The sequence below is a fragment of the Passer montanus genome, unplaced genomic scaffold (genome assembly GCF_014805655.1).
Source record: "Passer montanus isolate IOZ18808 unplaced genomic scaffold, ASM1480565v1 scaffold8, whole genome shotgun sequence".
Taxonomy (NCBI): Eukaryota; Metazoa; Chordata; class Aves; order Passeriformes; family Passeridae; genus Passer; species Passer montanus.
In genome coordinates this window covers 1,325,430-1,456,787 of record NW_024373256.1, presented here as the reverse complement: position 1 = coordinate 1,456,787, position 131,358 = coordinate 1,325,430, and the positions used below count along the sequence as shown (strand labels likewise).

Sequence of the window (131,358 nt, the reverse complement as noted above, 5' to 3'; positions counted from 1 at the left end):
AAACAGATGGATTTTGGTTTTTGTTTTACATAAATGCAAAGCACCAAAGCTAAATGCTTCCATTTGTCAGAGCCAGATCTTAATAACTCCTAGGAAAAGCTTTGGTTTTAAAAGTGGGGAGTTCTACAGAGAAAAATCCTCTCTCCCAAAGAGAAGCAGCTCTGTGAGAGCAGCACAGTCCAGGGTGCTGCACAACACTCTGGGAGAAGAAAGTGAAGAATTCCTTTAGAATTTCCCCAGAATTCCAATAGCCATCAGGGTGAACAGTTCTGGAAGAGGAAGGATGGAATTCTGTCTGTACTGTTTGCATTTCCTCCTGCCTGTCAGACATTCCCATCTCTGGCATCATTTGCAGTTTGGTCTCCAGCCCTGGGTATTGACAGAGTTGGGATTAAGTTATTGGAAACATTCCTTCAGAATGGGAATTGTTATGGTTGGGAAATGTTGAATTGTTTATTGCTACAAGAGGGATGCTGGCAGCATTTTTGGGGTCTTTATTGGCACCCTGGAGCCAGGGATGGAATCTGGGATTGCTTGTCAGGATTTCCTGGTTCTGTGGAGGTTTGGGGAGGGCACCAGGGGGATCAGAGTTCCTTTGCCAGAGCAGGGCTGGGGGATCTCTCCTCTCTCTGCTGGAAACAGGCTGAGCTCCAGCGTGCTCAGGAGGTGAGGATGGGACAAACACACCAGCAGGAGGGAAGCTATGGACAGGAATATATTAAAAATAGGGGAAAAATACATGGAGGAAGGCACAATGTACATACCTGGGTTCTTTAAATCCAGCTTTGGTGAACAGAATCCTGCTTACAGCCTCAGCTTGATTTTGGTTGTCAGAGGTCACTGCTAATTGATTACTCTGCTCTAATTAGACTTAGTCTGCCCAAAGAGAATCAGCCCTGCTCTTGCCCACAGCTCCATGTCTGGCCTCAGCAAGGTGCAGCACAAACCCAGGCAGTGTTTCAAGGGGGGTCTTTATTTCTTTAACACAAAAGCAGCAAAGCAGTTAAAATTACAGAACTTCAACAAATCTCATTTAACCTATTTGTTATTTCTGTTTTTTCCAAGGTCTCAGCTAAGTGAGGAAATCTCCCAGCCCCCTTGAAAGGGGTTGAATTTGGTAGAATGAACATTTAAGCTGAGGCCCAAGTACACTTTTTAAAGTACAATCACCCAAAAATATGAACTCAGAAGCCCACTTAGAGGTATTGCAACATGCACCTCTCCTTTACCATCAGAACAGACTTGGCCAAACCCAACAACAGCAGAATTCCATCTCTAACAGCAGAGTGAAGGAAGCCTTTCCTAGCATTTATAAATAATTCCAGTCTCTTCCCAAGAAGCTCTGACTCGCCTCCATGGGATCTGCCAGTTTGCAGGAAAGAAGATTCACTTTTAGTCCAGTTCTCCAATTGGGTGATGAGGTAACCTGGAAAAATAATTAAGGATCTTTGTTATCACAGCACCTTGACAGAGATTGTTTTCAGCTGTTACACAGAACATTTGACAGATTTATTTGCATTATTTCCTGTGTGAGTACACAGTTCTGCCATCTGCCTGTCACTGCTGAAGTCAAACACTTTCATTTTGTCCTGGAAATAGGGACAGAGAAACGGGAGATGGGACACTAAGAAGAGTTTTGCCCCAAAGGATAAGTTTAAAAGTGAAAAACAGCTCCTGTTTTGAATTAAACATTAAATACTAACTTTGAAGTAAATCTTGCTTCGTTCCAAGAGGAGCTGCCATTTCAGTGCAGTCCTCTGGTCTTCTTCCAGCATGAGGAATTCAGGGACCTGTTAACAGGACACCACAGGGCACTTCAGCAGGTAGTTAGAACATCTCCACAACAGAATGATGATGAAAATAACATCTTACATGTTTTTATACATTTCTAGGCTGTATTTTTCTATTTTAACACAGTGCTTGGTATGAGATGTGCACCAAGAGAGTCACATTAACCAGATAAACTGCAGGGTGCTTGAAAATCAGATTTAGGGATTTCCAGCCATGTTCTCAGAAGAGCAGCGCTCTGAACTGGGTTCAGTCTTACACTGAACACAATTCCTGTTGGCGTCTGCTGACTTCCAGCTTCTGCCAAGCTCTGTGTGTCCGTCCATCCATCCATCCATCCATCCATCCATCCATCCATCCATCCATCATCCATCCATCCGTCCATCCATCCGTCCCCATGATATTTTTATGAAAATCCTTTGCTAGGATTTCTCTCCTGTTCTAGGTGAGAAGCCTCAGAAAAGAAATGTAAACAATTAACTATCTGATGGCTGTGGAATGTGGTTGGACATTGTTCACCAACAGTGCATCTTCCATTGGTCTATGTGCATTGTTTTCACTCGATGACCAATCACAGCCACCTGTATTGAGGCTGTGAGCAGTCACAAGATTTTGGTTATTAATTTCTTTATTTTCCTTTCCAGCCTTCTGAAGGACCCTTTTCTTTCTATTCTTTTTAGTATAGCATTTTAATATAATATCATAATATAATAACTCAGCCGCATTCCTTTATATTCCTTTCCAGCCTTCTGAAGGATCCTTTTCTTTCTATTCTTTTTAGTATAGCATTTTAATATAATATCATAATATAATAACTCAGCCTTCTGAAACATGGAGTCAAGATTCTCATCTCTTCCCTCATCCTGGGACCCTCAAACACAACCACAGTGATCCATGCCATTTTTGTCACCCTTGCACCCAACACACAGAGAACATTTTCAGGTATTTGTAACTCAGCAGGCTCCAGAGGAGCTCAGCAGCAGCAGCCAGCCCCCCTTACTGTGCAGCCCAGGGTGTCCTCAGCCACACAGTCAGCCAGGTAGCAGGAGCGCAGGGTGCCCGTGTGGTCTGTCACATCCACCAGGATGTCAAAGCTGGCAAAGGTGGACCTGGCCTCTGCAGAGACGTCACTGCAGAAGGTGCAGGTGTTTGACACCTCATTCACGATGAACCTGCAGACTGAGCTGAAACACAAGCAGAGAATTCATGCACATATGCAATTTGTTCTTCCTGAAACATTTTTCTAGACTGAGATTTCCCAAGAGATTTTGTCTTTAAAAAATTGTTCACCATCTAAACTCTTGAGTCCATCTGAGACAAAGTGCCCTCTTTCTTTTTCACTCTAGGACCACAAAGAGCCCTCAACAAAACCCCACACCAGAAACCCACATGGCATCCTCCAGAGGAGTTTTATTTCTTCTCTGGGATGGCACTAAAATGTTGCTCCATGTAATTTGGGCCTGGGCAAGAGGGACAGGCAGTTTCAGCACATTCCCAGCAGGCAGGTGCTCACCATCTGTTGCGCAGGACTCTGGACACGCTCTCGTCGATGTCCAGGGTGGAAATGTAGCCATAAATAATTCCATGGAGAGGCTCCAGCTTCCCATCACTCTGGAGAGCTTTTTCTTTCAGCTGTTCCACTGTGTAGACATCCACTACAGCCTCCACTACAAGTTTAAAAGACAAGTTAAGGGTGTCTGAGCCAGAAATTATTCCAAGAGCAACAGCAGAAGTGGATCTTGAAGCAATAAAAAGGAGATTTAAAGCAGCAGTAAAGCCCCCCTCCAAAAAAAAAAAAAGTAAAACAAAAGGGACTCATATCAGGACTACATCTATTATTTAATCTTTGTATCCTCCAAAAGGAGTTTTTGAAAAAGCTTTCCCCCTCACTTCTGCAAACTGGTTGCAGACAGAAGGAACACACCAGACAGGCTGCAGCTGGCACAGTCAGCTGGAGATACCCAAAGATAAAACAAGGGACAGCCCCAAGAAAGCATCCAAACTTTACCCACTCAGCCAGGCTGCACCTGAGTTTTGTTTCTGTGAACACCCAGAGCAGGAATTCTTTCAGCTGCACTGTGAAATGACACTGTGCAGGTAAAAATAAAATCAATAAAATAAAATCAATGCTTACAGTTAATGGTTTCATTTGGCAGCTCCTTCACTGGGCTGGGCAGAGCTCCTGCCTGGGCATTCTCTTTGATGAAGCTGAAGAGAACATTTGCTTCTGCTGTTTCTGAAGATGCATTTCAAAAAGTTATCAGTGTATGTTGCACGTAAAAGTCACAGCATTTTTATATTTCACAGGTTGTTATTTTGGTAGTACAAACATGTTGGAATTAGCCAAGATTTGCTTTTCTCTTTTTTATTTTAACTGTTAATCCTGCATGGAATAAACATATGAAGGTTGCTAACAATAAAATAATTTTTAAATAAAAATAAATAAAATAGAAGCCAAAGGCACTGGTCATCACTTAGCAGACAAAAAGCAGGGAGCTTTGTGAGAAGCAGGCAGAAGAAATTACAGTTCCAATAGATTAATTAATGCATTCTAGCCTAGAATAATTATTAAAGGCAAAGAAATACTTGAGCAGCTCTTACCTGGGTTAGTTGTAATGATGGTTTTGGATATCACAGTTGCAGTCATGCAGTTCCTAAATTTGTCAAAATTGATTCTGACATCTGATGCAAATATAACTGTGCAGAAAAACACCCCCATGTTACTGGAGAATAAATGCCACATGAAGAACTTCAATGAAACCATAAACCAGACTGCTTTACCTGTTTCTTGGGGGATCCAACTCTGTGCCAGCTGGATGGATTCATTATCCCAGCTAAATTAAACAAAACATTTTTGAAACAGCATTCAAAGTGTTTAGTACTAAACTACTAAATAATGTAGTTGTAATAAAATTGGCCAAAGAGGACACGACTCCTTTGTGACACACATGGCACTGAAATTCCATGTGCCTGCTTCATCCCAAACAGGATAAAATAAAGATGGGTCTAAATGCAGAATATACCTGGGGAAATGCTGGATTTCAGCTTTTATCCAAGTCATTTCCAGCTGAAGCAAAGCCCAGCTCAAGGAGCTGTTTGTGCTGGGCCAGGCTGATTGCTCAGATCCCCAGGCCAGATGTTCAACACTGGGATCTTTGTGGCTGGGATGATGAGACTGGAGTGAGGTCAGAAACATCCCTCAAAAATGGTAATTTCATGGTCTCTTGATAAAATCTCCTTCAGCTCCTCCTAAATTTGACTGGCAAGAGCACAGCCAAAGCACAGATTTGTTCTGGTGGGTTTTCTCCTTAATCCTTGGAGAAAGATTTAAGATATTTCCTTTCCATCTGATACTGCCCAGGGACCTCTTCCCTGCTGGGCTCTGAAATCCCCTGACAGTGCCCATGTCCCAGCACTGAGAGAGCTGATGGAGGAGGTAATTTCCCAATTAACCCTGGGCTGGAAGGGTTCACCCCAGAGCTGCTTCTCTTGGCTCTGTGGCTGTGAATTGTGTTAAACATCCCTGGAGGTAACACAGCTCCCAGCCCACAGAGCAGGGCTGGCTGCCTGCTTCCCCTGAGGGAACAAAGGTCACTGGAGTCATTTTTAACCACCAAACAGCAGCCCCAGAGCCAGGGAATACCCACACCCCCACATGGCCCTGCACTTGGAAAAGCCACAGGTTTATTGAACAAACTCTGGGCAAAATGCAAAGGTTCCTCTGTGACTGTTCAGGGATGGGCTGGGTGGAGTTGTGTTTGTAACCAGGACAGAGTTGGAAAATACAGCCAAAGTCACATAAAAATGTTTCTGCATTATTTTAAATATTTAAAAACTATTTCAACCTGTTTCCACTCCATTTGCACTTCTGCTTGGCTTTAAAAAATAGATCATGCTCTTCATTTTCCTGCCCTCCTGCTTGTGGAAGAGACACAACTGCCTTTGCAGCTGGTTTTAAAAGTCATTTCCTGAATTAGCTCAAATGTCCACATTAAAAAAAAAAGGAATTATTTGGAGCTGAGCTTCATTTTGCCATCCATGAGCCAGCAGGCTGTCAGCAAGCCATAAAACTACACAAGATATATAAGGCCACTCTAATGAATCTCTTCTTTAAGTCTCTTTTCACTGTACATTGCTGCCTCATCTCAGTTGCCTCCTAAATAACAATAGATTTAAATTAAAAGACAGGTTTATAGTTAATTAATGTGTGTTATAGCTAATTTCTTTACCCATGTTTGCATTATTTTTTAGTGAATTAAAGAACATTTAAAGAATTAAAGAACATTTTACCATACTATTGGGAAAGACCTCTCTGTTTCATCATACAGCTTTACTTCACACCTCTGGCCTTTCCTTTTGTCTGAAGTCATAAAATACTTTGGCTCCCCAACCTTGAAGAAGAAAGAAAAGAAGTCACTTGTCTTCTATTCAGTGTTTGAAAGAATGAAACCCATAATCTAGAAAATAAAAGGGTTAGAAAAGGGAAGAAATACTCTAGACTACTAAAAATGGGATCACTTAATTTTCCCTTAATTTTGTTGATAAAAATCTCATCAAAGGGTGTGTTTGGTTATGGTCACTCAGCTGCCAAGCTGAACAAATGCAGTCCTGGCCACTGTGAGGCTCAAAATCCACATTGACACAGATTTACAATGAAGTTACTGATGGTGGAGCACAGAAATGCTCCTCACTCACTGCCACCACAGCCCAAAATCCACACTGACACAGATTTACAATGGAGTTACTGATGGTGGAGCACAGAAATGCTCCTCACTCACTGCCACCACAGCCCAAAATCCACATTTACACACATTTACAACGAAGTTACTCATGGCAGAGCACAGCAATGCTCCTCACTCACTGCCACCACAGCCCAAAATCCACATTTACACACATTTACAACGAAGTTACTCATGGCAGAGCACAGAAATGCTCCTCACTCACTGCCACCACAGCCCAAAATCCACACTGACACAAATTTACAATGAAGTTACTGATGGCAGAGCACAGAAATGCTCCTCACTCACTGCCACCACAGCCCAAAATCCACATTTACACACATTTACAACGAAGTTACTCATGGCAGAGCACAGAAATGCTCCTCACTCACTGCCACCACAGCCCAAAATCCACACTGACACAGATTTACAATGGAGTTACTGATGGCAGAGCACAGAAATGCTCCTCACTCACTGCCACCACAGCCCAAAATCCACATTTACACAGATTTACAATGAAGTTACTCATGGCAGAGCACAGAAATGCTCCTCACTCACTGCCACCACAGCCCAAAATCCACACTGACACAGATTTACAATGAAGTTACTCGTGGCAGAGCACAGAAATGCTCCTCACTCACTGCCATGACAGCTGCCAGCACGTTGAGGACTCTGCCATGGAGGCTCTGTCCGTTTGCCACGATGTCCCCCAGGGAATAATAATCCTGAGGGTCCTTGACAGGCAGGTGCAGCAGAGCCAGCAGCCGGGTGTCTGTGTCGTAGCAGGAAGAGGTTTTCACCACAGAGTGATTTTCACTCAGCAATAATTTGTAGCCACTAGAACAGAACAAATCCCATGGATGAGCACTGCACTCACTGAGGTATCAACAGTGCAAGATGTTAATTCATATGAAAAAGCAACTTTATTCCATTATAGTTTTTCCTAAAGGTACAAAAATTCTTGTAGATTTTACTCAATGAATGAAGTTTACTCTGTTTAGCAACAAAGAACATTATTGCTTTATGACCTTCTATTTATTAAATATATTCTCCTTTGAGATTTGACCAGACATTGTTGAGCACAGGAGGAAGGTACAGCTACACAAGAAGAAAACACCAAAAATTTCTACCCATTTCATGTGGCTGGAATTAAAGCAAGTCTTAACTTTGATCTTTCTAGAAAGAACTACCACTCCATGCTTTAAATTTACCTAGGAGTTACAGGGTTGAATTTTTCTTCTCTTTCTGCTTCCTTGGACTGAATTAAAGGATTTTCAATTGTAACTAAAATAAAGCATTGATAAGTAATGTTAGAAATTGATTATAGGTACAGTTATAGATATTTTTGTGTGTACACTCTGTAAGCTCACAAGTTTTACCCAAACAACCACAGGTAGCAAAATCTTTCTATGAAGTTAAAAAGATAAAAGTGCATCCTGTAAATAAATGCAGGATTTTTGTTGTGGTTTTATCAGCAATCATAGTCATATCTATAACTGAGGGAAGACAAACAGCAAATTGCTTTACAGCTTATTTTTCATCATGTTTAAGACCTCAATATAATGTAAAATTTGACATTGATTAACTGCAGGCCAGCTCTGAGCTGCTGCACTCAGTGGGTTTCTTTTGTTGACATATTTACTGGGCTTCAGCTGAAATCCTTGGAATCTTGTTCCTTTCCTCTTTCTATTGAACAGAACTGAACAATTTGTTTCCAATTAGGCTGTTTGTGAGTCCTCAGAGCAAAACACAACAAAGCCACCAGCACAACTCTGATTGCCATGCAAACAGAAACGTGGTGGGAATAAATAAAATAAAATAAACAAACTCACCGCAGTCACCAACCCTGAAGCTTTCTGAGAGGGATCTGATGTACTCTTCTCTGCCCCAGGACTGGACATTAATGAAAAAAGTTGGGGAATCACGAATGGTAAAATTGAAGGTGTATCTTTCAGTGCCAATGTCTGCAAAAATAAACAGGGCTGCAGCAATTCCTCAGCACAGCTTGATTTTTAACTAGAATATATGTATAAAAACTACTATTTTGTGGTTTTCCTGGATTTTGGTGGGAATTTTCTCCCACTAGAGGCCAGCAGGTGGTGCAGGAACACGGTGGTGTTCGGGAAGGGGCTGCAATTCCTGCTGTGGTTGTACCTGGTGTAAACCAGATCAAAGAGGGAGAGGAGCTGCGGGAGGTGACAGCCAGGGGTGCCACACAGGGAGGGCTCGTTTGTACACACAGCCCCAGCTCTGCAGGAGCTGATGCCCAGGCTGCAGGGTCACTGCCAGGGGGTCCAACTGAATAAAGCAAAGTGCTTCCAGTGCTATGGAAAATTCAGGATACTGGTGTCTGCATCCCTGCCTGTCTCATGCAGGTAACTAATAAAGCTTTCCTGGATCACAGCATGATGCAGTGGATTATTCAATTATCCAGGAAAAGCCGAGTGATCCCCCAGCCCCCTGAGTGCAGGCCCATGGAGCACACACACCAACACCCTGTCTGTGGGCTCTGCGCTGGAGTGCCACCAGCTGCAGGTGACAACGATGGCTTTCCCCTGGAACCTCTCCCCTCCAGCAGCTCAGCAGTGAGCAGGCAGCAGGAAAACTGAGCCCTTCTCCTGCAGCTGGGATGGCTCTCCAGGGCTGGAGGTGCTTCCTGACAGTGTCTGCACCAACCCTGACTGTAAATTTGTTATTTCAATTTCCAATTAACGTTATTAACAACATACAATTCCCATTTTGTCCCAGATGAAGCTGCTGCTACTCAGGCCAGAAATTACTTGTGTCACTCCACAAGACATTTCCTCAACATTTCTGTTTTAAGAGAGAACAAATATGAAGGCACCAGCTCCATTCCAGCAGTATTTGTGGAAGAGTGGGTTCATATTGGTTCCATCCTCAGAGCATGAAACACTTCCATGACAGAGTTTTTCCAGTTTCTAATTGATATGGCTCAGCCAAACCGATGCTGCTCTTTCATCTTGGTTCTCAAACAGACACCATTTTTTTGGGTGCATGTTTATTCTGTCCATTTTACACTGAGAAATCTGTTTATCATTTAAATCTTGATTTCAGTCATCTCTGCCAAATTACACCGTTGAAGAAAATGAAGTAAAAAGAGTTTAAAGGGACTGTACTTTTTCGGTCTGGAAAGCTTCTGACATCTGTTTTCCCAATAACCACCCCGATTACATTCTGAAAAATAAAAAGATTATAGAGTACAAGTATTAAACCCAGATGTAGATGATGAATTAGATTTCATGGAATTATACTCTGCTGATGATAATAAACATATTTCTGGCTGGTAATCATTTTAATCTATTTATTCCACAGTACTGTATGAGCTAAAGAGTAAAATATAAACACACAAGTTTACTTTAGGAAAAAATTGTGACTAATAAAAATATTAAAATAAATGCATCTGTTTCTGTTTGTGAAGAAAATGGGAGGACAAAAGTTCACCCCAAACCTTCACAATTTTGGCTGTTCTACAGCAATCTCTCCTCAGGTAGGCAGCAATGTTGTTGTTTCATGCTTTCTGCACAAGTCTCAGATCTCCTCAAATGCTCCATGGAAAGTCTGCACAGGATTTATTTTACAGTGAAGTGTCCAAGGTTTCCTGGCTCTCAGCCACAGTGTGCACCTACAGGAGCTTGTCCTGGCCTCAGCCAAGCAGCCAAAATTCCTACAGGTGCCTCTCTCTTGCTATCTTTCAACTGGCTCCAAGGGAGCTGAGGCAAGGAGCTTTTCTGTTGATTCAGACCAAAAGCAATCTTATTCTGCTTTGCTAAAGCTGTGCCTATTATGTAAAAACATCCTGTTCTCAATTGTCAAACACAACTACTGGGAGCAAACACACACATGCAGATATAGATATATTATCTATCCATCTATAATATAACATAACAGCTCTGTGGTGGGTTCTTGTTGTGTTTCAGGTGGTCCTTGGTGTCAGTGAAGAGTTTTGCAGTGCTGGTTTGGGATTTAAGAGATCAGCAAGGAAAGTCAGAGTGGGATGAGGGCTGGAAGAACAAACTGACAGTGCAATACTGCCAGGATCCTTCAAAACATGAAGCATCCCATCTCAACTCCACTCCACAGAATCCTGGAATGGTTTGGGTTGGAGGGATCTTAAATCCACCCAGTGCCACCCCTGCCATGCAGTGACACCTTCCACTGTGCCAGGCTGCTCCCAGCCCTGTCCAGCCTGGCCTGGGCACTGCCAGGGATGTGGCAGCCACAGCTCTGTCACCCGAGCCCTTCTGGCAGTCCCGACTGTCCCATTCCAGCAGAATTCCAGAGCCAGCTGGGGAGGGCAGGGCTGCAGTTCAATAACCAGCCAGGATTCCTTTCGTGCATATTCCCAAAGCAGCGTGACCTGCCTGACTTCACTGCAATGAGGACATGAGCTCAAAAAGCAGCTCTCGGGGCTCCTTGGGACACTAGAGGGAGCACGGGACCTGCCTCATGCTGCAGGGATGGACACACTCAGGAACATTCCACTTGTGTACAGCCCTGTAATACCCCCCTTCCACACTGAATGCTTTATGTCCACTGCATGCAGTGATTCTGATTAGCATTTTGTTTTTCTATTTTGGGTTTTGTTGCTTAATTAAAAAAAAAAAATTATTAAATCAGAGTGCAACATTCCCTGTATCTCACCATCAAATATCAAAAGAACTGACATTTAGGATGAGTGCCTGCAGAAACTAGGCTGATTGTGCCTAATTTCTGGTGCAAATATCCAATTTCCCGAAGAAATCTGCCCTGGCCCTGCTATAAATGTGTTCACCTCTGTGTCTCCAACCCCGAGCTTGCACAGACAGCTGGCAGAAGGAATTGATCTGGCTGGAAACTATTTTGGACTGAGGAAAGGAGAAAAACTTCCAGAGATCATTTCCTTGATCAGCTCATTGTGCAACTGCCCAAGCACTCATTTCCCCAAAGAGGAGGAACACCCCCCGTGGTGCCTGCTTTGGCAGAGCTCTGCTCGAGGCTGCTCAACCAGCTCATGCACACGCTGCAAGTGTTTACACTTGAATCTCTTTCACTTTTTAAAATAAACAGCAAACTCATAAACCGTGCCATTTTGATACTTCAAACTGTGTGTTCAGCTGTTTTAACGGCCTAACACAACACACACTGATCATTCTATCATAAATTATTTTATAAAAGTACTTTTGTTGCCGTGTGTTGCTAACTGCAATACTCAAGATTAGTTTTATTTGTAAAACAAAGGCTTTTAACTGGGTTAGTGGATCATTATTTGGGAGGAAGTGTGAATGACAGGCTAGATTAGCATTGCTGAAGATCACTTTGGATCAATATAGCTCTAAGGAGATAGAAAGCTGCCCTTAGATTATCCCTTTTCTGTGATTCCTCTTTCATTTGTTTGAAGTAAATGAGAAAATAAATTGTGCCATCCCAAATAAAACGTGGTGGGAATGGGAAAACTCCATGTTTTCACTCTTTCCAGGAATATCAGGACTTCCTGGGGCAGGGGAGGGGGGATTCTGCCTCTGCTCAGGTGAGACACCCCGGGGTCTCAGCACAGAGAGGACATGGAGCTGTTGGGATGAGTCCAGAAGAGGCTCCAGGATGATTGGAAAGGCTGAAAGAATTGGGATTGCTCATCCTGGAAAAGAGAAGCTTTGGGGTCACCTAATTGTGGCCTTCCAGGGGCTGAAGGAGCTGGCAAGAACCATGAGAGAGACTCGTTACAAGGGATGGAGTGACAGGACAAGGGGCAATGGCTCCAAAGAGAGAGTGGGCTTAGGATATTGGGGAGAAATCCTCCCCTGGGAGGGTGGCAGGGCCTGGCACAGGTGCCCAGAGCAGCTGTGGCTGCCCCTGCATCCCTGGCAGTGCCCAAAGCCAGACTGGGCTGGGAGCAGCCTGGCACAGTGGGAGGTGTCCCTGCCATGGCAGGGGTGGCACTGGGTGGCCTTTAGGCTCCCTTCCAGTCTGTGATCCTACACAAACTCATTTTTTACCCCAAAGAAACAGAACCAAGCCTGCCATGGAACTGTGAGGTTTTTACCCTGCCTTCCCAGCGGGCCCTGACAGACTGCTGAGGTCCCAGATGATCGTGGCTGCATAATGCTGACTCTGTCATGTCCTTAATAATGCCTTCACTAATTCAGCATCCATTTGAAGTGCTACAAAGGAGCCTCTGATACTCGGAATTGTCCGGTCAATATCTGTGGTACCCACAGGCTGTGGACAACAACAGCATCCATTTTCATTTTGCTGCTTTGCACACAAAGAAGGGAAGGTCCTTTCTGTCCAACAATTGCACTAATGCTATCAGTACCTAAATACACATCAATTACATAATTTTGCAGTAATAGAAGACAGTCGGATACGATTTCATCTGGGAACAAAAGGCTGTGAGACTTACAGGACGAGCGAGGTTTGGATGCAGATCTGAAAGTGCAACAAAGTCCCGTGCTGAACGAGAATGAGCCATTCTTTATCTGAAACTGCAGGAAACTGACTTGGAGTTTGTAAAAATCCAAACAAATCACTTAAGACCATTCACAGTGAGAATAACAAGTTATTTTTTAACGTAAATGTTTTGACCTAATGGCATCTGTTTTCAATAAGAGGCATTTCAAGCCATCTGAAGTAGACAATTCTTTATTGTTTGGATTTGGCGATGGAAGTTATGAATTTTACTGTGACAGCTCTACCTAAGCTTCTCAAATAAAGGCCTGTAATTTTTATTTATTATTCATCATTAAATGACTCCATTAGCACCAGGCTCTGAAAAATATTTACCCTCCTTCTCTCTGGGAAGCCCAACTGAATTAATGAGGCAGCTCATATTTAAAAGGCAATTTATATGTGAGGAAAGAGAAGTGTTGGGCTGCAAAGCACCTTTAATTGAGGTTTTGGACTAAATATTAAACTACTTCAAAATGTGAGTTTATGCCTTCCTCAAAATAGAAAAGTTGTGAATTTATTAAAATAAAATTTGTAAAAAACAGTTCTTTTCAGGCTGCCAACGTGGCATTTACTGCCCAGCCCTGAGAGCACCCAGGTTCTCTCTAGAGATGCTGACGTGGGGCCATGGGTGCTTTTTTAGACCCTCTGAATGCCTCTTATTATTTCATGGGTTCCTCAGAGACATGTAGATACTTAACAAATGGTTGTCAGAATCTGGTTTTTGTTGTAAAAGGAACCACGGCATTGTCCAAATCTTAATAACCTTTAATAGGAGAGAACTGCTGACATTTTTCAGAGGATGCCTGTTCAATCTTTAGAACAAAATCCTGAATGGCTTTCACAGTCTTTATACCTGGAACCTCGTGTGAGAATTGTTAACCATTTCATCAGGCATTAGGATAAAGGTCTGTTGAACTAGAGAACAAATAAGCCTACATTTTAAAGAAAAATAAGCAGTTATCTGAGAACCAAGCCATTTTTCTAAAAGAGCATTTCAAACTACACTCTCACAGACAGACAGCCCAAATTTGCCTTACAGAAACCACTGAACAATGGGGCCCTCAAACCTGTTCCCATCCCATTAGATGGAAGAATTTATGTTTCCTTCTGTAGGAAAATTACCTCAGCATCCCTCCAAGGCAGGGTAATATTCCCACCTCAGAAGAAGTTAAATATTGTTACCTGCTGTACCTCACACCAGCCGGGTCTTGTCAAAAGAACCAGCGCCGGAACACCTGTAGCAGAAGATTAAAATGGTCATTTAGGATTTTAAATGCTCTGGGTTCTGAGAGCTGGATGCTCCAGCTGCCCCACTCAGGGACCCCTCAACCTCCTCAGGTGCTCCTCAACCCATCATGGACCTCCTCACACACACGCCATTCCCCTCAGGGGCCCTTCACTGGCCCTTGAGCCTCCTCCTGGACCCTTCAGCCCCTCAGATTCCTTCACTGACCCTTCAGCCTCCTCCTGGACCCTTCGGCTCCTCAGGTTCCCTCACTGACTCTTCACCCTCTTCATGGACTCTTCAGCCCCTCACTGACCCTTCAGCCTCCTCCTGGACCCTTCAGTCCCTCAGGTGCCCCTCACTGACCCTTCAGCCTCCTCCTGGACCCTTCAGCCCCTCAGATTCCTTCGCTGACCTTCAGCCTCCTCCTGGACCCTTCAGCCCCTCAGATTCCCTCACTGACCCTTCAAGCTCTTCATGGACTCTTCAGCCCCTCACTGACCCCTGGACTCTTCAGCCCCTCACTGACCCTTCAACCTTCCCCTTCTGGACCCTTCAGCCCCTCAGATTCCCTCACTGACCCTTCAACCTCCTCATGAACCCTTCAGCCCCTCACTGACCCTTCAACCTTCTCCTGGACCCTTCAGCCGCTCAGGTTCCCTCACTGACCCTTCAACCTAATCATGAAATCTTCAGCCCCTCACTGACCCTTCAACCTTCTCCTGGACCCTTCAGCCCCTCAGGTTCCCCTCACTGACCCTTCAGCTCCTCAGATTCCCTCACTGACTCTTCACCCTCTTCATGGACTCTTCAGCCCCTCACTGACCCTTCAACCTCCTCCTGAACTCTTCAGCTCTTCAAGTGCCCCTCACTGACCCTTCAACCTTCCCCTTCTGGACCCTTCAGCCCCTCAGATTCCTTCACTGACCCTTCAGCCTCCTCCTGGACCCTTCGGCTCCTCAGGTTCCCTCACTGACTCTTCACCCTCTTCATGGACTCTTCAGCCCCTCACTGACCCTTCAACCTTCCCCTTCTGGACCCTTCAGCCCCTCAGATTCCCTCACTGACCCTTCAACCTCCTCATGAACCCTTCAGCCCCTCACTGACCCTTCAACCTTCTCCTGGACCCTTCAGCCGCTCAGGTTCCCTCACTGACCCTTCAACCTCCTCATGAACTCTTCAGCCCCTCACTGACCCTTCAACCTTCTCCTGGACCCTTCAGCCCCTCAGGTTCCCCTCACTGACCCTTCAGCCTCCTCCTGGACCCTTCAGTCCCTCAGGTGCCCCTCACTGACCCTTCAGCCTCCTCCTGGACTCTTCAGTCCCTCACGGACTCCTCAGCCCGCAGGTGCCCCTCAGGTGCCCCTGAAGCCCCTCAGCTCCTGAGGGAGACAAGATGGCGCCGGCGCAGTGGCGGGAAAAGGGCTCCGCGCCGCCTCCTCCCTCAGGGCTGAGGGGAGACCTTCTCCCATCCCGGCACCTCAGCAGCATCTCCAGCAGGCCTGGAGTCCCTGCGTTTGAGGAGGTAACAACAGGGTTAGACGGGACTTTGGGGTGGAATTGTACCCGGTGAGGGCGGGCAGGCCCTGGATGCCCAGAGCAGCTGGGGCTGCCCCGGTCCCTGGCAGTGCCCAAGGCCAGGCTGGAGCACCCTGGGGTGATGGAAGGGTCCCTGCCCCTGGAGCTGCATGGTTTTGAAGGTCCCTCCCAACCCAAACAATGCTGTGATTCCATGACTTACTCCTGTGATCAGCAATTTAAATCGGGTTCATTCTACAAATATAAACGCACAACGCACCAGCAAGACAAAGCAAGTCGCAGAAATCTGTGGAGAAACCATTCCCTACTTTTTTTTTTTTTTTTTAATCTTGACTATAAGGGAAAAACGTTGCAGCCTGTATTTTATAAATTAATCAAAATTTCTGGTTTAAAGATATTATTTGTATTGATTCACACCCAATAGTCCTATATTTTCAGGCTCTGCAGAAAGCTGGCTTGAGCTGTTTTCTCCATTTATACTGAATATAAGATTATATTTTATAAAATCAATACCCTTCACTTCTGCGTCATAAAAAACTTTACTCCTGATGAGTAATTTTATAACCCCAAGGTCTCAGCTATTGGAAGTTTTCAGCATAGCCTGACAAATTCTCTGTGTTGACTCTGTATTACAGGATCTTTCATTTCTTCAATTAAACAGCTGAAAATGGATCCCACCTGTGCTCTTGTAGTTATTGTGTCACAAAAATCCACAATAATTATCCCATGCTGATGACAAACAGGATGCCAGGGAACTGACAGCCTGGGTGGGTTTTTTTTTCCTTTTTAGGTCACCTTTTGTACAGTATGATCCATGGATCTAATTTTGTTTCGTAGGTTTGATGTCTCCACTAAACGGAACACGGCATTTTTTTCTGTCGGTTCTGTTGTTTTCATTATCTCAAGCTAATGAACAAGCAGAAGGTAATGAGCCTGGTGATAGGATCCTAATGGAACGGGAAGGAGAACCTGGACACTGGCTGGGAAATGCTGGCAAAGGTACAAGGCTCGTTCTTACAGCCACAACTACAATGCAAAACAGGAAAAAAAAATCCCTGAAATGAGACATGTGGGGTGCCCACTGCTGCAGAAGGTGACAAACCAGCCCAGGGGCTCGCAGGAGCTGAGCTGGTCCAGCATCTCAGCCAGCTTTTGGTGGGACACAGCACCTGCTGCACTGGAGCCTCGCAGGGATCTTGTGCATGGGTAGGTCCCCACTTCCAGGGGGTTTTGTCCAGCTGGAGCTGCTTTTCTCCCACAGGCACAAAGGGCAGGTGAAACCCGACCCTGCCATGTCCCCTCCAGCCTTTGTTTCATTTCAAAGCCACCAGAACAAGGGTGCTGTTGTGCCTCGGCTCCCCATAATCACCGGCAGGGTTTGCTTTGTGGGCTGCTTCCACTCCTATTTTCAATGTACATTTGGGGAAAAAAAAAAAAACAAACCAGCTGCTTTTTACTTTCCCAGGATAGCTCCTGCTGGGAAGACGTTATCGGGGCCATCGTGACAGGAGGCACAAAGGCAGGGGACAAAGTGAGACCCGTTCTTTCCCTCTGAGATGTCTGATTAGATGCTGAATTTCTGCCTTGCAGATGCTGAGCCAAGGACACGTTTGAGGGGTGTACCTGTCTCAGGTGACACTGAGAATTCTGCCATTCACACAGCACCTCGGGGACAGCCAGGGGCTTCTGTGCTTACTGCAAACAAATAACACCTTTTTGGTGCTTATAACCAACAAATGTCCAACCTGCCTTTATCCCGCTGATTTACAATGCCAGCTGATTCTCCCAGTCAGGAGCTTTCAATACAAACACTGGAGAGCATCTGTAAAAACAAATGTTATTCAACTTGTATCCTGCTTTACTCAACCTTTCCTCCTCAGCTGACCTCAGAGCTGTCCCAAAAAGAAATCAGCATCGTTATCTCCCTTGGACAACTGGGAAAACAGAGGCGAGAGAAAGGCCAGAAGAGGTTTCCTAAAACCCATGTGCCACACAGAACCAGCCCCCTCTCCAGCACCAGCCCCCGCGGGAGAGCACCAGTGTTAATTCAGTGCTTTTCTGATCCAGTGCTTGATCCCTGAAAGCTCCAAGTGATTTGAACTCTCCGGCACTTCAGCGGCACTTAGCGCAGAGCCTTCCCGTACACGGCTGCAAATTGCCCAGTCCCTGCTAATTAGGCCTTCATGAATAGATTTATTTAAATTACACTCATCGGCGTGGCCGAGCAGTGCAAATGCCATTTCGTAATTCACTTTAGCAATTTGTTACGTGACCATCAGTACACTTTGCGTTCAGGGGAAGAAAGTCCAGCACTAGCAGGGACATTTCAGAAATCATTTCCAAACCCAGAGCAATATAAAAATATTTGCTCTGTTCATTTTCTGCTGCCCACAGCGTTTACTGAGGGGGCTCATTGAATATTTATACATGCTTAGGACCAAAAGAACTGGTAAAATGGAGAGGGCAGACATGTAATTTTATGTAATTGGCCTGACTGAATGCATTAGAAGCAGCAAATTATTAAAGGTGCTCAGTGTTCAGTGGTTTTGGCTGATACCTGAACTGGAAGAGCCTCGGGAGTGCTGGTGGAGTGAGGATGGACATCTTCAGCAGCAGCCAACAGGTGCTCAGTGTGTGTTTAGGGACATTTAATCAAAATTTCTCCGAGTCTTTGTTCAGCTCTCACTCCAGCCTGGTTCTCCCCCATCCCGGTGCCCAGCACTGGAACCATCCCAGTGCTGTTTCATGCACCACCTGCAGCATGGAAAAACACAACAACCCAGAGCCTTGTTGTAAAATTAACATGGCCTGTGGCTGGTTCCCACCTCCTCTGGGTTAATTCTGCCATCCTGGGGCCAGGGAGATGCCAAGACCTGAGGCTGGTGCATGTGGCAGCAGCACGAGCCTGCAGGGAGCCCAGACCCCAACACGGGCATGAGCATGCATGGGGCTCTGCTGGGAATGCCAGCAGCTCAATTTCTGGCAAAGACCAAAAAAAAAAAGCTTTTTTTTTTTTTTAAGGTGTAAATCTCTGTGGGCCATGTAGCTGCTGTGCCCATGGGCAGAGAGGGAATGGCACTGTCAGGGCTGGAGCCTGGCACAGCACTGCTGCTCTCCCTCCCAGACTCATGATGTCTGCTCGTCAGCCAGCTCAGCTCCTCATGATTCCATCACTAATTAATCCCTTCTGCAGCAGTGGTGGAGCAGGAATGTCACGGAAAGGATGTGGCACATCCCGGGGAGGGACAGGAGCCATCGGCACCGGCCCTGCACCAAAATCAGCTCCCCGCGGGTGCCAGGGCAGAGTGGCAGCCCAACAGGAACACCCAGCTGACATCTGAGACCTCCTGGACCATCACTAAGCAGTCAGCTCATTTTCAGTGTATAATTAGCAAATGAACTTGTCCCAGAACTAACCTGTGTCGTTTTCCTACCAAAAAGGCAGATGAGATGCCCACATAGGAACTCACTGCTTGAAAGCACGGACACAAGGCTTTATTTCTTCAATTTTCTCCCTTTTTGAAGCTCAGGCTTTGATTGCCCAACATTTAAAGCCCTCAGTCTGCTCTTCAACTTGACTGAGGCTACAGAAATTCAAAATTATTTTTTTAGAACCTTTAGGCTATAGAGAATAACTTTTCCTGCATATAATTCCAAAATAATGTGAGCTTGGTGAAATGACTTGGATTTTCATCACTTTCCCCAAGACCAGAATTTCCTCCTCCCTCTCTGAGCAAACAAGTGATGAATATTTTCCAACAAAACATCATGAATTAAAACACACAACAATTAAAAATAGTTTTAGTGACAGCTCCCTGACACAGAGGAAGAATGCGTTGAGGGAGGAAGAAAAGAAGATATTTAGCATTGTTGGCTGCTATTCAGACACTTTCAGCCATTCAAATCCATGAAACCAAACCCAAATTATATCTGGATTTCAGCTGGAGACTGAAATGAGACTGAGCAGTACCAATTAGGACACACGGAATGAGCATCTCCCAGTGACAATACTGGGAAAAACCATTCCAACCTCCAGTTTCCAACCAAGCCTAAAACTTGATCCCTGCACGAGCAGTTCACAAGGAGGAAACCTTAGGATGCAATTCCCAAAGACATATGGGAGTTGCTGTAAAAGAAAACTGGGATCTTAGAATAAATCAAATTTTTCCCTCACCACAGAATCCAGTGAAGGGAGCACCAGAGAAATCCAAAGGGCCCATCCAAGCTAAACTTTCCAGCACAAATCCACCTTTGATCTCGTGGCTGAGCGTTTGGCCCCGGCCTGCTGGTGGCAGGGCTCCCAGTGCTCCCAGAGCCAGGACTGCATCCAGCCCTTCCCAGGGAATCGTGTGTCAACATTTCCACAGCCCTCCTGGCTGCCTGTCAGGCAGCTCGTTAGAAAACTCCTGCAGACCCACACTGACATTTGGAGGGTTTATCCATTAGAAAAACAAAACCTCCCCTCAAAGCCTGTTCAAAGTGCAAAGGTACGAGACTTGATCAAAACGGGACTGGATCACTGAATTCTCCCTTAAGAAAATGAACACTAGAGGTCAATCTAACAACTTGTCCCGGAAATATATATCCCTGGAATAAAATATTACAGACTGCTGTGCTCTGTACAGCTCTAACTACCTCCAGACCCCCTGGCTCAGCCCGATCTAACACGGGTTTCCTCTGTTCTTTTGGGTTTGCTCTTGTCTCGCTCTCCATTAGCGTTTCCTTTCTGGAGCTCTCCCTCACTGTCACTGTCCCGAGTCATGGGGCTCCCTGATGCACTGAACTCCCTGTTTGTGGGAGGAAAGGGGGAATTGGCCTTGTGTGAGGAGGCTGGAGGCCAAATGTGTCCCTGATGGAGCTCCAGTGCAGCTCGAGTTGGATGAAGGGTCAGGGCAGGAGCAGAGGAGCAGGTGAAAACCCAGAACAGGCAGGTCAGGATCCCATCTCATGGATAAACCCTGGAGTGGGTTGGGTTGGAAAGGATCTTAAAGCTCACAAAGTCCCATCCCTCCTGCCACAGCAGGGACACCTTCCACTGTCCCAGGCTGCTCCAAGCCCTGTCCAGGCCAGCCTTGGACAAGGACAGGCAGCCACAAACCCATGATTCAAAAGGGGCAGCAGGGAACAGGGCTGGGATGCAAGGGGTGGGTGTGGGACTTCCAGACTTCAAGTCTGATTCCCTTCCAATGCATCTCCCATCTAACAGCAGCAGAGTGACTTCAGCTCTGCACCTCACGCTTTCCTCATCTCGTCTCCCATGCTCAGATTCCGGAGGACCTTGAGACTCCAAACTCCCACAGACTTCTTCTGCTTAAAATCGGTTTTGGTTGGGCTTTTTTTACTTTACCATTCTGAAATGCCCAATATTCCAATTCCAGTGAGTTTCTTCCTCCCCCTTCCCTGCTCTTATCACCAGAAATAAGACACAGCCCTGCCAGCCTGTTTCAGCCTCCCCATTGCCACCTTCCTCAGCAAATCCCAAACTCCCCTCCACAAACCTCCTGCCTCAGACAGACTCGATGGAGCACATGAGGCCACCTCCACTGGGAAAGCCAAGGGTGATCCAAGGCACAAAATCAAGCCAGATGAAAGCTCAGACCCAGCAGAGAGCGGGTTTAAGCTCGAGATTTCAGCTGGGGAGTCACTCGCGTGCTGCTCCCCTGAAGCGGGGCCAAATCGCGGCTCTTTCCGCCCGCAGGCGGATCCTGCAGCCCCGGGTAGCAGCGAGGAGTACCATTTATTCCCACACAGGGCTGTGTGCGGGGCTGCCAAGGCCTGGCCCCGGCTGAGCTTTCCGTGAGCGAGCAGCTCCATATGGCTCCTCACTCAGCAGCTCGCCTGCTGCCAGCTCCTCTCGCTGCAAACGGCCCCGCGCAGCAGAAATGTTCCAGCTCCACCTTCTCACTGCCGTTACCTTTCCAAACCTGCCAGATGAATTCCTGAAAGTTCTTCCCGGGAGTTTCTTGCTGCCTGGATGAGCGCAGCGGTTCAGCCGTGCTCCCCCGGGGCAGCAGCCGAGTCATTCCCAGGTGGAAGTGTCAGATCCAGAGGGTGCCCAGCCTCGGTGCCCAGCTCCTCAGAGCCCAGGCACGCCCAGAGGTGATGAAAATGCCCCATTTTAAAGCAAGCTGGCCCTAACACAGAGCTGAAGCTTCTTTAGGGACACATCTCTGAGCCCTTCCCAGATAACAGAGGCACAGGAGAGATTTGGGAGGGGTGCAAGCACGGCTGGGACAGCGATGGATGCCTTGTGCCACTGGTGTGCTTTAGCACCTTCTCTTCAAGGCATAAAAACTAGGCAGAATTGAACAGAAAACCTCCATTTTTGGGGCACTTGACGCCTCACCTTGGCAGTTTTTCATCTATTAAAAGCACAAGATGCAATTCCTTGGCCACAGGAGCTGCCCTTCCCAGTACCCCCATCCATGCCCATCCCGTGGGAGGTGGTTCCCCAAAGGCTGACTGCCAGAGGCCCTTCCCCAGGACCAACAGCAGCACAGCCCTCAGTGCCACCACCCGATGGCTCTGGGCACAAGGCAAAGCCAGCGGTGACACCAGAGGGGTGAAAGCCACAGCAAATGGTGTGGCCTTAGCCCAGCTCAGCTCAGCCCCAGGTCAGCAGGGAGCCAACTTTCAGATTATGGATCCAATCAGCCCCAGCCCAACCATGGCACGTGCAGTTCCTGCCAAATCAATATCTGCGTCTTCCTGGTGAATAATTGTGTCAGTGGGACGTTAATGGGGCACAGTGCTCGTGGTGTCGAGGCTTTTTTAAAATTTTTTTTTGTCAACGAAGCAAAGTTATTCATTTCCCTCCCCCTTCCCCCCCTGCCAGCCTTCCCAAATGCACAAAATGGGCTCCAGACCCACCTCCTACAAGGAAATGAGAACCAGCCCCAGAGGATCACCCAGCAAGAAGCCTCTGTTCGGAGATCTGACGCCTCTTCAAAGCCAGGGGAGCAAATGTGCTCCTACCTCGGCTGATTTATGAGGAACGGCTGCGTCACCCGCGCGGGGGAAACGCTTAAACGCTACCAGAGGGAAGGGAACCAGCCCTGGCTGCCTGCTCTGAGCAGCCCCGCTCTCCAGGAGAGTTTGTTTTCATCTAATTAGCCCTCTATTGCATTTTCAAGGAAAACAAACAACCTGGAGCCTGCAGCACATGCTGCTGGATGTTTCCCTCCCTAGGAAAACAAACACCGGGGTGGCAGGCGGGATGTGCCAAGGGGGGCTCTCCAAGGGCACGTGGCACCAGCCAGCCTGGCACCGTGTCCCCACACACGAGGGGATGTGGGCAAAGCAGGTGGCTTCTCAGAACAGCCAAAACCCCCTCAGCTGGAGGCAGCAGCAAAGCCAGAGGCACAGGCACCCCAGGAAAGGCAGCAGCCAGGTCTGAGTGAGGGGCACAGCCCAGGGGTGGTTTTTTCCCTTCCTTTCTGTTGAAAAATTCTGGGTGTAAATCGCTCTGTGTGTTTGGTTTTAATTTCTCCTGCTGCCCCACTGTTATTTATGCTCTTGAAATATAACAGCAGGCACATGGAGAGTGTGGTGTTCATGAAACACAGCCCAGTGCCCAGAGTGTTTATCGACCAAGGCAGTAAATAATTCCAACAAGCACAACTCATCCAAGAGAGCAGGGCCATGCACGAGGGCTGCCCATCTGCCAGGGCCCTTCCAGCGCTGCCAGACCTGCTCCAGAAATGCTCTTTTCCATCTTAAATGAAGCCAAGAAAGCCAAGTGCAGCTGCCAAGTGGGTCCTGGTGGCAGCTGTGCCCTGGGCTGGAGGATGGCCAGTGCTGCAGGGACATCCCTCAGGACACCTTTGCCCACCATGGCACGCTCCCAGTTCATGCCAGGAGGACTCGAACAGAAAGCAACTGCTCAAATGGATCCAGGCTGGAGCAGAGGCACCCAGGGGACACCAGGAGCTGGACCTCCACAGCACCCTCAGGGCTCCAGGACAGCCAGGAGGCCACTGCTTGAAACACAAGCTCTTTGCAAGGACCTGATCTGGTCTGGTGGCTGAGGAGAAGGCAGCAGAAACAGCCCAGTGTAAGCACTTGCTCATTTAGCATAGGTAATGGCTGTGGAATTTATTCAGCATCTGAATTCTTGCTTTTTTTCCCAGGGGAAAGGCCAGAGGGGACTCTGCATGCTGCTTCCATACAGAGCTCTCGGCTGTCCCAAGGATTTCCCTGGATGCTTTCCCTGTCCTGCAGCACGGAGAGCCCTGGGAAGCCCAGCACAAGGCCAAACAGATTTAGTGCTGCTACACTGGGACTCGTTTATCTTCCCTCTGAGGTGAACCCACACCGTCCTCAAGGACAGGAGCTTAACAAGCAGAGAGGAAGATCCGAACCAGAGCCTGCCCTGATGTCAATCACCCAGCTGCTCTGAACCAAACAGGGCTGATTTATGCCAATGTCCTGGCTCCAATCCTTCCCAGCTCCCTCTGCCCCCGGCAGAGCCCATCCCAGCAGAGGATGAAGGGCAGAGCCATGAAGGGACATCAGCACTCAGATTCCATCCTGGGACCCTCACACCACTGATATCAGCAGCATGAGGACCCTCAGGGTAAAATAAAGCCCCTCAGACAGGGCTGTGCTCAGCAAACCCTGGCCTGGGTGTGCCTGCAGTGCCTGGGTTTAGGGGAGAGCTCAGCACCACAGGGTACCTGTGGCACTGGCTGGAACTCACAGCCAGCTCCTCTGGGCTTTGCTGCCAAAATATCACTGCCCAGAGGGGATGACCTTCAGCAAACTCTTGTGTCAGCCACGAAGCCAGGCTGGGAGAAGGCTCCTGGTCAGGGATCCCATCAGATGCTGCAGTAGCACCCCCAGGGCTGCTGTCAGCTCTGGCCCTGCTGCTCCCAGTTCATCTCAGGGCAGCGTTTCCCAGCAGGGTGGTGCCCAGCACAGCACAAAGGACACTCTCAGCATTTTACCCGTGGGCAGTTCTGGTATCATGAGGGCTCCTCAGCAGGGAACAGCTCCTTCAGTTCAGCAGGAGTCTGAGACACCCTGGAAACCCGGAACCCCCAGGCTGGGATTCCCAAATCCAGGCAGCACGAGGTGCCAGAGGCTCTGCCTCCAGCCAAGCCCCTCACTTTGCAGCACTGCCTGCACACACCAGGGCCTTTCACCTTCTCCTGCTGCACAGGGAGACAGCAGCACACACCCACTGACCCCATTTCCAGCCCAGCACCTGCTCCTTCCACCACCCAGGAGACTCTCCCAGCCCCAAAGAGTTCCACACCTTCCGCTCCCTGCAGAACATCCCAGCTCAGCCCCGGGCTGGGAGCACAGATCACCCACAGCCCTGGTCCTGGCAGGATGGGGGAGCAGCCCTGCAGCCCCGGGGATCCTGAGCACAGCCACTCCACCTTGGCTCCCTCCCCACGCAGGAGCCGCTTGCCAAGTCCACATTTGGATCTAGCAACAGACTTTTGTGCTTTGGCTCATGGATCCTGCAAACAAGAGCTTTAATCACTGCTTGCTTTTATGTGCCGAGAGCCAAAATTGTCTTGTTAAGTACAGTAAGTGATCAGTACTCACAGCGCAGAACGTTTCAATGGCTGCTTGTGTGGGTAATTATTCCAGGCTTGCCTCTCTTCCCCTCTTGAGAAAAATTACGGAATGTGGAAATTATTGCGGAGCCTCTCCGGACTTGGAATGTTTTCCTCTGGTTACTCCAGCCTGTGCCTGATCCTGCTGCCCGGCTGTGCCCCTTGCTGAGGGATGCCCATCCCTGGGCAGGCTGCTCCAGGATCTCGCCTTCCACGGGCAGGTTCCCTGCTGGGCTTCCCTCAGGAAGAATAACCCCAATACCTGTCCTAAAGGCAACAGGAGGCTCAGCCTCAGCTCCCCCTCCCTGTCCTCCCCTGCCTGAGCACAGCCCAGCCTAGCAAACCTTGATTTAATTTGTTTCCCCCCCATTTTCCCCGTGCATCCCTAAATGGAAGCGTGGATCCGTGCTTGGGACCCCAGCTGTGCCATGGCCCCAGGCAGGAGCCTTTCCCTCCCAGCCCTCTCTAATATTACACTATTAAAGTTGCCTTTTGGCTTTTATTAGGATTTTTTTCCAGAGATAAAAGTAGGCTGTGGGAGCAGAGGGAGCCCCAGCAATATCCATGTCCTTGGAGCTGACAGAGTGGGGAACCTCAAGCTGGGAATGCTGTGGTGAGGCTGGGACATGCAGAGGAGGAGGAGGAGGAGGAGGATGGTGCTCAGCTGTGCATCCCTCAGCCCCAGCTTGCATGAAGGGAGCAGCAGAGCAAGCTGCAGGGGTGCTCCCTGCTCCAGTGCCAGGGGATGCTTTTCTGGAAAAGGGGGAGCAAAACACTCTCAGCACGCTTGGAGCTGCTTTGCTTCACCTTCTGCTCTGCAAATGGAGCCTGAAACCTCAGCAGGAGGTTTTGGGCACCCATAACCTCTGCTGAAACAGGGACAGGACCCCAGAGTCCCCATGCCACTCTCACAGCCCATGGGCAGCTCTGCCCTTGCCTCCAGAAGGATTTTGTACAGGGCAATTCCAGCGTGGGATGCAGGAAGGAAAGGCTCTGGGAGGATTGGGATGACGGCTAAAGCCAAAAGGGATGGGGTAAGTGCCCAGGAAGTTTCAGCAGGTTTATGTGCACAGCAGAGCCTGTCCCCAGCTGGCAGGAGGGCAGTGCTGTCACTCCAGAGCTCGCTCCTGCAGGGTCACTGCAGCAGGACAGGGACACCAGCTCCAGGGGGCTCTGGGTGCCCCGTGGCACCCCAGCACCCCACAGGGCTCCTGCACTCCAGGTGGAGCTTTGCCTCAGGCTGGCTCCTGTCCCCAGCGCCCACCCAGGGCTGGCTCAGGCATTCCCAGTCCAACATTTGGGTGCTGGTGGCACATGCTGTCCTCTCCAGCCCCGGGTGGTGCCTGGCACTCCCGCTCCAACTGCTGAGCTGCCTTAAAGGCATTTGGGTGTAGCAGCCAGCAGAGAAAATACAGCTTCTCCCCTGGGAGGGTGGAGGGCTCTGCTTGCCCTCTCCAGCCAGGCACGGGCCCGTTTTTCTCTGCCCCGTTTTTGCAGAGGGGTGAGGGACCAGGACCCATCACACACACAGGGCTGACAGGAAGGGAGCCACTCCCTTCTAAACCACTCCAATATGGCAAGGCAATGTTAACCAGCTGGGAAAGCTCTTTAAAGACCCTTAATTAAAGGCTGGCTGTTGCGCAGGCCCCTCTCCCATTCCCACCAGGAGTGTTTCCCAGTTTCCCGGCCTCTCTCCCGCTGCCCTCCATCCCTCACACTTTCCTTCCCTCTGGCATCTGCCAGCAGCGTGCTGCAGCTGCCAGGGGGGGTCTTCAGCAATCAGCCATCAGATGGAAGTTTAAACTCAGAGAAAAAGGAAAAAGAAAAGGGGGGAATTCCCTCAGTGTTGATTTGCAGGCAGCCTGGATGGTAGTGCTGGCACAGAGCTGGTGTGCCAGCCTGATCCTTCCCATCACTGGCTCAGTGATCTGCACCAGCACTCCCAGCCACACAAACTGGGAAAAACGGGGCTGGATCAGCCCTTTCAGCTGCAGTCTCTCCTCCAACACCAGCTGTGGCATCACCACGAGCCAGCCCCAAAGGCTCCAGCCATCCCCCCACTCCTGCCCATTCCCCGGGGAAGGAGCAGTGGTGGCAGTGCCCCATCCACCCCATAGCCATGAGGGTTCACAGTCAGGGCCGGGGAATCCTGCCAGAAAGGCATCCATTTATTCTTTCCCGTGATATAAATCCATTAAGCGAGGCAACGCCTTGCTCTTCCAAACCAGAGCACAAATTTGGCATTTGCAGGCGATGGCTGCACACAACCACACTGCTGCAGCCCCAAAAGCAGCAGGGAGGGTGCCCAGCAGCCCTGGCAGCAGCCCCCACTTACCAGGCAGTGCCAGGTTGTGCTCCTGGGCCGGGCCAGCCTCTGCACCCTGCAGAGCTGGGGAAATCCTGGCGGGGGGCTGCAGTGCCTCCTGCCAGCTTTTATAGCCCACAGGGGCCTGGCAGCAGCAGCCTCACCTGGGAACGTGCTGAGGGACAGCTGTGGCAGCAGGGAATGGGACTGGGGATGGATGGGCATTTCCAGGGAAGAGCATGAGGTTCCCTCTTACAGGTTATGAACATTCAAGATGAAATGTGGCACTGAAAATCAGCCCTGCTGCTCTCCTCATCTCCGCACCCACGCAAAAGCAGGGAAGTTTAAACTTCTTGCTTTTTGGAGGTTTTTTTTCCTTTCTTTCTTTCTTCCCTATTTTAGTTCCTTTCCTTCTGTCCTCCTAAATCTGGTGTAACAGAAAAAGGAGTAAATAAAACATTTTGGAAAGCTCTTCCAGCCCTGCTCCTCCTGGCTTATGGAGTGGAATGGAGAGGGAGGCCCAGAGTACAGGAACCACAAAACTTTGGATAGCTGGATTTTCAAAACAAAACTGGGTCTAGAAATGTGGAAATGGTTGTCCTGAGATGGGGGTGAAAACTTCATTTCATACTTGGCTGCAAAGCTGGATCTTCATCATCCTCTTGCTTTGGCACTTCCCCAATTAACCTGGTGCTCCAGAGACATTTTTCCAGCTCCAGGAGCACAGGAATCATCCCCTGAGCAAGCAGCAGCCCAAACTCCCTGTGTCCCAGAAAACACCAGCACAGCTCAGCATCCTCTCTCTGGTCAGAACTTTATTCCCAGAGGTTTTGAGCAGGGAGATCCAGCAGTGACAGCTCTCCCTGTCACTGAGCCTCTGTGCGAGTTTCAGAGCAATTCCTCCTGGAGGAGCTGTGCCTGCCCCTGGAGCTGTCCCAGGCCAGGCTGGACAGGGCTGGGAGCAGCCTGGGACATGGAAGGTGTCCCACTGGGTGGGATTTTGGGTCCCTCCAACCCAAACCAGGATTCCATGACCCCGGAGAATGAAGTGTTCCAGTGAACACTCGGAATTCCAAGGAATCTCTGCTCAAGCCGAGCCCTCCACGACGGCACAAGTGGGACAGGGCTGCTGTCACCATCCCCAACGAAATACATTTTTTGGAAGCACATCGCTCCGCTGGAGCTCTTGCAAGCACCACAAACTCCGCCGAGGTGGACTTCAGCCCGTGCCTGGCTCAGAGCAGGAGCCGGGAGATTCCATCCCCTTCCTACCAAAGCTGCTTTTATTGTCTTGATCTAATGAAGTGCAGACTTCACCTGGACAGAGCCAGAAGTGGCTCCTCTCGGAGGCAATGAATACAAATACTTGACCTCGTGAGCTGCGGGGCAGCAATTAGTTTAAGCAGGGGGTTTGTGTAACACTTCAAAAGTCTTAATCCGTGCGGTCAGCCCTGGCACGGTATTTGCCAGAACGCATTGAGTAGTCTTAATGAGTCTGCAAAGCGAGCTTTCAATACATTTTGGGTCGCTTCAGATGCTTTAAATGGCATAGTCTATATGGCATTGTGCGGCTTTAGAAAGGGCCGGGCTTTAAAAAAGTAAGGTTCCCTTTCACAGGGCAGACAGAAACCATCTTTAGAGCCGGACCCTGAACGTTTTGCATCTCAATGTGGCTGGGGCTGAATGCAGTCACTCAGCTGGGAAATAGGATCACTATCAGCGCTTCCAGCCTTTCACAGGCACTTGGGAAACTTTAAAGCCCTTCGCGGAGAATAATTTGGTCGAATGTCGTCGCTGGAAACAAAACCTAAACAAGCAGAGCGCAGTCCATCATGCGGAGCTGCCAGCGAGGCTGACAAGGGGCTCCAGCCGCTGCGACATCCCAGCGCGGCGGGGACACGGCCGGGGGACACAGCGTGGGGACACAGGGTGGGGACACTGCTGGGGGTCACAGGTGGGGTCACAGGGTGGGGACACAGCTGGGGACACAGGGTGGGGACACTGCTGGGGGTCACAGGTGGGGTCACAGGGTGGGGACACGGCCAGGGGACACTGCGTGGGGACACGGCCAGGGGACACAGGGTGAGGACACAGCCAGGGGACACAGCCTGGGGTCACAGGATGGGGACACAGGGTGGGGACATTGCTGGGGGTCACTGCTGGGGATCACAGGGTGGGGTCACAGGGTGGGGACACGGCCGGGGGACACAGGATGGGGACACAGCTGGGGACACTGCCGGGGCTCATAGCCAAGGGACAGAGCCTGGGGACACCACCAGGGGTCACAGGGTGGGGATACAGCCTGGGGGACAGAACCTGGGGACATGGCCGGGGGGGACAGGGGATGCTGAGCCCATCCCACCTCTGCTGGTTGATGGCTGGGGGTCGCAGGCTGGGGGACACAGGCCGGGGGACACAGCCGGGGGACACAGGGTGGGGACACAGCCGGGGCTCACAACCAAGGGACAGAGCCTGGGGACACCACCAGGGGTCACAGGGTGGGGATACAGCCTGGGGGACAGAACCTGGGGACATGGCCGGGGGGGACAGGGGATGCTGAGCCCATCCCACCTCTGCTGGTTGATGGCTGGGGGTCGCAGGCTGGGGGACACAGCTGGGGTCACAGTCGGAGGTCACAGCTTGGGGGGACATGGCCAGGGCACCCCGCACTGGGCAGGGGTGCTGGGCCCACCCCAGGACAGCTGCATCACCCCGAGGCTTTGGGAGTGTCCTGGCTTCATCTCCTCTCGCTCTGCCTTGGCAATGTCCTGATTCGTGCTGGCCACAAAGCCCTGGGGACTGTCACCTGTCACCTCCACGGCCTCTCCACACAGAACCTGGCAGCTGCTTGCTTTTCCCTCCAGCATCACCTTAAGCACGTGTCTCTTGTCCTGGGAATGAGCAGGAGCATGTCCAACCTCATCTGCAGCCCAGAGCACGGGACAGCAGACAACCCTCACCCCCAGGGACACCAGGGAGGTGCCAGGAGCCGGGACAGGGAGGGCTGTGTGGGGTGAAACACCAGGCGTGGGTGTGGAACCACCCCGGAGCTGGGAGGAGAAGGGATGAGGCCCTTTGTGCATCCCAGGAGTGGGACCTGCTTCCCTCTTTGCCCAGGCAGCAGCAGCAGCAGGGAGGACTGGAGGCACCTCAGCGGGTTTGGGATGCTGCATGATGGAGGGAACCACAGCCAAAGCAGATTTGCAAACAATGCAGGGCCTGAGGGCCCTCCAAAACTCATAATTAGCTCATTAAAGAGACAAATACAAGTCACTAATAAGATCTTAGAGGTTAATTAAATGTTTTCCCCATCTTTAATTAAGGGAAAACTAGTTAGTAGAGATTAAAGTAATTTCTGCAGCCTCCCGTGATGACCCTCAGTGGCTGCAGATTTGAAAAACTATTGAGATTATTGAACTGAATAGAGTTGGGTAAATTGTGGAGAAGCTGGAATTTTCCTGCTAAGGGTTAGAAAAGCCCTGCCCTACCAGCTGGGCCACTCAAGGAACATGGAAGGTGATCCACAGCTGCCTCTCCCTAAGCCAGGCCCTGGCATTTATTCAGAACCGCTGCTGTTCCCTGTTTTGCTCAGCTGGGAAATTCCTGCAGACTTTTTTCCATCTCCAAAACATCTCCCAGGGTTGGGGGTTGCTGCCCAGCCTCCCCCTGGCCACCAGGGACTGTGTCACCCCCAGGGCCCTCTGGCTGTGTGGCCCAGAGGTTTCCAAAGGTTTCACTCTGGAGGGTGGATCCACGACCCCGTGCACACACACCCAAACTCCCACCCAGACCGCCCCCAGTCAACGGAGATCAGCAAGGTTTATATGGAAGAATATTTAATCTGCTCAGGGAGGGGACAGGGCTCAGCTGAGCTTTTATTAAATATTTCTCTCTACTCCAAGAAAAGTCCGTTTCTTGCCAGAAAAGGTCCGATATAAATTAGAACAAAGGGAGGAGGGTGCTGGTGGGGTGGCCACGGGCATCCCTGGGCCACAGTGACCATGGACATCCCTGGACAATGATGGCCACGGGCATCCCTGGGCCACAGTGACCACGGACATCCCTGGACAATGATGGCCATGAGCATCCCTGGGCCACAGTGACCATGGACATCCCTGGACAATGATGGCCATAGACATCTCTGGATCATGATGACCATGGGCATTCCCTGACCACAATGACCATGGACATCCCTGGACAATGATGGCCATAGACATCTCTGGATCATGATGACCACAGGCATCCCTGGACAATGATGACCATGGACATCCCTGGGCCACAGTGACCATGGGCATCCCTGGATCATGATGACCATGGACATCCCTGCACCATGATGACCACAGGCATCCCTTGACCACAGTGACCACAGACATCCCTGGGTCATGATGACTAAAGGCAGCCCTGGGCCATGACCATGAGTATCCCTTGACCACAGTGACCACGGACATCCCTGGGCCGCAGTCCTGGCATCCCAGGTGCCAACCCAGCAGCGTGCCCTGGGGACGGGCTCAGTCCCACCCAAAATCCTGCCCTGTCATCTGGTAGAACTTCATGTTGAAGGGTCTGTAGAACTCGCGCAGGCGCTGCACCACGAGCCCGTCGATTCGGGGGTGCGGCCGCCCCTTGGATTTCCCCAGGCAGCGGGGCTTGCTCCCCCCCTCGGGCTTCTTCAGGCAGGGAAAGCCCTTGGTCTCGTTAAAGTAGAAATGTCTGTCCGTCACCACCCTGTGCAGCCCCAGGAAGTCCTGGACACGGCCCATCTCCCCGGCGGGGTCGCTGACCAGCCTCTCGCCGCTGACGAAGAGGAACTTGGAGAGCGGGAAGTACTGCAGCCAGTTCTCCAGGTGCTTGGCGTAGATCCCGATCCGCACCGCGCTCCAGCTCGTGTCGATCAGTCCCGTGCTGAGGTTTTTGAAGGCCAGGGCCTGGAAGCTGGGGATGGAGGGGTTTTTGGAGAGGGTCTGCGTGTAGTCCGAGATGGCGCGGGTGACGGGGTTGCGCACCACCACGATCAGCTTGGTGTCCCGGGACATGTTGTGGATGCGCCGCGGCGCCTCCTTGGTGACAAAGTAGCTGGGGGTCTTCTCCATGGTGATCTGGCCCTCCAGGGTGCGTGGCATCAGGCTCCTGAGGACAGAGGGACACGGTCAGGGCTCAGCTGCTCCCGCCTGATGTCACAACGGGTGGGAACGAGCCCCAAAACCCGGCCAGAAATGTTCAGGGGCTTCCCAGCCACAGCCACATCTCCCCTTTCCCTCTTGTCACACCGCCCTGGTCACCTCCTCATCCTCAAAACCCTTCCTAGGAGTCCCCCAAGTCCAGCCTCTCTGCCCATCTCAGCATTCCCTTCGTCCCCTCCGCGGTGTGTCCCCAGGAAGGAGCTCCCTGTCACCCCTTGGGATTCCCTCCCCGCCCTGGAAATGCCTCCTGCAGCTGCGGTGGGTGAGGGACACCTCAGCACAAACATTTCGGGACGGGGCTGGTGCTCATCCCTGCCTCAGTCAGATTTCATGTCCTGGAGGTTTCAGCTTTCCCCGAGGGATCGAAGAGGAAAATCCTGGAAAATCCCATCACGGGGGTGCTCCCCAAGCACCAGCCGGGAATGGAGATGCCCACCAAGGCTCCCTCCTGCTCTGCCTCCAGACAGGGAGCAGTTAAAGCCAGAAAAAGACTGTTTCCTTTTCAAAAGAAAGGCAGAAAAACCCTGAGGGCCCAGCCATTGTGCTGGGTAAGATTCACTGCTCTGATTGTTCCCTCGTGCACTTTAATGAGGCATTAATTGCCGCAGAAATTACCCAGCCGTGTGACAGAACGGGTCCTCGCTGCCACCAGCACCGGCACCTGCCCGCTGCCCTCACACTCCTCTTCCACACCATCCTGGGATGTTTGGGAAGGGACCTCAGAGCCCACCCAGTGCCACCCTGCCAGGGCAGGGACACCTGCCGCTGTCCCCGGGTGCCCCCAGCCCCGTCCTGCCAGGGACAGCCGGAGATTCTCCGGGAATTGCATCCCGCTGCTCGGGGCTGTGCCTGGCAGGGAGCTGGGGACGGGGACAGGGCTGTGCCCAGCAGCATCTGCTCCTGATGTCATGGGAAAAGCTTGAGGTTTCCGGGATTTTTCCCCTGGACTCAGGAAAGAACACTTTATTAAAAGCATTTGCGAGCGCCACCCCACAGCTCCCTCCCCCAGACGAGAGCAGAAGCCATTTGTGGCTTTTCCCCACACTTTTATTTTAATTTTTTGCAGAGCGCCAGCGCTTTTAGAGGCAGTTCCTGTCCGTGGTGCCCTCACCTGGCAGCACAACCCCCTGTTTGGCACCAGTGGATGCCCTTCAGGATCCGTGGATCCCAGGGCACCGTGGGAATGCCAAGCAGCGCCTGCAGGTACAGGACACGGCACTGGGGAGCCTTGGGAGGAATCGGGATTTCCAGAGGAGTCTGTGTGCCCAGGAGCAGGGATAAAACCCCTTTGCTTCTCTACTAAACTGATAAATGCTTTGTTTTTAATTAATAAAACTTCTTCCCCAAATAACTGCACTTCCCAGAGCTGCCTGACAGAGCTCCTGCTGGGAATCACCTTCCCAAAGAGGGATTAGACCCATCCCTGTCCTGCTCCAGAGCCCAGGAAAACCCCCGGGATGGGAATTCACTGGGGACACACCGCAGCTCACCCCCCTCCTGTGGGGCTTCCCGGCCAGCCAAGCGTCCTGAACTTTAATTCCATGCAGGAAATGCTGCAGAGCTTTCCAGGCTGCTTCACCAGCTTTTCCTGGCACCTTCTGAGGCATCCCTGCCGTGTGTTCCTGGGATTTCTGAACGGCTCCATCCTCATCCTCATCCTCATCCTCCTGGCCTGAGGGCCGGGCCCAGCCCCGCTCCTCAGTGGACAATAAATTGGTTTTTGCCCCAGCAAACCCTGGGGATGGGACCCAAAGAGGCCGCGCTGAACCACAGCCCGGCCCTGAATACCCCTCGTATCCCTCCCTGTCCTGCACGGGGACATCGCGGCCAGGCTGAGCCCCCAGGGCCATCCACAGCTTAATTACAAGGTAATTAACAGAAGTTTTGATGAAGTTTTAATGGGTTGGGCGGTGTCCCGGCGGCTCCCGTGGCTGTGATGGGTGTGGGGACCTGCAGTCCCTGACCTGCCCCGGGATCCCCTCGGGAACAGCAATTAATTGTGCAACCTCCTCTTCCTCAGCAGCCCCAGCGCTCCCGGCACAATTCAACATTTCACATCTTCATTAAGGCCCTAATACTTCCCCTAAATTAGCCGGGTTAATTATTGATAACGCCCAGCTCCCTCCAGCTCTGGCTCCAACCGGCAAAGGGCAGAGCTGGCTTTGCTGGGCTCCGCTTCAGCCCAGACATTAGGAACGTTAATTAAATTTGCAGTTAATTCTTCCTGACCCTATGAGAGCACCGTGGGAATGCCAAGCGGTGCCTGCAGGTACAGGACACGGCACTGGGGAGGAATTGGGATTTCCAGAGGAGACTGTGTGCCCAGAGCAGGGATAAAACCCTTCTGCCTCTCCATTAAGCTGATAAATGTTTGTTTTTAATTAATAAAACTGGCACTTGAGGGGCATCGGAGCAGGGGTTGCCTACACGGAGACATTCAACACATGAAAATGCTTCCTCGGTTAAGGCAACACACAATAAATTACAGCAGATAAAATGATGATAAAAATGCAGAAAGCTGCATTAAGTAGTGATTAACAGCCACAGCAGGCAGGGAATCAGAGCAGACTTTGAAAACTGGGCCAACATAACTTCCCAGAGTTAATTGCTTCACGATTCCTGATGATTTTTGGAGCAGAACTCCTCCCAGCACCGAGCCGAGAGATCAGGGGATGCACTCCCAGGAGATAAATAAGTCTCCAGCCCAGAGCATCCCTGAGTTATCACCCAGGGCAGCTCCGGAGGAAATTAACTCCATCCCAGCCCAAAGCGGGCGGGCAGCACAGGCTCTGCCTGCTGCTCATCCCCTGGAAATGCCAGGCAGAAACTTCCACAGGGATACAGCTCCAGCCTGAGCTGGGAGAGCCCAAAACCCCAGGTCAGCCACAGGTGGAAACGGTGGGTGACATGGGGTCAGGGTGCTGTGGGGTCAGGGAAATGGGTGACACAGGGTCAGGGGGATGGGTGATGTGGGGTCAAGGTTGCACGTTCTATGTTATCACCAAAATGAGAAAAAAGGGGAGGAAAAAATCCCCTCTCCATCACTATTTTTAAAAAATGAGCCCTGCCCAAAAAGCCCGGCCGAAAGGAGTGAAGGACAGGGGTTCTGCCAGAGGGGGACACGGCTGGGAGCTTCCTGCAGGGCAAAGTGACTCCTCCAGGCACCGGGATGGGGCTGGGGACGCTGGGGACAAACCCAGTGCAGCTCAGCGGTGACAGCTCTGCCAGCACCAGGCCGGGCAGGGGACAGTCCTGGACTCCAGGGGACACTCCCAGCTCCAGGGGACAGCCCGCGGGCAGGGTGACAGGCAGCAGGCCGGGGCTCGGGGCTGGCGGAGGGGACAGAACCGTTTTTGTGTAAACGTGAAGCAGCTCGGAGCCGGGAGCGGCTCGGCACGGATCGGTGCCGCCGGACCGGCCGGATCTCCGCGTGAGCCGTGCTCGGGTTCATCGCGCCGGGACAAGGCTGCCTTTGTGCCCCAGCAGCTCCGGTGTCACACGGGAACCGGGCTGGAGCCGAGAGAGAGCCCCTGCCCTCCGGGGAGAGAGGGACCCTGCCCTCGGGGGAGAGAGAGAGAGAGACCCTGCCCTCCGGGGAGAGAGACCCTTCCCTCCGGGCAGCTCCAATGGCAGGGAAAGGGTGCGAGGCGGCAGGGACGGGAATTTCAGCCCCAAATCCCTGCTGGAGGGATAAGGCAGGGCCCTGCTCCCCAAAAACGGGGGCAGCCGGGCTGAGCCCATCCCGGGGCTCTCCAGCACCTCTCCTTCTTCCCAAAAAGGGAGGTGAGAGCCCAGCCCGGGGCTCTCCAGCATCTCTCCTTCCCGCAGGAACCAGGGCAGGGCACGGAGGGATGGACTGGGAGAGAAGGGCTGGGAAAAATGAACTGGGAAAGGGATGGACTGGGAAAATGAACTGGGAAGGGGTGAACCGGGAGGGATGAGCTAGGAAAGGATGAACTGGGAAGGGATTAATTGGAAAAATGAACTGGGAAGGGATGGACTGGGAAAAATTAACTGGGAAGGGATGGATTGGGAAGGGGTGAGCTGGGAAGGGGTGGACTGGGAAGGGATGAGCCAGAGGGAAGAACAGGGAGGGATGAACTAGAAAAGCTTAGATGAGAGGGATGAACTGGGAGGGATGAACGGGGAAGGGATGAGCTCCCCAAGACGCCCGGGACCAAATTAGCCCCCGTTCCTTTTTAGCCTAATTACCGAGCTGCTCCCCCTCGCCTTGCCCGGCAGGTCCTGGCAGAGCCACCCCAGCGCTCCCCACCCCCGAGCTGCCTCCATTATTTCTGATTCTTTCACCAATTCAAAAATGTGCAAATGAGGCCGCGGCTCCCCAATCAGGCCTGGCCGGGAGCTAATTGGCTTTAAGCAGGGAGACCTGAATATGCTAATGAGGGCAGTAACAAGGCTGTGATGCGCCTGGAAGGGGAGCCAAGCCCTGGGCTCCACCACGGGCTGACTGAGACGCGTCAATTAACAAGCAGGCAGATAATTTATTAATGCTCCCCTGCACCCCTGTGCCCTTTGCTCCTAATTACCGTTTGATACATCAGCCAGCGAGGGGGTTTGGCGGGTCGTGCTCCCAGCTGGAGCATCCCCAGGGGCTCCTCCTGCCCCCCAGAAGCTCCGGATTCCCCCCTCGCCCCCAGAGGAGCGCGGCTGGGGGGTCCCCGGCCCGCACAAGGACCCCCGAGCTCTCCCAGTGCCACTCCGAGGGGTCCCTGGGCTGGGTCCAGGTGGATGAAGGGTCCCAGAGGAGGAGGAGGAGGATGGGGGGGCTGTGCCTCCCTGGAGGGTGTGAGCCCCCCGAGGGGCTGCAGAGCAGCGGGGAGCAGCCCTGGGGGCTCGGGGGGGTTTGGGCTGGACGTGGCGCCCGGATCCGGAGCTGTGAGGCAAGGGGAGAAGCCGGAGCCAACATTTGCATTTCTAATGGCAGCTCACCCGACACCCGGGCATTAACCCCCCCGGAACCGGGGCTGCCGAGCGCGGCGGCTGTTCCCACCAGAAATCTCCCAGGGATGCCAGGATTCCCGGCAGGAAGGGGTGGGAAAGGCCGTGTCCCCCCAGCCCTGCGGTCCCCACACTCGGTTCCGATCCCAAAATCCAGAATTTCCATCGGTTTCCTGCCCGTGTGCGTGGCCAGAGGCTGCAATTACGGCCCTGGGGGGTGTTTTCCTTGCAGGGTTATTCCAGCCGGGTCCTTAGGGTGAAAAGTGGATTATGGAGAGCAGGAATCGGCCTCAGTCAGGGCACAGCTCCTTCCCTGCAGTGCAGAAGAGGCTCTTTGGTCTCTTAGTGGGGTTTGGGATGACCCCTCCTCACCCTTCTCCACTCTGGAGCAGCTACAAGATAGGGGGTCACCCCAAAAATGTCACCCAGTGCCACTGCCAGGGGCCCCTCACAGCTGGGACTGCCCCTGATGGGGTCCCAAAAGAGCCCCAGGGACTCCTCCCTGTGGAGTCTGAATAAAACAAACACAGAGAAAACCGTGAGTGAAAACACAGCTGAAGCCACTGCTTGGGTGAGAACAGGTGGGAAACAGAACAGCTCCGTGAATCCCCAAAAAACCCTCAGAAAATGGGTCAGAAAATAGGGACTGGAAGGTGCCCACCTTGGTGGGGCACTGAATCCCCAAAAACCCTACAGATGGTTGGGCTGGCACATTCCCAGCCATGATGAGGCACTGAATCCCTAAAAACCCTTCAGGAAATGGGGGCTGGAAGGTGCCCAGCTTGGTGGGGTGTTGAATCCCCAAAGCCCCTCACCCAGGGGCGCTGGGGCTGGCACGTGCCCAGCCTGGCATGCCCTGGGCTGGGGCTGTGCCCGGTGAGGACAGGGCTGCCCTGGCAGCTCTCCATCCCTCTGGAATGAGCCCCTCAGCGTGGCAGCAGTCAGGAATCTCCTCTCCCTTTGACTGCCGAGGGGCCAGCCTGTGGCAGGTGTCCTGCCTGTGACCCGGGCCAGCCCAGGGCTCTGATCTGGGGTTGACCCTTCCCAGCAGTGCCCGTGTGCCCCGCTCAAACAGCTTGCAGATGAAGGAGCAACAGACTGGAGATGATTTATTCAGGAATTAAAGGTTCAGTACCCCTTTTAAAGGCTGTGCCTCGGCACTGTCAGCCTTCATTGCACACAATTAAAGGCCTTGGCTGCCCCAGCCCCCTCTGCTGCCTTCCAGGGGAAGGAAATCAAACAAAACCAACCCCCCCGCATGCCCCCGCCGAGCCCCGGCCCCGGGGGGCTCTGCTGAAGGACTCGGGAGCTCGGCAGTGGCCCTGAGCTGCAGCTCCAGCCTGGGAAGCTGCTCCAGCTCCGTTCTCTGCTCAGGATGGGGGATGGAGCACTTGGGTTTGGTCGCTGTTTGCAGGAGGGGATGCTCGGGGTTGGAGTCCTCAAAGCAAAGCAAAGGCTGTTCCTGCAGCTGGAGCTGCACTGGAGAGGATTTATCCCTCTTCCTGGTTACTCCTCCTCCTAGTTATCCCTTCTTCCCTTTATTCCTCATCCTGGTTATCCCTTCTCCTGGCTATCCCTCCTCCTGGCTATCCCTTCCTCTCTTTATTCCTCCTCCTGGTGATCCCCTCTCCTGGTTATTCCTCCTCCTGGTTATCCCTTCTTCTCTTTTTCCCTTCTGGTTATCCCCCCTTCTCCTTATCCTTTCTGCTTGTTATCCCTTCTCTTTATTCCTCCTCCTGGTCATTCTTTCTCCCCTTTATTCCTCCTCCTGGTTATCCCTTTTTCTCTTTATTCCTTCTCCTGGTTATCCCTCCTCCTGGTTATTCCTCCTTCTGGTTATCCCTTCTCCTGGTTATCTCTCATCCTGGTTATCCCTTCTCCTATTTATCCCCCCTCCTTGTTATCCCTCCTCCTGGTTATCTATCTCTCATCCTGGTTATTCCTTCTCTTTATTCCTCCTCCTGGTTATCCTTTCTCCCCTCGATCCCTCCTCCTGGTTATCCCTTTTCCTCTTTATCCCTTCTCCTCTTTATTCCCCCTCCAGTTTTATCCCTCTGGAGCAAACCCGACCCCTGCAGCAGCTCAATTCCGTGCAGTGCAAACTCCACCCTTGTCCCAGCCCAGCCGCACTCCCCTCTCCCACCCGGGATGCCCCCGGCACGGCGGGGATGGATCCCTCCTTCCCTCCCTCCCTCCCCGAGCCCCGGCAGCAGCAATTCAATGAAAAGCTTCCTTCCTCTTCGGAGAGAAAGGGAGGAAACCCGCTGGCGGCAGCGCTGGATAATCCCTTTGCAAGGCAGTAAATTTCCCTGCAGCTCCCCCGGAAAGTAATCCGATGGATTATTGCACCTTTCAGCACGGGCAGCTTTAAAGAGGCTCTGCCCTCGCCGTGGATCTGGTGCTTTATGACCTGACCTGCTGTCTGAGCAGGGGGAAACACAAATTACCCTCCTCTGAACCTGCAGCACAGGCGCTGGTGACAGATTTTATCCCCCTGGTAACCGGGGTCCTTGGGAGTGCCAATAAATAAGGGAAAATTGCTCTTGGAGCTGCTGGGGAGGGAAGGGGACCTCACTAACCCTGACTATCCCAAGGCTTCTTAAAAAAAAAACCAACAGAAAAAAATCCCCAAGAGCACTCTGTCTAAAGATCTTGGTTTCGATTACAAATTTAAAAATTGCACTCATTAGTTCTCGCTAAATTATCCCCTCACAGCGAAAGGCTGGTCCTGCCTGGTTTGCCACCGTGATGGAGGAGAGCAAAGGGAAGGCGTAAAAAGGTCACAAAAATCATTGGGGTTTCCAGGTTCACAGTTACACCGACAGCAGAAATAGGAACCCTGCCACCTCCTGAATCCTTCCACTTTCCTTGGATGAGCAGCAGGAAAAGGAAGGGAGGGACCCTTTTCACTGTCCCAGGTTCTGCCAGCCTGGCCTGGGACAGCTCCAGGGATCCAGGGGCAGCCACGGCTTCTCTGGGCACCTGTGCCAGGGCCTGCCCACCCTCCCAGGAAGGATTTATTCCCCAAATCCCTCATCTGTCCATCCATCCATGGATCCATCCATCCATCATCCATCCATCCATCATCCATCCATCCATCCATCATCCATCCATCATCCATCCATCCATCCATCCATCCACCATCCATCCATCATCCATCCATCATCCATCCATCCATCCATCCATCATCCATCCATCCATCATCCATCCATCCATCATCCATCCATCCATCCATCATCCATCCATCATCCATCCATCCATCCATCCATCCATCATCCATCCATCATCCATCCATCCCTCCATCCATCCGTCTGTCCGTTCCTGTCCCATGAAGCCATTCACCCGTGTCCTGTCACCACCACTCCGAGTCCATCCATCCCTCACTGTCACATCCCAGGGGACACTGCCTGGAGCCGTTCCCAGCCCATTGCTGCTCCCCGAGCCACCCCTCCCAGCTAATTAGCCCAGCCTAATTAACCAGGGCACAGCGCAGGTGGCAGGACGCACATCCCCCTCAGCCGTGGGGTCCCTCCTTGTCCCACTGCCGGGGTGCAGGCGAGGGACACCCCCAGAATTCCTGCCCATCCCGTGCCGCAGGTGCGGGAGCAGCGGGAGCCCGGCAGGGAGGAAGGAAAGGAGGAGGAGGAGGAGGAGGAGGAGGAGGAGGAGGAATTACCCACACATGTCTGCCAGAACGAGCCCCTCGCGCTGCCGGCCAATTGACAGCTGCCCTGATTTGATCAGCAGCTGCTGACGGGCAGCAGACAAGTCCCCAGGGCCATGAATAATTTCAGGGAATTTGGGTTTATTTGATCTCGGTATGGGGCGGCCCCGAGCCCGGCCAGCCACGGGAAGGGGCAGCCGGGCTCTCCAGATGGCTCCGAGGCCACCGTGGGCAGGGCTGGCTGTCCCCGGGTGTCCCCCCCTCACCCTGCTCCTGCACAGCCAGGGGGAGGAGGAAGGACTCCCCAACACCTTTCAGGGAATAGAACAGATCCCCCCAGCCCCAGGATTCCTAACATGCCCCATTCCAACGGTTCCAAGTCATTGATCCAGTGTCTCCTCTTTCCAAAGGACAAAAACGAGCACTTTGGGCTTCTGGGCTCCCATGCCATGTTTGGGGACACCCTGTGACCCCAGCCCCAAAGCCCTGTTTGGGGACACCCTGTGATGGCAGTGCCATAGCCTGTTTGGGGACACCCCTCTGTCCCCAGCCCCAAAAACCCCTGTTTGGGGACGCTCTGTGACCCCAGCACCAAACCACTTTTCGGGAACACTCCGTGAGGCCAGAACCAAATCCCTTTTTGGGGACATGCCATATCCCCAGCCCCAAACCCTGTTTGGGGACCCCCAGCAATGAGGTGTGAGCAGGAGGTGCCCTGTGGGACAGGAGAGGGGACAGAGGCAGCAGTGCCCTGCCCAGGTGGTGGCTCTGTGTGGCCCTCAGCAGCCCCAGGAGGATCCCAGAGGAAGATGCCAAAGAAGATCACAAAGGAAGATCCCAAAGGAAGATGCCAGAGGAAGATCCCCAGGCGGGGTCTGTGGGGTCTGGCCCCCCCCAGGCAGTGCCCTGGGCTCAGACCAGCCCCCCTGGGCACCTGGGCCGGGTTCCAGGGCTGGCACTCGAGGGGCACCCCCTGCTCCTGGCTGGGCACAGATGTCCCCCGGTGGCACTCAGGGGTGGGACAGGCAGGACAGGAGGGGGACAAGGGGACGGGCACAGCGATGCCACAGCTGCACGTGGGCACGGGGGGCCGGCAGTGCTGAGGCAGCAGAGCCCCGGGGATGCAGAAATTCCCATTTTTCCTGGGTCTGTAATGCCTCTGACAGCTCGGGCAGGGGGTGGAGGGGCTGCAGCTGGAACCTGCTGGCCTGGAAGGGGCAGCAGCCCTGCAGAGCCCCAGCTTGGCCCAGGCTGATCCATCTCAGGTGACAGTCCCCTGAGCCCTGGAGGGTCACCTGCAGGGACACAGGGACAGAGCCAGGAGTGCCTAACCCTCAATGCACCTCCCAGGCTGAGCAGGGCAAGGAGCCACAACTGCAGCTCCATCTTTAGGGTCCCCAAAAGCTCCCAGGTGAGAACAAACCATCCCCTTGTCCCCTCCCCAGCCACCCCACAGCTCGGGGGCTCACAGGGAAATTGCCACCCCAACCCCTGTCCTGGCCACCCGCTCCACACTCCTCCCCCAGAGCGGGTTCTGCCCCTCCACAGCCACGTCCCACACGTGTCCCAGCCAGCCCAGGAGGGCTCCAGGCTGGGGGGGCTCATCTGTCCCCCCTCCTGCAGACCCAGAACTGCTTTTTGTGGTGTTTGTCCCAGGCCTGACGCTGTCACGCTGCTCTCATTGGGATGGAAAAGAAAATGCATCCAGTTTTCCACAGGAACAACAAAGATTCCCCATCTGGGTCAAATTTGTAATCCAGCCTCAGGGAAGATGGGAAACAAATTTAGCTTTTTTTTTTTTTTTTACTATCAGAGAAAGCCTCGTTTCCTGGTGAGGAGCTTCACCCACAGCATGGCAGGGCTGGGAGCCCCCATTCCCAAACTTCTCCGTGCCATCCCGCCCGGTGGAAGGGAGCTGGGAGAGGAGCCCCAGCATGGAGCAAATGGTTCTGGTCTCCTGAAGCTGCTCAGCCCCTCGCAGCCTGTGCAGGGCTCCCCTGACCCACAGCTGCTGCCTGCACAGGGCAGGGACAAACCCCACAAATCCAGCCGAGCCTGGAGCACCTGGGGGGCTTGGGAATGTGGGGGTGCTGCTGGGAGCCCCCTCCCCCTGCTCAGCTGGTCCCCAGGTGAAGGAAATCCCCCTGAGGAGGGAGCTGGGGGGGATTATGAACTTTGCTGCAAAAAAAAAAAGGGAAAGCTGTTCCTCCAGCCACAGCAAAAGGGGCTGTGGAGATGTTGGGAAGGCTCAGGAATGTCCCAGGAGAGGTTGGACAGGGCTTGGAGAGCCTGGGGCAGTGGGAGGTGTCCCTGCCCTTGGCAGGGGTGGCTCTGGATGGGCTTTAAGGTCCGTCCTAAAACCCAAACCACTCTGGAATTGCAGGATGTCCTGAGTTTCCTGCAGCTCCCGAGCTCTGGGTGAGCCCCAGGTGGTGGAGAGGGGGTTCCATCCATCCTGTCAGTGCTCCCCCCTCCCTGCCTCCCTCCGGCAGGAGCAACTGGGAATTCTCTACCAAACACTTCTTTGCACTGGAAAAGCTTCACTTTGTGGCAACTGGAGCTGTTTGTGGGAAAGAACTGGATTTTGCTTATTTTTAGCCTGGTTTCCTAAGGAAGTGTGGCTGGAGCAATCACGCTCTGTCTGTCTGTCTGTCTGTCCAGCTGTCGTGCCTGTCAGATCCCACCAGCCCGTTCCAGCTGGATTTGGTGTAAGACCAGGATCAAAAATAGGAATTTTTGCACATTTCCACGGAAAGCTGCAGCTGAGTGGTGGCAGGACCCCGAACACTCCACAGCTCAGGGGGAGGCAGCTCCAGCCCCACCAGCCCCACCAGCCCAGTGCAGCCCAGTCCAGTCCAGTCCAGTCCAGCCCAGCCCAGTCCAGTCCAGTCCAGCCCAGCCCAGTCCAGTCCAGCCCAGCCCAGCCCAGCCCAGCCCAGCCCAGTCCCACCAGTTCAGGCTCCCCAGTTCACTCAGCGCCAGCTCCCTGAGCAGGAATCCTCGTGCAGGGAAGACAAGCACACCCTCTGCACCCAGATCTGCTCTGGGGGAGCTGGGCACGCCTCCGTGCCCTTCCCAAAACGCCTTTGGGGTGTCCCTGTCCCCAGGCAGGAGGATCCATCCCAGCCCTGCCCCGTGCCCAGGGCAGTGCCAGCCCCAGGGACCCTGCGGGTCTGTGCCCACTCTGGAGCGCCTGGCGTGCCCTGTGTCCCTGGCATGTGAGGGGCAGGGATCTTCCCAAGCCCGGCAGCTGCTGCAGGACCACGATTTTCCTTTTTTCCCCCCTTTTTGAATGCAGGGAGGGAAGAGCCGGGGCTGGGTGGAGCTCAGGGGGCGGCAGGGGCCGGGCAGGCGGGACACGGGGGGGTTGTGTGCTGCTGCAGCCCGCGGGGTGGGATGTTCTGGAGCTTTCCCAAACCCTCCCCGCGCTGGGGACAGCCCCCCGGGCGTGGGACACCTCCTGCCAGGGTCCCCTGCTGGTCCTGGGCATGGGGACACTGCTGGCATTGTCCCCTGCCAGCTCTGCTGCCCCATGCCAGGGCAGGAGGGGTGGGAGTTGCCCTCGGGGGTGATGTGGCTCCAAATTTCTGCCTAAAAATGCTCCAGGAAAAGCTGGGGATCAGAGGGGCTGGAGCAGGGATTTCCCTGCAATCACAGAGGTGGGAAAAGCCCTCCCAGGTCACTCCAGCCCTTCCCCAAGGCCACTGTCCCTGTCCCCAAGTGCCACATCCACAGGGTTTTACCTCCCTCCGGGGCTGGTGACCTCACCCTGCCCTGGGCAGCGTTCCCAGGATGGAATTTTCCCTAAAATCCCACCTGAAGCTCCCCTGGCCAGCACTGAGGAGCAGAGTGACACAGTGCCACCCTGTGCTCCAGGGTGGGGACACCCTGGGGACACCCCCGTGTCCTTCAGGAGGGGATTGTCCCCTGGGATGGACGGATGGACACACGGACAGGCAGCAGCACAGCCCAGGAAGTGCTGCAGGCAGGGATGGGGATGCTCCCATGGCTGCAGGGGTCCTGAGAGTCCTGGGGACAGGGACACCACGGCCCAGCAGAGCCCCGGGCTTGGCACTCACCCCCTGTGCCCGCGGGCACCGGGGTCATCCCCACGGGATCCCCCACGGCATGCCAAGGCAGCAGCAGCAGTCCTGCTCCAGGATTAAACTGAAATATCGGGGAATTAAAGCCCTTCTGAGATGTGACCTTGCAGCAAATTGGTTTTTCCCTGCACAGCAGCAGCTTTGGAATAAAACAACGCAACCCCAGCCCTTCTTTAGGCTTTCCCAAATAGGTTTGGGGTTTTTTTTTCCCCCCAAGTTATTGTGAAAATTTTAAATCAGAAAACTTGTTGGGTAAAAATATTCAATTCCCCACAGCCTGCAGAGCCTCATCAAAAATCCATTTGAAGTATTACTCTCAAATCCCTCATGGCAATGGGATATTTTAAGGTCAGTTAAACTTATTATTCACTCAAGATTTGCTTTCAGGCCCCTGCATATTTCAAACAGATTTTCCCTCATCTCCAACCCAACTGTGTTACAAAAAGCCCTTTCCTCCTCCCCCCTCCTTTTTTTCTTTTCCTGAAAGGAAAAAAAATGTTGTCAAAAGAAAAGATCCTAATCAAAACCAGCTTCTGAAGCCTTAAAGGCTGCTACAGTTGTACTTGTTACCCAAAAACACTGAGGCTATCTCCAGATCCCTAAATCCCCTGACTCCCAGAACCTGAATGGAGCCTGCTCGGAAAAGAGGAATTAACTCCAATTTGTTTTTCTTATTTGCAATTCATTTCCCTGCAACAGGCTTTAGACACAGGTTGCATTTTTTCTCCCTTTCCTCACACAAGGAAAGGAAGCAAGTTCCAAACCTGCAGCCTGGGTTGGGTTTGGATTGTTTAGGATTTCCAGCTTGATGGAACTGCATTTTCTGCTCCTGCCGTGCCTTTCCCCTCCCAGGTTCTCTGGTTGGGTTTTTTTACATAAAGGTCACCTGAAAAATACCATTTTAAAATTTCCTCTGAACCACAAATCTCCTTTTTCAGCCTGGAGAAGGGAAAGCTCCAGGGAGAGCTCAGAGCCCTCCCAGGGCCCAAAGGGCTCCAGGAGAGCTGGAGAGGGACTGGGGACAAGGATGGAGGGACAGGACACAGGGAATGGCTTCAGACTGGAAAAGGGGAATTTGGGTGGGATACTGGGGAGGAATTCCTGGGAGGGACAGGGATGGATCTGCAGAGAAGCTGTGGCTGCCCTGGATCCCTGGGATGTCCAAAGCCAGGCCTGGAGCAGCCTGGGCTGCTGGGAGGGGTTGGGATTGGAACTGGAGGAGTTTAAGGTCCCTCCCAGCCAATCCAGTCTGGAATTCCCTGACTCCATGGCCAGGACCCACCAGAGCTCCTGGGCAGACCCTGCAGCACACACGGGGTGGTGTCACCCTGATTTTTTAAAGATTTTCTCAGCCTTCTGGTGTTTACATTCTTGTAACAAACTTTCTCACACGCTTTATGTAAATAACATTGTTTTGCATTCTTTTATGGAGGAGGAGAAATCTGATGGACTGTTGGTTTGTCCAGTGTCACTGGAGAGGAGGCACTGCCACCCTCCAACCCACTGTCACTTTTGGAAACCTATAAATGTTAGAGTCAGAAATTAAAAAGTCCTTTTGCCAGGATCTTTTTCTCCTGGGAAACCTCAGCTTCTCCAAGTTTTGCTGCTTTGGAATGTGATTTGGAGAATTGTTTACCCAGCATGTGAAATTGTTTTCACTTGATGACCAATGACAGCCACCGGTGTAGAGGCTGTGAGCTGCCACAAGATTTTATCTTTCCTTTCCTTTCCTTTCCTTTCCTTTCCTTTCCTTTCCTTTCCTTTCCCTTCCTTCTTTCTGATGGATCCTTTCTCTCTATTCCTTTTAGTATAGTTTTAGTACAGCAATATAATAAATATAATATAATATAATATAATATAATATAATATAATATAATATAATATAATATAATATAATATAATATAATATAATATAATATAATATAATATAATATAATATAATATAATATAATATAATATAATATAATATAATATAATATAATATAATATAATATAATATAATATAATATAATATAATATAATATAATATAATATAATATAATATAATATAATATAATATAATATAATATAATATAATATAATATAATATAATATAATATAATATAATATATATCATATATATAATAATATAATATATATCATAATATAATAAATCAAGCTTCTGAAACACAGAGTCAGGGTTCTCTCCCTTCCTGGTCCTGGCACCCTTGAGCACACCCTCGAGGTGTCCCCCCGTGCTGGCCATGGGAGCAGCCCCACGAGCCATGGAACTCCTCCAGAGCCGCTCTTTGGGGTCAGGCTGAGCTTCCCCCGGGCAGGAGGATCCCACCGCTGCCTCTCTCCCCACGGGAGATGATTTCCCTTCCCTCAGCAGACCCAGCAAAGGCCACGTCCCCCTCTTTTGGCTGCACCTTCCTCCCAGCAGGGCGAGGAGGGAATGAATTTCACCAGGGCCGGGTGTCAGCCCGGGCACTGCCAGATGTGCAGGGCTCTCCCTCGCAGCCTCCCCAGGCCTCCCTGGATATTTAATCTCTCTCTATCTGGGGTGTGAGGGTCAGGGCCGGGCTTTCCATGCAGATGCTACAAATCTTCCCTGCTTTTACCATCACCTTGTAACGGCGCCGTAAATCACCCGGCACTTCTCAGGTGACCCCGTAACTGCCCGGTTGTGTCTCTGGGCAGAGCCCAGCCCTGCAGCACAGGAGACCTGCTGGGAGCAAGCTCCGGGGGTCTGCTGCCCCTTCCTCCTCCTGCAAAGTCATCTCCTGGCAGCTGGGCTTCAGCTGCAGCGGGGCAGCGCGAGGAGAGGGCGAGGAGCCGAGGCAGGAAGATTAAAAAAAATAAAAGGTTGGATGGGTCTGTTCCTCATGTGAGCCTGGCTGCTCGCAGCCTTTGATTGCCACACCAGCAAAAGATGGAAATTCACTGCAGGCGAAGGAATTCATTAACGGGAGAAGAAAGGAGCATCAGTCTGTTGGGGGCCTGGCATCAATTCCCAGCCGGGTTTTGAAGTGGCAACAGCTCTCCTTGTTCTTTTAAAGTTGCTCCCCTCTGTCCTGCACGGTGACTGGGGGAGCTGCCAGCACGTGTGGGGCCTCACTCTGCTCATCCCGGGCTGGGGTGGCCCAGCTGGCACAGGACAAACCTGCCTGGCTCTGGGGGCACCACCCCAGCACCTCCTGCTGCTCCCCTGCTCTCCTCTGACCCACGGGGATCCTCAAACCACGGGGAGCCACCGTTCCTCACCGGGCTGCCAGTGTGCTGTGGGGGTTTCTGTGGCCTGGGAGATGCTCTGGGGGTTTCTATGGCCTGGGAGACGCTTTGGGAGATGGTTTGGGGGTTTCTGTGGCCTGGGAGATGCTTTGGGAGATGGTTTGGGGGTTTTTGTGTCCCAGGAGATGCTTTGGGAGATGGTTTGGGGGTTTTTATGTCCCAGGAGATGCTTTGGGAGATGGTTTGGGGGTTTTTGTGGCCTGGGAGATGGTTTGGGGGTTTTTATGACCTGGGAGATGCTTTGGGAGATGTTTATGTCTCCAAATGGTTTCCTAACCTCTGCTGCTGAGGTTTTTCTGCAGGTGAGAAGATCCTGAACCACCTCCAGCCCTCTTCCAGCTCAAACTGGGGTTGTGTTCAAACACAGCAGTGCCTGTGCACGTGGGCTGTTGTTCTCTCATTCCTGGGGTGGTTTTCTTGTCTTCAGGACATGCTGGCTTCCAGCAGACACTGAAACTCCCCCCGTGCCAAGCTCAAAAATCATCAAATCTCTGGGGATTCCGAATTAAATCAGAGCAGTTCCCACCCTGTCCTCCACCCAGATCATGCTTTAATTTCTGTTCAGCTGCATGCAAAGAGTGAGATCTGTCCCCGAGAGCTTCCCAGCCCAGCCCAGGGCTCTCTCAGCCAGGTTTCCTTCCAAAGAGCACTCTCAGCCCTGCTCTGTGTCCATCAGAAGGGGGCTCTGGGGCTGGTGTGGGGTCAGGGCTGGGTGCATCACTCACACACCGCCGAGCGTGGAATTCATCAGCCCTCGGTGTCAGGAAACCAGACACCCCCAGCAACCAGGTGTGTCGACACTTCCAGGAATTTGTTTGGTTGTGGCGCTGACACGAGGCTCCCACAGCTGGGCACAGCTGGAGTTAGGTGCTCACTGAACCTCTGAGCCTTTATTTAAAGGCATTTCGCCCAGAAAAAAAAAACAAAAAAGTTTAGAAAAGGCCTTGCACCAGCAGAGTGATTAATGCTGGAGGGAATCTCCCCTTCCCAGGGTCTGCTCAGTAATTCAGGTTCCATGAGCAGGGCCTGGGTGTGCTCCCTGCTCAGCCCTGTGGATGCAGGGCACCCTGCCTGCTCCTCCTCCAAGCGGCCAAACATGAATTTTTAATATTCACACCCAGAGCAGAACTGCACGAGGCTGTCCCTCATTTTCTGCCTTGTAACAAGACAGGGATCAACACCCTGCCTGCTCCTCCTCAAAGCGGCCAAACATGAATTTTAATATTCACACCCAGAGCAGAACTGCACGAGGCTGTCCCTCATTTTCTGCCTTGTAACAAGACAGGGATCAAACCTGGTGGCAGAGTGACAGCGGCCCCACACGTCCCTGCTGATGGCACAGGGGGTAATTAACCGGCATGTCACACTCAGGCTAACGAGGGTGACCTGCTGGGGGTCCCAGCCCCGTCCCCTGCCCAGGGCTGGGGGCTCTGAGGCCACCTCTGCTCCCCTCAGGGCTGGACTTGCCACCAGGGATGAGGTGGGGCGGTGGGGCTGTCCCAGTTTGGGACATGCTGTGACTCTGAGCTCAGCGATGTCCCCACTGCCACCACGCCCCAGGGGCTGGGGGAGGTGGGGGTGATTGTCCCTGCTGGTTCCCTCAGCCAGCCCAGGGATCTGGGGGGCTGGGGACACCTCCAGCAGCGACTGGGAGAGAGGGAGGGATGTGATCCAAACACCCAGAGGGACACAGCCACAGGCCTGGGGGACACCAGGGACCTGGAGCCACCTGCCAGGGGTGACACCAGCCTGGAACAGCGAGAGAACCAGAACCCAGTGAGCTTCCATCCATCCATCCATCCATGGATCCATCCATCCATCATCCATCCTCCATCCATCCATCCATCCATCCCTCCATCCATCCATCCATCCATCCCTCCATCCATCCATCCATCCATCCCTCCATCCATCCATCCATCCATCCCTCCATCCATCCATCCATCCATCCCTCCATCCATCCATCCATCCATCCCTCCATCCATCCATCCATCCATCCCTCCATCCATCCATCCATCCATCCCTCCATCCATCCATCCATCCATCCCTCCATCCATCCATCCATCCATCCCTCCATCCATCCATCCATCCATCCCTCCATCCATCCATCCATCCATCCCTCCATCCATCCATCCATCCATCCCTCCATCCATCCATCCATCCATCCCTCCATCCATCCATCCATCCATCCCTCCATCCATCATCCATCCATCCATCCAACATCATCCATCCATCATCCATCCATCCATCCATCCATCATCCATCCATCCATCCATCCATCCATCCATCCCACACCATCCAAACTGAGCCCTGAGCTCCCCAAACTCCCTGCAAACCTCCTGCCTCACAGCAGAGGATCCCAAAACCCTGGAAGGTCAGGGCAGGACGGTGCCTGAGCACAGCAGGTGAAATCCCAACCCTAACCCAAAGTACCACTCAAACCTATGAAGAAGAAGGTGAAGAAGAAGGATTGTTGCCTTAAAACTTTTATCTTAGCTCTCTATACTTTACTATAGTCTAAAACTTTAAGTTTTTGACTCTGATATTACACCCTTCTAACCAACTGCATATTTGCCATCCTGGTGTTACCCATAAATCTTGGAATTTTCTCCACAGCCTCAGGTCAACACAGAGTTCTCTTGAGAGCCAGAATCTGCCAGATTTTACAGAAATGTAAAACTCTCAGTACCCAGAGCTCCGACAGCCCCGCAGGGCCCTTCCCGGGCTGCTCCCAGCCCTCGTGTCCCACCCCACGGAGCAGGACGGCCCTGGGGGACTCCCCTGTCCCCTGTCCCCTGGCAGCAGCCCAGCCCAGCCCAGCCCAGCCCGGCCCTGCTCCTTTGTGCCCCGGCGGATGCGGGTTTGTCACGCTCGGGCTCTGACACCGCGGGGGGACGTTCCGCCCGGCCCTCCCCCAGAAACCTCCTTTTCATGCACACAAACCGAGCCTTCCTCAACAAAACCCGAATTCTCGGCTGAAAGTACTTGGCAGCGGCCCCTCGAAATTTTTCTCAGGCTTGTGTGGCTTCGGAAGATGACTTTGGGAGGCAGGGGAGCGCCGGAGGAAGAACAAACCCCCTGTGCCGGCGGGCTGGCACTGGCAGGAAAGGGGACAGCCCTGGAGAGGCTGTGACATGCTGGGGACCTCGGGGACAGCAGTGTCACCTCGGGCAGCAGTGTCCCCCCTCCCTGGGACAGCAGTGTCACCTCAGACAGCCGTGTCCCCCTCCCCAGGACAACAGTGTGCCCTGGGACAGCAGTGTCACTTTGGCAGCAGTGTCCCCCCTCTGGGGACAGCAGTGTCCCCCTCCCCAGGACAACAGTGTGGCCATCCTTGGACAGCAGTGTCACTTTGGACAGCAGTGTCCCCTCGCAGTGTCCCCCGTCTTGGGGACAGCAGTGTCCCACTCCTGGCACAGCAATGTCCCCCCTCTCTGGGGACAGCAGTGTCCCTCTCCCCAGGACAGCAGTGTCCCCTCCCCGCTGCAGGTTTCGGCGGCGCTGAGCGATCGCGCTGACAAGTGCCCGATCAGTGACACTGATCAATGGCACTGATCGAGCCCTGATCAATAACACTGATTGAGCCCCTCCACGCCGCGGTAATTGGAGGATTTCTTTGGCTCCAATCGACATTTCCTCCCTGGCAGGGTGGCCCTGGAGCGGGATTTGTCACTTGGAATTACCGGGGAGCTCGGGGCACGGGCGGGGTGAGGCAGGTGGGGACAGGGAGACATTCGGGCACAAGCAGCACCTACAGAAGCCTCCAGAGAGGGGGAAATAAATCAAATTAAATAATCTGTGTAGGGCTGTGGAGATGGCAGAGGCATTTCGGGATCCTGCCCTGATGGGATTTCACCCCCAGAATTATGGAATTATGGAGTTGTGGAATCCTGGTTGGAAAAGGCCTCGAAGATCATCCAGTCCAACAATCCACTGGGCTGCTCAATCCCCTCAGGGATGGGGACTCCACCCCTCCCTGGGCAGCTGGGCCAGGGCTGGGCAGCCCCTCCAGGAGGAAATTCTCCCAAAATCCACCCTGAGCTGCCCTGGCCCAGCCTGAGGCCGTTCCCTCTGCTCCTGTCCCTGTTCCCTGGGATAAGATCCCAAATCCCCCCGGCTGTCCCCTCCTGTCAGGAGCTGTGCAGAGCCACAAGGTCCCCCCTGATCCCCCTTTTCTCCAAGCTGAGCCCCTTCCCAGCTCCCTCAGGAATCCTCCAGCCCCTTCCCAGCCCCGTTTCCTTCCCTGGCCATGCTCCAGCCCCTCCATGTCCTTCCAAAAGTGCCCCAGAGCTGAGCCAAGTCCTCCTGCAGCCCCAGCAGCTCTGTCCTGCCCTGGGCTGGGGGCTGCTGAGGGGGGCAGGGGGCGGCTCCCCCAGCCCCGGGGTTTGGGATGGCTTTGGGATGGCTGTGGGAAGGTTTTGGGATGGATTTGGGATGCTGCGGCTCTGGAGCAGCTGGGAAGTTGCACAAGGCAGGAGGCCCCGGCATCCCCCGCCGAGCAGAGCCGGGATGTGGCCCCCGGGGACGGGATCTGTCACTTTCCTGGGCCCTTCCCATCAATCACCGCCTCCTTTTATTTATTTATTTATTGTATTTGCATAAGGCGGCTGCGAATTCCCGGCTGGATGAGCCTGAAGGGTGCGGGCAGGGCAGGACAGGAGATGCCAATTCTTCACTCCAGCCACAGAAAGCCCCCGGGTGTGCCCAGGGCCGGGTGTGCCCAGGGCACCACGCACAGCTCAGGAGCCCGGTGATCAATCAGCAGCAAAGTGGTCAATCCGCCCTTGCCTGCCCAAGGACCTTAACAAGGTCACAGCCTTGTTCTCCCCACACTAATGAGTGCAGATCCCTAATAAGACCTCAGTGACAAGTGACTGTATTAATGTAATTCTCTCCCGCTCCGGATCAATTCTCGGTGTTGAGATGCAGAGCGGCCCCGGGGGCGTGGGAGGCTCTGCCACCCCCTCGCTGTGAGCTGCTGGCAGGGAGAGAGGAGTTTATTCCCCTCCTGTCCCTGCCTGCCACGAGATTTCCTTGGTGAGCACACCAAAATCACTCCCAGGAGGAGCCCATCCCACTCCCGAAGTGCTGCTGTTATCCCAGGCTGCCTAAAACACCCCGTGCTGGGGCTTTAACAGCCTAAATAGTAAATTTTTTCTGAATTTCAGCCGTTCCCTCCCACATTTCAGTCTGGGACCAGCACCCCGCGTGCTGCAGGCCAGGGCAGTCCCTGCCAGCACAGCCCGGGTGCAGCAGGGATGCTCTCCATGGCTCTGACCGTGCAAGCCCTGGCTGATCCCTGCTCTCCAGCAGCCCTGGAGGAGCTGGACCTGAGCCCTGAGCCCTGGGGTGCCCTGCAGGACCCCACGGGGGCACAGCTGCCCCTGTGCCCCCTCACCCTCCCTGCCCTGCCTGCCACATCTGCATCTGCAGCGAGGAGTGACTCACGTCAGGGATGCATGAATAATCTTGAGGATTCCTGTGATCTCCCAGCTGTCTCTGAGCAGAGGGAAAGGAGGGGAAATCCAAGGAGCTGCTGTGAATTTTGCACCCAGGACCATCACCACAAAAGGGGAGCGGGTGAAACCTGAGCTGAGACCTCAACCCTGCACGGGGAGAGCTCAGGGCTGCAGCCACCAGGGGTTTGTTGTGGTGGGACTGGGGGCTCTGGGCTGTTCTTCACATGGGGTGAGTTTGGGCAGGCCCTGGCACAGGTGCCCAGAGCAGCTGTGGCTGCCCCTGGATCCCTGGCAGTGCCCAAGGCCAGGCTGAGCAGGGCTTTGATCAGCCTGGCACAGTGGAAATGTCCCTGCCATGGCAGAGTGGGATGAGTCGATCTTTGAGGTGCCTTCCAACACAAACCAGTCCATGATTCCATGAATTCCCACAGGAAAGGAAAGACTCATCCTAAACCACTGCCCTGACGTGCCCAGCATGGCCCAGCCCTGGCTGCCCTCACCCCCCAGACCAGGCTTCCAACCAAGTCCCACAGAAGCCTCTCAGAACATCCACACGCTCCTCTCTTGAAGATTTTGGCCATCCCAAGAGCCGGGATGTGGGGAGGGAAGAGCCAGGCTCAGGTTCCACCCTGTTCCCAGGGCCTTGTCCGGCAGACAAGGAGCATCCATCCATCCATCCATCCATCCCCAGTGCAGACAAGGAGCATCCATCCATCCATGAATCCATGAATCCATGAATCCATCCATCCATCCCTCAATCTCCCCATCTATCCATCTGTCTGTCCATCCGTCCATCCATCCATCCATCCATCCATCCATCCATCCATCCATCATCCATCCATCCATCCATCCATCATCCATCCATCATCCATCCATCCATCCATCCCTCAATCTCCCCATCCATCCGTCTGTCTGTCTGTCCATCCCTCCCTCCCTCCCTCGTCCCTCCCTCTCTCCATCACGCCCAGCTCCCTAAGCAGGAGGATTTCCACAGCCCTTTGAAAAGCCATTTAGAGCTAAGTCTCGGTATTAAACCTGGCCTTTCCTCGGGCAGGTTTTCAATCTCTGCCCGAGCCTGTTGCAGCAGAAAGTTTTTGAAAAGGTCAGGAGGAAGCTTTTAAGCATCTTTGCCAATTAAGTGCTGTAACCCCCTCCCCGCCGCCAGAGCTGCCCGTCTCCGTCCCAGGGGAAGGTAATTACTGTTTTATAAATAAGCTTTGAACTCTCTTAAGTAATTGTCTCTCCTTGCATGAAAGCACCCTCTAAATCCACCGGCCTTTTCCACCTTCTGTCACTACCTCGAAAAAATCCAGGGGAAAAGAATCCACCTAATACCTTGAAGGAGAAACTCCCAAACTTTCCTTTACACTGCAGTGATTATTTCTCCAAGCTTTCAGTAATTCCACTAACAGAAGCCTTGCGGCTCTCCCGGCTCTTGGTGAATTTTTTTGGCAATATTTGACATATTTTCAAAACTTCTCTGGAGTTACATGGACCAAAAAAAAAAAAGAAAAAGAAAAAAAAAGTTTCAATATTTCAATTTCTACCCCCTGAGGTTACAACAAGAAAAAGGACAGGAATGAAGAAGCCCTTTCCAAAGGTATTAATTCCCATAATGTTATTTTTTTTTAACCAGCCCTGTGATTTCTGTGTGTATTTAAGCAGCCTGGGATAGAAATCCTGATCTGAAGGTCTGAAATCCTTTAGGAACTCAGGTTACTCCTGCACACCCCCTGCCCAGCCCGGGTGTAATCCCCCCATTTATTTAACAGAGCCAGAGACAGGGAAACATTCCTGAGCCGGGAAGAGCACCTTCCACCCTGCAAGTCGCAGCTTTTATCCCCGAAATCCCAGCCAACAGTAACACGCAGCTCCAATCGCTGGAGCCTGCCACGATCTGAGCAGCAGCACAAGGAGCAGCCCGACTTCATTTCGCCTGCAGGCTGAGCCGGGCTCGAATTCAGCCTCCCAAACCTGCTTGGGTCAGCAAGAAGCACTTGATGGGATCGGGAAGAAAACCCGGCCGCGTGGAAATAAGGGAATAACAGGGTGAAAGTGGGGGCAGGAGGGTTGAGCTGTGCTCCTCGCCCCATCCCCGACCCCCCAAAACGGGACAGGCACAGCCCCCGTCCCTCCCCACCCACAGCAATCCCGCAGCTGGGAGCCCTTTAAATGGTTTCAAATGTTTAATTCCTCATCGTGGCAGTAAAAGCTATTTTTAATCCCACGTGAAAGCAGTTTGCAGAAACCCAAACTTTGCACGAATTATGGATGGCTTCCCAAGCCCGGGCGGTGCTGGGTGTGTGTTGGGGAGCAGAAAACAGGGGCACAGCATCAGGGAAACCCATCCGCTTAAACCTGGTCCTAAGAGCAGGGCTGGGGCTAAAACAGCGCATAAAAGCCGATCCAAAACACTGCGCCTTAAGTGAAAGCTTTACTGTATCTTATTCTTAGTTAAAATCAGCTTTTTCTCAGGTTTCCCGCATGTTTTCTTTGTACTCGGGGTTTCATTTCCCAAACACGGGGGTGAGGATCCGGGAAGCTGAGACAGAAAGGTCTCGCTTGTGAATGGGAGTGGAAAAAAAAGGAGAAAAGATTGCAAAGTAAGAGAGGCGAGAGGCTGCGGGGCTGAGTGTCTGCGAGCGCCCCGGAGAACAAGGGCCGCTCAGAGGCGGCAGCGCTGAAACCGAGCCCACCAGGAGCAGAGATTAGCGGTGCCAATGAATAAAGATAACGTCCCGAGCAGCTCCGAGCATCGCCATCCGGATCCCTTTGTCTCCCCGCACCTTGGCGCTTCCCCGAGGAAAGCTCGCCCTGGAAGGGGCCGCGAGAGCGGTGCCAAAACCCAGCCTGGTGACTCCCGAGGAGCCGATTTCATTCAGCAGCTCCGGCTATAGAGTGTCTTGATCTGTCTGTACAATCACAACACACACAAAAACCCCTCCAGGCACCTACTTAGCTCCACTTTTCAGCTGCCAATAACGCTCCCGGCAAAAGTCAAAAGAGCAGCGCCGCAGCCGCGTCCTTCCCCTGTCGCTCAAAGGCGTCGGGGTTGCGAGGTTCCGAGATAACAAAGTCTGGCTCAAGAAATCCTGGATGCCTTTCAAGAGCGTTATTAGCTGCCGTGAATGGGCTCGGGGAAGGGGAGGGGGCAAAGCCCACATGCCAGGGGAGGCTCGCTGCTCCCCCTGCACCTCCCGGAGCTGCTCCCGAGCTGGGACACCCAGCACGGCACAGAGGGATGAGGAACCCCGCCGAGAGTTCTTCCCCCTCATGCCAGCTTTCATGTTGGATGGGATGAGAAAAAGAGAGTGAAAAGTTAAATCTGGCCTGCGGGAGTCTGCGGGCTGGCCCTGCAGGGCCCGAGGATGCTCGGTGGGGGTTGCAGCCCCTCGCGTCCCTCTGGCTGCAGAGGGACAATCACCACACATCCCGAGGTACTTTTTAATACTTCTGGTGCAAGCTGTATGAAAACAGGGGATTCTTTCTGTACAATTCCTACAGATCCCACTGGATGCCAGTGTGGGGTGCAGGGAGCCCTGGCCCAGCCCCATTCCTGCCCAAGCTTCCTTTGGGAGAAGCAGGACAGGATGGAGGAGAGGGACAGGGACCCCAGACCACGCAGGGAAACCCGGGGCAGAGGAAAAGCCCACTCACCCTGAGCCAACGCTGCCACAAAGTTCTGGCAGATGGGGACGAGGAGAATCCTTTGGATGAGCTCAGAGCTCCCCACACGATTCCCTGAGAGCTGAGCTCCCTGAAACCCCTTCCCCACAACCCAGGCCCCTCTCCCAGCACTGCCGTGCTCCCCCAGAGCCCCCGAGGCTGGGGCGAGGCACAGGGAGCAGCCGGGACTCTGTGTGGGAGCCAGAGCAGCTCTGGCATCCCAAAAGGGAGCAATCCCACGCAAGGATTCTGCTACGCCCCCAAAACGTCCCCAGGGGAGCAGAGCAGTGGCACTGGGGAGCCCCAGCCCCGCCACGCCAGGGGTGGACACGTCCCAGGGGTCCCCTGTGAGCCCAAAGCTGCTCCCCTCATACCCAGGGGGTTCCAGCCCCCAAACCCCCTCACCCCACCAATGTTTTCCTCCATCCCCACAGGAAAGGCAGGGCCTGGCCCCACACCTTCAGAGATGCTCCAAGTTTGGCAGTGGATTTGTGAATATCACCCCAAAGTGCTCGGATTCAATTCAGTTTTTACCATTTGTCCTCCCCTACATTCCCAAACAGACCCAGACAGTCCCAAAGGGGACCCCCACACCCCAAACTGGCAGCAGGCACCCCAGAACCCTCTCTTCTTTTTATTGAGGTTTCCTTCAAGCAGCACTGAGTGCCAAAAAAATTAAAATAGTTTTTTGCTTGAGGAGAAAACATCCCATCATGCTTGGATCAGCCATTAAATCATTTATGCTGCAGCCTCCAAAAGGTGTTTAATCTTCTTAGAATTAGCTAAAGCTGTAGTAACTCAAGGAATTCTGCAGGAGATGCTTTTGCAGAACACTTTCTTTTCACTACTACTCCAACAAAAAGGCTTTGGGCCATTTCAAATTTAAATTAAATAAAACAATCCAGTAAAAATAAATTATTTCAGTCAGTAACTTACAACAAACTACTTATCACCCACGAGGCGAAGCTCCTGCCAGAGCAGGGAAATCACTACGGGACGGAGCTACTGAGAAAGAACAAAATAATTCTGGAGTGATATTTCCAAGGGAATTCTTTTTCCACATTTACTCAAAACAAGCAACAACCTACAGGTGCCTTCGGGCCAAATGTCTTGGCGTGAGAAACAGTTGGTGTAATTTCGGTTTCCTAGCAAGTTCAAATATTTTAAAAATGTTTACACCACTTTTGAGATATCCATAGGAAAAACCCGATTTTCTGTCCAACTTCTGTTCCCCTCCACTCCAGCCCATCCCAGCTTTAAACATTTAGCTCTGTCTGGCTTTGCCGGGGATAAAATCCCTCGGTACTGCGAGGTCTGTGAGAAGACAAAACAAGAGGCAGAGAGCAGAGGAAGCGAAGGGAAATACTTGTGTGTGTGTGTGTGATTAAAACCACACTTTATGCCGAGTTAAAGTAAAACATCTCCCGATTTTCGCCTGGCCCCGAAGGATGCGGATTCTCCCCAGCCCAGAAAACCTTCCCCGCTCCATTTCCCCAAATTTACCACAACCACATGCGGCATCACCTCGAGCCTGGTGTCAGGCCAGGCTCCCTGCAAGCACTCCCAGCCCTGAAAACTCGCAGCAGAGCCATCCAAACTGAGATTTATTTCTGCTCCTTGCCCGCGGTCCGTCCTGCGAGCCTCGCCGGGCGCGATATGAGAGCGCTCGATCTTCCCCGCTTTAATTATGCTCTCGCACTCATTAAAGCCCCGTTCTGCCGAGCGAGAGGGCAGCTCGCAGTGCTCACCCCAAAAAAAGATTAGTGATCATCATTATGGTTCCCGGAGCCGAGGAATGAGCCCATAAATCAGGGCGATATTAACGCAGCCGTAAAAACAAGCGCCGCTACTTACTGGGTTTTGAAGGTGCGCTAAGAGCAACTTTACAGCCCAGATGTGGGCTCGGAGAGCTGACACTCCGCGGGTAAAATTACCGCTAAAATGGCTCTTTCCATTAAACACGGCTGATTTTGCACAGGTTGTTACTTCGGCGAGGGTTGGGGAGCTGCAGCCTCCCCCCAAAAGGCGAGAGAAACGCGGAATTCCCGGGGAAAAGGGATGGACGGGCAGGAAGGACAGCGAGAGCTGCTCCTTTTATTATTTTCAGATGTTTCCCCGAGAGCACCACGGCGCTTTCAGACATCCACACATTTGGATTGCCTTCAGAATAACGGAGCAGGTTCCACCCCCGGCTTCCAGGGACTTATCGCCGCCGACTCCGCTCGGCCCAGCCGCTCGGGGGCTGCCCGGGGACGCGTTTAATACGCTCCACATGCACAGTAGCTGCTCTTCCGAATGCTTTATCGCCTGAAGAGCTCGAGCCCATGGAAACCCTCAAGAAACAAACCCCCCTGGCTCACTCCAGCTCTGCCCTTTGCCACAAGCCCACCGAGGATCCCACGGGCTCGCCCCTCGCCCGCTCCCTGAGGTCCGCGCTCATTTCTGGTCTTCAGAAACCACAAGAATAAAACAATTCCTAAAGGAAGCCGGTGGGGAAACGGGGGCACGGCTGGAGATAAAGCGCTGAAGGTTAAAATCGCAAAGCCTGAGGAGTGAAACGAGCGCGGTTTTGCTGCCGTCTTCGCCCCCGGCCGGGCGGGATGCGGGAGGGGAGGCGCGGGGACAGGAGCGACACGGGGACAAGGACACCGCTTTTCACACTGCAGCAGCCCCCCAAAAGCAGCCGCCAGCCCCTTCCCCAGCCCGGGCGAGGCTCGGAGCCGGGGACCCGCACTCCCCTTCCCTCGGACCCCCTTCCTCTCCGGGGACCCGCCTGTTGCGGAGCCGCCGCATCCCATCCCGGCCACCAATTAACGCAGCTCTGCGCTAATTACCGACCCCCTCATCCACCCCCCCGCCGCCTTACCTGTACCAGCGCAGCCCCTTCTCGTAGCACCTGTCGAAGAAGTGGGGCTCGGCGCCCACCGCCCGCACCCCGGGGTGCGCCCGCAGGAACTCGAGCAGCGCCCGCGTCCCGCCCTTCTTCACGCCCACGATGATGGCCTGGGGGAAGCGGCGGCTGCCGCCCCCCGCGCCCCCCGCGCCCCCCGGGCCGGGGGCGGGGGAGGGCGAGGACACGCGCGTGGGGCGGTGACGCCCCGGGGAGGGGAAGGGGAGGGAGGGGAGGGAGGGGATCGGGAGCGGGGAGGGGGCGCGGCACACGCGGGGTCCCCGCGGGGACAGAACCTTCCACCCCCCCCACGCGTGGCTGTCACCCGGACGGGGCAGCTCCGGCCCTGCCGCACAGGGGACGCGTTTGCCCACGTTTCCCTGTGTTCTCACGTGTTTTCCCTGTGTTTTCCTTTTTCCCCCCATGTTTTTGCTTGGTTTTTCATGGTACCCCACATTTCTCTCCGTTCTCCCTGCATTTCCCTTTTTTCCCCCATGTCTCCGCTTGTTTTTCCATGTTACCCCACATTTCTCTATGTTTTCCCTCTATTTCCCTTTTCCCCCCCATGTTTCTGCTTGGTTTTCCATGTTACCCCACGTTTCCCTGTGTTCTCACATGTTTTCCCTGTATTTTCCTTCCCCCCCCCCCCCCATGTTTCCATTGATTTTCCATGTTACCCCACATTTCTCTATGTTTTCCCTCTATTTCCCTTTTCCCCCCCATGTTTCTGCTTGGTTTTCCAAGTTACCCCATGTTTCCCTGTGTTCTCACGTGTTTTCCCTGTATTTTCCTTCCCCCCCCCCCCCCATGTTTCCATTGATTTTCCATGTTACCCCATATTTCCCTGTATTTCCCTTTTTTCTCCCATGTTTCCACTTGGTTTTCCATGGTACCCCACATTTCCCTGTGTTACTACTCCACGTTTTCACTTTTCCCCATTTCCCCCTTTTTTCCCACACTTCCACACATTTCCCCATGTTTTTTCCATATTTTCACCACGCTTCCCCGTGTTTTCACACCCTTCCCCCATTTCCCTGTGCTTCCACACGTTTTCCCACGATTTCCCCCATTTCCCCACACCTCACCACATTTTCCCATCAATTTTTCCTCTTGCCTGTGTTCCCCCCTCCTCGCCATTCCTGGGCTGTTTTTGGGAAGGGTCTGACTCCAGCAGCAGAGCAGGATGCCAGGCAGGCCCCAGGCTGGGGTCTTAATTAGCCTGTTAATGTAATTAACTCTTTTCCAAGAGCTGGGGAGTGTTGGGAACGGGGATCCACGGCCTGGGATGGGGAGGGTGCAGCAGGACGGGGTTGGGGTCAGTGAAGGTCCTGTAGGGCCACAGGGACACCAGTGGGGACTTGTAGGGTGGCAGCACTGCAGGGTGACACTGGGACAGGGCTGGGGGGTGACACTGGGACAGGGCTGGGGGTGACAAACCTGCAGGGGGACACTGGGACAGGGCTGGGGGTGACAAACTTGCAGGGGGACACTGGGACAGGGCTGAGGGTGACACTGGGACAGGGCTGGGGGTGACAAACCTGCAGGGGGACATGGGGACAGGGCTGGGGGTGACACTGGGACAGGGCTGGGGGTGACACTGGGACAGGGCTGAGGGTGACACTGGGACAGGGCTGGGGGGGACAAACCTGCAGGGGGACATGGGGACAGGGCTGGGGGTGACACTGGGACAGGGCTGGGGGGTGACACTGGGACAGGGCTGGGGGTGACACTGGGACAGGGCTGGGGGTGACAAAGCTGTGGGGTGACACTGGGACAGGGCTGGGGGGGACAAACCTGCAGGGGGACACAGGGACAGGGCTGGGGGTGACAGGGTGATACAGCTTCAGGGTGACAAAGCTTCAGGGTGACATGGGGACAGGATGGCAGGGTCACAGGGCCGCAGGGTGACTCGGTGACAGGGTGGCAGGGCCGCAGGGTGACACGGTGACAGGGGACAGGCTGCCTGGCTGCGGGGCAGGGCTTTGTGCCCTCTCGTGGCTGCTCGGGCCCGCAGGGCAGCGCTCAGGGGGACGGAGCAGCCGAGACCCCTCCCAGGCCAGCCCATCCCGGGGGTGCAGCGGCTCCTGGTGCCTTGCTCTGGTTCTCCCGTTCCCCGGAGTCTGGACTGCACTGGTACAGAACTCTGAACTTCACACAAAGTGTTAGCAGCTCTCCTCACAGCTCAGCCACACAGAACAATCCTTTGCCAGCCCCAGAACCAATCACACCGCTGCAGCTTCAGCCCAAAAAGTGCAAACAACTGGGAAATAAAGAGAGGAAAAACAAAAATATGGAACTTTATATCCTGAAGCTGTAATTGAACAGTGAACCCCAATATGCAAATGGACCAAAAATTATAAAAGTGTGAGACCTTATGAAAGTCTGCATAAACTTACAAAAGTGTGCATTTTGTGACCATTTTGGCTCATCTTGGGTGCAGCCCTGGCTGGGCTCTCGCTCTGCCCAAGGTGGATCCATTGAAGCTTTTAATAAATCCCTGCTTTATCCCTTAGCTCTGCCCAGCTCTGCTCCAGCTCAGCCCTCCCCAGGCATCACTATCAGAGCAGCTCCATCAGCACAACCACATCCAAGCCCTGCCCCTGGCCAGCCCTGGCTGCCTCTCCCCAGCCGTTGGAAGCAGGAGCAGCTCCAGCTCCCTGTTTGCCTTGGGAGCGGGAATGTTGCTCTTGGAAAATGCCAATTTGTCAGAGCGGGAACGTTTGGCAAGAGCAGATCCCTCCTGACAGAGTCCTGTCCCAGCTCAGCCAGGGAGACTCCGGGAGGGTGGCAGGGGGAGCAGGGCACTCACCCTCCTCTGCCTCGCCGTGGGGGCTGCCAGGGCTGGTGCCACGGGGCCTCTTGGCAGCGCCAGCTCCCCGCAGTGCAGTCCCGGGCTTCCTTCCTCACCTCCAGAATCTGGGCAGAAGGCTGAAAACACGAGTCTGCGGCCAGGGCCAGGCGCCGAGGGCTTGGGACGTGCCCAAGGTCACCCCAGCCCCGTGCCTGGAGGAGCTGGGGGGCCCTGCAGGAGGGGGGGGCTGTGTAATGAATCCAGGGGGGTCCCTGCGTGCAGCCCAGACCCCACCAGGCAGGCAGCTCGGGGTGAGCAGCTCACGTGCGGGTTTTTAGCAAAATCTGGGATTTTGGTTGAGATAAATGAGTTCTGCACGCTCTCCTCAGTGTGTTTGGTGCCCTGGGCTGGCAGTGGCTGTGCCAGGGCCTCGCCACCCTCCACGGTCCCCAGTGAAGCACAGCCAGGGCTGTTTGCCCTCCCTGGGTCCTGGCAGGGGTGGCAGCCCCAGGGCCGGGCTGGTGGCACCTGTGGGCACGGGGAGGGAGGTGCTGCATGGAAACCCCACAAACCCTGCTCAGAGCAGTGGGATCAGCTCTTCCCACAGTCCCTGCAGCAGGGGATGTCCTGCCACGTCCAGGACAAGTGACAAGTGCCACCAGGACCAAACCCAGCAGCACCAGCACAGCGCCAGGTGAGCTCCGTGCTGCACCCTCTGCCCATCCCAAACCAGCAGGGGGGACCCTGCCACCCCACAGGTCCCCAGCAGTGGCAGTGTCCCCTCCTCCAGACCCCCTGCCCACCCCACAGGTCCCCAGCAGTGGCAGTGTCCCCTCCTCCAGCCCCCCTGCCCACCCCACAGGCAGGCAGGAGCCACTCGGGGATTTCTGCCATTTCCCCGAGTTTGTTACTCCAGGGAAAGCAAGGAAAGGGCTGGGGGAGCGGCGGGGATGAGGAATTCTTTGGGAACAGGGCATCCCTGCAGGTCAGCTCCCCGCGCAGCTTGCCAGGCTGGTAAAGGCGAGCGCGGCTCTGAAAGGCGAGCACAGCTTGGGGGCGAGCGGCTGCTCAAACAGGCAATTAGCGCCGCCGGCCCAAGCCAATTAGCGCGGCTGCTCCCCTGATCGCAGCCGGTGTTGGACAAACTGCTCGGGTTCAAAGAGCAGCCCCGGGAGGACACCCCATCCCCGGGGACGGCCCGGTGTCCCCCAAGCCACGCTGTCCCCACCCAGGGGTCACCCAGGCAGGGGTGTCCCCAGGAGCTCTGGCAGTGCCACCCCCGGCTGCACTCCCACCCAGGGTCTCAGCAAAGGCTTTTCCCCAAGATTTGAGGTTTATCTGCTGGATTTTGGGGAAAACCATCACTGATGTCACGGTGCAGGGGGATTTGTCTGATCCTGCAGCGGGGAAAGGCAGGATGGAGAAAAGCCCAGGTGGGAGCATCAGGGCTGTGCCAGAGCTGATCAGAGAACGAGGACTGGAGCACGGAGGAATGGATCACATCTCCTCCCTGGGATCACCCCGAGCTGATCCCCTCCACACCCCATTCCCGTCACCAAAGGAGACACCACAAACTCATCAAGCAAGGATGAAAAGCCAGCCACAGAGGCCAGCCGAGCTGCAAGGGGCTGGGCTGGGGGCTGAGCCCCAGCTCCAGCAGCAGCTCCAGCGGGCTGGCTCCAGGCTGCTGGCACGCCGCCACCCCCGGGGTGGAGCCCAGCCCTGTTATTAAAATGTGTGACAGCAGCTCAAGATGGAAAGTGAAGTTGTACATTCTCCATCTGAAACTCCGGCAGGAATTTCAAGCAGGGGAATGCAATTTCCAGCCTGGAGGAGAGCCAGCAGCGCCAGGGCGAGATTTTTCTTAATATGGTTTTGCAAAACTGCAGCACAGAAAATTGCCCGTGGGTACAGAGGTTGTGGGGAGCTGCAGACAGCCCCGTGCTGGGAGGGGGATAAAACCCCCCCAGCTCCAGCAGGCTGCTGTCCCTGTCACCCCCAGGAGCTCTGGTCACCCCAGCCCTGCTGGATTTGGGGCTGAGCCTCGCAGAGCTGCGTGGACAGGACATCCCCCAGCTCGGGAAGGGAAGCTCGGTGCCCCAGGAGGGAGGGGTTTGGCCGGGGCACCTCCAGCAGCCCAAAAAGGAGGTGGCTGCACCAGCTCTGGGTGTTGCTGTGCCCGTGGGACTTGGCACAGGGACCTGCAGGAGCAGGGGAGCCCCGGGCACCCCGAGGCTGCAGAGCCAGGGCTGGCTCCCATCCAGCTGCAGCCACTGAAGAGCCTCCCCCCAATTTCTGCTTTTGATTTAAATCATCCCAATGTGGGGATAAGGCAGCCAAAACCCACTGCTTTGGTTTTTGGGGGTTTTTTGGGTTTTTGGTGGGGTTTTTTTTTGGGTTTTTGAGTTTTTTGGGTTTTTGGTGGGGTTTTTTTTGGTTTTTTGAGTTTTTTGGGGTTTTTTGTTTGGTTGTTTTTTGGGGTTTTTTTGGGATTTTTTTTTTGTTTGTTTTGTTTGTTTGTTTTAAAGCTTCAATTTATAAAATAACATACATGAAATGTGCAATATTTCTTGGGGCAGGCGGAGGCACAGAGCTCAGAGCAAAGCCCAGCCCTGGACTCTGACACTGCCCCAGCCCTGCCCTGAGCCCAGTCCCCTCCTCATTGCCCATCTGACACAAACTGGGAGCAGTCATTGCCTCAGAGTGGTGCCCTCCTGGCTGGGGACACAGGAGTGACACAGATTTCACTTCATCCTGGGAGGGAAAAAAATTACAGGGATGGGAGGAGGCACAAAAGTGACACAAAAGTGACATTTTTTTGTGTTTAATTTGCTGTAACCCAGCCCCTGGGCAAGCAGGTCTGAGGAATCAGAAGGATTTGTGTCTCCTGGCTGGATGTGTGGAGCAGCAAGGACATTTCCAGAGGGAAAAGTCCCCTCTGGGAGCAGCCAGGGGTGGCACAGAGCGGGTCAGTGTTTGCAGAGGGTGAGGGCTGCAGCCACAGGGGAGGCCTGGAGCCTGTCCAGCTGCAGGCCACAGCTGGACTGGGAATTCCAGAGTGGCTCTGGCGCCCTGGGGGATGCCCTGAGGTGGGCTCAGCCCCCGGGGAGCTCCTGGAGCCACCTCTGTCTCTCCTGGGGCTGGGCTCAGCATCATCAGCCTCGGCAGCCCCTGTCCCACGCCCACAGTGACCCCTGCCCCCTGCACAGGGGCTCCTGCAGCCCTGGTGACACCTGTGTGCTGCTGATCTCATTTAGAGTTAATTGCACGGCAAACAGACACCGCCCTAACGAGCCTGGAAGGGTCCCACGCCGGGCTGGGGGGTGGGATGCAGGAATCCCCCCTGCCCTGCCCTGCTCCCACCCCTGCTGCTCGCTGGCAGCTCCAGAGCAGCAATGTCATTTGGGGTGGGGAATGGGGCACCAGGGAACCTCTCCTGGCCTCAGCAGGTGAGACCCAAGGCTGGACAGGGCTGGGAGCAGCCTGGGGTGGTGGCAGGTGTCCCTGCTCATGGCAGGGGGTGACACTGGATGGGCTTTAGGGTCCCTTCCTACCCAAACTGTTCAGGGAATTCATGATTCTGTAATTTCTTGCTTAAAATACATCCACAACATGCTCACTGCATGGTTAAATCACAGTTTTTCAGCCTCAAACCGTGCCCCTGGTCCATATTCCCCTGGTGCCAGAGGCACTGGGACAGACTGGGGGGCCTGCAGGGAGCAGCAGCACCCCTGAAGTGAGGATGCTCCCCAGCCCTGCTCTGGGGGAGCCAGGAGGAGAGGCAGGACAGGCTCTGTGCCCTAGCACAGGCCCAGCTTGTCACCTGGGCTGCAGAATCCTGTCCCAAGCTGTCCCCAAAGCAGGCAGGACTCACCCAGAGCTGTTCCCAACCCAGCAGCGAGCAGCTGGGACTCATCCTCCTTCCCCTGAGTCACAGCCACGAGCTCCCCGTGGCCGTGCCCAATCTCTGTGGGAAATTGCTTTTTCCAAGCAAATCATGTACAAGTTTCCTCTTTTTTTTTTTTTTCTCCTTTTTTTTTAAAGGGGAAAAAAAAAAATCTCAACCCATTAGGAGCAGGGGGTGTTTTCCTTGTTTGCCATGAACAAATCCTGTTGCCAGGTGCAGATGGCCACGTTTAGGAGTCCGTGGAGGTCTGGCGTGCCCCCTGCTAGCTCCATGCACAGGTGGGGGGGAGCTTTCTTCTGGCTCAGGTTCAGGCAAACATCCAGTGGCCAAAGGCAGAGAAAGGTGTGGGATTGAGGATTGGAACACCTGGAGCAGAGCCCAGCACAGGGAAACACAAAGTGAGGTTTGAAGGAGAATGATTCAGATGGATGGAGGGGGGAAAGGGGACTCAAAAGGCAATTAGAAGCAGAAAGGAGGCTCCCAGTGTCCTTCTTCAGGTGCTGCTGGGGTTGGGACACAGGAAAAACATGGTGTGAAAGAGGGACACAAAGCCCAGCACTGCACCAAACCCTGGCCAGCTGCAGCCCAGCCAGACCTCCTCTGTGGGCAAGGCAGATTCCAGAGTTTAATGTGTTAAAACCCGAATTTCAGCAGCAGAATCAGGCTCCCACTTGAGGCCAGAATTCTGAATTTTCACCCCCCCATTCAGGGCCAGTCCCAGCCCCTGAGCTGCCATCCCTGGCAGTGCCCAGGCCAGGCTGGAGCAGCCTGGCACAGGGGAAGGCGTCCCTGCCACGGCAGGGGTGGCACTGGGTGGGATTCAATCCACCCAAACCATCCCAGCACCCTGTGATCCTCATTTCCCCAGCGCTGCCCAACCAGGGCCGGGGGTCCTGCTGGAGCCACCACCCCGTTCTGGGTGGAAAACCCCCCTTTTCAGCAAACCCTCGGCTGCCCCGGAGCCAGGGCAGAACGGCAGCGAGGGCAGGGCCGGCTGCCCCCGCAGAGCCGCGCCCGGCCCCGCTCGTCTCTCATCGGCGGCAGGGCCGGGGCAGCGGCAGGGAAGGGCTGGAACGGCTCCAGAGCCGGCAGGGCGTGGGGCACGCTCGGCTCCCCGCCCGGGGCTGCAATTCCTCCTGCTCCGGCAGTCCGGGATCGCTCTGGATCAATTCCTCCTGCTCCGGCAGTCCGGGATCGCCCCAGATCAATTCCTCCTGATCCAGCAATCCGGGATTGTCCCGGATCAATTCCTCCCAATCCAGCAATCCAGGATTGTCCCAGATCAATTCCTCCCGATCCAGCAATCTGGGATTGCCCGCACAATTCCGGGATTGCCCCGGATCAATTCCTCCTGTTCTGCCAATTCCGGATTGCTCTGGATTAATTCCTCCTTCTCTATCAATCTGGGATTGCTCCGGATCAATTCCTCCTGCTCCAGCAATCCAGGATTGTCCCGGATCAATTCCTCCCAATCCAGCAATCCGGGATTGCCCCGGATCAATTCCTCCCGATCCAGCAATCCGGGATTGCCCCGGATCAATTCCTCCCGATCCAGCAATCCGGGATTGCCCCGGATCAATTCCTCCCGATCCAGCAATCCGGGATTGCCCCGGATCAATTCCTCCCGATCCAGCAATCCGGGATTGCCCCGGATCAATTCCTCCCGATCCAGCAATCCGGGATTGCCCGCACAACTCCGGGATTGCCCCGGATCAATTCCTCCTGTTCTGCCAATTCCGGATTGCTCTGGATTAATTCCTCCTTCTCTATCAATCTGGGATTGCTCCGGATCAATTCCTCCTGCTCCAGCAATCCAGGATTGTCCCGGATCAATTCCTCCCAATCCAGCAATCCGGGATTGCCCACACACCTCTGGCACTGGGATCTTCCCCGGATCAATTCCTCCTGCTCTGGCAATCCAGGATTGCTCTGGATCAATTCCTGCCCATCCAGCAATCCGGGATCTGCCCCGGATCAATTCCTCCCGCTCCATCAATCCGGAATTGCCCGCACAGCTCCGGCATCCCTCAGCCCCGGGGAAAGCCCCGTTAGGGACCAAAACCTCCTGGTGATGGATGTCCCTCCATGGATGAAGCCCTGGAGCCCCCGGAGCAGGGAGAGCCAGCGTTCCTCTCTGCAGGGACAGGACAGGACACGGCTGTCCCCAGCCTGGCTCTCAGCCACCACCAGACCCAGCACAGACAAAACCAGGAGAGCCCAGAAACCCAAAACGCTGGGGACAGGTTTTAGGGTGACACCTTGGGGGTGACACCCTGGCAGAGCCCTGCGTGTCCCAAATTCCCTCCTGCACCAGGGCTGGGTGCCCGTGGCAGTGCCGAGGGACAGGAGCAGCCTGGCGTGGGGGGACCAGGATCTTCCCCAGGCCCTTCTTCAGCAGCTCAGGCCACAGACAGGATTTGCTGGAGAGCTTTGAAGACAGCCCACAGGCAGCGAGGGGCTGAATGCAGGGCCCAGTGCCTGCCACCCCCAGAGCTGGGGCAAGGCTTTGGGATCTGCCCTGGTGTCATTCCCAGAACATCCCTGCCTCTCGTGTCACCCCCACCTGTGGCTCTCATGGCTGTCAGAGCTCCTCGGAGCATCCTCTGCCTGCCCAGGGCTGCCTGCTGGGGTCTCGGGGGGCTCCCCAGAGCCAGCAGCGTCCCCAGCCCAAGCACAGAGCAGGACACGGGGCCAGCCCCCCCGTGGTCACTCCTACCCTCAGATCTTCGGTTATTAACAGCACACGTGTGGGTCTGGCCTCCCCTGGAGGGACAACATCTGGGGCAGAACATCTGGGGGACATTCATCACGGCCCCCGGGCGGGGATGGGTCACATCTGAGCCTTGATGTGCACTCATTACCATCGCAGCCTTCCAGCCCAATTACCCCGCGGATGAAATCAAGACCCGCTGGCCTCGTGGTTCTCATCTGGGCTCGGGTTCCCCCCAGCCTGGCACACGGGAACACACCAAACACGAGCCCAGCCCGCAGCTCTGCCCCTCCGAGAGGAGGAGATGCCATTTCCCATCCCAAAAACCCAAAGGTTTCCTCCCCCGGCCAGCCCGAGCCCAGGTGGGTCCCACCCCAAACCTGTTTGCGGCTCCAGTTTTGCAACCGAGCTTCTGCGATTTCCCCCGCCTGGTTTCGCACAAAGGAGCAATTATGCTGCGTTTCTACCCATTAACACATCGCGTCTGCTTCAGGAGGGGAATAAAAGGAATTGCATCAGAAATATCTGAGGTGCTGAAGTCAGCACGCAGGTGTTGGGTGACTCTGCCAGCGCCAGCCCCAGCAGAAATCTCCTAATCCCGGCGATTACAGCACGTAAACACGGGGGTGGGGATGGGGCTCACACCCCGGGCAGCCCCGGGGGTCGGCCCGGCCCCGGAGCTGGTGGTTGGAAGAGGAGAAGTTCATTTTCCTCACGTGTCCCTCGCTGTGCTCTGCTTGAGGAGCGGCTCCAGCGCGGGATGGGAAGCGGAGATCTCCAGAGGAGCCCCGAGCCCTCCAGGGCCACCAGGGTCAGCCTCGGGCAGGCCCTGGGTGCTGCGGGAGCATCATCCCCTGTGCAGAGTTCTGGGGGCCTCACGGTGTTTGCCTGGCATGAAAGATGCCCATCCATCCATCATCCATGGATCCATCCATCCCTCATCTCTCCATCCCTCCATCCATCCCTCATCCATCCATGGATCCATCCCTCCCTCCATCCCTCAGCAGGGACGAGGCAGTGCCCTGGAGGCAGCCACCGAGCAGCAGGAGGAATTTGGGTTTCTTTTTCCCCCCCTCTAACCCATCTGTCCTTAATTTCTTTGGGGGTTTCACTCCAAATTCCTCAGATTCTGCAGCAAATGCTTTGCAGTCCTCGGCCCCTCCGCGCTGCCCGGCTCGGAGAGAGGGAAGGGAAAACCCCAGCCCTGCACGGTAACCCGTGCCCAGGGGTTATTTCTTGTTCCGTGGGGTTTTTGGTCGGTTCTTTGCTGCTCCAGCCCCCTCCCTGTCCTGGGGCTGTGCCAGCCCGTCCCTCCGTGCAGCAGGGGACAATGGACTTGGTGGCAGGCGACACCGGCCCCTGCTCCAGCCCGCATCTCTCGCGGCCGCCCGGGGGCTGATGTCGCCTTGCCAGAGCTCTGCTGGGAAGCGTTTCCATCTCCTCGTATCGTTCGTGGCAACAAACGCCTTGTTTTGCCCTAAATTTGCAGTTACGAGGTGGCGGATCCGGACCGGGCTCACGCAATGCCTGGGCCGGCCGCGGTGCGATGCTCCCTGCAGCCGCTGCTAATTAGCCGCTAATTTTACAGACTGCTTTATGGTTTGCAGCCACCGGGGCTTCCTCGGGGGCTGCGGCAGAGCAGGATTGCCCCGGGATGCTGGGAACAGCCCGGGAGTTGCTCCCAGCCCGGCCCGGGTGTCCCCAGCTCCCTTTGGATGCTCCCACTTTCCCCAGATCCAAAACATCCCCCCCGCTCTCCACCACCCTGCACAACCCTGGGTGAAAACAATCCTGCCCCAACGGTGACCCACACAGAGGGTTCAATCTGAGCCAGATTTGGGGTTTAAATGATGTTTTGGATTACCAGAGAGCACAGCTCCTCCCCGGAGCCTTGGTCCGGGGTTGATAAGCATCAGGACACGGCGCTGGCCTCAAACGGAGAAATGAAACAAATACCTGACATATTTGGGCGACTCACACACGTGAGCAGCTGCGATTGAGGACAGGACCCGTCTCGCCCCGATCCCCTCGCCCCTCGGCGGGTGTTGGCAAATCCCAGCCCCTCCTCGCTGCCTTTAATCCCCGCCCGGCACCGCCCCTGCTCCGCCTGGGAGGCTCGGAGCCCCCGGCCCCTGAGCCCTGCCCGGCCTCGCACCTGAGCCCACAAACCCTGCCCAAAACCCTGCCCGAAACCCTGCCCTTCTCCGCCCCACACACCCTGCTCCTCTGCACCCCACAAACCCCTTTTCACCCCCCAAACCCTGCTCCTCTCCCCCTACAAACCCTGCCCAAAACCCTGCCCGAACCCCTGCCCTTCTCCGCCCCACACACCCTGCTCCTCTGCACCCCACAAACCCTCCCCATCTGCCCCCCACAAACCCCTTTTCACCCCACAACCCCTGCTCCTCTCGCCCTACAAACCCTGCCCAAAACCCTGCCCGAAACCCTGCCCTTCTCCGCCCCACAAACCCTGCTCCTCTGCACCCCACAAACCCTCCCCATCTGCACCCCACAAACCCCTTTTCACCCCACAAACCCTGCTCCTCTCACCCTACAAACCCTGCCCAAAACCCTGCCCTTCTCCACCCCACAAACCCCTCTGTACCCCATAAACCCTGCTCCTCTCACCCCACAAACGCCTATGCACCCCACAAACCCCTATTTACCCCACAAACCCTGCCCCTCTTCGCCCCACAAACGCCTTCTGCACCCCAAAACCCTGCCCCTTTCCAGCCCATAAACCCTGCCCTTCCCCACCCCACAAACCCCTCTGTACCCCACAAACCCCTCTGCACCCCACACACCCTGCCCCTCTCCAGCCGGAATTCCCGGGAATCGAGCTCAGCAGCCCAGCTCTGCCCGGGCTCAGCTCGCCCCGACAGACAGCAGGGAGCAGCACCCCGCACCTGGACAGACAGACAGACAGACAGAGGGAGGGAGGCTGCACCTCCACGGCCCTGCCGGAGCTGCTGCCCCCACCGGAGGCAGCAGTTGAAATTAATCCGAGATTAAGCGATGTGGAGGCCGGCTCTGGGTGGGATGCTGCGGGATTGGGTTCAAAGCAGGGGAGTTGATTTCCAGCAGAGCTGGGAGCAGCAGCCCCGGCCATAAAACCCTGAGACGTCAGAGGGGAACAAAGATAGACTGTGATGCAGAAAAGATGCTCAAATTTAAAATAATCTGGGAGGAATGAGTGCAGCCCTGCAGACACATGGCCCCAGCGCCGCTCCCAAGTGCAGCTTTTCCTCTTTAAATAAACTCCTCCACTCATTCCCTCCTGGTGGCTTTCAAGTCTTTATTTTCCACCTAATAATGACGCAGTTTAAGATCCCTGTCCCCTCCCAGGTGCTCTGGGAAGCTCCCACCTCATCCCAAACATAACTTGGAGGTGACCTCTGAGCAGCCGGGGCAATTGTGGGCTCTGCAGAAATTCCTGGCAGTCTTCCCACAGCTCCCCTACTCCTGAAATGAAGGAATAAAGCCACAACATGCCCTGCATGTGAATTAAAACGGGCTCTATTTACCGCTCCTGCTAATTGAATTAGCTGAACTCCGGGCTGGAGGATAAGCAGAGCCTGCCCCCAGTGCCGGGGTTTATCCGAATTCACTGTTCTGGCAAATTCCAGGGGGCTCCCAAGCACAGCACTTGGGTGCTGGGCTGCTTCCATCTGCCCTGACTGGGCGGGAATTCCGCGGGGATTTGGGGAATCGTGGTGTGGAAGGGGTGGTGGATCCCCTGCAAGGCTCCCTCTGGGGCTGGGGTGGCAGTGCCCGGGGTGACACCAGTGTCACAGGGGGTGGCACCAGGGATGGCAGCAGCCTCTCAGCCCCCATCTCTGCCGGGCAGGACCAGCCTCGCCCTCTGGCTGCTGCAGGATCCGTTCCCTGGTGCCATCCCTGCTGTTCCCATCCCGTGGGGCACAGCCAGGGATGGCACAGAGGGCACAGCACCCCCAAAATCTGGGGCAGCCAAGCGCTCCTTGAGGCACAGGACGGAGGTGTGGGTGGGGAAGGAGAGCACAGCACCCTCCCTAACGTCGTCAAGACAAACTTAATTCAAAAAATTCGGGCAGGAGGCTTCCATAAGCCCAGAGGAGCCTGCCAAGAGTCGCACTCCCCGTATCCGAGAGCACAAAAGCTGGACATGTAAGACATGAGGAAAGCACTGTCAGGGCAGGCCAGTGCCAGCCGGCAAATCTGCAACAGTGGGAACATGAAATATTAATCACTGGTGCATAAAACAATAGGAAAAAGCTGCCTTTTGGGGCAGCCATCCATCCTCACTCAGCGGGGAACATCAAGAGGCACTAATGCCGCACAGGTTCTGCTCAAGGATCTGCCTGCCCTAATGGTCACGCGAGAAGCACTCGCTTTGAAGTCGAAAATAGTCTGTAAATGTCTTTTGTGTGAGATGAAACATGATAAGACATGAAACCAGGAGGCTAAACTGTAGTTAATCACGGCGGCTTTACAAGCAACAAATCATGACTGCAGACAGCGGAGCGCAGGATGGTTGGAAAGGAGCGCGCCGGGGGGAGAGAGCCCCGGCGGGCATCGCCCTCCGCTGCCCGGGTCTGGCGTGGTGCCACTCCGGGGTGGCCTCGGGGACAGCCACGGGGCTGGCAGGAGGCTCACGGGGCTGGGATGATGCTGGCAGGGCTGGGATGATGCTGGCAAGGCTGGGATGATGCTCACGGAGCTGGGATGATGCTGTCGGGGTTGGGATGATGCTCTCAAGTCTGGATTGATGCTGGCAGGGCTGAGCTGGTGCTCACAGGGCTGAGATGATGCTCGCAGGGTTGGAGCAGTGCTGGGAGGACTGAACTGAAGCTGGCATAGCTGGGATGATGCTGGGAGGGCTGAGATGATACTGGCAGGGCTGGCAGGATGCTCACGGGGCTGGGATGATGCTCAGAGGGCTGGGATGGTGCTCTCAAGTCCGGATTGATGCTGGCAGGGCTGAGCTGGTGCTCACAGGGCTGAGATGATGCTGGCAGGATGCTCAGAGGGCTGGAGCAGCACTGGTAGTGCTGAACTGGGACTGGCAGGGTTGAACTGGTGCTCTCAAATCTGGATTGATGCTGGCAGGGTTGGGATGATGCTCTCAAGTCTGGATCAATGCTGGCAGGGCTGAGCTGGACTGGCACGAGCCTGACCCAGCTCTCCCAGGGCCAGGCTGATGCTGGCACAGGGCTGGAGTGATGCTGGCACAGCCTGGAACATCCTCTGTCACTGCTGAGTCAGGGACAGAAAGAAAGAGTTTAGTCTTCAGAAGGTGAATAAAGGACATTTAATAGAAAGTAACTTGTCTTTTCATAGTGCAACTCACTAAACTGAGACTTGACTAGTCTCAGAGTAAAATCTTCTCACACTATAAGTGAATTATAAATAACACACTCTAAAATATATCTAAAAACCATTACAAAAAGAGAGATAATAATTGTTTTAATTATTTTCTTTAAGTTTCTCAGGGCTCAGCCTGAGCAAAATGATCTCTGTTCTTTCTTCAGCTAAACTGAGAATATCCACAATCCTCCCTGGTGAGCCCTTCCAGGGCCACGGGCTGCTGTGGTTTGGGGTCACCCAGCTCCAGGCTGGACGTGACAGCAGGGCTGTGACAGTCCCGTGGCACAGGGGGGTCAGTGCCACCCCAGGCAGCTCCTGGGACACCCACGAGGAAGCCACCCCCAAAAACCTGGGATGAGGAGGGAGCCTGTGGCGGACAGGGCTCTCCAGGCATGGAATTGTGGAGATGTTGAGGTTGGAAAAGATCTTTAAGCTCATAAAGTCCAACCAGCAGCACCACCGTGGCCACAGCTAGCTCACATCCTCAAGGGCCACGATCTCCTCCAGGGCTTTAGGGTCTCTTCCACGGAGAAGTTTTCCTGTGGTCCCACCTGAAGCTGCCGTGTGCTGCCCTGTGCAGGCGGTGCTGAGCACAGGAACACGCCTGGGACAGGCACGTCCCACCTGGGACAGGCACTTCCCACCTGGGACAGGCATTTCCCACCTGGGACAGGCACTTCCCGCCTGGGACAGGCACTTCCCACCTGGGACAGGCGCTTCCCACCTGGGACAGGCACTTCCCACCTGGGACAGGCACCTCCCACCTGGGACAGGCATTTCCCACATCAAAAATGAAGCTGGTGATTCCAGGCGTGATTCCAGGCGATGCTCACTTGGGAGCAGGAGATCAGACCCCAAAGCAAGCGTCTAAGTATGACTGATTAACAACTAAACCCTCACTAATTGCCTTAAAAAGTCAGAGCTCGACAGCCAGGGAAAGGGGAAAAAAAAGGATTAAAATTTTCCTCGGGCTAAACATTTTTCCGGCGTGCTCAGACTCGCTCTGGTCTCGACAGCCAGGGAAAGGGAAAAAAAAAAAAGGATTAAAATTTTCCTCGGGCTAAACATTTTTCCGGCGTGCTCAGACTCGCTCTGGGTGTCTCCAGTCATTATCTCCCTAATTAACACGCGCCACGAACCCCAAAGAAACTTCCCCACCTTGTGGCTGGGGGAGGTTCAGTGGGATTATCCAAACCTGGGGAAGGGATCGGCCAGCAGAGGTGAAGTTGTTGTTGCTGGAGGAACTGGAATAAACCTTGGGAATAAACCTTGGGAATAAACTTTGGGAATAAAGCTGGAGGTGCTGGGACAGGTGAGGGAGGCTCCTCTCCTCCTGCCGCCAGGAAATCACGATGGGGAAGGATTTTTATCCATTTCCATCCCTTTATTTCCTTTATCTATTTATCCTTTTCCTTTTACCCATTTCCATCCCTTTATTTTGTGTAATTAACACGACACCCGCATTTTCACAGCCCCAAAAAGAACCCAGATAATCCCTTAGAAGCAAACTGATGCCAAAGGGCACCAAGGGGATGGGAGCTGGGCATGAAAGCCAAATCTGCTGGGAATGATGGTGCCAGAAGGATGTAACCCCCCAAAAGCGCTGCTTTGGCCTTTTGGAGCAGGAAAAACCGTGGATCAGAGGACAAAATGAAATAAAACCACACAAATGTGAAAGGAGCCATCCCTGCGGGGCTGGGCAGCCTCTGGAAACTGGGAATTCCGGGGTGCAGGAGGAGCAGGAGCAGCCAGGCACCGGCTCCGAGGAGCAGCGGTAATTAGAGCTTCCGAGTGCCTCCAGGTCATTTGCCTTTTCCTCGGATAACATCATTTCTATAGGGCTTGTTGTCTTATTGGAGAATTAATCTAAATCTTGGCGGGCTCTGGATGCTTGGCCGGCGGCTGGAGCCATCCCGGGGAGGGTCAGGGGCAGGTCCCGTGCGTGGCATGCGGGAAAAAAACCCACAAAACTCAGAAGGGAGGTCAGCTGGAGGCTACGGGGGAGGAAATGAGCGATTTCTTCAGCAATCAGGGAAGTTCGCGTCGGCCTGGAAACGTAATTTAATTTGTGCCGTTAAAGCCGGGCTGCTCCCGACTGAGGAAAATCCTCTCGTTAAGGCAGAGCTGTCATTAGCGGGATAATTAAAGCAGGGGGAATGGCACGGGGAATGTCCGGGACGTGCAGTGAGGGGGGGAAAGCAGAATTCCGAGTGCCCCGGGGGCCCCGGGAGGGACTGGGCAGTGCCCAGGGCTGAGGGTGCTCGGGGATGGGATGGGATAATGGGATGGGATACTGGGATGGGATAGGATAATGGGATGGGATGGGATGGGACAATGGGATGGGATGGGATGGGATGGGATGGGATGGGATGGGATGGGATGGGATGGGATGGGATGGGATGGGATGGGATGGGATGGGATGGGATGGGATGGGATGGCATGGGATAATGGGATGGGGTAACGGGATGATGGGATGGGATGGGACAATGGGATGGGATGGAATGGGATTCCTCCTGCGGGATTGAATCCTGAATCCTCAGCACCAAGCGCTGCCTGGAGCTCTCCACCCTCAGGTCTTCCATATTCCTGCTAAAATCCCCTCTCCAGCCAGATTTCCATGAAAATGCCCCACCCCTGTTTAAACCATCCCGGGGGGCTTTTGGCCCCGGGGATATTCCCTTGTGGATGCAGGGATCCCACAGGAGCATCCTCCTCCTTCCCTTCCCTCCCTGGAAGGCTTGGGAAAGGCACTTGCACCCTCCCGTGCCCGCATCCACAAACTGCAAGGCAGCCTGGAATCCCGGCTGGATCCGCTGCGGGCAGGGCAGGGATGGAGCAATCCCGGCTGGATCCCTGGCACAGGGTGCTGGGCAGGGCAGGGATGGATCAGTCCTGGCTGGATCCCTGGCACACACTGCTGGGCAGGGCAGGGATGTTGGAATCCTGGCTGGATCCCTGGCATACACTGCTGGGCACGGCAGGGATGGAGCAATCCCGGCTGGATCCCTGGCACAGGGTGCTGGGCAGGGCAGGGATGTTGGAATCCCTGGCACACGCTGCCCACGACGGGAGGAAGCTCTGCCATCCCCTCAGCGCTGGCACTCCCAAGGTTTCCTCCCATTGCAGCATCTCAGGGGAAACCACTCCAAAAATCCCTTCCTTCCACACCTCCAGGGCTCATGCAGATGTTACCTGGCCTGGAGAATCCTGGAATGGTTTGGGTTGGAAGGACCCTAAAGCCCATCCAGTGCCACCCTGCCATGGCAGGGACATTTCCACTGTCCCAGGTGCTCCCAGCCCTGTCCAGCCTGGCCTGGGCACTGCCAGGGATCCAGGGGCAGCCACAGCTGCTCTGGGCACCCTGTGCCAGCCCTGCCCACCCTCTCAGGGAAGAATTCCCCCTCAAAGCCCTAAACCCCACGGATTAATGAGTGAAAAGGCAGACTGGACCTTCAGACCTGGTGAGCGATCAGAGCTGGAGGCTGACCCGAGGTGAGGGCACTGGGGGGAGAGCTGGCCCTGAGCTCCAGAGGGGACTTCACCCCCTGGAGCAGGAACTGCAGCCTAGCAAAGCCCAGCTCAAGCTCCAGGCTCAGGGATCCAAGGTCCCCTGTGAGACTGAGGGTTGTGGCTTCCAGTCCTGCAGGGGAACTCTGGTGAGAAACTCATCTCCCTGTGCCCAGAAAATCCTGACAGCCCAGGAAGTGCCAAGAACACCCTTGGAACAAGCCAAAAGTGGCTTCATTTAGGAAAAAGTGCTAAAGGGAGTGGAAGGAAAGCTTCCCAGTGGAGCTTTGGCTCTGGGAATGCTCCAGCCCCCTTTCCAATGGCAAACCTGGGGAAATGGGAAGAGATTCCAGGTAAAAGCACACACCCCCAGCCCCCAGCCAGGGAGCAGGGGGGAACCCAGGGATGCCATTCCCAGCGTGTTCAACACTCCAACACAGTGAATCAGTGCTTTATTTCAGCATGGAGAGACCAGCAGTGAGCTCCAGGGCTGGCAAACCTCGCCTGGTGCCCCTGGGTCCGTGGGATTGAGGGAAAACACACGGAGAGAAAAGGCCCCAAGGTGTCCCCAAGAGGAGCTGCACCCACAGCGCAGCCCCCCAAAACCCCACGGGTCAACAACAGCCTCTTCCCTCATTAAAGATCCTGGTGTATCCATTCCAGAGGAGATTTGGCTCCTGGGACAGGCAGGAACGAGGCACTGGATTCAGCAGAATTAGTGTGGCAGCCCTTGGGAGCAGTGAGGCAGAGCCTGAGCGGTGCCAAGCACAGCCCTGGGCACAGTTCCAGCCTCCCTCCCACAGAGCAGTGCCCTGAGTGCCCCTGGGAATGATTGCACAGTGCTGAGTCAGGTGTAAGGCCAGGGCAGAGTCGAGGACACTGGCGTGGAACCGTCCCTGCAGGGTGGGAGGTGGGCAGGGGGGGAAACGCCTGGATGCTGCCCAGTGGGACCATAAAACATCCCTGCCCCAGCCCCCTGGAAGGGTTTACATGGGGCACTTCATAGCATGATCCCAGAATAGCTCCAGGGATTAACCCCGAGCCTGAGCCCAGCTAATCCTGCCTCACTCCCTGGGAGTGCCAGCAGAGCCTCCTGCACCGAGCTGGGCCTGCCAGGCTCTGCACACTGTCACAGCAAAGGACAGTGACGGGGTCAGCACTGGCACTGCAGCTCTGGGCTGGGGCTGGAACAGCCCCAGAGAGGAAATGGGAAACCTGGGGAAACTGGGGAAACTGGGACAGGGAAAACGGGAGGACTGGGCCAGGGAAAACTGGGAAACTGGGACAGGGAAAACGGTGGGGATTGGGATGGGGAAACCTGGGGGGACTGGGATAGGGAAACCTGGGGACTGGGATAGGGAAAACTGGGGAACTGGGATAGGGAAACCTGGGGAACTGGGATAGGGAAACCTGGGGGGACTGGGATAGGGAAACCTGGGGACTGGGATAGGGAAACCTGGGGGAACTGGGATAGGGAGAACCTTGACAGGGAAACCAGGGAGGAACTGTGCCAGAGAAACCAGGAGAGAACCGTTAGAGAGAAACCAGGGAGGAACCGTGACAGAGAAATCGGGGGGAACCGTGACAGGGAAATCAGGAGAGAACTGTGACAGGGAAATCACGGGGGAACCGTGACAGAAATCAAGGGGAACTGCAACAGGGAAACAGGGAAATTCTGAGAGGGAAATCAGGGAATAAAAGCCTGACAGGGAAATCAGGGAATAAAACCCTGACAGGGAAATCAAGGGGGAACCGTGACCAGGAAATCAGGAGCAAACTTGGACCAGGAAATCAGGGGCAAACTTGGACCAGGAGCTTCCTTGGGGTTGCTCGTGCTGTGGGTCCCCTTGGCAGGTCAGTGCATCCCAAGAGTGCAGGCAGGATTGGCCCAGGGCAGTGGCAGGTGCAGCAGCTCACTTATTTCTCCTTCAAGTCAGCTTTACCTAAAACAGGGGAGGAGCAATCAGGGCTCGTGTTTCTTCCTCCAGAACCACCAGCCCTTTTTATCTGGGGGTTTTGCTACACACATCCCCACCCCCACAGCCTGACCAGCTCATGGCCGTGCTGCTGCCTGGAATTTGGCCTCCTGAGGCCTCTCCTCGAGAGTTTATCCTTTGACAACTTCCCCAGGGAGTGCCCAGCAAACCCCCCAGCCCCTCAGTGCCAGCACAGAGACTCCCTGCCCTCGCTCTGCAGCCCCAGAGAAACCCCCCAAAGCTCAGCCACCCTCAAAGCCACGGAGTCCTGGGTGCTGCTCAGAGCCAGGAGCTGGGCAGGGTGAGCTGGATCTACCCCAGGAGCCCTGGGCTGGGCAGGGTGAGCTGGATTTATCCAGGAGCTCCAGCTGGGCTCAGGGAGGCTCAGGCTGGGCAGAGTGAGCTGGATTTACTCCAGGAGCCCTGAGCTGGGCAGGGTGAGCTGGATCTACCCCAGGAGCCCTGGGCTGGGCAGGGTGAGCTGGATTTACCCCAGGAGCCCTGAGCTGGGCAGAGTGAGCTGGATTTAGCCCAGGAGCAGCTCCCTGGCCTTATCAGCCCGGCCAGGGCCACCCTGCTGCAAGCAGTGCAGCACTCACAGCGTGCCCAAAACCAACTCCCTGCACTGGGACAGGGGCCAAGCCACCTCTGGTACCTTTCGGGATCCAGCTGAGCTCAGAGAGCCCTGGGCTCAGCAGAGTGAGCTGGGTTTACCCAGGAGCAGCTCCCTGGCCTTATCAGCCCGGCCAGGGCCACCCTGCTGCAAGCAGTGCAGCACTCACAGCGTGCCCAAAACCAACTCCCTGCACTGGGACAGGGGCCAAGCCACCTCTGGTACCTTTCGGGACGAACTTCAGCGAGCTGCTGAATATTCAGAAGCGGGACTGGCCCCGCTTGGGGCCATCGTTGAGGAACTCGTGGCCCAGCCCGTTGCCACACTTGCCACACGTCACCTGCGGGGGGAAGGACAGGGGTTGGCAGCAATGTGGCTTTCCGGGGGCTCACGGAGAGCCGGCCCGGGGTGTTTTTGTTCCAGCCCGGGCTCGGGGGTCGCACCTTCAGCGCCCCCGGGCGCTCCTCGCGCTTGGCCACGCTGTCCCCCCGCAGGGTCTCGGTGAAGGCTGGCCACGGCGACGAGTGCTCGTACTTGGCCCGGCTGGAGAACAGCTCATGGCCACACTTGGCACACACGTAAATACCTGCGGGGAGGGCACGGCGGGGGGACAGAGCGGGGACACGTCAGCGCGGGGACACGGGACACCCGCGGGACAGCGCGGCTGCCGCACCCCCGGGCACCCCCGGAAAAACCCCGGGCACCACCAGAACAACCCCAGAGTATCCCCAGGGCACCCCCAGAGAACCCCAGGGAACCCCCAGAGAACCCCAGGACACCCCCAGGGAACCCCCAGGGCATCCCCAGGGAACCCCAGGGCATCCCCAGGGAAGTCCAGGGACCCCTAGAACACCTCCAGGGAATCCCAAGGCACCCCCAGGGCACCCCCAGGGCCAGGCAGGGGGTGGAGAAGCAGGACCCCCACTCCCCACAGGACAGACCCCCACAAGGGGCTCCCACAGGGACCGAACCCCCGAGTCCCCATCGGGACCCCCCACCCCGTGGGGGGACCCCAACAAGCGCCGCAGAGGGGGGACCCCCGCCCGGACCCGCGGCTGGAGGATGCTCCGGAGAAGGAAACCCCCCCTAACCCCCCCTCAGCCGCTCACAGGGGGGGGGGACAGATTCTGGGGGGACAACCCCCCCCCCCGGCCGCACCCCCGGAGCCGCGGGGAGCGCCCCTCACCCGGCTGGAAGTGGTCCTTGAACACCTCTCCCCCCAGGAAGGAGCAGAAGGACATGGCTGCGCCCGCCGCCCGTTCCGTTCCGTTCCGTTCCGTTCCGTTTCCCGGGGCGGTCCCGGTACCGGGGGGACCCCGCTCCGAACCCCTCCTCATCCCCCGGACCCCCGGCCCGGCCCGCAGCTCCCCGGCGGGGCGCGGAGCCGGCTCGGGGCTGCGGATGTTCCGGCACCGCCGGTGCCAGCCCGGCTCCGGGCATCTGCAGCCGGCAGCGGGACCGCGGCGGGGCTGCCGGTAGCGGCTCTTCACCGCCGGTACCGGAACCGGCACCGCTCCGGCCCTGCTATCCCGGCACCGGCATCGCTCCTTGGATCCCGGCACCAGCACCGACCGGCCTCACTGACACCGGCACCGGCACCGGCACCGGCACCGGCACCGGCACGGGCTCTTCTTCCCCGGTGCCCCCGGTACCGGGACTGACCCCCCGTTATCCTCCCCCGGCGCTGGGACCGCTCCGATTCCCTGCTCGTCCTTCTCCTCCACCGGACCGAGCGGCCCTTCCCGGCTCCCCGGGCCCCCCGCCGCAGGTACCGGCGCTGCGGGGCCCCGGGCCGGGCGGCGGGGCCGGGCAGCCCCGCTGTCCCCAGCAGGGTTGGGGGCGGATGGCACCGGGGGTCCCTCGAGCGCTGCGGGGCTCTGGGGGTGGGTGCGGGCACCCCAGGGACCACCCTGAGCCGGGAGAGCAGAGCGGGGTCACCCGGGGGTGCGGGGTCTGACCGGGCCCGTGGTGGGTTCGGGGGTCCCGGGGAGGAGGAGGAGGAGGAGGGACAGCCCGGCATGTGGCCAGGTGAGGGCTCTGAAGGTGAACCTGGGCAGGTTCCAAAGGGGCCGAGCTGCCGCAGCTCCCTTCTCCTTCCAGAGATCAGCCCCGCAAATCCCTGCTCGGGCCGTTTATCCCAAACCTCTCTCCCGGATGAGCCCCGGGCTCAGGCTCTGCTGGGAGCGGCGCCTTCCTCGGTGCAAGAGGGAAAAAAAATAAAATCTTGGTGCCGTTTGGGCAAAACGCGGGTCTGGCTGTGCTGCCCTGGGATGGATCCCGGCTCCCGAATGCCGAGGGACGCGGCCGGGGCTCAGCCTTCATCCCGGGCAGGAGCCGGGGCAGGGGGAGGAAGGGGCTCCGCACGGCCGGGACCGCACGGAGGAAGGAGGAGGAGGAGGAGGAGGAGGAGGAGGAGGGGGATGCGCTGCTTTGAAAGCGCCTCCCGTAAGATCCACCGAGATCAGAGGAGCGGGATGTCAGGGAAAGCTCCAAAATAGACTCCAGGGCCCCGCTCACCTCAGGGGTGTGGATTTGCTGGCGGTGGAAGGAGCTGCAGCTGCCAGGAGCTCCCGGCAGCATCATCCACGGGATAACTGCTGCTGCCTGCAATTCCTGCGGCGAGGCTGTGCCGGCGGGAATGGCATGGATGTGGGAAGTGGCTGGGTCCTTCCCCATGGCTGAGAGCCCCTGCAGGACGAGCAGAGACCGGGAATGGCTGAGAACGGGAGTGGGGCAGAGCCCAGAGAGAGGCAGGGCTGGGCTCCAGCCCGGGATGCACAGGACAGGCTTTGGGAATGGCTCCGGGGCTGGCAGGCTCTCAGGCATCCCAAAGCCCCGGGATGCACAGGACAGGCTTTGGGAGGGGTTCCTGGGGCTGCCAGGCTCTCTGGGATGCACAGGACAGGCTTTGGGAATGGCTCCTGGGGCTGCCAGGCTCTCAGGCATCCCAAAGCCCACCTGGCTCCTTGCTCCCCCAGCAGCACAAAACCCGCTCCAGCATCCACCAGTAAAACCGCTGTGATGTGGAACTGGGAGCAGAGGATGGAGCTGGGATCCCACGCTGCCACCCCACTGGGCAAAGTTACCTCTGTGCTTGCAGAATTCCCCCAAAGCCACCCCAGTGCTCCCTGGTCCCGGGATAATGCAGGGACAGAGTCACAGCCGGGCTGTCATGGTGTTTTGTGCAGATAATTAGAGAGGGATTTCCAGCTCCTTTGGCTGGTAAGGAAAGTGCTGCTGTGGTGCCACGTGCCCACCAGCAGCGCCACTGCCACCCTAATTAACCACCGAGGACTGAGGGAAGTTAATGAAGTTGATATTTCAATTAACTCCCTGATCCTACAAGCAAAGCAAAGACCAAGCAGGCGGTGCCCACCCGGGAGCTCCCCCCGTGCCAGGCTGTGCCGTGCCACCTCTGCTGCCATGTGAGGGAATGTCCCAGTGGAGACACCCCAGGCCACCAGCCCAAGCTGGGTCACAGCTTGGCTCTGTCAGGTCGTGTCAAGCCCTGAATTTGAGCCAAATCCGGGAGCAAGGAGCGGAATTTTGGAGCTGGAATCCAGGGAGAGGCTCACTGATGGTCGTGGCCCTGGTGAGGGGGGACACTGTCATTAGGGCTCTTGTGTCCCTGCCCTGCACAGATGTGACCGTGCTGGGCTGGCTGTCCCTCAGCAGACACCCCTCTCAGCCCCATCCCTCTCAGGGATGTCCTGGCAGGGCTGGCATCACTCCTGAGAGCTGTTTGCTGGCACCTCCAAAGCCCCCATCACCCCAGTGCCCCGTGACCCCACCGAGCCCACCCCATGACAGCACTTACAAGGACCTTCACGTCTGATTTATCCTGCAAAGAGCACAAAGAGCCCCCTGATCCTGCAGGGCCACAGCCTGGCGACGAGCTGCAGGGAGGGGGCAGTGCTGGGGATACTGGGCATGCTGGGGCACCTCCACACTCCGTGCTGCTCTCTGGAGCCCGAGCAGCAGCAAAGCCTCCCCCAGGGCTGCACCTCCACCTGGGGCACTGCTGGTCCAGCCGGGACAGCCAGCAGGGTCTGTCCTGCTGTCCCCACCCTCCCCAGAGGTGGGGGCTGCAGTGTAGCCCCTCTGTGCTCAGCATCCCTGCCAGAGGAGAGCTCCCATACAAACCCAGGCTATTATTATCTCTGTCTTCCACCGTGCTAATGGTCTCTCAGGAAACAGACTTCTTTTTTTTTTTTTCCTTTTTTTTTTTTAGCTTTTAAAACCCACGAGTACGGAGCAGTGGGAACGGAGCTGGGCACGGTGGGGTGAGCACAAGGAGCACCGAGGCCAGCCCTGGGGGGACACTGTCCCCTGGCCTGGCAGGGACACGGAGCAGGGACCGGCCAGGACCCTCCGAGCACCAGCCCAGGGGCATTCTGGTAGGGGCACCAGGGTGCTGGGGATACTGGGCAGCTGGGCATGCTGGGGATACTGGGGATAATGGGATACTGGGGATACTGGGATACTGGGGATACTGGGATACTGGGGATACTGGGATACTGGGGATACTGGGATACTGGGGATACTGGGATACTGGGGATACTGGGATACTGGGGATACTGGGATACTGGGGATACTGGGATACTGGGGATACTGGGATACTGGGGATACTGGGCAGCTGGGGATACTGGGATAATAGGGATAATGGGATACTGGGGATACTGTGCATGCTGGGCATACTGGGGATACTGGGGATACTGGGCACACTGGGGATACAGGGCACACTGGGCATGCTGGGGATACTGGGGATACTGGGATACTGGGGATACTGTGCATGCTGGGCATACTGGGGATACTGGGGATACTGGGCACACTGGGCACACTGGGGATACTGGGCACACTGGGCATGCTGGGGATACTGGGGATACTGGGCATGCTGGGAGTGGCTGTGATGGGGCGACTGGGAGCCCTGCATGGTGAGGGGCAGGGGGGTCCAGGCTGCAGTGCTGGGTGGGAGGTGGACAGGGCCCTGTCCAGTGTCAGGGATCCCTTGGAAGCACAGAACCATGGAATGCTGTGGGCTGGAAGGGACCTTAAAGGGCCACCTTCCCCTGGAGCAGGTTCCTCTCAGGGCCTGCTCCCTCCTCCTTTGGCTGTTTTGGTGCCTTGCTGGCGGTGCCAGCCGTGCCACCAGCACCAGCCAGGCTCTCTGCCAGGGCTGGCACCACCGGGACAATCACCCGTGGCTGATCTGGGCTTAACAAGTGGCTCCTGCAAAGGAGAAGCGAAGCAAGAGCTGAGATTATATAAAGGGGGCTGGAGGCAGCTGCGGCACAGGCTGTGATTAATTCCTGGCACTGAGGAGCTCTGAAGATGCAGGGCAGCAGCTCCAGGGTCCCTGGGATGCATTCCTGCTGCTGCTGCAGGGCTGCTGTGAGGGGAGGGGGGCAGGGAGGGGCTGAGCACCCCAGGGACCCGCCGGGAGCTGACTCAGCACCGCGGTGGCCCTGCAGAGCCCGTCCTGCAGATCCCTCCCAAAATCCCGGAGGGGACTCAGCTCAGAGCAGGTCAGCCCATGGAGAGCAGCAGGGAGGGGTGGTGGTGGCTGGTGGGGACAGGACAGCACTTCCTTCAGGCCATGGACCCCCTCAGGACAATGGAAACTTCGTGTTAGAAAAACTTTTGTCCTCTACACCCCAGTAAAGCCAGAGATTGCTGCCTGGGCACTGGGGCTGGGCTGGCTCCATTTTGGATCCACGCACTGCTCGAGGCAGGGGCCAAACCATGAACTTCTAGAGGAGCCAGGGAGTCCTGCCCGCTGGCCTGGCAGCCCTGGGCTGGCACTGGGAGCAGTGGAACATCCCGGTGTGGAACATCCCGGTGTGGAACATCCCAGTGTGGAAAATCCCCCCGTTTGGCTGCAGCCCTGCTGGCAGCTCCGGGCTCTCTCAGCCCCGTGGATAATTGCCCGGCCGGGGTTTATCCTCCTTGGACAGGCGTGTTCCCGCATGCAGCCACGGAGCTGGGCCCAGGAGCCATCCCAAAGCAGGCTGGCAGGCGGGCTGACCCCGGGCGGTGCCCATGGGGAGGCAGGAGCAGAGCAGGGATGCTCCGTGCCCGCGGTGCCACGGAGCCCTTCCAGCTGTGACAGCTGCTTCCCCGCCCCTCGGCAGTGCCGTCGGCGATGCGAGCGATGGCAGACCAGGCTGCGGTGGCAGCAGACGCCTCTCCAGCCCTGGCACCGAGCCCGGGCTCGCCTCGGCGCGGCGACAGCGAGGGACCGACGCCCCACGCCGGCGGCACCGGGCAGGACGGAGGCGACCGGGAGGGCTGCGGGCTCCTTCCCACGGCCGACGGGGACACGAAGCGTCCCCCCTCGCCCCAGCCCGAGGGGATGCTCCTGGCCGACCTCCCGCGGGCCCCGCAGCCCCGGCTGAGCCCGGCCAGGTCGCGCACGGCTCCGTCGTCGCCCAGCGTGTCGCCGTCGGAGAGCCGAGCCGCGCTGCTCCGGCTGGAGGACACCAGGAGGCGGCTGTCGGAGGCCGTGCAGGAGCCCCTGAGCCGCCTGAGCCGCCTGATGGCCGAGGAGAGCAGCCCCACGGGCCGGGCCAGGGAGCCGGGGGGCAGCCCCGGGGGCAGCCGCGGGGCCGGGGGCCGCCGGCTGCGCGACTGGACGCCCTGGGAGCCCACCCTGAACTGCCGCTACGAGATCTGCTCCTACGGGGACGTGATCCAGGTGGTGGAGGTGGCGCAGAGAGCCGCGGAGCCGCCGCTGCCGGCGGCCGAGGAGGCGGCGGCGGGGCCCGGGGGCTCCGTGCCGGGCCGGGCGCTCGCCTGCATCGCCCTGCTCGCCTACGGCTACCTGGTGCTGCCGCTGCCGCCCTACGCCGCCGGGCTCTGCCTGGGGCTGCTCTGCGGCATGCTGCTGGGCTTCCTCGCCATCCTCCTCCTCGTGCCCAAGGCTCCGCCGGCCGCTCGGGGAGCCTGGGGCCGCCTGCGCCCCAAGCTGCTGCCGGGGGAGCCGCGGGAAGCCCCCCGCCTCCAGGTAGGAGAGGGGTGGTCCGGGGTGGGGGGCTGGGGGTGTCCGTGGTGAGCGGGAGCATCCCCCCTCCCCTGTTGCAGGGCTGGATGAACCAGCTGCGCGTGTACGACCCCGAGCTTTTCCACCCGTCGCTCACGCACTCGGTGCGGGCCGTGCTGGACGGGGCCACCCTCAAGCTGTCCTACCCCAAGAGCAACATCCCGCGGCGAGCCACCTTCGAGGAGGACATCCTGGACGCCGCCTTCGTCAGCCACCGCTGCTACGACCTGACGGACGCCAAGGTGAGCCCGGGGGTCCCCCGGGGAGCCTCCGCGCCCGGGCCGGGCTCACCCCGCTCTCGGTGCCGCAGGTCTTCCTGTGCCCGCCCAGCCTGGCCCGAAAGCGGACGTGGAACAAGAAATATCCCATCTGCGTGCTGCTGGCCCAGGCGGAGGAGGGACAGGGCGGCGAGGAGCGCGACACGGAGCTGCAGGGGGAGGAGGGCGCCGGGAAGGCGCCGGTGGCCGGGCAGGACGTGCCGGGGGACGGCAGGGACAGGTGCCTGTACCTGTTCGGGCGGACGGGGCGGGAGAAGGAGGAGTGGTACCAGCACCTCGTGCAAGCCTCCCGTGGGACAGCCAGCAGCCACGGTGACAGCAGGGTGACAGGTGAGGGGCAGCCACCACGGCCAGGACTGGCCCAGGAGCAGAGACTGACCCAAGGGTGCCTTGGTGGGCAGCAGTGAGCGTGGAGGGACAGACATGGAGGAGCCCAAAGTGCAGCCAAGAGGGTTCAGATCATCAGCACAAAGTGGGTGGCATGTCACTGGTGTCATGGAGAGGCACCGTGTCACCCCTGATGCCATCCTGACCCAACAGAGTGGATATTAGGAGCAGTTCTGTCACTGAAAGGGCTGTCCAGGCCCAGGGGGATACTGGGGATACTGGAACCCATCCCTGGAGGGAGTTAAAGCCACGTGCATGTGGCACCTGGGGACACGGGTTGGTGCTGGCCTGGGCAGTGCTGGGGTGGTTGTGTTGATGACATGAGAGGGGTTTTCCAAGCGAAAGGATTCTGTGATTCCACACGGCCAGGCACGGGATGGGCTGCGCAGAGCAGCGGCAGCAGCAGCGGGGGCAGCACCGAGGACATCCCAGGCACGGATCCCTCCAGGGACGCGTCGGGAAGCACCGAGGAGATTTACCTGGACTACAGCACCTACATGGCCCGGTTCGTGCCAGCACAGGGGACAGGCAGCCCGGAGAGGAGCCCCTCTCATGGAGCTCTGGGCAGCCCCACGCCCACAAAGGTGAGGGGGACAAGCCCAGCCCTGGCTGATGGAGCCGCTTCCAGTGTGGGGTTTGCCTGAGCAGCCAGGCCCCGGGGCACAGGACAGCATGTCCCACTGCTCACGGGGCCACCCCGCTGCAGGGGCTGGTGGCTGCTGTCCCCTCCCACGAGGACACGAGCATGGCCTGGATGAACGCGCTGGTGGCACGCATCTTCTGGGACTTCCTGCGCGAGCAGTACTGGGCAGAGCAGGTGTCCAACAAGATCCAGAAGAAGCTGAGCAAGATCAAGGTGAGAGGCAGGAGCGTCGCCCAGGGGAGCCCTGCTCCCGAGGCCCCACGGCGAGTGCTGACTGTCCCCCACGGGGGTTCCCTCCATCAGCTCCCCTATTTCATGAACGAGCTGACGCTGACAGAGCTGGACATGGGCACATCCATCCCCTCGGTGCTCAGTGCCTCCAGCCCCAGCATCAACGAGCGAGGTGAGAGCCCCACAGAGGCACAGGGACCCCAGTGCTGCCTCCAGGATGGCTTTACAGAGCTGCCAGCCCGGTGCCCAGAGCTGGGAGGGCTTGGCAGTGCCCAGCTCTGAGCCCCGAGGTGCTGACCTAATCTCGCCCTGTCCCTCTCCCTGGCAGGGCTCTGGGTGGACATGGAGGTCACCTACAGCGGCTCCTTGCAGATGACACTGGAGACCAAGATGAACCTCAGCAAGCTGGGGAAGGAGAGCTCTGCAGAGGAGAGCGGCCCTGCAGAGGCAGGCAGAGAGGGGTGAGGAATGTGCCCGTGGAGGGGCTCTCCTGCTCCTCCTGCCCCAGCGGGGCGAGGCCGCTCTCCCAGAGCAGCCTGTGACCTCCTGGGGCTCGCAGGGCCAGGCCACGGCTGATCCTGCTGGCAGACAGCGACGCCGAGTCGTCCAGCGCCGGCTCCTCCGACGAGGAAGATGGCACCAGTGCAGAGCCCGTGGGGGAGCGGCCGCCCCCGCCTGGCCCCGAGGGGTACGGGGGTGCTGGGGGTCCGTGCCACGGGGGGCACGGGGAGGGGCTGGGGGCGCACGGTGCCACGTCAGCACAGGGACATGGGGATGGTGTCCTCAGCAGGACACACACAGCACATCGTGGCAGCCTCCAAAGGGGACTCTGTGCCTGTGGGGTGCTGTGGCAGAGGGCGGGGGGACCCCAAAACCCAGCAGGCCCCCTCTTGCTTTAGGCATGTCGGCGGGAACAGCACGAGCAGGAAGATCCTGCGCTTCGTGGACAAGATCGCCAAGTCCAAGTACTTCCAGAAGGCCACGGAGAACGAGTTCATCAAGAAGAAGATGGAGGAGGTGTCCAACACGCCGCTGCTGCTGACGGTGGAGGTGCAGGAGCTGGCAGGAACCCTGGCTGTGAACATCCCCCCGCCGCCCACCGACCGTGTCTGGTACCAGCTCTGCTCCCCCAGCACGTCCTGCTGCCAGCACCCCTTGCCCCCTGTGGGCACCCAGCCCCAGGGCTTTGGGCTCATCTTGGCACCAACATCCCAAGGCTGCTCCCCAAAGGGGCTCACAGACCCCAGGCTCATTCCTGAGTCTGCACCCAGGCCAGCACAGATGTGGGGACCCTGAGCTGTCAGCTCCTCCCTGAAACCCAGGCTGTGCCACATCTCTGGCAGGTGATGCTTTCTGCCTTTCCCTGTCCCCTCGCAGGTACAGCTTCCGAGTGCCCCCGCAGCTGGAGCTGAAGGTGCGCCCCAAGCTGGGCGAGCGGGAGGTGACGTTCCTGCATGTCACCGAGTGGATCGAGAAGAAGCTGAAGCACGAGTTTCAGGTGCCTGGGCTGCTGTCCAGGGGCTCAGCAAACCCTGCTGAGGCTTGGGCATTGCTGCCATCGGGGAGTTCGGGCCAGCTGTTTCTGCAAAAAGCCAGCCCCTGGTCTGGTCTGGTCTGGCCAGCTTGGAGCAGTGAAGATGCAGAACCCAAATAACCAGCTCAAGGGCTGAGGGAAAGTGATTTCCTCCCATCATTTGCAGGGAGGGTTTGGGGTGTCAGGCAGTCCCAGGCAGACACCCCCCAGAAGGGCTGAATCCCCTGTCCATTCTGGTTTGGGGATGTTTGGGAGATTTGCCTTCCCAAGGGTTTGTGTTCAGCCTCCCACCTCTGCTCAAAGAGCAGAAATGTCCCCACAGATACTTAGGGCCCCCCAAAAGCCACCCATTTGGATAGTTTCAAAATACTGGTCCCTCCCCTCTGCTATGACCATCCCTGCAGCCATTGAGGTGACCAGGGCAAAGAAAAACTGTCCCTGCTTGTCCCCACCCTGATCCAGATCTGGGACCCTCCTGGGGCTGCTGCTGTGGGGTGGGAGCCCAGGACCTGCAGTTCACAGTCCCTGACCTGGGCCTGGCTCCTGCCAAGGCTCCTCCAGGAGTGTCCCCGTGGTGTTCAGACCCACTGATTTGTTATTCTGGATTCCTCTTTGTAGAAAATTCTGGTGATGCCAAACATGGACGATCTCATCATTCCCATCATGCGCTCTGGCCTGGATCCTTGGCCCCCCTCCACGGGACCGCCCCGGGACCCCCCAGCCAAGGGGGACAGGAGGCTCTGAAGCACAACCCCAGGGGCAGGGACACTGCCCAGAGCTCAGGGACCTCGCTGGGACACGGGACAGCCTGCATGCAGGGCTGTGCCTGGGTTCATCCTCATGCTCTGCTTCTGCAGCTGAGCCTCCTCAAATCCTGCAAGCACACCTCCGGGGCACAGCCAGGCTGCTGGAGAAGGAATTCCACACTCCAGGACTCCTGGTCAAGCAGGCAGCTCTGCACAGTGGAGGGCTGGGCTTCCCACTGTCTGGTTCCAAAGAGGGTGCAGGACACCTGGATCACGGCACCGAAGGAGTTGGGATCATCGCTGATCCAAAATTCCCGGCCCCGGGGCATCCCCCCTCCCCACAGGCAGCTGGGCTGCAAGGCAAGCACGGGGGGGAGAGGGCCCAGGTGAATAAATCCATCGCTGCCCAGCCCTGCCTAGCAGCCCTCGTGTTGTGCACAAATTCCCACCTCTGCCAGGACTCCAGCCAGGATCGGGGGCTTTGAGCAGGGAGAAACCCCCGGGGTGCACCTTCAGCTTGGCAAAGGCAGTGCTGGAGGTGTGTGGAGAGGCACTGAGGGGACAGGCAGGGAGCCTGGGCAGAGCCAGGTCCTGGGAATGCCCAGTATTCCCAGTGGAAACTGGGGCAGAAGTGCTGGAACGTGCTCTGCTCTCTGCTGGGTGAGAGGGAGGGGAGGCTCCGTGGTGATTTGGGTGAGTGGGAAAAAAACTGGGAGGAAAGGAAAGGGGGGATCCAGAGGGCACAGCAGGCCCTTGGCTGTCCCAGTGAGTCCCTGTCCATGTGGGCCAGTCCCAAATGCCACTTTTCCCATCCCCACCTGCTGAGGAGCCTGAGAACAGGCAAGAGACCCCTCCAGGAGGAGAGAGGAGCAGGCTTGGCTTGGAGCCCCTTTATTGCAAGTGCCCAGCCAGGCAGCCTTGGACCTCTGTCCTTAGAGCTCTTCCTGCACTCCTGGCTTCTCCTTCACCAAATGCTTCTTCTGGGGGCCCTGGAAGAGAGCAGAGAGGAGAGCTGGGATTTAGGGACACACAGACCTGGCCTGCATGGTTGTGTCTGGGCTGTGGCAGCCAGAACGGCAGCTCGGGCCAGCAGATTAAAAATGGGGTTATCCCACAGCAAATCAATCCTATGGGAGCAGGTGGCAGGAATTCCTTATGTCCCTCAACTTCCAGACAAATGAGATGTTTTGCCACAGAATCCATGGGGCAAAATGGCAAAGAAAAGAGCTGCAGCCAGGTCAAACCTCCTCCTCTCACCGAGCTCCTCGTCACAGCAGCTCAGGGCTGGCAGTGACACAACAGGCTGCTGACACTGAGCTGAAGGAAATCAGCTTAACCTCTAAAGAGCTCTGCAAAGGCAGTGCCTAACCAATCCCCCTGCCAGCTCTAAGGAGGCTTAGCCAGCTTCACATGGCATTTCTGGCTGACAGGCCAGATCCAGACCCAGTTTGTGTCTGCGTGGGACACAGGGAGTTGGTTTTTTCCCTTCTCCCTTCTCCCTCTCCTGGTTTACTCAGTGCTTCCTCCGCTTCAGACTCAGACTCACACCAGCCTGGTGAAGGCTGCAAAACTATTCAGGAAACTGCTGTGTTTGGATTATTTAATTATATTATATTTGCCCTGGATTTAAGAAAAACGCACTGCTTGGCCTTCTTGAAAGCTTCTGACAAAGGCAACACAAATTTGCATCTGAATTTGACCCAAACTTTTTATCCTCTGAGAACATTAAAGCTATAAATCATTCCAAACAAATCAAAGCAGTGCACAATCCCAAGTGAAAGGCACCATATGGCCAGGACAGTGCCTGCTGAGTTAACTGCTTGTTTAAAACTTCCCATGGTGAATGGGAACTGGTTGCCCATATGGTCTTTTATTTGCTGGTTGAGTTGCCTTGGATCACTCACACAACCATCCTGTTCTTCCTTAGCATCATTTCTGCTCTGTGCACTGAATTCATGGCTGCCTTTAGGCAAGAGCGTCACCAGCATTCCCTTGGCTGTTGTTGTATCAAGAAACACACCACAGAATCATGGAATCAGAGAATCCTGGGATGGCTTGGGTCGGAAGGGACACAAAACTCATCCAGTTCCACCTCCCTGCCCATGGACACCTGGAAGAAGCTTGGTTGGAGCCAGTCAGTTGCTGTGGCCTCCTGAGGCAGCCCGAGGAACTCACCATGAAAGCTCTCTTCTCCTGAGCTGTCTGGAAGCGGCCGTGGCCGAATTTGGAAGTGGTGTCAATGAATTTGAGCTCGATGGCTTCGTGGGCCCGGCGGCTCGTGTGCACCAGGAGGGACTGGGAAAGAACAGCCACAACATCAGGAGAATGGCCACAGGACCTCAGGACAGCTGGTCCCATGGAAGCAGGGTTGGGATATCCTCTGAACAAACATCTCCTCAAAAATCTGTGTTCTCAGAGCAACACCCTGGTGCTCAGGTGGTGGAGAGCTGGCAGAGCTGCTCTTTGCTCAGCGTTTCACAGAATCACAGAATCAACCAGGCTGGAAAAGACCTCTGAGGTCACCAAGTCCAACCTGTGACCTGACACCACCTTGTCACCCAGACCATGGCACTGAGCGCCACGTCCAGCCTGTCCTTAAACACCGAGGGACTCCACACCCCATCCCTGGGCAGCCCATTCCACCTTTCTGTGACAACCCAAGGTTTCATTTCTGAAATGAACCACAGCCCCCAGAGCTCCGAAGCTCTCCAGCTCCATCCACCTGCTGGCACTGCACCAAGAACCCCCCAGGTCCCTGCCCAGCACTCGGAGGGTTCTCCAGGGGGGGAATGTGCCCGTGGGGAGCTGCAGCCCATGCCAGCCCGGAGCGCTCACCTTGCGCAGGGTGAGCACGCGCTTCCTGGTGCCCACCACGCAGCCCTTCAGCATGAGGAAGTCGTTGTTGACCTCCCCGTAGTGAGGGAAACCACCCTGCGGGGAGAGCAGAGGGGCTGGTGGGCAGGAGAGCTGGCTGGGGGAGTCGGGGGGCACAGCCCTGTCACCCCTCAGCGCTCACCAGAGGCGTGATGGTCTTCTCGGTGATGTCGTAGTGCGTCGAGGCGTTGTTCCTCACCACTTTGCCGTCCTCCACGTGGATCCCGTGGCCAATGCGGTAAATCTGGGAACACACAGGCCGTGGAGATGGAGACTGTCCCACCCCTTGCTGAGGAGCTTCCCAGGCTGCCAGAATCCCCCACAGATTCACGTGGTTTTCACCACGCTGTGCCCTCAAACAGCGGAAAACCACCAGGAAAGACATGGAGATGTCCAGGGAAACATCCGTGAGGATGCAGGGAGCTGAGGGCAGCGTGGGGAGGAGGATGTGACAGGATGGGAGGCCTGAGGGGCCCCCTGGGCCGTACCTTCTTGTTGATCTCGGTGCGGTGGTGGTAGCCCTTCTGGCCAGCGCGGGCGATGGAGTAGCCCACGCGGGCCGGGTGCCAGGCCCCGATGCAGGCCACCTTCCGCAGGCCCTTGTGTGTCTTCCTGGGCAGCTTCTTGGTGTGCCAGCGGCTGGTCACCCCTGGGGGCATGGGAACAGCGGGCAGGGTCAGCAGGGAGGGCTGGGGCTGGGAAGGGCAGTGCCATGGCTCTCCTGAGGGACATTTCCTGAGGGACAGTCCCTGAGGGACAGTCCCATTGTTCTCCTGAGGGACAGTCCCATGGCTCTCCTGAGGGACAGTTCTGTGGCTCTCCTGAGGGACATTTCCTGAGGGACAATCCCTGAGGGACAGTCCCATGGCTCTCCTGAGGGACATTTCCTGAGGGACAGTCCCACTGCTATCCTGAGGGACAGTTCCTGAGGGACAGTTCCACGGCTCTCCTGAAGGACATTTCCTGAGGAACTGTCCCATTACTCTCCTGAGGGACAGTCCCATTGCTATCCTGAGGGACATTTCCTGAGGGACAGTCCCATGGCTCTCCTGAGGGACAGTTCCTGAGGGACAGTTCCACGGCTCTCCTGAAGGACTGTCCCGTGGCTCTCCTGAGGGATAAGTCCCTGAGGGACTGTCCCATCATTCTCCTAAAGGACAGTCCCACACTCTCCTGAATGACAGTCCCATGGCTCTCCTGAGGAACATTCCCTTAGGGACTGTCCCATCACTCTCCTGAGGGACAGTCCTATGGCTCTCCTGAGGGGCTGTCCCACCACTCTCCTGAGGGACATTCCCTGAGGGACAGTCCCATGGCCCTCCTGCAGTTCTTGCAGGAGGCCGTGCTGGGAGGAGTTCAGGAGCTGATCTCACTTCCCAGGGCTCTGATCAGACCAGGAGATGTCCCATGCACACGCCCAGGGACGCCCACACGCCTGCACATGTGGGGTTTGTGAGACATTCACACCATCACAGAATGGTTTGGACTGGAAGGGACCATAAAGACCATCCAGTTCCAAGCCCTGCCAGGGGCAGGGACACCTCCCAATAGACCTGGTTGCTTTATGTACTGACAGTGCCTCTGAGCCTCCTGGGAGGAGGCCTTCACTGGCCTTAATCTCAGGGAAAATCTTTCCACCACCTCCTCAGCTCCTCTGTATCTGCATCAGAGGTGCCCCTGTTGAGTTTTTCCCTTGCTGGAATAAGGAAACCGAGCCCTGCCACAACAGAACTGGATGTCCTGCTTAAGACCCTGAGGCTTTTTGCTACTCCCTCTACAAAAAGTTAGGGGTTCTCAGCGTGGTTGGCACTCTGCTGCCCCAAAACCGCCTGATGGGCAGAGCCACGTGAGGAGGAGAGCCCCAAGGCCCTGCACCTTTCATGCCGTGGCCCTTGGTGACGCCGATGACATCGATCATCTCGTTCTGGCTGAAGACGCTGTGCACAGAGATCTGCTTCTCCAGCCTCTCCCGGACCCAGTCGACCTTCTCAGGCACTGTCCCCCCGTTCAGCTGGATCTCCATGATGTGGGCCTTCTTCTGCCTCAGCGGGAGCAGCCTCATCTGCAGCACACAGTGCTTCAGGGTGACATGTGGCTCCTCACCCCACAGACAGGAGGGTGCAGCAGGGCTGGGTAACTCACAATTTGTGAGTAGAGGGTGAGCAGAGCCACTGCTTCACCTCTCTGCCAGTCACCCCCTTTCAGAGCAGCCCTGGGTCAGCAGCTCTTTATATCTGGGATTTTATGGAGCCAGCTCCTTGTCCTTGAGCCCAGAGACCCTGTCTGGCCTTGAGCCAACTTAGCTCTCCCCCAGACCCCAAAGCAGCCCTTAACTCCAGGGATCAGCATTAAAATGAGTCCCACGTGCATCCAGCAATCAGCATCTGGCAAAACTGTGCCTGCCCTTGGATTTATTTTTGCCCAAAACATTTGACACCAGTTGCTAATTTGAGGTGATCATGAGGCCCGAGGTCCTTTGCTGACACAGGACTCGGGCTCTGCTCTCCTCCTGCTCTCCTCCATGGGTGTGTGGGCTCCCATCGGGATGTGGGGGCTCCCCAGTGACCCCAAACCATGGCAACCCTGGAGCAGGAGCTCTGGGAGGGCACTGGGAGCTCAGGAGGCAGCTGCAAAGGTCAGCCAGCACCTCCCATCACCATCTCACACCCTCTGCTCTCTCAGCCTCTGTGACCCCACCAAAACACCCCCTGGTCCCATTTCCAGATCCTTCAGAGCTGAGGAAGCCCCCGAGCCCCCTGCCCATGCCAGGGGGAGGCTCTGACCTGTGTGTGCATAATGACACGGATGACCTTGCAGTACTTCTTCATGGCTGCAAAATCCTTCTCCAGCTGCCTTTTGCCAGCCTCGTCCTGCCATTTTTTGCAGTACTTGGTGAACGCCTTCTTCTTGCTCTTGTGCCTGAGGACAGAAGTGGCCGACACCCATCAGAGCTGATAAAGGGCTTGTGACAGTGCAGAGAGGGGACAGGTCACCTTGGCAGCCACCTCCTCAGTGGCACAAGGAACCTGTGGATACCTGAGCCTCGCCTGTCAGGACCTTGGGGTGCGAAGAGGGAGGTGGATAATGAGCCCTGAAAAGGGCTCGTTCAAGGGTAATTCAAACCTTTCTGCATGAGGAATGCAGTTGTCTCCCACTGACTGACTCAGCACCGTCAAAACAGGCGCAAAATCAGAGGCAGGAGAAAGCAGGGATCGGAGGATTGGGGTGGGTGCATCTCCATGGCACTCACAGGAGATTCCTGCAGCCAGGAAATCGCAAAGGCACTTCCCTGCTACCCGTGGGTACCTGAGCCTCACCTGACTGCCGAGGGCTTGGGGTGGGAAGAGGGATGAGCCGTGAAAAGGAGAAAACGGGGATCAGAGGCGTGTGGTGGGTGGGTCTCCATGGCGCTGGACCAGGAGACCCAATTCCCACAGCGAGGAAATTCGTGTTCCCACTTCCCTCTCTGCAGAGGGCTGTTGATATTTGTGAGGGCCAGGGGCCACGTTCTGCATCAATTTTCCCCCTGGCAAATCTGGTTTCAGCCCAGCTCAAGGATTCTGGTTAAGCGGGGAGCCGAGGAGCCCGAGCTGCACGAGGGAAAAGGAACCTGCCATATGATATTGTGGAGAGAGCTAACTTGGTTCGGCTATTAGAATAAATTTACATATGCAAACGCTGCTCCCCAGCATCAGGCTGTCTGCAGGATCCCTGTGCATGACTAAACAGGCAGCAGTGTCACTCCACAGGAGCTGAGCTGTTTGGGCATTCTGTGGAATTCCTGCCAGGGATTCCTCACAGGCAGCCCCCCAGGACACCCCCACTCTGGGAACCCCGGGATCACTGAGGCTGGAACAGCCCTCCCAGGCCATCAACCTGTGACTGATCCCCACCTTGTCCCCCAGCCCAGGGCCACACCCAGGGGTGCCTTGGACACCCCCACCTCCTCCCTGGGCACTCCCAGGGTTTGATCCCCTTTTTGGGAGCCCGTACCAGTTCTTGTAGAAGCGCCGCCGGCACTCATCGCTGATGTGCTCAGCAAAAACAGTCTTGAAATTCCTCAAGCCCTTGGGCGTCTCGATGTAGCCCACGACCCCCACCACCACCATCGGGGGGGTCTCGATGATGGTCACGGCCTCCACCTCCTCCCTCTTGGAGACCTCTGCAAGGCAGTAAAGGGAGGGGGTGCCTGGAATCCTCTGGGATCATTCCCAGGAGGATTTCTGCTGTCACAGAGAGTGTTGGGGGCGAGGTTGTGTTTGATCTCAGCCCCAGCCTCCCCACCTCCCAAACTAACCATCCCAGTGTGGAGAGTTCCACACTCAGCCCGTGCTGAGCTGGCCTTTGACCACCCAAGCCAGGATTTAACGCAGGGCTCCACCAGCCCTTCCCACAAAGAGCCTTTCCCCAGGAACCCGTTCCCCCCTTTCCCTCCCCCCGGGCTGAGCCTTACTGAGCCCGGGCCGGTGCACCTCGCGCACGGTGTGGGTCATGCCAGCCTTGTAGCCCAGGAAAGCCGTCAGGTGCACTGGTTTGCTGGGGTCATCCTTGGGCCAGGCCTTCACCTTGCCGCGGTGCCGGCGGCTCCGCTTGTGGGGCAGGAAGCCCAGGTGGCCGTGCCTGGGAGCCGAGAACTTGCGGTGGGACTGCGGAGGGGAACCGCAAAGGGAGGCTGCTCAATCAGCTCCCCCGGAAAGGGGAGAAGGGAAACACGATAAAAACACAACCAAAATCCCCTCCTTCCAGATGGGAATGGCACAGAGATTCCGGGCTCTTCACTGAGTCCTAACAGGGCAGGGTTTTGTTCAAGCTTCTGTTGCATACATGAAAAAATGGCATAGAATTCTGGAATGGTTTGGGTGGAAGGGACCCTAAAGCCCATCCAGTGCCACCCCTGCCATGGCAGGGACACCTTCCACTGTCCCAGGCTGCTCCCAGCCCCATCCAGCCCAGCCTTGGGCATTGCCAGGGATCCAGGGGCAGCCACAGCTGCTCTGGGCACCCCGTACCCAGAGCGAGGAAAGGATTCCTTCCTAACACCCATTCTAAATCAGTCAGGGTGAATTTACTAAATTTCTGGTCAAATTATGCCACTTAAATAAGAAACTTAACCTAATATCCCTCCTTCAGCTTGTTCTGAAGGACTTTGAAGGAGAAATACATTCTTTACTAGGTCTGTCCTTCCGTGCTCTTAATTATAATAATTTATTTTGTATCCCGTAGCACCAAAAAGGCCTGCTTGGAATTCCTGGGCTTCATGTCATCAAGGCAAATGGCACAAAACAAGCACAGCCAAGGGTTGGGGAAACAGGGGAAAGGGTGCCCAGAGGAATGGACAACAGGAACATGCACAGGTTCTAAAGGCACCTTGAAAGCCAGATGAGATAAATACATAAACCTCAACCACAAGCAGCAAAGGGTTAGTCCTGCACCCACTGCAGCTCCTTCCTAGCTCAGATCAGTCCCAGAGCTCGGCTGTGCTTTCCACCAAGCTCCTTTTCCAGCCCGAGTGGAGCTCTGAGGATTCTGCCCCCATTCCCGTGGCACCACCAGGAGCAGAAGCAGCCCTGCTCGCCGACCCTCGCGCACAAGCGGCCCCAGCAGAGCTGTACCAACCATGGGACGTCTCCAGGCCGGGCAGCAGCAGGGAGAGGCTGTCAGGAAGTGCGTCCCAGATTAATACTTGAGATGGGTATGGGTCTGAAGACACAAATTTAGCCGCTCGCTTCACCCGCTGCGATATTCATTTCATTCCTGGCAGGTTGGACACGACAGTTGTGGTGGGATAAAGGTCAATTGCTGCTGGCTCAGTTTACGCTTCTCCCTCCTGAACAGCTCTGATGTGAATGGGGAATTAGGGCAGTTTCCTGAATTAGGGCAGTTTCCAGAAGGGGCACCACACACCCAGAGCTGTGAACACCTGCGCCAGGTACCCCAGCACAGGCTGGGAATCTGTCAGCCCAGGATTGTGATCCTGACTGGAAAAAGAGACTGAGACAATACATCTCAGAATCACAGAGCAGTTTGGATTGGAAGGGACCGTAAAAATCATCCAGTGCCAGCTCCTGCCATGGGCAGGGACGCCTTCCATGGCTCAGAGGAGCCCTCAGCCCCAGTGTCCCTGTGTGCAGGGAGGGACAGAGCCGGGACCAGGCTCTGCTTCGGGGGCAACAATGATACCAGAGCCAGGGCAGAACTGATGCCAGGCAGAACGTTATCCCTGTGCGGTGACCGAGCACAGATCCCTCAGAGGGTGCAGAGCCTCCCTCACCGGGGATATCCCAAAGGGATCTGCTCCCAGCCCCGTGCCATGTGCTGTGGGATGGCCCTGTGAGCGGGGAGGGGGACAGAGGGATGGGGACAAATGGGATGGGGACAGATGGATGGGGACAGAGGGATGGGTCAGATGGGATGGGGACAGAGGGATGGGGACAGAGGGATGGGGACAGACGGGATGGGGATAGATGGGATGGCCCCGTGAGCAGGAATTGGGACAGATGGGATGGGGACAGACAGGATGGCCCTGTGAGCAGGGAGGGGGACAGATTGGATGGCCCTGTGAGCAGGGAGGGGGACAGACGGGATGCCCTGTGAGCAGGGAGGGGGACAGATCGGATGGCCCTGTGAGCAGGGAGGGGGACAGACGGACACGCTGTGGGCTCTGCCGTCCCGCCCCATCCCGGCCTTCTGGGATCCCCTCACGGAGGAGGGACTCGCGCACTACAACTCCCGGCGTGCCCCGGGGCCGCCGCCATATTCCCGCGCCCGGCCCCGCGGGGTCGCCGCCATATTGCCGCGCTCCCGCCCCCTCAGGGTCGCCGCCATCTTTCCGCGCCGCCGCCGCGATGCCGGAGGATCACGACTGGGAGGCGTACAAGGTGCCGCCGACCCGCACCCCCGTCTCCGAGAGGACCACGTCGGTGCCCAATCCCGTCGACTACTTCCAGACCGCCTTCAACTATGTGCTCGACGCGCCCGTCACCTTCATCCGAGGTACCGGCGGGACGAGACAGACTCCCCCCACCGCGGTCCCCGTCCCCGTGGGAGCTGAGCGGCGGCGCGGGGACGGGGACACCGGGAGGGGCACACCGGGACACGGGGCAAGGGCGGGAGGACACGGGCACCTGCACAGGCAGAGGGCACCACAAGGACACTGGTCCTGATAGTAACAACACAGGCAGAGGGACAGGACACTGGGACACAGGGACATTGACAAAAGCACAGCATGGACACAGCGACATGGGACATTGGCAAGAGCACAGCATGGACACAGGGACATGGGACATTGACAAGAGCACAGCACGGACACAGGGACATGGGACATTGACAAGCACAGCATGGACACAGCGACACAGGACACAGACAAATGCATGGCGTGGACAGAGGGACAGACACAGGGACATGAGACACAACATGGACCGGAGGGACACAGTAGAACACAGCATGGACACAGCTTGGACAGGGCAGACTCAGGGACATGGGACACTGCACAGACATGGGACACGGACAAGAACACAGTACTGGTAGTGTGACAAGGACATGAGACATGTTGTGGACACTGTGACAGATACAGGGACATCAGGGTACACCTTGGACACTGGGAGAGGTGCAGGGGATAGAGGGACAGTGACACAGCGTGGACAGGACGTGGGACACGGCGCAGGGGGCAGACACAGCTGGGCAGAGCGTGGCCCCGCGGGGCAGGTGGCAGCGGGCAGTGCCAGCGCGGGGCTGTGTGACCGGGCTGTCCCTGCAGGCTGGATCGAGCGGTGGCAGAACAACAACAAGTTCTACTACTACCACCAGAAGTTCCGCCGCGTGCCTGACCTGAGCCAGTGCCTGGAGGGGGACTACCTGTGCTACTACGAGGCCGAGGCTCAGTGGAGGAGGGACAGGTATGGCTGCCCAGGACTGTCCCCAGGCAGGGACACAGCAGGGCACACAGCTCTGGGACCTGCAGCCTGTTGGGGGATTCTGGGCACGGTGGCATCAGGGAGCTGAAAATCCCAGAGCTGGCATTGCACAGGGTGTCCTCAGCTTTTCTGGTGTCCCGTGGCTGCTGTTGCATTCCTCACCATCTCTCCCCAGGATGGTTGACCAGGAAATCGTGGAGATCGTCCGGGAAAGGGTGGCTGCATGCAAGCAGAGGGAAGGGCCCAACCAGTTCCAGAACTGTGCCAAGGAGATGGAGCTGCTGGCACAGGTCACCAAGGCCTACCAGGACAGATGTGAGTGGCAGCAGCACGCGGGGCAAGGGCTCTGAACCCAGGAGGGGGCTCTGAAAGCACATCCCACCCTGCGTGAACGCACGGGAGGCACTGCTCAGGCTCTCCTCTCTTTTTCAGACGGGGATCTGGGTTACCACGGCAACGCACGGACATGCCTGATGAAGCAGAAGCACAGGATGATGGAGGAGAGGAAGGCAGCACAAGAGAATCAGTAGAGCTACAACAGTTCCTCCCTCCATGGTGCTGCTCTCCGAGTGCATGCTGCTTCCTTGGCCTCCACAATAAACAGACATCTGTACAGCTGGGCTCCGTATTCATTCTTTGAAGAGCTCTGCTCAGCTCCAGGCTCTTGGGGCTGCCCTCTCCTCCATGAGCCTCCAGAACATTCCATGTGCTGCTCTGCCCTGGCTCTCAATTCCAAGTGTGCCAGGCCAGGTTGGACAGAGCTTGGAGCTGGAGCTGGGACTGGATGAGCTTCCAGGTCCTCTCCAACCCTCCCATTCCGTGGTGTGACCCACCTGCCCCAAGCACCACCCCATCACACAAGCACGGGTTCCTGGTTCTCTGATCACTTTATTCTCCTACAAAACCCCTCAGGTGGTGGCCACAGCGGCTGCCTGGGTCCTCTGCACCGACACTCTGGTGTGGGTCTTGGCCAGGTGATCAGTGAACTCCTGCAAACAACACCAACGGGGTTATTCCCTCCAGCCCCTCACGGCTTCCTCAGCACCCCTCCCATCCCTCTCTGCTGTACAGCTACCAAGCCTTTGGGTACAGAAACCGAAGTTTTAGGGTAAGAAGGTTTGAGCTGTAAGTTACCCAAATGCTCTTACCTGGTAGGGAGACTTGGTGAAGACAGTCTCCTTCCAGAGGTCAGGAGTCAGGTAGCTGTAGGTTTTGGAGATGGCATCGAAGGTGGCTTTAGCTGCAGAGAGATGTCACACGCTGTCACACACTGCCATTTAATGGCTGCACAACCAGGCAATCCAACCCACAGCTCCAATATCCCGCAGTTAGGAAAATGTGGAATTTTGCAAGGACCAGGGAGACCAGGGAGGGCCTCCCTGATGAACCCACAAAGCTCAGGTTGCTCTCTCTCTCCAGTTACGACGATGACACCACGGCACGCAGGTGCAATCGCGCAGATTGGGAGATGCAGGAGTGCTGAACCCCACGGTTGTGTAACTCTGACAGAACCAGCAGCAGGACTGACCACGCTGCCAGCACAAGGCACAAACCACTGTCACGCTGTGCCCCACCCGTGACAGAAGTGTCCCCACACCCCGTGGCAGCCCCAGAGCTCACCGAAGTTGCCGAGCGTGGCCGTGCAGCCCCGCGCCGACGTGTAGCAGTCATCGATGCCAGCCATCATCAGCAGCTTCTTGGGCACGGGGGCGGACACGATGCCGGTGCCGCGGGGCGCCGGGATCAGGCGCACCAGCACGGAGCCACAGCGCCCGGTGACCTGCGGGGACACGGAGGGTCACGGCCCCGCGCACAGCCCGGGCAGGGCCAGGCCGGGGGGACGCTCACCTTGCAGGGCACCGTGTGCCCGGGCAGCGCCGGGCCGGGGGAACGCTCACCTTGCAGGGCACCGTGTGCCCGGGCAGCGCCGGGCCGGGGGAACGCTCACCTTGCAGGGCACCGTGTGCGGCTTGCCGATCTTGTTGCCCCAGTAGCCGCGGCGCACGGGCACGATGGACAGCTTGGCCAGGATGATGGCCCCGCGGATGGCTGTGGCCACCTCCTTGGAGCACTTCACGCCCAGCCCCACGTGGCCGTTGTAGTCCCCGATGGCGACGAAGGCCTGCAGCACAGGAGGAGCTCTCACTGCTGGGCCAGGGCTCGCAGCTCACCCCCAAACCTTCACACAGTTCTCTAAACACGCTTTTGCCCTCAAGAGTTCATCCTTCAGGGAGAACCAGCCAGGCACTGGGATTCAATTCCCTGCTGCAGCCTCACTCTGGTCAGAATTCCCCAAAATTTCACAACAGTGTTCCCTGCTTACACCCCAAACCGTTCCCTGAAAACCCAACGCTGCTGTGCAAGAACAACTCAACTTTGCACTATCAGAAAAGTTTCCTTAAAAAGAACTTTTAAAGACTTGCAGCCCAACTTTTGGGCCAGTGCTGCTTCAAGGAACATCTGCACATGTCACTGATGTTTTCAAGTTAATACATTTAACAAACTACTAATGATCCTCACAACAAAATAATTATTTACTAGATGTGATGATAAAAGAGATTTGGAGTGATAAAAATGACTCTGCAAGTACAGAAAGGGAAGTTGTGGGCAGGAGGATCCAGAGGAAGGGGCGTACCTTGAACCTGGTGCGCTGCCCAGCACGGGTCTGCTTCTGCACAGGCATAATCTTCAGCACCTCATCCTTCAGCGAGGAGCCCAGGAAGAAATCGATGATCTCCGACTCCTGCAAGAGTCAGTGCTGAGCACACAGAAACCACGGAGTCCTGGGATGGTCTGGGGTCACAGGGACCTCACAGGCCAGCTACTCCAACCCCTCCCCAGGGCAGGGACAGCTGCCACTGTCCCAGGCTGCTCCAAGCCCCATCCAGCCTGGCCTGGGACACTGCCAGGGATCCAGGGGCAGCCACAGCTGCTCTGGGAATCTGTGCCAGGGCATCACCACCTTTACAGGGAACGATTCCCTCCCAGTATCCCATCTGATGCTGTCCCACGTCCCTCTCCTGTTCCCCTGGCGCCCCTTCAGGCTCTGAGGTGTCCCCGGAGCCTTTCCTTCCCCAGGTGAGCAACCCCTGCTCTCCCTGCCTGGCTCCACCCCTTGGAGCATCTCCCTGACCCCTCCCTTCTATATCCACAGCAACTCACCTTGATGGGAAGCGAGAAGAGATAAATCTCCTCCAGAGACTTGATCTTCATATCCTTGACCAGGCGACCGAGTTTGGTGACAGGAATCCACTGGCAGAGAAACCCGCGGGCAAGAGTCACCGGGGGCTCTGCTGCCCCATCCCGGGGGCCGGCAGCAGCCCCGTCCCCGCTCCCCACTCACCTCCTTGTCCTCGGCTTTCCCTCCGCGGGCTCCGCGGCCTCTCCCGCGGCCCCTCCCGCGGCCGCGCCCGCGGCCCCGCAGCCCGGTCCCGAATCCACCGCGGAAGCCCCCGCGGGCCGCTCCCGCTCCTCCCGCAGCACCGGCGTCGTCCGCCATTTGCTGGAACAGAGCGGGAGGTCAGGCGGGCGGCGGCGGGCGCGGATGGGGCCGGATGGGCCGGGCCGGGCCGCGCGGCGCCGCCGCCGCTCCCGCCATACTTACGTGATCCCTCAGCGTAGAAGGCCGCGCTCAGGCACCGCGCGCTATTTATACGGCGCGGGCATCTCGCGAGAGCCGCGCCGGCCCTGCGCGCTGGATGGGGAATACACGGCGGGCTGGAGCGGGCGGTTTGTGATTATTTATACAGAGCGCGGGGCAGCGCGGCTCGGGGTATATAGGGGCGCGCACGGGCGGAGCGCGCAGAGCGCGGCGCGGCGCCAAGCGGTGAGGAGCTGGGGTGCGGGCCGGCGGGACCGCACCGCCGCGTGTCCCTGCGCCTGCAGCGCTGCAAAACTGCTGGGAAATGGTCACGGTGCTGCCCCAGCCGCGGCCGGGGTGCAGGGAGCGCGCCGGGAAGGCGATCCAGGGGCTGCGGTAGCGCCCGGCGCGGTCTGAAAATCATTCGGGGCCTGCTGTGGCCCCGGGTGAGATAACGGCGCCCAGAGCATCGGGAACATTAAGCTTGTTGCCCACGGCTGTGTGTGGGGAATGAAACCCATGTTCCCATAGGCGCCGTGCCGGCGGTGCCGGGCTGGGCTGTTCGTTCCGGGGCCGTTTCTCAGTTCTGTTCTCTGTTCAGGTTCCCGGCGCTGATTCACGGCGATCCCGTCCCCAGGAGCTGTGGAGAGCGCGGGGCTGCCGGGAGGCACAGCTGGGAGCGGCTCGGTTTTGTATTTCGATGTGCAATAAAATACGAAGTGCTGTAAAGATGGAACGTGTCTGTTCTCTCTAATTATCAAGAGTTCTCCTCCCCGCGGTGCTCAGGGGGTTCAGCTTTACGCTTCCTGGGGGCGGTTGTGCTGCGGGGCGCTCCGGATGGCGGGGGGATGCAGCAGCGGGGCCGGGCTGTGCCCGCTTAACCGGGAGTCCCCGTCCCGCTCTCCGGGGCCGCGCCCCGCGTGGTGCCGCTGGCGCCCCTCGTGACGTCACTGGGAGGGCCGGAAGTTCTCCCTCACTTCCCGGAAGTGGCGGCGGAAGCACGTGGGCCGCGGCCATGGCGGACGCGGAGCTGGCCGCCGCCGCTCCCGTGCGCTTCAAGAGCAAGTGAGGGAGCGGCGGGGCCGGGCTGGGGCCGCGAGGGCGGGCGAGGGGCCGGGCCTCGCGGCCGGAGCCCCCGGGCCGCCGCCGCTCCGCTTTAACGGGGCCTCTCCGCGCGTCTCTTTCCCTTCCAGCTACGCCGCGACGCGGAGGATCGAGCCGTTCTACAAAGGAGGGCGAATCCAGGTAACCCCGGCTCTGCGGGGACAGCCGGCAGCGCCGCGCCTCTGGCTCTAACCTTCCCAATCCCTTTTCCCCAGATCAGCCGCGATGGGAAGTTCATGTTCTGCCCCTGTGGGAGCAGAGTCAACGTGGTCGAGCTGGAAAGCGGAGCGCTCCTGCACAGCCTCCAGCAGGTGACCGGGCCGGGCGGCTCGCCAGGCTCCCGGGGGTTTCTCACTGCGGATACAGCGCTCCCAGGAGCTCGGAGTGCGGGGAGGGCGGGAAGGGACCGAGCACAGGTTCTGGGGGGTCAGCAGAGCCCTCGGAGAAGGGAGCTCGGGGATCTCTGCAGGGATGGTGTAACCGTGGCTTCTCCCCTCTGTTTTGCCAGGATGAGGAGGAGGATGTCACAGCGTTCGTGCTGAGCCCTGATGATGAGGTGGGTTTGTGCTGGGGGCCGTGAGCGCCTGGGACAGGCTGAGCCTGGAATGGGGGGGATTTGGGGTGTCTGTGCAGGGCCAGGGCTTGGACTCGATGGTCCTGGTGCATCCCTTCTAGCTGGGGATCCTCCATGCCTCCATTCCACAGTCTGTGCTTCCTGAGATCCCCTGGAGCCTTCTCAGGGCGTCACCCTCACCCCTGTGGGTCACCCTCACCCCTGCCCAGAGCCTGAGCTCCCCAGCAGCTCCCTGTGCCACGTGGCACTGACAGGAGCCCAAACCCAGCCCGTGCTCAGGCTGTCCTTGTGTCCCCTGTCCCCGTGTCCCTTGTCCCCAGGTGCTGGTGACAGGCAGCCGGGCACTGCTGCCATGGCTCAGGCTGTCCCCGTGTCCCCTGTCCCCAGGTGCTGGTGACCTTGTCCCCGTGTCCCCAGGTGCTGGTGACAGGCAGCCAGGCGCTGCTGCCATGGCTCAGGCTGTCCCCCGTCCCTGTGTCCCCCGTCCCTGTGTCCCCTGTCCCCAGGTGCTGGTGACAGGCAGCCGGGCGCTGCTGCTGCGCCGCTGGCGCTGGAGGGAGCCGAGCTGCGAGCGCTCCTGGCGAGCCGTGCACACCGCGCCCGTGGCCACCATGGCCTTCGACCCCACGGGCACCCTGCTGGCCACAGGTACGAGCCACCTCTGTCCCCGAGAGCTCCGGGGCAGGGCCAGCTGCAGAGCTCAGTGCCCGGTGTCCTTCTCTTCCCAGGGGGCTGTGACAGCACCATCAAGGTCTGGGATATGGTCAAGCACTACTGCACACACAACCTGAAGGGGTCCTCTGGAGTGGTTCAGTAAGGAGCAGTGCTGCTTGTCAGTGCCTGGCTGGGCTGGGATGCTGGGATTGGGGTGCAGTTCTTGAGTTAATGCAACATTCCCAGCAGGTTCTGGGCTCTTCCTGCTTTTTGAGAGCAGGGTTATGGCTGATTCTGCAAGAATTTTCATGGACTCGCAGAATGGTTGGGCAGGGACACCGGGATGCTCTGGGCCCACCCAAGCTGTCCTGCTGGGGGTGGGCATTGCTCAGGGCTGGGCTTTATGGCTGTGCTGTCCCTCTGCTCCTGCCCAGCCTGGTGCAGTTCCACCCCGACGCCTCCCGCCTGCAGCTCTTCTCCTCCTGCATCGACTACAAGATCCGCATCTGGGACCTGAGCTCCAGCAAGTGCCTGGCAGTGCTGGAGGGACACTTCAGTGCTGTCACCTCGCTGGCCTTTGCAGATGGGAACAGCCTGCTCAGGTACCTCTGGCAGGGCTGGCACCTCCAAACCTTCACCTCCTGGAGGGTCTGGGTGGGTTCTGCTGACAGGGAAGGGGTGGTGCAAGTGCTCGGTGGGTGTGCATTGGAATCATGGAATGGTTTGGGTTGGAAGGGACCTTAAATCCCATCCAGTGCCACCCTGCCATGGCAGGGACAGCTTCCACTGTGCCAGGCTGCTCCCAGCCCATCCAGCCTGCCTTTGTTCCTGGGAGCATCCTGTGCTGGCACAGGGAGTGCTGCTCTCTCTCCCATGGCCTCTCCAGAGAGGTGTTGAGCTCCCACAGTGCCAAATTTGCACCCAGAGCCAAGCTGGCCAGGTTTAGCACTAAAACTGAGGTTTTCTTTTGCAGCTCTGGCCGTGACAAGATCTGCATGCTCTGGGACCTGGAGACCAGGCAGAGCAAACGAACTGTCCCTGTCTACGAGGTGAAACTGCTTTTTGTTCCTTCCTTTGGGGCCCTCTGGAGTTTCTAGGCCATGGTCTCCCCGTTCAGGGTCTGGATGTTGTGAAATCAGGTTTCTCCCCTTCCCAGGGGTTTCAGCTCTGGCTCTGTGCCTCTCTGACTCTTGCAGACCGTGGAAGCTGCGGTGTTGTTGCCTGAGGAGGGAGATTTCTCTCAGCTGGGTGTGAAGAAGCAAGGGCTGCACTTTGTGACAGCTGGCAGCAAAGGTGAGTGTCACTTTTGGAGCCTGAAGGGTGGCACTCAGTCACTTCAGTGCTGTTATTCCCAGGCTGTGTGTTCTCCATGTGGCAGGAGCCTTGGGTGGAGAGCAGAGCCTGCTCCTGACTTCCTTGGGCAGGGTGGCTGAGCAGGATGGAACATGCACAGATCCATTTACTACTCAGACACATTTATCTCTGTTTCCAAACTCGATGAGTTTGAGTGAAGAATCAAACCCTCGAGGCTTTTCCAGCCACTGCATCCTGCCCAGTCTCGCCTGGGGCCGCGTGGCTTTTCCCTCTGTGCTTGGGATGACGTTCCCTGGACATCCACCATGAGAAGCAGCGGCTGTGCCACGGTTTGTCCCGTTTTCCCAGGCATCCTGAGGGTGTGGGACGTGGCCACGGGGGCCTGTGTGCACAGCCAGGCCGTGCCCTTCGCGCTGCGCGAGGAGCCCAGCGAGCGCAGCCTCTCCCAGTGCCAGCTGGTGCCCGCCAGGAGCGAGATCCTCACCGTGTCCATGGAGCACAACATCGTCTTCTATGATGCCCAAAGCCTCCAGCTCAGGAAGCAGGTGACAGCCCTCAGCCTCCCTGTCCCTTTGTCTGTGCTGCTGGAAGAAGCACCAAGGGTGCCTTGGCTCCAGCCCGTTCTGGGATTGTTCCGTGGGGCCACAGAATTCCACTGGTTTGGGGGAATGTTGCAAGAGACCGACGCAGGAGGGAGAAAGCAGAACAGATTTAGCCAGAAATGCCTCCTATGTGTAGAAATTACACCCAGTGTGAAATGAAAACCAGGCACTCCCACCTGTCCTTCAGCTGCCTTTTCCCTCCCGGGCTGTTTCCAATGCAGCTCGCAGGATACAACGAGGAGGTGCTGGATGTGAAGTTCCTGGGCCCTGGTGACTCTCACATCGTTGTGGCCACCAACAGCCCCCAGCTGAAAGTGTTTGAGCTGGCAACGTCCCACTGCCAGATCCTGTACGGCCACACAGGTGGGTGACACTGCTGCCCTGGGGGACACGGGCAGCTCTTCCTTTAGCCAGCTTCTCCTGTGGTGGAGTCCCTGAGCTCTTGGTGGAGCAGCATCACAGCAGGTTTGGGAGTTGTGTGGAGAGAGGATGTGTCCCTTTGTCCCCGTCCCTGGCAGTGAGATCAGTTTGAACTGGAGCTGAAGGTGCAGGTGTGTGACAGGCTCAGTCCTTAGGGACCAGTCGTGTCCCTGACCTGTCCCCTGGCTCGTTAACTGGGCTAATTAACTCACCCCTTTCTGTTGTCCCATCTCAGCATTGCTCTGTACACACCAGCTTTTATTTCTTCTGTTTAGAAACAATCCTGGCTTTGGATGTCTTCAGGAAAGGTCTGATGTTTGTCACCTGTGCCAAGGTGTGTCACTGTTCACCATTTAATGAAATTATGGATTCCTAGTGATCCTTGTGGGCAAAATTGTGGTTTTTTAGGAACTCCAGAAAGGGCTTTTTGTTCATACAATCCCTGTCTGCTGCATGCCCCAAATAGGTTCTCCCTTTATCCCTTTTTAACATTGCTCCTGGGAAAATTGGTTGTGTTTCATTGGCCTGAAGGAGATGTTTCCTTCTCCAAACATCCTGGTCTGGTGTCAGAGTACAGAAAAGTTGTTAGTGTCAGATTGAGGAGGTAAAAGGTGCCAAGAGCCCTGACAGACCCAAAACCAAAGCTGTGAGAGAACCAGAAATGAACGTCCATGCTGGAGCCCCAGAGTGGGGGCTGCCCTGACAGAGATGGATTCAGGCTGGAACAGCAGAGACCAGTGGGGCTGGGGGATGTGCTGGAAGCACAGGGGGGCCTGCTGCCTCCCCAGAAACCTCGGCAGAAAACCTGCTGACTCCTGCCTGAGGCATTTGTGTCCCCCCCAGGACAGAAGCCTGCGGGTGTGGCGCATGGGCAGGGCTGGCAGGGTGACCTGTGTGGCACAGGGCCTGGGCCATGCCCACGGCGTGGGCGCTGTCGCCTGCTCCAGGTAACTCAGACTGGGGCAGGGAGGGAGGGAGGGGGGTGTCCTGGTGGGTGCTGCCCCCTCCCAGCTGTGCTGCTTCTCAGCCCTGCTCCCAGCTTCTCGTGGTGCCCGAGCGTGAAGGGGTCATGGGGTGGTTTGGGTTGGAAGGGGCCTCAGATGTCATCCAGTGCCACCCCCTGCCATGGGCAGGGACACTTCCCCTGTCCAACCTGGCCTTGGATATCCCAGGGATGGGGAGTCCCTCTGAAATGAAAGAGCTTGGAAAGCCATGAAACCACTTTTGCACACCCAGCAGTGGCTGAGTGTGGAGATCCCAGTCAGGGAGGAGAAACCACGGAGTTGTTTCCCTGCCCTTGATGCTTTCATTGCTCTCAGGCTGAAGGAAAGCTTTGTAGTGACCAGCAGCCAGGACTGCACCATCAAGATCTGGAACATCCCGGAATCCCTCACTTCCAAAGCAAAAGCAGCCTTGATCTCCAGCCCAGAGCCCCTCCATGCCAGGGTCACCGAGAGGGGCCATGACAAGGTGCAGCTCCTTTCAGTGCCTCAGCCTCCCTCCTGCTCTGCAGCCTCTGTTTGTACCGTGTCCCACAGCCTGACCCTCTTCCTCCTCCTCTTGTGGCCTCCCCAGGACATCAACAGCGTGGCAGTGTCCCCCAATGACAAACTGGTGGCCACGGGCTCGCAGGACCGGCTGGCCAAGCTCTGGTCCTGCTCCGACTGCTCCCTCCTGGGGGTTTTCTCCGGGCACAAACGTGGCATCTGGTGTGTGCAGTTCTCCCCTGTGGACCAGGTGCTGGCCACCTCCTCGGCTGACGGGACCCTGAAGCTTTGGGGACTTCGGGACTTCAGCTGTCTGAAGGTGAGGAGAACTCTGCCTCTTGCCCTGGGCAAAACCTTGGGGTTCCTTAAGGATCCTTCCAAAACCTGGGGCGTGTTCCTTTGGGTTCTGTGAGTAAATGGGATCCTTTGGGGTCTCTCCAAAGGCCTGGCACTGCTGAGCCTCCTTTGTGTTTTGCAGACCTTTGAAGGCCACGATGCCTCAGTGCTGAAGATCATCTTCGTGAGCCGAGGGGCTCAGCTGCTCAGCAGGTTTGTGCCTGGTTCCAGAGTTAAGGGAATGTCTGAGCTCATCAGCAGCACCAAGAGGAAAGACTCTTGTGTCCAAAGAATCTTTGGACAGATTTATAGGAAGATGCCATGCTTAGGCCAGGCTTTCTGAAGAGGTTATTTTAATCTTCCTCCTCTCCAGGTGTCCCATGGGTTCCATGTGGCTGCTGTGGCACTGCTGGGTTGGGACAAACTCAGTAGACAAATCTAAGGGTGCCCTCTTGCCCTCCACATTTTTGGTTAACTCTGCTCCTGGTTGGAAGGAATTGGGATGGGACAGGTCCATCTGATATGTGAGGTGGGACAGAGCAAGAATGGATCTGTCCAGTGATGCTTTCTGTTGTGTTTCTCTTCCAAAAGTGGATCCGATGGTCTCTTAAAACTCTGGACAATTAAAACAAACGAGTGTGTGAAAACATTAGATGGCCATGAGGATAAAATCTGGGGCCTGCACTCCAACAAGAAGGATGACATGGTTGTGACAGCCTCCAGTGACTCCTGCATCACCCTGTGGCAGGTACAGCAGGGGGCTGCTTCCTCCCTGGGTTAATAATCGGGGTAATTGGAGAGCTCAGGGTCTCATGGCTTGTTTTTCATGTGTTCTCCTTGTCTGCAGTTTGAAATTGGGGTTTGGGGGTATTTTTTTGGCCGTCCTGTATTTCCCCAGAGCAGCAGATGGGCCCCAGCCCTGGAGCTTTGGAGGGAAGTTGGAAATTGCTGGATTTAACATTTAAATTACTTGACCCTGATATTTTGCTGCAGAAATTGGTCTCCACATCACTTGATGGCTAAATCAAAACCCTTCTACATTAAAGCAGGATTTGATAAAGTTTTATTCTGTTTTTTTAACAGGATGTGACTGAAATTGAGGAGAAAGAAGCACAGGCTAAACAGGAGGAGCAGATTATGAAGTGAGTTAATCTTGTGTCATAAAGAGCTGTGAAAGGCAAAGTCTGCAGTGGAACTGTCCACACCTGGAGCCACCCAGCTCCACCTGATTCCAGTATTGGAGTGAGGGCATTTATTGACGAGCACCACAGACTTCTGAACTGTTATTGCCAAACCTGCTGCTTTTTCTGTAGTTTTGTTTTTTTCAGCACCCAAAGATTGGTCTCACTCTCCCCCCTGCTTTGTTTTCCAGAGAGCAAGAGCTTTCCAACCTTCTCCATGAGAAAAGGTACCTGAAGGCTCTGGGCCTGGCCATCTCCCTGGACCGGCCGCACACGGTGCTGACCGTGGTCAAGGGTGAGTCCAGAGCGTGCTCTGAAGGATTTCCTGCCCTCCCTCCTTCCCTGGACACCTCTTCCAGCTAGTTCAAGGCTTCAAAGTGCAGTAATTAGCCTGAAGCCTGAGTTTCCCCTGAGTGCCATCACCAGGGTGTCCCTGCTGTCGTTTCTCTCTCCAGCCATCCTCAGGGAGCCCGAGGGGAGGAGGCACCTGGAGGAGAACATTGTTCGGCTCCGCAAGGATCAGAAAGGTTTGTGGCAGACTGAAGCGCTGAAAGCTTTCAGCTCACAGGCTGAAATTGGAGTCCTACAATCCTGGAATGGTTGGGGTTGGGAGATTGTCCAGTTCCACCCTCTGCCATGGGCAGGGACCTTCCAGCAGACCAGGACCTGGCCTTGGGCACTTGCAGGGATGAGGAGTGTCCGTGTGGCACCTGAGAGAGCCCAGGGATGTTTCCCAGGGCGGGCTCTGCTGTGTGCCAGCCTGGCCAGGCTTCCTTCCCCCACAGAGGCCGTGCTGGCGTTCCTGGTGACGTGGAACACCAACTCCCGGAACTGCCACGAGGCCCAGGCCGTGATGGAGACACTCCTGAAGCACGAGGCACCCGACTCCCTCCTGCAGTTCTCGGGGATTAAATCTGCCGTGGAGTCCCTGCTGCCCTACACGGGTGAGCCCTGTGGGGACAGGCGTGGCCTGGAGGGGCTGCCTTGGGTCAGGGATCATGGAGTGGTTTGGGGTGGAAGGGGCAGGCCGGGTAATGCACCCCTGCCATGGCAGGGATGCCTTCCACCATCCCAGGGTGGGATCCCCATCCCAGAGCTGCCCAAGGCATTCCCCCGCCCTCCCAGGGAACAATTCCTGCCCAATCTCCCATCCAGCCCTGCCCTCTGGCAGTGGGAGCCATTCCCTGTGTCCTGTCCCTCCATGCCTTGTCCCCAGTCCCTCTCCAGCTCTCCTGGAGCCCCTTCAGGCCCTGGAGGTTTCCCTGGCGTGTTCCCTTCTCCAGGCTGGGCATTCCCAGCCTGGCTCCACAGTCCAGGGCGGGCTGTGGTGCCTCCCCGTGAGCTGAGCCCTCCCTCCCTCCCTGCAGAGCGCCACTTCCAGCGGCTGAGCCGCCTGCTCCAGGCCTCCACCTTCCTCGAGTTCCTGTGGCACAACATGAGGCTGGCAGAGGTGGCCCAGCAGGACCAGGGGACTCTGTGACCCCCCTCCCACCAACTGCTCTTTCCCACCAGGATTTTTAGTTCCTGTATTTTGTAATAAAAGTTTGAATTTCCAAACCAAGTCTAACATCCAGTCTCCTCAGGGATGAATGAAAGGAAAGCACAACACAAAAGGTCATTTCTTTGGCCAAGCTGGGGTTTGTGTTTTCACACCCTGAATTTTCAGACACACAAACAGCAGGTAGTTTGGGATAAAAAAAAAGGCAGAATCCCAACAAGCAGCTGGGATTTAAAGGGTTCATGGAGCTGGGATCTTGCTTGGGCAAAGCAGCCTTGACTAAGGTAAGGGTCTCACCCATGCCCACCCAAAATTTAGCACCTGGGAGGAAGAGAAGCACAATTTAAATTCCCCAAATAGCATATTTTTAAAGCATAATACACAAGCAGGCTTCAGAGATATTTACATGTATTTTATTTCATAGACAAAAATGTATAAAATTCAAACAACATAAACACCACACAAGTTCTTTATAAAAATATAACAGATACCTGGGAGAATAAGTACAATTAAAGCCATCAGTGTAGAGAAAAGTTAATTTTCCTAGAACTCTTTTTCTGACTCATTTCTAGCAAATGAGTTGAGGATTAGAATTGTGAGTTTCAGTAACTAGCCAGTCCCCTGTGAAGAGGAATGCTTTGTCCATAAAAGTGACCTCTGTTCCCATCCCAGGTGGGACAGCAGCTGTGGCTGCCCTGGTTGTGTTCCTGTGCCTGCACAGACCTGGCTGGGGTGAGCAGGGATGAGTTTCCTCCCCAGCAGGTTTTTTATTCTCACAGCCATTCAGCAGATCCAGCCCATCCCTATATTCATGGCCTCTCCACTAACCTATTAAAAAATCCCAAACCAACACCAAAAGTCAAAAAGTTAAAAAAATATCTATAAAATAGGGGGTTCAGTAAGAGCCATCGCACAGGTGCCTCATCCCCTCCCTCCCCAGTCCCGGGACTGGCTCAGGGTGCCAGGGGCACTGAGGCACTCTGGTGCCACTCCTGTGCCCTCCACGGTGGCCGTGGCTGTGCCAGCTGATCCTGGCATGGGGAATAACCCAGCTGTGCTGCAGGGAGGGGAACACTGCCTGCGGAGAGCTCCCTGAGCTCCGAGTGAGCTCCAGCTCTGGAGCTGCTGAATGTGACCCCACTCAGCCCTGTCCCAGTAACTCCTGGTCCCTGGGGAAGCTGCAGCTGCCCAGGGAGGTGATGGCTGTGTGTGTGTCCCTCAGAAGGGACAGTCCCAAGCCCTGACCCTCCGGGGTGATGGCTGTGTGTGTGTCCCTCAGAAGGGACAGTCCCAAGCCCTGACCCTCCGGGGTGATGGCTGTGTGTGTGTCCCTCAGAAGGGACAGTCCCAAGCCCTGACCCTCCGGGGTGATGGCTGTGTGTGTGTCCCTCAGAAGGGACAGTCCCAAGCCCTGACCCTCCGGGGTGATGGCTGTGTGTGTGTCCCTCAGAAGGGACAGTCCCAAGCCCTGACCCTCCGGGGTGATGGCTGTGTGTGTGTCCCTCAGAAGGGACAGTCCCAAGCCCTGACCCTCCGGGGTGATGGCTGTGTGTGTGTCCCTCAGAAGGGACAGTCCCAAGCCCTGACCCTCCGGGGTGATGGCTGTGTGTGTGTCCCTCAGAAGGGACAGTCCCAAGCCCTGACCCTCCGGGGTGATGGCTGTGTGTGTGTCCCTCAGAAGGGACAGTCCCAAGCCCTGACCCTCCGGGGTGATGGCTGTGTGTGTGTCCCTCAGAAGGGACAGTCCCAAGCCCTGACCCTCCGGGGTGATGGCTGTGTGTGTGTCCCTCAGAAGGGACAGTCCCAAGCCCTGACCCTCCGGGGTGATGGCTGTGTGTGTGTCCCTCAGAAGGGACAGTCCCAAGCCCTGACCCTCCGGGGTGATGGCTGTGTGTGTGTCCCTCAGAAGGGACAGTCCCAAGCCCTGACCCTCCGGGGTGATGGCTGTGTGTGTGTCCCTCAGAAGGGACAGTCCCAAGCCCTGACCCTCCGGGGTGATGGCTGTGTGTGTGTCCCTCAGAAGGGACAGTCCCAAGCCCTGACCCTCCGGGGTGATGGCTGTGTGTGTGTCCCTCAGAAGGGACAGTCCCAAGCCCTGACCCTCCGGGGTGATGGCTGTGTGTGTGTCCCTCAGAAGGGACAGTCCCAAGCCCTGACCCTCCGGGGTGATGGCTGTGTGTGTGTCCCTCAGAAGGGACAGTCCCAAGCCCTGACACTCCAGGGTGATGGAGGTGTGTGTGTCCCTCAGAAGGGACATTCCCAAGCCCCGAGGCTCCGGAGGGACCCCAGCGAGCCCTGTCAGCGCTGTGCCCGTGTCCCCGGCCAGGGCCGCTAATGGCGGCAGGGCAGCGGCAGGCCGGGCCGGGGAGCCGCCTGCTGCACGGCGCGCTTGGTGACGGTGCTGCAGCGCTGCAGGATCTCCTGGGCGGAGGGACGGGCTGGCACCCTGGGCACAGCCGCGGCCGGCTCCGGCCGGGCTGCGGAGGGCTCCGCGAAGCCCGAGTCGTTGCTGTCCCCGGCGCTGAGGTGCGGGGCTTTGCCGCTGTGCGCGGCCGGCCCGCGGCTCGGCCCGGGAGCGCTCCTGGCCGGCTCCACCTCGGGCAGGGACCGAGACAAGTCGGCTTTCCAGGCGCCGCTGCTCGCCGAGCTCCGCGAGGAGCTGTCCAGCCCCAGATGCAGCTGCGGGGTGGAGCTGGCCCGCGGCAGAGAGCGGGAGCGGCTCCGGGGGGAGGCGGCGGGCTCCGGCCGGGCCGCGCCCCGCGGCTGAGGGCAGCCGAGGCCCGGGCTGCGGGCGTGCGGGCTCAGCATGGTCTGCAGCTTGTGGTGAGGGTTCTGGTAGGGCCGGAGGCACAGCGAGGGCATGTAGCCGGTGCAGCCGTTGTACCTGAGGGCAGGGATGGAAAGGACACTGAGAAAACCCTTCCAGCATCTCGGGCCAAGGGCAGGGAGTGCTTGGGGAGCGGGTCCGTGCTGTACACGGGGTGTGAGGAGAGGGAAAGCATCCCCAGCCAAGGACATCCAGCTCAGAGGGCTCCTGTGCATCCCACACGGGGAGAACAGCAAGCAGCTCCCTGGGGCAGCCAGGGCTTTGGGAAAGCTGCTCACCGGATCAGCCACCAGCCGTTGTGGGATGTCCTGAGCACCTCCACGACCACCCCCTGGTTCAGCGAGAGCTCGTCTGCCTTCTGAGCCTCGTAGGCCTGCACCACAAAGTACAGGCTGCCTGCAGAGAGAGGGAGAGGTCAGATCTGCCCTGTGGAGAAAATGCTCTGATCCCTGTGGGAGACCAGCCCAGCTGCAGGGCAGCTGTCCCTGAGAGTGACTGGTTTGCTCAGGGACCCCAGTTTGATCCATTTAAGTTGGATATAAAGAAGAAGTTTTTTACAAAAAGGGTGTGGAGGCCCTGAAGAGGTTGCCCAGAGAAGCTGTGGCTGCCCCTGAATCCCTGGAAGTGTTCAAGGCCAGGTTGGACAGGGCTTGGAGCAGCCTGGGACAGTGGAAGGTGTTGGGGTTGGAACTGGATGGGCTTTAAGCTCTCTTCCAACCCAAACCACTCCATGGTTCCATGACCCACAGGTGATGGCAGGGCCAACAAGAAAAGTCAGAGGTCCAGGCAGGGACACCAGGCAGTGGTAAAGTGGTGGGAGTTTGCAGAACTCATGTTTTGAAGGAGGAACAGACTTACCCTCCTCGTCTGAGCTGAAGGCATTCTGGACGTCCTCACAGGCATCAAGCTCTTCCAGGTACGAGGCTGGGAACCAGGCTATCTGTTTGTCTGCATTTTCCACCAGCCACCAGCCTACAAAGAGGAAAAATACCCAGATTTTAACAGCCTGCAAGTCAAGACATGACAACAATCCCTGGGTAGGGGACACAAGCGACAGGAGGGACATTCAGTGTCCCCCCAGGTAAACACACAAGTGCAAACACCTGAAGCCCTGACTCTGCCTCAGCATTTGCCTGGCTGTGAATCCATCCACCCCAACACTGAATCCTCTCAGACCTACCAGTCATGTCCTTGATAAGCACTTCCACAATCTCCCTCTGGGCCACTGTGAAGGGTTTGTTCTTTGTGTCTTTGGTTTCAAAGGCCTCGATGCAGTGGTAGCTCTGCGACGCCTGAGGGAGGGTGATGGAGAGGGGCTGGGGGCTCTTCTCCCTTCTGAATACTGATGGCATGATCACCACACTGGAAAGTAAAGGTGCACATCAAAAACTCACATGAGAGGTTGAGTTTAGTATTGATTTTGGTAAAATAATGTCTGCAGTAGGCTGAGAAATGCTTCAGGCATCAGAAACAAAGTTAAAAGCACCCAGCTGAGCTGCCCTGGAGTGTAAGTGGTGTTTCCCTTCTATCCATATCCATAACATTTCTGTTTCACCAACAAACAAAAAAATGCAACTCATGTTTCATACCTGTTTTCAGGGAAGGAGGGATCGAGGTCTTGAGTCTGTGCCTTGAAAAACTGATTCACCTCTTCACCCCGGGAGATTTTCACATCTGTTTTCAGCAGCTCCTGGGAATATGTTTCCAGCAGTTTCAGGATCTCCAGGCACCTGTTCAGCTTCCCGCCCTTCCTCTGCTGCATAGTTATTCCTTCAAAGTAACAAGGGCACAGTTGGGATAGGACAGCAATGGATCTGGATCCCTGGAAAAGAGCAGCACTTTTCCCTGAACAGCAGGTGCCCTCACCCACCACCCTTCCTGCCCAAGCCCCAACTGTACAAAGTCACTGTCCCTGCCTCCCTGTCATTTTTAACAGCTCCTGATAGGATTTTGTAACATCTAAAATTTCTCTTTTTTTTCACATGTGAAGTTTCAAGAAGCTCTAGGTCAATATTTGAAGTGTAGCATTAATTTGCCAAGTGCAGCTATCTATTAAAAAGCCTTTCTGGGTCATTTTAAGTCAGTTCTAGACCCAAACAAGCTGATGTGACCCAGTGGTGCCATGGCAGGAGCAGGAGTGAGCCCCTGATCTGTTCCAGAGCAAGGTCAGCCTCAGAGGCTTCAGTCTCTGTCACGGGTTATGGCTGTCCCTGATCACTCTTGTGTTTGTTGGTCCATCAGAGATTTGTCCTTACCTTTAAACCTGGGTAAACTCCTCAGTGACCCACTCTCAGTGGGGAATTTTCTCTTCAGCTCTTTCTAAAAGCAAGGAGAGGGAGAGAACAGTGATTCCTCACAGCTGACACACGGCCAGGCTCCTTCCCCTCCCCAGGACAGGAACCTTGAAATGTCAGGAATTGAAAATTCACTTACATGGAATTTCTTAAAGTCTTCAAATGTCCTGTAGATGAGAATGTTGTTCTGATCTGACCAGGACACAAACATCATGTAGTTCTGGGAAAAGAAGAGGGAAAAGAAAAGCCGTTTAATCATAATGTTCAATTTTGGAGGCTTCCAGACAATCAGAATTTGCTGTGGTTTAGTTGAGGCTTTTAACATCACATAAAGAAATTAAATAAAACATTCAACCTACAAAAATATGTCTTTAATTTCATAGTCCCAAATGGGTGATCATTGCTGAAACCAGGAGAATCTTATGGTGCTGTGACAAAAAGAGAGCAAACCCCAAGATATTAAGCTCACTAAAAACCAAGTCCCCTTATCCTAGACCCCTAGGCTCCAATCCCAGTACTACGGGGAATGAGCAAACATATCCCTGGCAGAGTAACTCAAAATCCTCTAGTGTCCCAATTTGTAAATTATATTTAAGGAAGAAAACAAAGCCAAAAAATAAAAAAATTAAATTACCTTCTGTTTCCTGCACTGCATGAAGCCGACAGCCTTCACATCCACGGGGTACCTGTTGCAGCTCATCTTCCCCACGGCTGCTGCTGCTCCTTTGCTGGGAGCCAGAGGGATGTGAGAGGGAAGGATGGGAATTGGAGGGATGAGAATTGGAGGGATGAGAGATGGAGGGATGAGAGAGGGAGGGATGAGAACTGCACAGGGAGCCAGAGGGATGAGAGAGGGAGGGATGGGAATTCGAGGGATGAGAATTCGAGGGATGAGAGAGGGAGGGATGAGAACTGGAGGGATGAGACATGGAGGGATGAGAGATGGAGGGATGAGAACTGGGGGGCTGAGAACTGGAGGGATGAGAACTGGAGGGATGAGACATGGAGGGATGAGAGATGGAGGGATGAGAACTGGGGGGCTGAGAACTGGAGGGATGAGAACTGGAGGGATGAGACATGGAGGGATGAGAGATGGAGGGATGAGAACTGGGGGGCTGAGAACTGGAGGGATGAGAACTGGAGGGATGAGACATGGAGGGATGAGAGATGGAGGGATGAGAACTGGGGGGCTGAGAACTGGAGGGATGAGAACTGGAGGGATGAGACATGGAGGGATGAGAGATGGAGGGATGAGAACTGGAGGGATGAGAATTCGAGGGATGAGAGCTGGAGCGAGCAGAGCTGCGGCTCCTGCCCGAGTGCCGGGTTTAAATAGCCCGGAGCAGGAGGCAGGGCAGAGGTTCCCGAGCTTCCTCCTCCGCCCAGCGCCCGGGCAGAAATTCCGCGATTTGCCAAAGTGCCGCGTGCCTTTTACCTTTCCCCCCGCTTTTAACATGCAAATGCTGCCGGGTGCAGGCAGGACGTAGTTCAGGTAGCCGGGGAGGAAAAACAGTATTTTATCACACCTTTACTAACCAGTGCCGGGAAGGAAGGGAGGGGAAGGGAGCGGGGCTGTGTGCCAGCGCTGGGTTAGAGAAGGTCACAGGGGCTGCAGCACCTGCCCCGAGATATTTCCGGGAGACAGGTGAGGTTTTTATGGCTGTATCACACGGACCTGCAGCTCGGGCTGAGCTCACCCAAAGACTGATTTAGAACATGGGTTGTAAAGTCTTTTATCACATCTTTACTAACCAGTGCCGGGAAGGAAGGGAGGGGAAGGGAGCGGGGCTGTGTGCCAGCGCTGGGTTAGAGAAGGTCACAGGGGCTGCAGCACCTGCCCCGAGATATTTCCGGGAGACAGGTGAGGTTTTTATGGCTGTATCACACGGACCTGCAGCTCGGGCTGAGCTCACCCAAAGACTGATTTAGAACATGGGTTGTAAAACACAGATCAGGCACCATTAAACGTGAGTAATATTTGTTGCAAATATTTTTCCTGCTTTGTCCCACCTGCCGAGTTACTTTAAATAGATTTCTGACAGTTTTATCAATACCACCATTTAGATGCCGATGTAATGAACAGACATCCCCAGGATGTAACTAAAAGACTGAAAGCTCCTCGGGTGTAAATATGTGATGGAAATTCAGCTCGGAGTGCTCTGCCCTGTGTCCAGCCAGGTGTCCACACCCTCCCAGGGCACCCAGCAGCTCCTCCTGAGGAGCAGCTCCACTGCCCAGAGGCTCAGCAGGATAATTCCGGTCTTGGCCAGCCTGTCCTCTCCCTGAGCCTCAGGGCTGATGGGCACCGTGTGATCAAACCGCCTCTTCTTTGGTAAAGCCTCAATTGAACCATTATCACTATAATTATCTTTATCATTATCATTATTGGAACCGAAACTGAGAGGCTCAGCCGTGCCTCCCTTTCATTTCCCAGCCTCACCTGGTGCCTCAAACCCTCAGCAATAGCTGCAGGTGATTTTTCATCTACCAAAAAAAAAACCAACCCAGAACTGGAACAGGGGGCCAAACCAGATTCCTTCTGGAAAATACAGTCAGGAGGGTCTTGGTTTGTGATCCAGGAGCACGGGAGGCTGCTCCCACACAGCAGGGTGGCAGTTTGTGGAGACAAAGAAAGCAGGTTTATTGCAGTTGGATTTATTGCTGCTGGATATCTGTCCTGCATTAAAAAGGGAAAGTTATCCCTTTGGATTTTGGAGAGAAAAGCTCTCCAACAGGCTCTCCAAGGCATTTCCTGGCTCAGGAAGCCGCACAGGAGCTGCCCTGTGGAAAAGGGATGTGGAGCAGCTCCCTGCCCTCCACAGCCCTGGAATCAGACCCTCCATCCCTCTGTTACAAAGCCTCCAGCCAAACCATGTGCTGGTAAATCTCCCCAGATGAAAGAGTGAGGATTTTATGGAGTGAGAGGAAATCACTTCATCCAGCAGATTTATTTAGAAAGTTCCAGTCTCTGAGGTGCCAAAACCCTTTGCTGACTCCATGTCCTCAAACCTGCACTCACTGGCTTCTCCTTGGCAGCCAAGCCAGGGCCAAACTCACCCTCACGTGGCTCTTGGAAATATCTGGGACCAAGACTCCCAATGAAGCACCTTGGCTTGGTTTCCTGTCTCAGAGCAAACACAAATGACAACATATTTCCAAGAACATAAAGGTTTGAACATGTGTATCCTGACTGGGAAAAGCCAAAGACAAGGAAAGCTTTGGAGGAGCTGCAGGATGAGGAGATAGCCGGGGAGGCACAGAGAGCACCTTGATCTGAGGATGCCATAAAAACCAGAAGAGTAGGAAACAGCCTTGATTTTTCTGTGTTTCATCATTCTCAGGGAATTCAAGCAGAAAGGGAGGTGTGGAAAACATCTAATGGAATGTTACAACAGGAAGGTGAAGCTACACAGGGTTTTACAAGTCACCCGAGGCAGAAGGACCAGCCCTGCAGCTTGCAGAGCTGATCTTCTGGAAAAGATTGGACTGACTGGGGCATTGCTGGTGACAGTGGTGTTGTATAAAAGCAAATACGAGCAAAACTGCTCAAAACTCAATAACTGGTTATTGAGAAAACGTTTTGAGGAAGTGAAGGGCTCTGTGACACAGAACTGAGGTGCAGGGAGGGAGGGGAAATCCCTGCCACTCCTCCAAGACACCAACACCTCTGGAGTCACCTGGAGGGCTCAGGTCAGGCTCTGCAGCTGTCACAGCAGTATCGGTGCCCTGGCGCTGTCAAGGGTGATGTCACAAAACTGTCTGCTCCAGAATGACCTCAGGAGCCTCGTCACATCTGCAGTGACACCGCCTGCGAAACCAGAAGGAGGCTGGGCCAGACGGCCCTTGGAAGGGTAAGGTGCTCCTCCCAGCTCTCCACAGCTCCCAGCCATGGCAGGGCCATTCCTGTCGGCAAGGATGGGTAACCCCCAGCAGAGGCCATAACTCCACTCCTCTGCTGGATGCATTTGGACTCGCTTATAAAAAACAAGACAAACATTGTTTTTCTGGCATTATCAAGTTTCCTTTGTGTCTTCTACAGTTTCCATGTCATCCTGCTATAAATCAGTGCCTCCTCATGGGTAATAATTAATGGCAGAGGAGGAGGGGTCTGCCCAGAAAAAGTGATACTCAGCAAGAATTACTGGATGCCGCTGTTTCATCATCTGTATTTATTTACACAGCTCTGAGGGCAGCAGTTAATTTTCCTTTGTTGTTTTACAAGGTACCAAAGAGATCATAAATTAACAGGCAACATGTAATATTGCCCTGCCCGGCTTTGCCAAGATGCAGGGAACACGGATTTTTCCATAAAGACTCCCATCATTTTGCAGTGTGCTCCAAGAGAGCCTCCTGCACCCCACCAAGGTGCAGCTCTGCTGCTCGAGGAGCATCACTCCAGCCACAAACTGCTCCTCTGGGGACAGAAACACGTTTGTGTCACAGCAGGTGACTAAGGCACTGTCACAGGGAGCCACACCAGGCTGCCTGCCCCAGACTGGCCACGGCTGGGAAGATGAAGTAGGTCAGCCAGAGGTGCAGGAAGGCCCCACAGACACCAGGGCTGTCCCACTGATATTCCCATCCCGAGATCAGCCTCTCTTCCATGACAAATGAACACTGATGCTCTGCTTTTCTATTCATTTCCGTGTGGATGAGGAGTAATTTCAGTAGAAGCAGAATCTGAGCCCACAGATGCTCAGGGGCAGCCAAAGGCAGCTCCTCTCCAGCTCCTCCTGAGCCATTTTCCAGGTCCAGCAAGAAACAGCCTTGTCCCAAAAGCTTGGAGAGGAGCAGCTGTGTTCTGAACATCTTTTCCACGCACACAAGTCGTGTCTGGGCTGCTGAGTGACCTGTGCCCCTCACGGCTGACAAAGTGTGGGACTCTGCATCAGGGATTTCTCCTTCTGTGGCCACCACAGGAAAGGCAAAGAGAGGAAAAGTCCTCAAACCACCCCCAGGACACTGCAGCTGCGAGGAAGAGATACAGAAAGGAGCTGTGGGCACAGCCAAGGGGGGCCTGGAACAAAGCTGGAGGAAAAGCTTCATCTTTCCCTTGCTCACCTTCAGGATCAAAACCTGCCCTTTACTGTTCTTGAAGGTCACCTGTGATGACACATGACCTATCAGCACCTTTAATGAACAGCCCAGATGCTAAAAGCCGATTTTAAAAGTACAAAGAGGTTTTAGACTTTTAATAAATAGAGAAACAGACCTTTATTTAAAAAGAATAATGAAAACCCAGACACTGGAGTTGACAAAAGTCTCCTTCACTTCAGGAACAAAGGAAGCAGTTGAACTTTCACACAGGCTGGGATGAGAGATTTTGCAGTAACTAATCCAGAAAAAAGTATTTCATTTTATCCTAATTCCAGCAGCTGCTGCAGGCACTAAAGCATTTCTCTGTGGCAGTTCAGGAACCCTTTGAGTCCAGGCAGCAGCTCAGCCCTTTCCCACTCCATCACATCCCTCTTCAGTGCAGCGGGGCACTCACTCCTCACAGCTTTATTTCAGGATCCAAAATCACAGCACCGCATCAAACTCCCTCAACCCTCACTCCCCAGGTGTCATTTTCTTTGCAAAGCCCCTGGGATGGCCCCGGCCAGCCCAGGGAGAGCTCTGCGTGTCTCAGGAGCTTTGCTCACTGCTGGAGCACACACAGCAGACAGGCTCTTGTTTACCAAGCACTTGTTGAAATAATTTCATAGTTCTTGTATAAAACTGACATGTTTTCCTAAGCTTATGCAAAATACAAAAGTGTGATTCAAGAAGGAATCTTCCAGAAAGGGTGAGAATGTAACTTAAGCTGCTTCAAGAAGAGGAGGTTCCCTGAATTATTTTCTCAGGAAAACACGGTGTTTGATGAGTGCATGGCATGAGGCCAGGGTTTTGTGGACGTGCTGTGACCCAGGAATGAGATGTGAAGGCAGAAGAAAAGGAGGGTGGAGTTTCCAAGGGGGTTTGAGGCTCTGCACTGCTCAGCCTGCCCACATTCCAAAATCTGGTGGGAGAAAATCCCAGCAACACCAGTACAGCCAACAGCAAGCGCAGCAAGCACCAGCGAGCATGGAGAAATACTGTTTTCACTTGGGGAAAATCTGTTCTTACATCATGCTAAATATAGTAAATTGATCGGAGACAAGGCCGTTGTGTTCCTTCCAGATTAGTCAGAGCTGCTCATCCCACTCTTTCCTCATTCCCCACGGCCATCGAGGAGCAGAGATGCAAAGCCTTATCTCTCCTGGGGATCCCACCAGCACCAGGAGCTCTGGCTAAAAGTCCACCCATATTTCAGAGCAAAGACAGCAACTTGTGTTCCTTGGCCCCTTCAGAAACCAGGGAAAACCAGACCACTCAAAAGCCTGGTGGGAGAAGAGCAATGTGGAAGGAATTGTTCTTTCATTCGGGTTTAATTCTGAATGAGTCCAAACATAGCAGCTGTTGCCTGAGGAAAACCTCTTCCACTGAAGGAGACTTCTGTTAAATTCCTTAGACCTCCTTCTGGAAAAAAGGAACCGCCCCAAATCAGGGGCCACTTTCCTTTTGCAAAGCCAAGGGGAACAGGAGCTGCTCCCTGAAGACTTTGTTTTTCAAGAGGACAATAGGAACCCCCAGTTTTGCTGTGTTTGTCCTCAGAATGGATGAACTGTTCCAGGGATGCTCGGAGTGGGTCTGGGAAGGAGGAGATAGATTGGAGCACTACACGAGCAGGGCCACCGAAACCAACCTGCAGAAATGATTTGGTTTTCACCCTGCCCCTGCCATCACCATTACTCATGGATTCTCATTTTAATCAGCAAGAGGATCCACACATAAAAATGGCACCAACTTTAAAAGAACAAACTCAGTGTCGGGTGTAGGTGCTCAGATTTGAGCAAGGCAGTGCCTTGTGCTGCCCTACATTTCAGACTGTTCTGAACACATTTCAACAGTTCTGGATGGATCTGAACTGAGACACCTCAGCCATTCCCTGGTAGGGGGGCTGCAGGCTTCTTCCTGATATCTGGGGATAAATTCATACTTTTGGGAAATTTTACAGGTGATAAAGTTCTTACACAGGCAGAGAGGATCAATATGATCCACTTACCTAGAAATGAACACCTTTTTTGTTGTTGTTGCTATTTCCTAGTTGGCTGTAATTTCTCAAACAAGTCTATGACTAATTCCTGGTGCTGCTTTATCACTGGTCACACTTTAGGCTCACATTCTTACATGTAAATACAAGACAGCTTCCTGCTGTATTGCAGGAATACAATCCAGGGTGCTCCACCACTCCAGGGTGCTCCAAACCCTGTCCAACCTGGCCTTGGGCACTGCCAGGGATCCAGGGGCAGCCACAGCTGCTCTGGGAATCTGTGCCAGGGCCTGCCCACCCTCACGGGGAAGGATTCCTCCACAGAATCGAATTTGTGTGAGGAGTTTGTTTGGTAACAGGCTCTAGCACACTCCAGCTCCTAAATCAGTGCTGGGAGCAGAGGCTTGGCTGGGTTAGGGCTGTGCGAGGGGGAGCAGGAGGGAATGTTCCCCCATCCTTCCCCGGCTCTGCACCACATTCCTTCCTTTGGATGGAAACAATTTGGCTCCGCACTTGGAATCATTTAGAGACAGTAAAGTGAATTTTCTTGTTCTGACTTGAATTGGAGCATTTCTCCATTTTTTAAACTTTAAAATCCAAGCTGATGCTGGACCTGAAGGCAAGTGGAGAAAATTTTCCTCAAGAGGCACCTCTGCTCCTAGAGCTGAGCAGGAAAGGGGCGAGGGGAGCAACATGGAGCACAAATCTCTGTAACCAACAGCCTCCTTCAAAGCTTTTCCTTTTCAATAAAAATGATGATATTGTAACTGAATCCATAAATTAGATCACAATCAAGGAAGCAAAGTCTGCTAACGGCCAAACCAGGAGATTGCTGTGGCCCAGAAACATCTCTGCACTTGTTTAATTGCTTGAAGACCAAACAATAAAGCTCTAGAGGAAATTCCCTCAGTATCTCATTCTCTTTTTTCCTGACTTTACAAAAATTAATGAGGTCATGAGCATCAGTTAAAACATTTATTGGTGGGCAAGGAAAACAGACATAAAAACGTTGCTGTCCCTACTTGATCTTTCCTTTGCGTGTGAAATTTATCTTTATAGTTGTCTACAACTTTAGACAAAGCCATTCCAGCAGTTCCTACCAGTTATTCATGTGTCTTCTCCCTTCCTAACAAAAATCAGCACATAAATATTCCCAAGAAGTTGCAAATAAATAAAAATAAAGGAGCACTGGTAAATAGAGACCCCAAGATGGAGATCCAGACCATCAGCTCAGTGCTCCACAGAGCAGGAACAGCTCAGCCATCTCCACATGAAACACACCAAGTGTTAAAGTTTTTTCGAGGGCAAGTCTTTGAGGTATTTCTCTAAAATGATGCTTTTTCTAATACATATTTTACACTACACTGTGTTAAATAAACCATACACACACACACACACACACACACATATATATATATATATATTTATATATTTATATATTTATATATTTATATATTTATATATTTGTATTTATAGATAAAGTGACATTTTGGTCCAGCTCCATCCTGGACATACATTTGTTTGCATTAAATAAAATAATCATATTTTTCATTTGACCTAAAGACAATGAACAGGAGAAAAGTTGAAGTAGATACAAAATTCACATTGTTCATGGTAGGAGACTTGTGGCTCTCAAACCTTTAAGAGCATGACAGAATCAAGGCAAAAAGAAGGATGAGAGCAAGTCTGTGCTGCTCTCCAAGTTTTCCCTCTCTGACCTCTATTAAATATTTTGTAAGGCCACAGATAATTAACATTTCCAAGGGGTGAAAGAGCAAGCTCCAAAGTCTGATGCCAGGCTGGACAGTTGCCCAGGTCACCATCCTCATGTGCTCACAAGCTCTCTGGGAATAAAAGAAAAAATGCTAAATATCCACTCAAGACCATGATTCTGGGACCAGGTCTGGCTCTCCATCAACCCAAGGAGCCCAGCCACTCCCTGGCAGAGCCTGCCCTGGTGTAACACGTGCCAACACTCCCAGAAAGAGGAAAATCCTCCCTCCGCATGGATTTACAAGCATGTGACAGGTGTTAAAAACATGGAGCACTTCATATGGGCGTGCTGCTATAAAGGAGTATGAGTTGAATGGAGTTATCTACTTGTTTGTCCATGAAATCGCCCTGTTGATTGTATGACTCTGCTGGAGATAACGCTGAGGTGCCTGCCAGCACTGCTGGCACGAAGAGCTGCTGTGTGCCATGGGCTCTGCCACACTCAGTATCTACACATCCTGGAATCCCAGAATTGTTCAGCGTGGAAGAGCTCATCCAGGGCAGCCCCTGCGCAGGCAGGGTCACCTGGAGCAGGTGGCACAGGACTGGTTTGGGATGGCTCCTGGGGGAGGCTCCACACCCTCCCTGGGCAGCTGTTCCAGGCTCTGCCGTGTCAGGGCTCGGCTCTTTCCCCTCTCATGGAAAGAGGTTCTTCCTCCTGTCAGGTGGAACTTGCTGTGTTTTAGTTCCTGGCCATTGCTCCTCATCCTGTCACTGAACAGAGTCTGGCACCACCCTCTGACACCCCTGGGAGGGATTTGTATGGATTGATGGATCCCCTCGCAGCCTTCCCTTCTCCAGACTGGCCAGGCCCAGCTCCTGCAGTCTCTCCTCATCACAGAGATGCTCCAGACCTCATAGGAACACATATTTATACATATTTTTTGTGCTCATTTGGGAGGGCCAATGAAGGGACAGCCACTGAGGGAACATGACGCCCACTGAGGGAACCCTCGGGGGGGGATCATGGCCGAGTCCCCTGACACCCTCAGGTGAGAAAGGGAATTTATTGCTCCCTTATCAGCAGAAATCTAACTTCTTCCCACCTTGCTCAGGCTGCAAGGCGGCATAAGGATTAAGAGGAAGAAATTGACAGTGACCAGAAGGAATCCTGTGTTTTAATGGAATTTATGCATCATGTATGAGATGTATGAATATGCAACAGGCAATTGTTTTTAAGGGTTAATCCTCTGTTAACGGGTGTCCTTTTTCGGGCTTGTGTTGCCCTGAAAAAGGTACCCGGCCGTCCGTATCTCTGTTTTTATTGTCTCATATTGTCCTAACCTCAAATGTTCAAATTTTATTATTTTAATTATATTACTATTTTATAACCATTTTATATACTATTAAATTTTTAAAATTTTAAAA

At 55.6% G+C, this 131,358-nt stretch overlaps 9 protein-coding genes, 1 long non-coding RNA gene and 1 other non-coding gene across 25 annotated transcripts; 5 read left to right on the top strand and 6 right to left on the bottom strand.

Annotated features, from left to right (window-relative positions):
* Window positions 1-969: 969 nt before the first annotated feature.
* On the bottom strand, window positions 970-22,687 carry MEIOB (meiosis specific with OB-fold). 14 transcript variants are annotated; one of them, XM_039732547.1, is made up of 17 exons: window positions 19,892-20,009; window positions 18,275-18,471; window positions 17,463-17,539; window positions 14,136-14,188; window positions 12,907-12,988; window positions 9,644-9,701; window positions 8,339-8,470; window positions 7,718-7,790; window positions 7,148-7,343; window positions 6,079-6,179; window positions 4,570-4,622; window positions 4,390-4,485; window positions 3,923-4,024; window positions 3,302-3,455; window positions 2,789-2,972; window positions 1,704-1,790; window positions 970-1,426 (listed from the first exon to the last, which is right to left on the bottom strand). In XM_039732547.1, the coding sequence occupies exons 5-17, from the start codon at window positions 12,973-12,975 to the stop codon at window positions 1,310-1,312; spliced, it is 1,422 nt and encodes a 473-aa protein (XP_039588481.1). In that variant the 5' UTR covers window positions 12,976-12,988; window positions 14,136-14,188; window positions 17,463-17,539; window positions 18,275-18,471; window positions 19,892-20,009; the 3' UTR covers window positions 970-1,309. The 14 variants fall into 14 exon arrangements, with proteins under 14 accessions (XP_039588481.1, XP_039588482.1, XP_039588477.1 ...); XM_039732548.1 differs by lacking the exon at window positions 17,463-17,539 and adding an exon at window positions 17,341-17,412; XM_039732543.1 differs by lacking the exons at window positions 9,644-9,701; window positions 17,463-17,539 and adding an exon at window positions 17,341-17,412.
* Window positions 22,688-31,850: 9,163 nt separating this feature from the next.
* On the bottom strand, window positions 31,851-60,976 carry HS3ST6 (heparan sulfate-glucosamine 3-sulfotransferase 6; the record flags this gene model as incomplete). The annotated part of the gene is made up of 2 exons (XM_039731844.1): window positions 31,851-32,715; window positions 60,756-60,976. Coding segments are annotated over 2 exons (840 nt in total), but the record flags the coding sequence as incomplete, so codon positions are not given.
* Window positions 60,977-80,696: 19,720 nt separating this feature from the next.
* Window positions 80,697-83,105, bottom strand: MSRB1 (methionine sulfoxide reductase B1). Its single transcript, XM_039731971.1, has 4 exons — window positions 82,816-83,105; window positions 82,073-82,215; window positions 81,855-81,969; window positions 80,697-80,983 (listed from the first exon to the last, which is right to left on the bottom strand). The coding sequence occupies exons 1-4, from the start codon at window positions 82,964-82,966 to the stop codon at window positions 80,958-80,960; spliced, it is 435 nt and encodes a 144-aa protein (XP_039587905.1). The 5' UTR covers window positions 82,967-83,105; the 3' UTR covers window positions 80,697-80,957.
* A 160-nt stretch (window positions 83,106-83,265) lies between these two features.
* LOC120513024 (testis-expressed protein 2-like) lies at window positions 83,266-92,896 on the top strand. Its single transcript, XM_039731958.1, has 13 exons — window positions 83,266-83,397; window positions 85,861-86,026; window positions 87,761-88,632; window positions 88,710-88,910; window positions 88,979-89,276; window positions 89,703-89,917; window positions 90,040-90,189; window positions 90,280-90,379; window positions 90,536-90,668; window positions 90,767-90,895; window positions 91,107-91,319; window positions 91,585-91,705; window positions 92,360-92,896. The coding sequence occupies exons 3-13, from the start codon at window positions 87,772-87,774 to the stop codon at window positions 92,483-92,485; spliced, it is 2,547 nt and encodes an 848-aa protein (XP_039587892.1). The 5' UTR covers window positions 83,266-83,397; window positions 85,861-86,026; window positions 87,761-87,771; the 3' UTR covers window positions 92,486-92,896.
* Window positions 92,897-93,353: 457 nt separating this feature from the next.
* RPL3L (ribosomal protein L3 like) lies at window positions 93,354-101,128 on the bottom strand. Of its 2 annotated transcripts, none has more exons than XM_039731961.1 (10): window positions 100,978-101,128; window positions 99,815-100,007; window positions 99,355-99,523; window positions 98,145-98,280; window positions 97,237-97,423; window positions 95,850-96,010; window positions 95,504-95,605; window positions 95,323-95,418; window positions 94,663-94,782; window positions 93,354-93,476 (listed from the first exon to the last, which is right to left on the bottom strand). In XM_039731961.1, exons 1-10 carry the CDS (start codon window positions 100,978-100,980, stop codon window positions 93,420-93,422), a joined length of 1,224 nt encoding a protein of 407 aa, XP_039587895.1. In that variant the 5' UTR covers window positions 100,981-101,128; the 3' UTR covers window positions 93,354-93,419. The 2 variants fall into 2 exon arrangements, with proteins under 2 accessions (XP_039587895.1, XP_039587894.1); XM_039731960.1 differs by lacking the exon at window positions 100,978-101,128 and adding an exon at window positions 100,729-100,770.
* A 1,018-nt stretch (window positions 101,129-102,146) lies between these two features.
* Window positions 102,147-103,889, top strand: NDUFB10 (NADH:ubiquinone oxidoreductase subunit B10). The gene is made up of 4 exons (XM_039731970.1): window positions 102,147-102,354; window positions 103,118-103,256; window positions 103,450-103,589; window positions 103,707-103,889. Exons 1-4 carry the CDS (start codon window positions 102,207-102,209, stop codon window positions 103,802-103,804), a joined length of 525 nt encoding a protein of 174 aa, XP_039587904.1. The 5' UTR covers window positions 102,147-102,206; the 3' UTR covers window positions 103,805-103,889.
* A 253-nt stretch (window positions 103,890-104,142) lies between these two features.
* On the bottom strand, window positions 104,143-106,895 carry RPS2 (ribosomal protein S2). Its single transcript, XM_039731965.1, has 8 exons — window positions 106,879-106,895; window positions 106,618-106,776; window positions 106,437-106,526; window positions 105,910-106,017; window positions 105,223-105,396; window positions 104,895-105,054; window positions 104,423-104,514; window positions 104,143-104,263 (listed from the first exon to the last, which is right to left on the bottom strand). Exons 2-8 carry the CDS (start codon window positions 106,771-106,773, stop codon window positions 104,183-104,185), a joined length of 861 nt encoding a protein of 286 aa, XP_039587899.1. The 5' UTR covers window positions 106,774-106,776; window positions 106,879-106,895; the 3' UTR covers window positions 104,143-104,182.
* A 135-nt stretch (window positions 106,896-107,030) lies between these two features.
* LOC120513035 lies at window positions 107,031-107,587 on the top strand. The gene is made up of 2 exons (XR_005630177.1): window positions 107,031-107,300; window positions 107,456-107,587. It is a non-coding gene; the product is annotated as an uncharacterized LOC120513035 (long non-coding RNA).
* On the top strand, window positions 107,263-107,387 carry LOC120513351. The gene has a single exon (XR_005630251.1). It is a non-coding gene; the product is annotated as a small nucleolar RNA ACA64 (small nucleolar RNA).
* Window positions 107,588-107,850: 263 nt separating the features above from the next.
* Window positions 107,851-116,087, top strand: TBL3 (transducin beta like 3). Its single transcript, XM_039731959.1, has 22 exons — window positions 107,851-107,919; window positions 108,048-108,099; window positions 108,174-108,269; window positions 108,467-108,514; window positions 109,039-109,180; window positions 109,261-109,345; window positions 109,621-109,788; window positions 110,160-110,235; window positions 110,383-110,479; window positions 110,849-111,045; window positions 111,324-111,465; window positions 111,798-111,856; window positions 112,366-112,469; window positions 112,842-112,992; window positions 113,098-113,328; window positions 113,488-113,558; window positions 113,937-114,093; window positions 114,429-114,487; window positions 114,718-114,821; window positions 114,982-115,053; window positions 115,312-115,470; window positions 115,894-116,087. Exons 1-22 carry the CDS (start codon window positions 107,870-107,872, stop codon window positions 116,004-116,006), a joined length of 2,433 nt encoding a protein of 810 aa, XP_039587893.1. The 5' UTR covers window positions 107,851-107,869; the 3' UTR covers window positions 116,007-116,087.
* Window positions 116,088-118,355: 2,268 nt separating this feature from the next.
* NOXO1 (NADPH oxidase organizer 1) lies at window positions 118,356-121,359 on the bottom strand. Its single transcript, XM_039731843.1, has 7 exons — window positions 121,285-121,359; window positions 121,107-121,170; window positions 120,441-120,621; window positions 120,032-120,213; window positions 119,710-119,823; window positions 119,130-119,247; window positions 118,356-118,908 (listed from the first exon to the last, which is right to left on the bottom strand). Exons 1-7 carry the CDS (start codon window positions 121,357-121,359, stop codon window positions 118,356-118,358), a joined length of 1,287 nt encoding a protein of 428 aa, XP_039587777.1.
* Window positions 121,360-131,358: the final 9,999 nt, after the last annotated feature.

Excerpts from the sequence above, each read along its gene's own strand:
- RPS2 (XM_039731965.1), bottom strand. The coding sequence starts at position 106,773 with ATGGCGGACGACGCCGGTGCTGCGGGAGGAGCGGGAGCGGCCCGCGGG. Across the intron at positions 106,527-106,617 it reads GGAAAGCCGAGGACAAGGAG|TGGATTCCTGTCACCAAACT; the intron begins GTGAGTGGGGAG and ends TTTCTCTGCCAG. Across the intron at positions 105,397-105,909 it reads GGCAGCGCACCAGGTTCAAG|GCCTTCGTCGCCATCGGGGA; the intron begins GTACGCCCCTTC and ends CCTGTGCTGCAG.
- LOC120513024 (XM_039731958.1), top strand. The coding sequence starts at position 87,772 with ATGCGAGCGATGGCAGACCAGGCTGCGGTGGCAGCAGACGCCTCTCCA. Across the intron at positions 88,633-88,709 it reads GGGAAGCCCCCCGCCTCCAG|GGCTGGATGAACCAGCTGCG; the intron begins GTAGGAGAGGGG and ends CCCCTGTTGCAG. Across the intron at positions 89,918-90,039 it reads GCAGCCCCACGCCCACAAAG|GGGCTGGTGGCTGCTGTCCC; the intron begins GTGAGGGGGACA and ends ACCCCGCTGCAG.
- RPL3L (XM_039731960.1), bottom strand. The coding sequence starts at position 100,755 with ATGTATTTATCTCATCTGGCTTTCAAG. Across the intron at positions 95,606-95,849 it reads GCACCGAGATCAACAAGAAG|ATTTACCGCATTGGCCACGG; the intron begins GTACGGCCCAGG and ends GTGTGTTCCCAG. Across the intron at positions 93,477-94,662 it reads AGGAGAAGAGAGCTTTCATG|GGCCCCCAGAAGAAGCATTT; the intron begins GTGAGTTCCTCG and ends GCTCTCTTCCAG.
- MEIOB (XM_039732541.1), bottom strand. The coding sequence starts at position 19,937 with ATGGGCCCTTTGGATTTCTCTGGTGCTCCCTTCACTGGATTCTGTG. Across the intron at positions 8,471-12,906 it reads ATCCAAACCTCGCTCGTCCT|ACATTGGCACTGAAAGATAC; the intron begins GTAAGTCTCACA and ends TTATTTTTGCAG. Across the intron at positions 4,486-4,569 it reads TTGGATCCCCCAAGAAACAG|TTATATTTGCATCAGATGTC; the intron begins GTAAAGCAGTCT and ends TTTTCTGCACAG.
- NOXO1 (XM_039731843.1), bottom strand. The coding sequence starts at position 121,359 with ATGATGTTTGTGTCCTGGTCAGATCAGAACAACATTCTCATCTACAGG. Across the intron at positions 120,214-120,440 it reads CCCTCCTTCCCTGAAAACAG|TGTGGTGATCATGCCATCAG; the intron begins GTATGAAACATG and ends TTTACTTTCCAG. Across the intron at positions 118,909-119,129 it reads AACGGCTGGTGGCTGATCCG|GTACAACGGCTGCACCGGCT; the intron begins GTGAGCAGCTTT and ends CCCTGCCCTCAG.
- NDUFB10 (XM_039731970.1), top strand. The coding sequence starts at position 102,207 with ATGCCGGAGGATCACGACTGGGAGGCGTACAAGGTGCCGCCGACCCGC. Across the intron at positions 103,257-103,449 it reads GCTCAGTGGAGGAGGGACAG|GATGGTTGACCAGGAAATCG; the intron begins GTATGGCTGCCC and ends ATCTCTCCCCAG. Across the intron at positions 103,590-103,706 it reads CAAGGCCTACCAGGACAGAT|ACGGGGATCTGGGTTACCAC; the intron begins GTGAGTGGCAGC and ends TCTCTTTTTCAG.
- TBL3 (XM_039731959.1), top strand. The coding sequence starts at position 107,870 with ATGGCGGACGCGGAGCTGGCCGCCGCCGCTCCCGTGCGCTTCAAGAGC. Across the intron at positions 110,236-110,382 it reads GAACTGTCCCTGTCTACGAG|ACCGTGGAAGCTGCGGTGTT; the intron begins GTGAAACTGCTT and ends TGACTCTTGCAG. Across the intron at positions 113,329-113,487 it reads GGGACTTCAGCTGTCTGAAG|ACCTTTGAAGGCCACGATGC; the intron begins GTGAGGAGAACT and ends TGTGTTTTGCAG.